We start from the raw sequence: 139,601 nt of genomic DNA on the forward strand, positions 1-139,601 counted from the left end.
CTGTAAAAGAAGAAATAATCATTGCTAATATAATCATAGCTTAATTTCCACTTACATGTCTAAGGAAAATATGTCTAAAATATAAGGATGTTTTGTCAGTCTAAGAAACATTCACTGTCAAATTTCAATTAGCCACATCATTAGATGTTGGAAATGCTTGAGTTCTGGCCTCTGGCAATGGGATAGAATTGGTTACAGTCTGACAAACAGGTGATTGCTGATAGTCATGTAACCCACCATTCTGGGATACAATACAGCACAGGCAAAGTGCATCATTTTAACTCCTGCAGTAGTGAAATATTACCAAAGCATATTTGCATATGGTAATACATAAAGCCTAATTTGGACATTTCTCCCAAACTCTGAATATCAATTATAATAGACCATGGTAGATGTACATACATTTGCATAAAAAGTTGACAGTGACATTTCTGGTTTACAGTCTCTAAACCTGATGGAACATTAAATACATACTTACACTCTTTTTAGATGATATTGTTGATTTTCCAAAAGTATAGTAAGCCGAGTTAACAATTTCACTTCCATCTTTTCTCCAATACCCAGTAATGTTTGGTAATTTATTTGTTTACATACACTTAGGTTGGAGTAGTTAAAACTTGTTTTTCAACCACTCCACAGATTTCTTGTTTACAAACTATAGTTTTGGCAAGTCGGTTAGGACATCTACTTTGTGCATGACACAAGTAATTTTTCCAACAATTGTTTACAGACAGATTATTTCACTTCTAATTCACTGTATCACAGTTCCAGTGGGTCAGAAGTTTACATACACTAAATTGACTGTGCCTTTAAACAGCTTGGAAAATTCCAGAAAATGATGTCATTGCTTTAGAAGCTTCTGATAGGCTAATTGACATAATTTGAGTCAATTGGAGGTTCTGCTGTGGATGTATTTCAAGGCCTACCTTTAAACTCAGTGCCTCTTTGCTTGACATCGTGGGAAAATCAAAAGAAATCAGCTAAGACCTCAGAAAAAATAATTTCCAAACGCCTGAAGGTACCACGTTCATCTGTACAAACAATAGTACGCAAGTATAAATACCATGGGACCACACAGACGTCATACCGTTCAGGAAGGAGACGCGTTCTGTCTCCTAAAGATGAATGTACTTTGGTGTGAAAAGTGCAAATCAATCCCAGAACAACAGCAAAGGACCTTGTGAAGATGCTGGAGGAAACGGGTACAAAATTATCTATATCCACAATAAAACAAGTACTATATCGACATAACCTGAAAGGCCGCTCAGCAAGGAAGAAGCCACTCCTCCAAAACCGCCATAAAAAAAGCCAGACTACGGTTTGCAACTGCACATGAGGACAAAGATCTTACTTTTTGGAGAAATGTCCTCTGGTCTGATGAAACAAAAATAGAACTGTTTGGCCGTAATGACCATCGTTATGTTTGGAGGAATAAGGGGGAGGCTTGCAAGCCGAAGAACACCATCTCAACGTGAAGCACAGGGGTGGCAGCATCATGTTGTGGGGGTGCTATGCTGCAGGAGGGACTTGGGCACTTTACAAAATAGATGGCATCATGAGGAAGGAAAATTATGTGGATATATTGAGCAACATCAGTCAGGAAGTTAAAGCTTGGTCGCAAATGGGTCTTCCAAATGGACAATGACCCCAAGCTTACTTCCAAAGTTGTGGCAAAATGGTTTAATTAAGGACAACAAAGTCAAGGTATTGGAGTGGCCATCACAAAGCCCTGAGCTCAAGAAAGGGCTTAGAAAATGTGTGGGCAGAACTGAAAAAGCGTGTGCAAGCAAGGGAGCCTACAAACCTGACTCAGTGACACCAGCTCTGTCAGGAGGAATGGGCCAACATTTACCCAACTTATTGGGAGAAGCTGATGGAAGGCTACCCAAAATGTTTGACCCAAGTAAAACAATTTAAAGGCAATGCTACCAAATACTAATTGAGTGTATGTAAACTTCTGACCCACTGGGAATGTGATGAAATAAATAAAAGCTGAAATAAATAATTCTCTCTACTATTATTCTGACACTTCACATTCTTAAAATAAATTGGTGATCCTGACTGACCTAAACCAGGGATTTTTTTTACTAGGATTAAATGTCAGGAATTGTGAAAAACTGAGTTTAAATGTATTTGGCTAAGGTGTATGTAAACTTCCGACATCAACTGTACATGCTAGCTCTAAATTGATGGGTTTCAAGATTTCAACTTTTTCAACCAGACTGTCATCTGTATTATAAATATATTTTTACTGCACATAGACATTGTCATCTTTAATTGAATTAACCAACCCTATAATACAGCTATAATAGATCTGTAAACTATACACAAAACATTCAGATGAGCATATACCAGAATTTCAGACTAAATTAAATACAAACATTTTCTAAAGTAGCACAAGATGACTGAGTGAAGAATGGAATACAAGTGTGACACTACAATATCAAATTATGAACACAAACTAGTGTCTCAAATAAGAACTAATAGTTACCTTTCAGGACTGCACTCTTAAAGACTGTTGTGACTAGATCCTTCAAAACCAAGGAAGGATTTGTTTCAGCTATAAGAGCAATTAACATAAACATTGTTGCTTGCTTTTTACAAGCTACATAAAGTATGTTTACAATAATGTACTAATGGGGATATTTAGGGTGAATTAATGTGCCAGTGTCAAATAATCTTGAAATTCACAGAGTAATATCATCAGAGGAGGAGTAGCCCCAAATGATAGTAGCCTATCAATTGAGGCGGCAGAGTAGCCTAGTGGTTGGACTAGTAACCGGAAGGTTGCAAGTTCAAACCCCCGAGCTGACAAGGTCTGTAAACTAGGTTCTGCCCCTGAACGGGCAGTTAACCCACTGTTCCTAGGCAGTCATTGAAAATATTAATTTGTTCTTAACTGACTTGCCTAGTTAAATAAAAAAAGATCACATGCAGTCCATATTCAGAGAATAAAGTATCTATCTACCTGTTGAATTTATATTGATATAATGGAGCATTTTAACTGAATCCACATTCAAATCAATCAGCACATGTTCATAGTTTTTCAAAGCTTAGTAGTCTAACCACCACACCTGACATTGAAGCAGTTAACTGCTACAAATGGTAGGCCATGTACAGTAATAGTCATGTAAAGCACATGGTGCTTGCAGTACCCACTTCAAAGCCATTGCCAGCAGCACATCACTACAAGTGGCTCAGTAATGGAAAATTACCTCCTGTGATGCAGTATCAAAGCAAACAACAGACCCAGTCATTGGGTCCAACGTAATACATAATAGTGTAGGATTAAAGGCATCTTGAATACACCACATCAATGCAGTTACTGTGCAAATCAAATGCACCTTTGCAGATGTACTGATACAGCCAAGACACACAGCCACATTGTTTCCACTGGCTAAGGTCACATCACAACCGTCCAAGCAGAAAGACCTAAAAAACTGATACATATAAAATCCAGATAATTATTTATTTGTATAGATGCCTCTCCAGAAGAAAGGATGCAGGATTAGGATGAGTTGAAGGGAAGGGACCGAGTGAGAAAACGTGGTTGTTTTAGTCAGTCACCTAGTCCCTTACAATGTGCTGCATAGAGCTCTTCTCTCTCTCTCTCATCAGCTTCCTGCTACTCTCTCATCAGCTTCCTGCTACTCTCTATCTCTCATCAGTTTCCTGCTACTCTCTCATCAGCTTCCTGCTACTCTCTCTCTCATCAGTTTCCTGCTACTCTCATCAGTTTCCTGCAACTCTCTCTCTCATCAGCTTCGTGCTACTCTCTCTCAACAGCTTCCTGCTACTCTCTCTCTCATCAGTTTCCTGCTACTCTCCCTCTCTTATCAGTTTCCTGCTACTGTCTCATCGGCTTCCTGCTACTCTCTCAGTCTATGGGCCCCCTTTCCCTTCCCTCCTTGTTCTTCCCCTCAGCATCATCGTACTGCCTCCTCTGCCTACTGGTGTTCCTTTATTATTCATACAGACACAGACACAGGGAACAGACAGTCCTGTACCATTGTGCAACAGCAACCCTGTAATGGAAGTTGCAAACAAAGTACAGTACAGTGAGTATCATATGACAAACCCTATACTACAAACATTTGGTTGAAAAATGTCATGACCCTGCTACCCTCTCTCTCATCAGCTTCCTGCTACTCTCTCTCTCTCTCATCAGCTTCCTGCTACTCTCTCTCTCACCAGCTTCCTGCTACTCTCTCTCTCACCAGCTTCCTGCTACTCTCTCTCTCACCAGCTTCCTGCTACTCTCTCTCTCTTTCATCAGCTTCCTCCTACACTCTCTCATCCACTTCCTGTTACACTCTCTCATCAGCTTCCTGCTACTCTCTCTCTCTCTCCCTCTCATCAGCTTCCTGCTACACTCTCTCATCAGCTTCCTGTTACCCTCTCTCTTATCAGCTTCCTGCTACTCTCTCTCTCACCAGCTTCCTGCTGCTCTCTCGCTCTCTCTCATCAGCTTCCTACTACTCTCTCATCAGTTTCCTGCTACTCTCTCTCATCAGCTTCCTGCTACTCTCTCTCTCACCAGCTTCCTGCTACTCTCTCTTTTTCATCAGCTTCCTGCTACACTCTCTCATCAGCTTCCTGTTACACTCTCTCTCATCAGCTTCCTGCTACTCTCTCTCTCTCATCAGCTTCCTGCTACCCTCTCTCTCGTCAGCTTCCTGCTACTCTCTCTCTCTCTCCAGCTTCCTGCTACACTCTCTCATCAGCTTCCTGTTACTCTCTCTCTCATCAGCTTCCTACTACTCTCTCTCACCAGCTTCCTGCTACTCTCGCAGTCTATGGGCCCCCTTCCCTCCCCTCCTTGTTCTTCCCCTCAGCATCATCGTACTGCCTCCTCTGCCTACTGGTGTTCCTTTATTATTCATACAGACACAGACCCAGGGAACAGACAGTCCTGTACCATTGTGCAACAGCAACCCTGTAATGGAAGTTGCAAACAAAGTACAGTACAGTGAGTATCATATGACAAACCCTATACTACAAACATTTGGTTGAAAAATGACTTGGGGTGGGAGGGGAGGTAAATAGATACACAAGTCATGTCAGATGTGATGTAGGACAGCTATAGGTCACATGGTATGCCTGTCATCTTGGAGATCATTGTTCAAAGTCTGTGTCCATTACTTCCCAAAATGATACGTGCAAGATCCCATTTATAGCGTGAACATCGCCTGTGTTAATATTGGCAACGTTTGAAATTACTTCTGTATTCACAATTTTGATGTCCTAATGAAATGTATATGTTTCAAGTGGTTTACTTTGGACAAGACAGTATAGTTTCATTAACTGAGTGCAGACTTTGTGATTTACTCAGTGGTATAGCATACAGATTGCACTCTCAGTCTGGGACATCTATTGGGACTCAGGATATGGTTGGTGATATAAGGGGATTAAGGTCAAACTCACACAAGCAACATGACATGGATTAGGCCTAGTGAGTAGTGCTCTGCCCTGTCTGTAGTGGAATATACCACTATGCCAGTCTACACCACAATGTTACCCATCTCAAAAGCAGTCCCTGTGAACTTTACTTTTATTAAATGTTTTAATTTAAATAATCTGTCCCCAAAAGGATTCATCCAGATCATGGCGTTGGCAGAAATGACTCTGATTATAAGGGATTATGTAGTCAAGCCGGCCCATCATGGATCAGTCGTGCCCTTCACAACGCCATCCCTCAGTCGAAGGCTGGGACTCAGTGACCAAAACTTGAGGACAGAAAAAACAAAAGTGTTGCCTGCAAATCCCCTTGTAGGATATTCACACAGTTGAATCTGATGGTAAGTAGTGGAGCAGTTTGGTGAAGAGCTACAGTAGTAGAGCACTGTCCAGTCCAGCTCTCTCCTACAGTGGACTACCAGAGGAAACATTGTCTCCATGGCCACCGAGGGGATGTCTAGAGAGGAGGCAGAGGAGTACCAGAAACAGCTGGTGGAGGAAAAGTAAGTCAATACTAGAGATGCCATAAATTTTCTGTTAATTACCTAAATTACTGAATATTCTGGTAACTTGGGTAAATTACCGGTAGCTTTGCAACCCTAGAAAGGAATGCCTTAGGGTTGGGGTCCATTCCATTTCAATTCAGCCAAATGCAATTGAAATTAAATGGAAAATACGTTGACAAATTATTCTCCTGAATCTGACCCCAACCTCCTTGGAATGATTAAAATAGCCAGATTTTATTCAATAGCAAGCAAGAGCAGAGCTTTTAGTTTTAAACTTTCCCTTTTGTGAAAAATTAGAGATCAAAAGTATGTGGGAAAATCATGGCATTAATATTGAGTTGGTCCCTAATTTGCTGTCATAACAGCCTCCACTCTTCTGGGAAGGCTTACCAATAGATGTTGTAACATTGCTGAGGGGACTTGCTTACATTCAGCCACAAGAGCATTAGTGAGGTCGGGCACTGATGTTGGGCGAATAGGCCTGGCTCGCAGTCTGCGTTCCAATTCATCCCAAAGGTCAGGGCTCTGTGCAGGCCAGTCAAGTTCTTCCACACTGATTACAAACCATTTCTGTATTGACCTCGCTTTGTGCATAGGGGCATTGTCATTCTGAAACAGAAAAGGGCCTTCCCCAAACTGTTGTCACAAAGTTGGAAGCACAGCATGATCGTTGCATGATGTAGCGGTAAGATTTCCCTTCACTAGAACTAAGGGGCCTAGCCCAAGCCACGAAAAACTGCCCCAGACCATTTTTCCTCCTCCACCAAACTTTACAGTTGGCACTGTGCATTCAGGCAGGTAGTGTTCTCCTGGCATCCGCCAAACCCAGATTCGTCTGTCGGACTGCCAGATGGTGAAGCATGATTCATCACTCCAGAGAACGTGTTTCCACTGCTGATCTTAGGCTTGTGTGAGTCTGCTCTGCCATGGAAACCCTTTTCATGAAGCTCCCGACAAACAGTTATTGTGCTGACGTTGCTTCCAGAGGCAGTTTGGAACTCGGTAGTGAGTGTTGCTACAGAGGACAGACGATTTTTACGTTACATGCTTCAGCACTCGGCAGTCCCGTTCTGTGAGCTTGTGTGGCCTACCACTTTGCGGCTGAGCCATTGTTGCTCCTATACACATTTCCACTTCACAATAACAGCACTTACAGTTGACCAAAGCAGCTCTAGCAGGGCAGAAATTTGACCAACTGACTAGTTGGAAAGGTGGCATCCTATGACGGTGCCACATTGAAAGTCACTGAGCTCTTCAGAAAGGCCATTCTACTGCCAATATCTATGGAGATTGCATGGCTATGTGCTCGATTTTATACACCTGTCAGCAACCAGTGTGGCTGAAATAGCCGAATCCACAAATTTGAAGGGGTGTTCACATACTTTTGTTTAAATAGCGAATGTTTGAATTAGACCATATGTGAAGTATAAAAGTATAAAAGCCAAGGGAGATACAATGGAAATGAGAAAAACACCTGTAAATGTACCTTCAAGAGTATTACACTGATAAAGGTAAAATAAAAATATTTTAACATTTTTGTGAAGAATGTTTTACCACATATTATATATCACGAGTCAAACTGAAAGCAGACTAGCACCATGCAGTCCTAGATTACATCACATCCAGATTATTTCTGAATTACTTTCTGTCTCCAATTGCTAAAATTGGTGGGATTGACAAATGCTGTCATAATCTGGAGATCAACACAAACAAAACTATTACTCTGCGGCCCTAGAAACTGAGTCTTCATATTGTATTTGATTTAGAACTGACACCAGTAACGTGTGATTGACTGATATGAAAATGGCAACGCCATTAGGAATTATGATTACACAAATGCCGAGAAACACATTTTTATCTCTGAAAATATAATGCTAACCTTTACACAACCAGTATCACACAGTGAAAATACAATTAATTTTAACCACTTTGGATATTCTATTCAACGATATATTAAAACGTTTTTATAGTTTTGATAACATGGTTTCTGATCTTGTCTGAAAACAGGATGGAGAGAGATTCAGAGTTCTTGGTAAAGAAGGCTGAGAGGGCTACATTGAGAACGTGCTTAAGAGACAAATACAGACTACCAAAGGTAAGACAGTCTCATCTCATTCTCATGCCATATGGAACAAGATGAGAAATTATTTAGCTACAAATGCCCTCAATAATAAAAAACTATACTGAACAAAATTATAAAACTTAACATGCAACAATTTCAAAGATTTTACTGAGTTACAGTTTATATAAAAATAAATAAATTAGGCCCTAATTTATGGATTTCACATGACTGGAAATACAGATATGCATCTGTTGGTCCCAGATACCTTTAAAAGGATCAGCAAACCAGTCAGTATCTGGTGTGACCACCATTTGCCTCATGCAGCGCAACACATCTCCTTCGCATAGAGTTGATCAGGCTGTTGATTGTGGCCTGTGTAATGTTGTCCCACACCTCTTCAATGGCTGTGCAAAGTTGCTGGATATTGGTGGGAACTGGAACAAGCTGTCGCACACGTCAATCCAGAGCATCCCAAACATGCTCAATGGGTGACATGTCTGGTGAGTATGCAGGCTGTGGAAGAACTGGGACAGTTTCAACCTCCAAGAATTTTGTACAGATCCTTGCGACATGGGGTCGTGGATTATCATGCTGAAACATGAGATGATAGCGGTGGATGAATGGCACAACAATGGGCCCCAGGATCTCGTCACAGTATCTCTGTGCATTCAAATTGCCATCAATAAAATGCAATTGTGTTCGTTGTCCGTAGTTTATGCCTGCCCATACCATAACCTCACCACCACCATGGGGTACTTCAGTTGAACCGGGATTCAACCGGGATTCAACCATGAAGAGCACACTTCTACAGCGTGCCAGTGGCCATCGAATGTGAGTTTGCCCACTGAAGTCAGTTACCGCACTCCGAACTGCAGTCAGGCCAAGACCCTGGTGAGAACACCGAGCATGCAGATGAGCGTCCCTGAGATGCTTTCTGACAGTTTGTGCAGAATTTCTTCGGTTGGGCAAACCCACAGTTTCATCAGCTGTCCAGGTGGCTGGTCTCAGACGATCCTGCAGGTGAAGAAGCCGGATGTCGAGGTCCTGGGCTGGCTTAGTAACACGTGATCTGCGTTTGTGAGGCAATCTCTAAAATGACGTTGGAGGTGGCTTATGGTAAAGAAATTAACATTCAATTCTCTGACAATAGCTCTGGTGGAAGTTCCTGCAGTCTGCATGCCAATTGCACGCTCCCTCAAAACCTGAGACATTTGTGGCCTTGTGTTGTGGGATGTAAACAAATTTGTGCACAAAATTTGGCAGAATAAAGCTTTTTGTGTATATGGAACATTTCTGGGATCTTTTATTTCAGCTCATGAAACATGGGACAAACACTTGCCTTTATATTTTTGTTTAGTATATAAATTTTCCCTTTTCTATGAATAACATAAGGTGATAATCTTACGTATTTTCTCTGTAAATGAGAACACTATCATAAATTAGTAACATGATGCAGAGGCTGTGACTGCCTAAATACAGTCACAAGATTAAGGCATAAAAAAAAGACTGATCGCAGATATCTCACATTTGAGCCCAAGACCCAACATGCCCTGTGTTTGTGCGTGTGTCTGTATGCCATCTGTCTCACAGGCTATGCAGGGAGTCTCCCTCTCTTGCAGGGTCATAGAGGGTCACATGTGATGCAAAATTAAGCTGTTGTTTGAAGTGTTAGCTGTTGGACATAAATTCCCTCAGTAAAGACAGGACCTACTGTATGCTAAAACATAGTCCAGGAAGAAAAACTATAGAATTTAGACATGATGATATTGAGACAGTACGTGGGTATAATACACTCCTACTCAGCCAGTCTGACCTGTCTTTCTTGCTGTGTTTAGAGTGAACAGGATGCAAACCTGATGGAGTCGGCAGGAGACGACATCGACGTGCCAGAAGAACTACTCAAAATGGTGGACGAGGACGCCACAGAGGAGGAAGAGAAGGATTCTATCCTGGGCCAGATACAGAACCTACAGAACATGGACATGGACCAGATCAAGGAGAAAGCGTCGGCAACTATGGTTGAGATGAAATCTAAAGCAGAGGAGAAGTGCTGTGTCATGTGATGAGAGAAAACATTGGTTCAGTTGATTAGTTCCTAAGCACCAAGTTTGACCAAGGATATAACTTCCAAGGTTGGACTTCCCTGAAATATTCCAGCTTTCCAGTATTCTAATCTAGACTGTGGACTTGGATTGATCCGAAACACGTATAGTAGACCTTCTACACAGTCTAAATTGAACCAGTCTTAGGTTGGCTAATCTGTCAATAGAGGGTTGAAGAGATGACTCTTAATCTGTCTTTCTCAGAAAGCTGTGGGGAAGAGGTCGGGAAAAACATCACAGGGCTGAGAGGGAGTAAGAGTATTTTAGTTGTTGTAATTAAAAAAGGGGTTCTGTTCTTTTTATATACAGCAAACCTCATGTTTTCTTTGCAAGAAAGTACAATTGGGAGGAGAGAAAAAAACAATGGTATCATGGTTATAAATGCACTGAATTGCTTCGTGTTAAAAAAGACATCCCTCTGAATTTTGGGCCTTTGTAAAACAGTGTATATAACTGGATTTGGCATTTTCGTTTGTAATAAATAGAGATGAATCATAAGAAGCCCATGAAAAACAATCCATGTCCAGAACTCTTGTTTATATAGTGAGACAACGCCTCCCTGTGGATAAAGTTATTACATCTTTATTACATTTAGTAACTGCTCTAAAAGATCATCTATAGAATATGAAAGAGGCTGGTTAAGATCGTTTCAGCAAAGCTTAATAGTTCACATTATATCATCATTATCTAACAAACGGAAAAAGAATCACAATAAACAACCTTTTCTCAGCAGGCTGGATATGTAACCTTTTAAATACAGCTATACAACTCTGACAGTTATTTCAATTTAAAAATCTAGTCTAAAGTACTAAATACATGTAATCTCCACTAAAGCCAGGCAACTGTATCAAAGAGTTTGCCATGGAATAAACTAGGATTTACAGAGTAGACCTACAAAAATCCACCATAGCCTGATCCCAGATCTGATGGCCAAAGGAGAAAGCAAAACAGCAGAAACAGATCTGGCACCAGGCAACCAATGCCCTAGAGAGGGCCTCATCACTGGTGGTGAAACTGCAGGCTATTAATGAAGACTGTCTGCAGCTCGTTTATGTCATCCGTGGTCTCTATGGGAATGCTGGCTCTGCCAGGGGAGTCACTACTAGTACAGCCATAGCGAGAGAAGCAGTTGTCATACAGAGTGGAGCTCACACAACCTGAGCCTCCCACAGCTCCCTGTAAAGGCTCGCACACATCCAGGTAAGGGCTGGAGCAGTGTGGGGAGAGAAGGCCTTGGGGGTGGTGGTGGAGGTGCTCGGCTCTGGGGCTATGGCAGGGGCTGTGGGGCATGGGGCAGGTCTGCAGGCAGCTGTTCCTCCTCATGGTGCGGTACAGGTCTAGTCTGGCGATCAGAGGCTTGCCGATGTTGACGTCAGTGGTCCAGTCCACCAGCTCATCCATGGCCTTGAAAGAGCCCTGTAGACAAACTGTAAACCCCAGCTGGTCCTACAGAGGAGAAGACAAGGAGTAGAAGAACATTTTATTAACCTAATATGTTTATACTAGAGCTCCAACGGAGATCAAAACCGTTTTGTCCAAGGTAAGCTCTGCTCTAACATGACACCAGCTACTCCTACAGAGGGGACACAGAGCACACATATGAACAGGAAGGTTGATTAAAACTTTTTTGAAGATATCAAACTAAAAGGGCAAAGACAATATAATAATGTCGTAGTAATGTGAGAATGTGGAAAGTGGTGATTATCCTTTGTACACTTACCCTGAGCTTCTGTAGAGAGCTGAGGCGTGTGTACAGGCAGTGCTGGGGAAGACTGCTGGAGAGCAGGTAGATGCCAGTCTCCTCTGGTGTCTCCCTGTTCATCTCTTTGGGATCAATGTCAAGGTCCTGGACAGAACAAAGGAAATGTTTTTAGGACAAGACGACCTGCATATGCAAAGTTTTCAGGCAGGTGCTGGAGCCTCAGCATCTTCAGCAGACAGACTCTTTACTATGCTCCTAATGTTATTTCAGTAAACCCCAAGAAAGACAAATCGCTCTCATTGGTATTGAACAGAGCTGAGGAAAACCATTATGACATCAGTGACATATTGATTTTAAATTCCTTTCCCTATCCCTTTGGTGTTCATTGATCGGAAAAGCTTGGATGGATTAGCTACACCTGTTCAGATCTGTGGACACAAGGGTTAGGGGACAGGGAACAAATTGTGAGAAACTGGTGACAGGAGCTTTTAGGAAGGAACAAGTTGGCATAATTGAACAAGATGAAAGACTGTAGCGTCTCACCGGGGAGAAGTTGGTGACGTGAGCCTGGCAGAAGAACATGTCCTCTGGTTTCTTCACGATGTGGGTGTAAATGACCAGCACGTTGGAGAACTCTGCAGCGAAGCCCAGCTTGATCTGAGCCCCACAGTCAAAGTCCAGAGACATACTCTCAGGCAGTTCTAGAATGAAAACACAACATTATGTCCACAATAAGTATGTTGATTGCTTCAGCTAAACAATTCAAATTGAAATGTACTGCATTTACTTTCATTGGTTGATCGTGTCCTTACCGTGAGCCTTGGCCCACTGACGGTTGTGAGCCAGGGCCATGTCAGAGCTGTCACCAGGCAGTACAGGGTCAGTCAGAGCCCTCCTCTCTGATAGGCTGCTGCGGATCTCCAGAGCCTGCTTCCCCTTAGTGGCATCGAACTGGCCCATGTCTGGATAACACAAGCAACACCATAACAACATTACCTCAGGCTCTCACAGAAGAAATGTGTTAGGCAAAGTATTATTGCCATGATAATCGATGCATGGAAGTATACAGGTTAGGATAGGATAGATGTGTTTCTGTACTCCTGTTACTTATTTTGCACGGCACTGCATTAGATCAATACTGTATATTTCATGCCTACATTGACTTGTGCTCCATGACCACAAATACTATAGATGGGGTGACATTTACTAAATGATTAGTTCACCAATACATAATTGGTCCATTGCTCCTAACCCTCAGCCACTCTGTCCAGCAACACAGTGATCTTCTCATCCTCCAGAAGACGTTTCTTCAGAAACTTGACGAAGACACCGTTAGTGAATCCACTAGAGCTCAGCTCAAACGCTTCTGCATCTTGGCAGCTGCACAATAGAAGAATGGAACAGAATTGGGGAATATATCACTTCATTTGTTCATACAAAGTTACATGTTACGAATAGAAGTTTAGACATATATTTGAGTAATCGTCTGATTACTTACGTTGCATATCCAAAGACAATGTTAGCTGTGACCCTCAATAGTATGTTTGGGGTTGTATCATCATGAATATTTCTAAAAATAAAAATGTAATAGTTACAGTATTACAACAAACAATAAATGGTCTATATCCCATGTTACTAACAGGGAAGGGACATTGAATAGTAATGAAAAACAAATAAACATAAAACAAACATGGTTAGCACAGTATACTAGTCTTTACCCACCGCTTCCTGCACATATCCAACAGGAACACATTGAGGCCTGTCTCCTTCTCCTGCATCAGTTTGAGGATGCTCTGCACACACAGGCAGTTGGCTGAGTGATACGGGTTTGGAGCATCCACCGGTACCATGAAGCTGTTGCCATAGTTCTCATAACCATGTCCAGCATAGTACAGCAAACCTAAAAAAAGAAAGTACAGCAAAAGTTTATGGGAGTGAATTAAACGAGACAGTAAATAGAGCAGTGAATGAAATAAGACTGAAAATAGACTTCACTTTTTAAAACTAGTATTTAATTTTTTATGATTCACTATATTTTTGGAAAACCAGATCAAATAAACTAATATTTGACTGATCGAATTATTCTAGGTCGGTCTCTCATACTCTAATAGGCCATAATAATGAATGGCGTACCATAGACACCCTTGTGAAGTAAGAGCAGAAACTCGTCCACGGCGTTGCGCATCTCTGACTCGGTGAGATCCAGCAGCGATACTACCTTGAAGTTGAGCTGGCGCAGGAGGTTGGTGAGATCATACACATCAACCATTGGCGCCTTGAGCTGGGGGTGGTTCCGGTACGAGAGGTTCCCGATTAGCAGGGCCACTTTATCTGTCGCTGTGATGAGAGACAAATACCACCAATGACTACGAGTTGAAATCAGTTGTGGAGAAATGTAACATATTGACCAACATGGAGAAAAGGCATTTGATATTCTAGCAGTAATAAAAGGTAACCAAGTACTGGGTGGATTCATTTTGTGTTCTGCTTACCATAAGGTGGTTCTTGATTGCTGTTCAGGATTAGTTCACTGGCACCTACAATCACAACGCTATCATTATACACTACTCAAAAAAATAAAGGGAACACTAAAATAACACATCCTAGATTTGAATGAATGAAATATTATTTTAAATACTTTTTTCTTTACATAGTTGAATGTGCTGACAACAAAATCACACAAAAATTGTCAATGGAAATCAAATGTATCAACCCATGGAGGTCTGGATTTGGAGTCACTCAAAATTAAAGTGAAAAATCACACTACAGGCTGATCCAACTTTGATGTAATGTCCTTAAAACAAGTCAAAATGAGGCTCAGTAGTGTGTGTGGCCTCCCTACAACGCCTGGGCATGCTCCTGATGAGGTGGCTGATGGTCTCCTGAGGGTTCTCCTCCCAGACCTGGACTAAAGCATCCGCCAACTCCTGGACAGTCTGTGGTGCAACGTGGAGTTGGTGGATGGAGCGAGACATGATGTCCCAGATGTGCTCAATTTGATTCAGGTCTGGGGAACGGGCGGGCCAGTCCATAGCATCAATGCCTTCCTCTTGCAGGAACTGCTGACACACTCCAGCCACATGAGGTCTAGCATTGTCTTGCATTAGGAGGAACCCAGGGACAACCGCATCAGCACAAGGGGTCTGAGGATCTCATCTCGCTACCTAATGGCAGTCAGGCTACCTCTGGCGAGCACATGGAGGGCTGTGCGGCCCCCCCCAAAGAAATGCCACCCCACACCATGACTGACCCACCGCCACACCGGTCATGCTGGAGGATGTTGCAGGCACCAGAACGTTCTCCACGTCATCTCCAGACTCTGTCACGTCTGTCACATGTGCTCAGTGTGAACCTGCTTTCATCTGTGAAAAGCACAGGATGCCAGTGGCGAATTTGCCAATCTTGGTGTTCTCTGGCAAATGCCAAACGTCCTGCACGGTGTTGGGCTGTAAGCACAACCCCCAGCTGTGGAGGTCGGGCCCTCATACCACCCTCATGGAGTCTGTTTCTGACCGTTTGAGCAGACACGTGCACATTTGTGGCCTGCTGGAGGTCATTTTGCAGGGCTCTGGCAGTGCTCCTCCTGCTCCACCTTGCACAAAGGCGGAGGTAGTGGTCCTGCTGCTGGGTTGTTGCCTTCCTACGGCCTCCTCCACGTCTCCTGATGTACTGGCCTGTCTCCTGGTAGCGCCTCCATGCTCTGGACACTACGCTGACAGACACAGCAAACCTTTTTGCCACAGCTCGCATTGATGTGCCATCCTGGATGAGCTTCACTACCTGAGCCACTTGTGTGGGTTGTAGACTCCGTCTCATGCTACCACTAGAGTGAAAGCACCGCCAGCATTCAAAAGTGACCAAAACATCAGCCAGGAAGCATAGGAACTGAGAAGTTGTATGTGGTCACCACCTGCAGAACCACTCCTTTATTTGGGGTGTCTTGCTAATTGCCTATAATTTCCACCTGTTGTCTATTCCATTTGCACAACAGCATGTGAGATTTATTGTCAATCAGTGTTGCTTCCTAAGTGGACAGTTTGATTTCACAGAAGTGTGATTGACTTGGAGTTACATTGTGTTGTTTAAGTGTTCCCTTTATTTTTTTGAGCAGTGTATTATACAGATATTACACATGGTGGATTGATAAACATTCTCAGGAGATAAACTGCTTCATGTAATGTGCAGAAATATTTAGAAGTGCCGGAAACAATGTCCAATAAACAGTGATAGATCATCTCAGATATACGTCAATGCATGTCACTTACCAGCTCCAAAGGCAAAAACATCATCTGTGGGAAAACAATTTTAGAACAATTACTAGAATGTATATTTCCTGTGCTTTCATTTCAACTGAATTAAAGTAAAAAGTGTCACCGATTAGGTGGGGCTCAGTCAGAAGCCAAACGGATCAACATGCCTAATGTTAGCCATTAGTAAATGAGTACCCACTGAAAATATGTCCTGTCTTGAACATTTGCAAATATTAATTGGAAATTGATACGGGACATCTAAGCTGAATCACTGAAAGCTGTGAATGATTATATAATTGAAATGTAGCGATTTTGAGCATCTGTAAAGACCATTTTTCAAATTACAGACAATTTCATACTTTCTGTGGGATTGTTATGATTATGTTGTGTTCTCAAAAATATAAAATCAATCAAATGAACGGGCAAAAATTCAAAGGATGAAAAGAATGCATGCAACACCTGGAACCAAACCCTCCTTCTCTATAAAAACAGATTCACTTTGCCATCCCACTGTTTCCAACATGGCCCTGTTTTATTCATGCACATACTGTACATCTCAGATGGCCAAACTAAGAGAAACCAGGCACTTCAACTATACCTTCAGAACACTCCATTGCCCCTGAAAACTGGACAGATATCCTTGGTCCTTTCATTCAAGAACAAGAGTAAGTAATCATCAAGAACTGTCACCAAATTCAATGCGAGTCGTTTTTGCTCATATTGTATACTGATAAACAGACCTTTTGTTGAGGCTAGGATCAATATCATCATTATAGTACTGTAAAATAAAGGATAGTGACATACCCACTAGAATGTCTACTTCATTCGTCCACGTCCTTTCGTTGTTAATACAAATCTCACAACGATACTTTCCATTATGTTCCAGCAGCAGATACGGAATCTGTTTCAATTAACGAACAATATCAAGCTATTTGAAAAAAAATCAAACTAACTCTCACGGTTTTCATCTGACTTGTACAACATTCAACGGTATTGTAGAGTTACTGTACTGTAACTACAAAATATGTAACAGTGCCACTTAAACAGTATAAATGTGGAACTTTCTACATAAGCGCTCAAGGATGTTAGCATCCTCCTCTGACCTCCTTACCGTGAGTCTCCTCTTGGAGGCCTCTGGAAAGTGAAGGGGCGCCCCGTTCCTGTGCCACTGGTAGCGGGGGATAGGCCTCCCTACCGCCCCACACTCCAGCTGCAAAGATTCCCCCACCAGCAGTCTCTGGCCCTGGGGCTGGATCACCACCTTCAGCCTGCCCTCCAATGAGTGTGACCCCAACCCTGCATGGAAAACATAAGGTTTATTCAATGTGCAGTCGCTCTGGGGGCGAGTTTAGCGAAAGCTTTGGAGGGATAAAAGATAACATTAGTGCTACAAAGCGTTCAGGAAACTCACCCCTGTTTTGTCTGTCTTTCACAGAAAGGAGGAACCGACAACGTGTAGAAAATGTTAGCCTTATTAAAATGGAACCGGATAGAAATCAAATTCCAAAAATCCCAGGCAAAAGAAAGACATAATAACAATGTTGTCCATGAACTGATTGGGAGGTAAAAGATAGTGTCTCACCATAAGGTGTTGCAACATTCAGGACATCCACCTGAGCCCACTGGCTGAACTCAAAGGAGTCTCCACAATTAACCCTGCAGATGTAGAAGCCTGCGTCTGTCAGTTGGACTGGGCTAATCACCAGGTCTGGAGAAGAACTGTTGTGTACCTGGAGAAGTCACAATGTGTCAAATCAATTCATAATACATGAAATATACATCTCTACTTGCACACTCATCTTCTGCTCATCTATCACTCCGGTGTTTAATTGCTAAATTTTAATTATTTCGCCACTATGGCCTATTTATTGCCTTACCTCCCTTATCCTATCTCATTTGCACACATTGTATATAGACTTTTTCTATTGTATTATTGACTGTATGTTTGTTTATTCCATCTGTAACTCTGTGTTGTTTGTGTTACACTGCTTTGCTTTATCTTGGCCAGGTCGCAGTTGTAAATGAGAACTTGTTCTCAACGAGCCTACCTGGTTAAATAAAGGTGAAATATATATATATATATATATCATTATTAAGCCACAGCTGTCACAATGTTATCTGGTCAAGATATCAGCAATATGATTATCTGAAAACATGTTTAATGACATGTTTACAACCAATGCATAAACAGTACGGTCTACCTTCAAAACACACCCTAGTAGGCTACCCACCTCTTCCTTGGTTTTGAACCACTGGAATTGAACACCAGCCTTCCCCACAGCATAACAGCTGAGTCGCAGGTTGTGTCCCACTATTATAGCCACAGATTGGGGCTGAATGAGGATCTGGATACCTAAACACAACCATTATGGAAAGAAATTCTCAATAATGATTCAAATATATGTACAATAAATAATCAATACATTTACATACAGGGACCAAAATCAAGAGTCGAGATTAGCTTGTCGCCAAAACCATTTATAATCCTGAGCCTTCCCTCCAAGTACCAACCAGATAATAGTCAGCGAACACATCTTCTAAAGATGCTCTGTATACCTGGTGGTTTGACACACTGTAGGGCCTCTGTATGGCCCATGGTTTGTAGTAAGTCTACCAGATGGCCCAGTGTGCACCCTCTGTCTCCCATGAGCCTGAGCAGCACGCGGCTGGGGCTGCCCTCCAGCTCCAACACCTTCAGAGAGCACATCTCCATCTCATCTGAACTGCACAGTGGAGGAAAAGGCAGAATTTATGCACACAGTAATGCACACACTGTCTATGACACTATCTAATAAGAAAAAAATATATGAACAGCAGGGGAGGCACATAGCTCACAAGTTAGTTCACTCGTAGGAAATGTAAAATGCACAGAAATACTGATAACATGTATTATTGTGTTATAACAGTATGTTGACGATAGGGATAACATTTATACTGTAAAATCAAACAAGTAAACTAACATGTTTAAAGAATAACCCTTCAGACTTGCCCAACCAACCACAAGATGGCGCTATTATTCCTTTTAGGTCGTTAGGTAATACGGCATCAGGTGGAACTACGCCCTCTAAGGATCTCCGCGCGACCGTCAGACGGGCTGTTCGACTGCTTAATTAGGCTTACCTCACCCTAAAACGCCGGTCATTGCCGACCATCTCCCCGAGTTTACGCCATCCTTTACTGTTGGTTTTATCCAGAGCCTCACACAGTTTCCTCAAGACAGGTTCTTTCAGAAAATTTAAGTTTAAAGACCGGTCAGATGAATCCGACATCTCAGCGAGTTACTGTAGTTCAGTTCAGTCAATTTGAAAAAGTTACTTGCAAAAAAATCTGAACATTTGTGAAATGAAAAATATCTCGTAGTTTGAAATCAGGTGTTCTACACAGAAGAGGTAGATACATGGGCATGGTCGCTGCAGAAGTTTGGGGGAATTCCGAAGATCATTCTGGGGAGGGCCAAAAAGACACAAATATTCAGACGAGTTGGTGTTACTTCCTGAAACAGCTTACAAATAGTGATATTACACTCCTACCACTGGGTGGGACTTTCGGTTTAGTTATGGGTCTTCCGTTTTTGCCCCAATACTCTAAACTTGCATCCTTCCTTACCTCCTTGATCACGATATTCTCTGAAGGTAAGGACGAATGACAGAGGAAGGATGCATTATTAAGAGAAATGGAAAAGGAAATACCCTAGTCAGTTGTACAACTGCATGGATTCAACTGAAATGTGTCTTCCGCATTTAAACCCTAATTGGGTTGACTAATTCCGAATTAAAACTGTATTAGTATTACTTATAAACTGCCTAAAGAGTTCCCACATCTGAAATAAATTATTTGTATTAATCTGTTTGGTTCCACTTTAATTATTTCTAGTCATAGATCATAATTTTTCAATGGTTAGTAACACCAAATATGTTCAATTATACTGACAAGATAGTCGAGTGACCACTCTTAACAATGAAAATACATGTCCTCAAAGATGGAGAGCAGGAGGGTGGGGGCGGGATCAGGTGGGATCATTCTAGCCAATGAGGGCAGATACGCCTGTGAACAACAGGCACAACTCAGATAAAAAGTCATATTTTTCAGAGTTGCCAAAAAGCCACGTGATCCACATATCAGTGCATTCATAAAAACCGAACCATTTTGAATGAATAAAAACCGAACCATTACAAAACGTCTATTCCAACTAATAAGCTTCAGGTAGCAAATTAGCAATGACATTTTTTGTTGACCAAATTAAACATGCTCATTGTCGAATAACATCTACGGGCTGTAGTGGAGCGGCTAAGAGTTTCAGGTTCCTTGGTGTCCACATCATCAACAAAATATCATGGTCCAAACACACCAAGACAGTCGTGAAGAGGGCATGACAACACATTTTTCCCCTTGAAAAGATTTGGTATGGATCCCGAAATCCTCAAAAGCACCATCGAGAGCATCCTGACCGGTTGCATCACCACCTGATATGGCAACTGCTCGGCATCGACCGCAAGGTGCTACAGATGGTAGTGCGTACAGCCCAGTACATCACTGGGGCAAAGCTTCCTGCCATCCAGGCCCCCAAAAATGGTCAAAGACTCCATTCACCCAAGTCATAGACTGTTCTCTCTGCTACCGCACGTCAAGCGGTACCGGAGCAGCAAGTCTAGGTCCGGAAGGCTGCTTAACAGCTTCTACCCCTAAGCCATAAGAATGATGAACAATTAATCAAATGGCCACCTGGACTACTTACATTGACCCCCCCCCCCCCCCCCCCTTTGTTTTTACACTGCTGCTACTCACTGTTTATTATCTATGCATAGTCACTTTAGTCACTTTTCATAGTCACGTTGACTTGCTACCCCCTGTATATAGCATCGTTATTGTTATTTAATTGTGTTACTTTTTATTTAATTTAATTTGACATTTATTTAGTAAATATTTTCCTAATTATTTGTCTTGAACTGCATTGTTGGTTAAGGGTTGTGAGTAAGCGTTTCACTGTAAGGTCTACATCTGTTGTATTCGGCGCATTTGACAAATAACATTTGATTTTATTTGACCTCCATTAAAGATTCTCTATTATATTGACAAGATAATAGAGTGACCGCTCTAACAATAGAAATACATGTCCTCAAAGATGCAAGGCAGGCGGGAAGAGGCGAGATCAGGTGCGACCATTCTAGCTAATGAGGGCAGATACGCGTGTGATAAACGGGCCATAGAGATAGATAGAGGATTTATATTTGAATCTGCCATTATAGCGTCTGCTAGAGCATGGGTAGCGCCATTGAGGCTATCTCAATTTTAAAGTAGTTTATTTTTATTCTTCTTCATTGGCTGATTGCTCCCAACTAATAGGAATCCCAAACTAGTTGACTACTTCAAAATGGTGGAAGCCCTCAATAGCAATGTCCATGCTAAAATATGTAAGTAGATATCCAGATATAAAGTAGGTTTTTTTTCAGTTGGCAAAATGCCACGTGCGTCCACTTATATCCGTGCATTCATAACAACCTCACCATTACGAAACTTCTATTCAATCAAGTAAGCTCCATGTAGCAAATTTGCAATAACATTTTATGTTGACCAAATTCTACACTCTCATTGACCTCCATATTTATTTTGTGGGTTGATTTTCGTGGGCAGATTTGGGGTGGAGCAAAACCTCTTCCTCTCTGACTTGACTGACTATACAGGTAACGATGTGAATGTTCCAACGCAGCAGAGGCTTCGACCATTGTAGGCAACAAAATAAGATGTGATATTTGTTCAGATAAGAAAAATTCATGCAATTCAAGAACCCACCTCTTGTGTCAGCACTTTAACCACGAGTCCAGTGGATTCGTGCTTTACCTAGGTGAGTGCTGTACTTTTTTCATTGTAACTCATTTGACTTTTTTACTCAAATGTACATGTTTTTTCAAATACAACATTATGTAAGTTAAAACATATTGCGTGTATTACATACTTCATGTAAATTACATTTTATTGACTTACTTTTATAGACTAAAGTAATGCGATATGACGATTCGGGTTATGTTGGCTACAATAGTTAGTCCAGGAACAGTCTTTGGGCTGGTGAACAATGGGAATTTGGCCTGAAATAGCCATATAAATAACTAGTATGCCAAACTCACGATATTACTAATAAACATTTACACTTGGATACGTCATTTTATTTTTGTTAAGATAACATAAATTAAAAAACAATGTCTAAATGTTTATTATTAATATCAAATGTTTTCTCACAACCATATTTTATATTGAACAACACCAAAAGCAAATTCAGTAACTTTCTATGAGGTCATACACCAGCTCTCCACAACCCACCTAAGCGTTGCCCTGAGAAACTACCATCACATAACCTTGTAAATGATCTGGGTTAGTCATACCTGTATTGACCCGTATTACCTGTATTTATTTGATTTTGAATGGCCCACAGTGTCATAGCCAGTGTTTGTGGTGACGGGTCACGGGTGCAGCAATAACATTCTTAGGCACATCTCTTTTCTATCGACTGTTTTGGGTTGTTAGTCTTTCGTCTTTCAGTTGTTTATATCAGGGCAGAGACTCAGAAAAATTGACTTACCAACAGGGTAACACAGGGTAAAAGTACTAAACACTAAATATGTTTCAGTAAATAAATTAAGCTGTTATTAATCATAACTGTTAGAAGTGTGTTTTGAAATTAGGCCAAATGATCCCAAATTGTGCAAGAATAACCTCCCTAATTCTAAATGCTCATCTTATCCCTCCTTGATCGTGATTAGTGATATCTTTAAACTCCTCTTTCATTTGACTTTGCACTCTCTTGCTCTAGTAGCGAAATTCCTTAGATCACATAAAGGAGAAATATAGCCCTGAAGAATATGGTTGCAAAGTTTGTGTCCAACTTTTCACATACTACCACAAATTTTACTCAAGTGCATCTCTAATATTTCATGCAGAGAAACATAGTGTGTGTGTGTATGCATTGTGAGAGAGTTTACTAAATAAATGTGTAGGATTTAGAAAGCTATACCAGCTATGCTACTTTCAACACCCCTTTCTGGGTCAGTGCAGTGTGTCTGTTATCTTCCGTCTGAAAACAATCACTTAGTCAAGGGCCCTAGTGACAGGACCCTACCGCTCACAGTGCTTTAAACGGAAAACCGTCTCAAAGTCCATTACCAGATGTCTCATCTTTGATCCACTCTCTTGTGTTTACTTGTAAAATGTCAAGACTGGGGGATTTCTTAACTTTGTGGTTAATGGCATTTCATTGATGTTGCTGTGAATGAGTTAGATGTCTAATTCATTTGATGTCTAATCATGATGTATTTTCTCCTCTGTTACATTTCATTTGGGGGCCAATGGTGTATTTAAAAGGAGATATTTATGATTTATTTATGGATTTGCTAAGTTCGCCGTATTGTACATTGCTCTCCTTTACTCAGTTTTTTGTATGGTCATTAGCATGATACATGATCCCAATTTTAGCTTCAAGATGCTGGTAATATGAAAAACTGAAAAAGTAGACTGTGCTGATTTATTGGCAAACGTACATTGAACCATATCGTGGGGCATAGTTTAAAAACTCAGTGGATAGTGCTAAAACAATGACGTCATATCTGAATTCTGCCATCTTTATGCACATTTGCCATTGTTTACCCTTTTATATGTTTTTTTTTTTTTATCAAGTAAAAACAAGACCTTTGTAGCTTTAACTTAAGCCATGTGATGTCACATCCCTTTCCAGGGCCCACCATCACTGCCTGTGAGGTTAGGGGCAAGATGTGGGGAGAAGTTGGAGGGGCGTTGGTGTTGTTGCTGCTTTCGGAAGTCTTGGACTGCATTGGTAAGTTCTAATAAAGGCATGCATGTAACTGTTGCTGCATCGCAAACAAACAACATATTAGTCTTGGGAATTCAGTTTTTTTTTTTATTGGGATCATATTGTATTAATCTAAGTTGGCATTGTACACTGAGTGTACAAAACAATAGGAACCTCTTCCTACTGTTGAGTTGCACCCGCTTTTGAACTCAGAACATCCTCAATTTGTTGGGACATGGACTCTACAAGGTGTCAAAAGCATTCCACAGGGATGCTGGCCCATGTTGACTCCAATGCTTCCCCACGGTTGTGTCAAGTTGGCTGGTAGTGGATCTCTACTCCGAATTGCTTGCTCCATCTCATCCCACAGATGCTCAATTGGATTGAGATCTGGTGACTGGGCAGGTCACTGCAGGAAGCTGAATTCACTGTCATGTTCGTGGAACCATTACTGGACAATCATAGCCTTGTGGCATGGGCCATTATCGTGCTGAAATGAATATACAGATGGATACACTGCTGCCATGAGGATGCATGTGGTTTTCTCCATACCCTAGTCCTCCCATCAGAGTGAAATTGCAGAAACCAGGCAATGTGTTTCCAATTCTCCAGTGCCCCATGTTTTCGTTCCTTTGCCTACTGCAACCACAGTTTCTTGTTTTTTGCTGAAAGATGTGGTACTCTGTAAGGTTATTGGCAGCCGTACCCCATTTGTGTCAAGCTACGATGAGTTGTGCATTCTTTTATGGGTCTTTCGGCACCAATGTTATACTGGACTGTCAATTGACTAACTGTAGCCTGTCTGTTGCTCTTCACAATTTGTGTCAGTCTCCTTTGTCCTCTTTCATCAATGACCCGTTTTCGACTACTGGCTTGCCTTTAGCTAGATGTTCTTTGGGTGGTGGACCATTTTTTGATACACTAGGGAAACCGTTGAGCATGAAAAACCCAGCAGCATTGCAGTTCTTGACACACTCAAACCGGTGCGCCTGGCTCCTAATACTAAAACCCATTCAAAGGTACTTAAATATTTTGTCTTGCCCATTCACCTTCTGAATTGCACATATACACAATCCATGTCTCAATTGTCAAAACATTGTCTTAAAAATCATTATTTAACCTGTCTCCTCCCCTTCATCAACACTGATTTGAAGTGGATTTTTTTTACATCAATAAGGGACCATAGCTTCACCTGGATTTACCTGGTCAGTCTATATCATGGAAAGAGCAGGTGTTCCTAATGTTTTGTACACTCAGTGTATATGGTGTGTCTATATACTACCATTCAAATGTTTGGGGTCACTTAGAAATGTCCTTGTTTTTGAAAGAAAAGCAATTTCTTTTGTCCATTAAAATAACATCAAATTGATCAGAAATACAGTGTAGACATTGTTAATGTTGTAAATGACTTAGCTGGAAACAGCTGTTATTTTAATGGAATATCTACATAGGCATACAGAGGCCCATTATCAGCAACCATCACTCCTGTGTTCCAATGGCAAGTTGTTAGCTAATCCAAGTTTATCATTTTAAAAGGCTAATTGATCATTAGAAATCCCTTTTGCAATTATGTTAGCACAGCTGAAAACTGTTGTTCTGATTAAAGAAGCAATTAAACTGTCCTTTTTTAGACTAGTATTGTATCTGGAGCATCAGCATTTGTGGGTTCGATTACAGGCTCAAAATGGCCAGAAACAAAGAGTCTTTCTTCTGAAACTCGTCAGTCTTTTCTTGTTCTGAGAAATGAAGGCTATTCCATGTGAGGAATTTCCAAGAAACTGAAGATCTCGTACAACGCTGTGTACTACTCCCATTCACAGAACATTGCAAACTGTCTCTAACCAGAATAGAAAAGAGTGGGAGGTCCCGGTGCACAACTGAGCAAGAGGACAAGTACACTAGTGTTTAATTTGAGAAACAGACACCTCACAAGTCCTCAACTGGCAGCTTCATTAAATGGTACCCGCAAAACACCAATCTCAACGTCAACATTAAAGAGGCGACTCCATGATGCTGGGCTTCTAGGTAGCGTTCCTCTGTCCAGTGTCTGTGTTCTTTTGCCCATCTCAATCTTTTATTTTTATTGGCCAGTCTGAGATATGGCTTTTTCTTTGCAACTCTGCCTAGAAGGCCAGCATCCCGGAGTCGCCTCTTCACTGTTGACGTTGAGACTGGTGTTTGCCCATCCTTGCTCTACTGCATCTCCCATTCCTCTCAAGCTTCAGGCGACTCTTCAATTTACTGTATGTTTAGTGTCCAGCTGTATCATTCGAACAAACCAATTAGCCAGCTAGCTAGCTAGAGCTCAGAGCATTGGAATTCCATAACTACTTGAATGGCCATGAGTCATTCTGACGTTGATATTTCAATTGTGTAAATATTCCATCATAAATAATGCATGCATTATGTTAAAAATGGTCATAAGAAACCTCAGGACACCAAATGTGAATCGGACAGAAAAAAGACTGGAAATACTAAAATAAGTTGAGTGTATTTTCTGACTGTAAGACAGTTGCCTGCCCAGTTGGCCCATCCAAAATACACCTAAACTATATTGAAACTTATTTCACACATATATATATATATATATACATATATATATATATATTATTAATAATAATAATAATAATAATAATAATAATAATAGATGTGGCCTAAAGACAAGATTAAATTGACAATAGTCTGATGGGTGACATTATTAATTGTCAAATAGAGAATGAAGAGACTGATGCCCAGCGTGCATTGACAAAGAAGGGAATAGAGCATACCAAATAGCACTTGTTCCATATCATCCTACTACAGAGGTCCATGCAGGCCAGATGTTTTAATTGCTATACCCTATCAGAAAGAGCAGATTCCAAGGTTTTGCCAAACAACTCTACAAATTGCGCACATGGTCTCGGTTTCAATATATTACTTTTTCCTAGAATGACTGTCTCTATGCATGTTCCTCATGTATGTAGGCTACTGTCGACAATCAGCAATAGTAATTTTGGAAAAATATCCTTTAATATTCTTCTGTTATCTTTTACAGTAAGTGTACAATGAAATATGTGTGTTGACTGTGATGGGGCAGGGCCTGTGATGTCTGCTAAACTAACACTTTGATTTCATTATTGATATGGCCTTGGTTACTAAGCACAGGTAAATAAAACTCAAAACATGCTATTCTGTTATTTTGAAATAAATTGTCTTGTAGGCCCATCATGTAAATGTTTAATTACTCTGCCATTTTTAAAGATTAATACAGTAAATAAGTCTATATAAACACACTGTCATTGTTAGAATCTTAATATCACAAACAGAACCAGATTTAGGAGGGCATGTCATTTTTTGAATGATTTCCCCGTTACCCCTCCTCTCGACAGTTGGGCCTGCTCTGTAGTGATGGGCATTCCGAGTCTTTGAGCCGGCTCATTTGGCTCCCAAATCGCTCTTTGTTCAAAATGTGTAAAGCCCAAAAGGCTGCCATTATGTCAGATCTTGCGTGTTCAAATACATTTTTACCTGGCCAAATGATTAGATGGCCTTTTTTTACCCACTGAAAAAATCAGCGTGGAGCAGATTGAGGCTTTCTTCCCACTGCTCTAAAGATGATTCACCATCTTTAGAGCAGGGCTCTCCAACCTTATTCCTGGAGAGCTACCCTCCTGTAGGTTTTCACTCCAAGTAATAATTGTAAACAGTATTGTGCCCGAGTGGTGCAGTGGGCTAAGAGCACTGCATCGCAGTGCGTCACTGCAGTCCCTGGTTCGAATACAGGTTCCATCACATCCGGCCGTGGTTGGGAGTCCCATAGGGCGGCGCACAATTGGTCCAGCATTGTCTGGGTTTGGCCGGGGTAGGCTGTCATTGTAAATAAGAATTTGTTCTTAATTAGCTGACTTGCCTAGTTAAATAAAGGTTAAATTAAAAAGCATAAGTAGTGGGTTTGGTGTGTGTGTGTCCAAGAGTGTCAGTGTAGGCATGATAGGCAGATATACTCTGAGTATACCAAACATTAGGAACACCTTCCTAATATTGAGTTTCACCCCTTTTGCCCTCAGAACAGCATCAGTTTGTCAGGGCATGGACTCTACAAGCTGTCGAAAGCATTCTACAGGGATGCTGGTCCATGTTTCCAATGCTTCCCACAGTTGTCTGGATGTCCTTTGGGTGGTGGACCATTCTTGATACACATGGGAAACTGTTGAGCGTGAAAAACCCAGCAGTGTTGCAGTTCTTGCACCTACTACCATACCCCGTTCAAAGGCACAAATCTTTTGTTTTGCCCAGTCACCCTCTGAATGGCACACATACACAATCCATGTCTCAAGGCTTACAAATCCTTCTTTAACCTATCTCCTCCCCTTCGTCTACACTGATTGAAGTGGATTTAACCAGTGACATCAATAAGGACTCATTGCCTTCAACTGGTCAGTCTATGTCATGGAAAGAGCCAGTGTTCTTAATGTTTTGTACACTCAGTGTACATTTTAACAGGGCTAAAAAGTGACTCGTAGCAGGAATATATAAATACTTATGGTAATATACTAATGGCAATATTAAATGTGAACAGGAGTAATAGTCACTAGTAGCAGGATAAATAGATTGCAACTAATGGTAATCGCAATCAATAATCAATTAACAGTATTGTAGTGGTAGTAATACATCTAATCAAAAATAATTTTAGTGGTAGTTGTTAACCATTTAACAGTCTTATGGCCAGGGGGATAGAAGCTGTTTAGAAGTCTGTTGGTCTGATCCTTGATATACCGCCTGCCGGACAGGAGCACGGAGAACAGTCCATGTCTCGGGTGGCTGGAGTCTTTGTACATTCTTCGGGAATATAAATATAGATGTTCCACAACATGTTATGTGCAGGTAGATTGTCATGAGCTAATGTCCAGCTGTGGCATGTGTGTGCACCCAGGTATCTCTCCCCCAGGGAAACCTGTGCTCATCAACTGTAGATCCCCTGAGAAGGAGACCTTTACATGCCGGTGGGACCCTGGTTTTGATGGAGGACTACCCACAACCCACCACCTCTATTACCAGAAAGAAGAGTTCGTAGCACTCATTTTAATAGTTTATATTTTTGTTGTGTCCACTGTTGATTTGTAGGTCTAGAGCCAATACCATTCTAATTATGATTATATGGTGGTAGTTCTAGTTACCCAGCTTCAACATTATTGATATGTGTACTGAAATTGTCCTGTGTCAGCACTGAACACCGTTGAAATCCACTGACTGAAGAAAGTACTAGCTCAGTCTCCATACTTATCATGTGCAAGATCAATCAACTGAGTACACAACTTTGTTGGTGAGTTACCTCTGACTTATCACCAGAGCAGCCAATCAGCCCTGCATTGCAAAACAGCCTTGAGTGTTCACGTGTTGTATTTATCTACATTGATGTAATGCAAGTTTACTGTGATGCCCGCACCAGCACACATCACCAGCATTCACCCCTATGAATGTCAGAAAATATCTTGTTTGTCTTTGTGCAGCTCCTATGGAATGTACGAGTGTCCAGATTACCAAGCTGCAGGGAGCAACTCGTGCTTCTTCAACAAGAGCCACACCTCTATATGGGTCAACTACAACATCACAGTGGTGGCCATCAACTCTCTGGGCAGCACTGTCTCTGACCCGCTGGAGGTCGATGTTATGTATATTGGTAAGCTGCTCTGCTGACGTTAGAAATAATCAACCCATCATTCATGCATTAACATTTGTTTTTTAATTAGTTTACACTTTAGGTAGCAGAGCTTGCAGCGCACAAACCTACAGTAGAATATTCATCAGTCACCATATGTCAATTTACTGTAAAGCAGTATCCCTGAGATCAACTTGGGAGAATAGAAAAATACTCACTGACTGGTTTGGACACAGGAACCACCTGAACTTACTGGACTAGAATGAGGATGAACTGGTTTGGGTCCTGTGCATAACTTGGATCATGTTTCATTACTTGTAGTATGTGATTACATGCTCTCGACCCGACTATGTAGGCTCTGGCTTACTTGTTGTTTGTTTTGGCATTGGATAAATGTAAAGAAAACAAATTGGGTTATTGATGTGATACTTTATTGACATGTGGCTGGATCTACTTCATTATGACCAAAAAACAAACAAATCATTGAAAAACAGGAAAACAGAATATTACTATGTTTAGATTTTACATTTATAAAACCTGATTTGATTTGCATATGTTTGAGCGAACATCCATTCTTATGTCTATATAGAGCAGGGATGGGCAAAACATCTGAACTCATCATGAGGGGCTGCAGGGACTTGCGGGTTTGTGTACCCACATCCATACCCACATACTGTATGCAGTCAGAGCCGGCCCTAGCCTTTTGGAAATTGCCCTCACCTTGCGAGCAAAACATTTTAGCGGCACCCCTCTTGACAGCGGAGGGAACGTTTTAGAGTTCATTTCCTGTAATTCTACACATTTTGCCATGGGGCGTAGAGAACATTTTGCGGTTTTGAAGGAAGTTCTCGGCAATTCTACATATTTTGCCATGGGGCAGAGAGAAGATTTCATAATTTGATAACTCGTGCAATTCTACTCATATTGCCATGGGGCAGAGTGGAAAATGTTTTACGGTTTTACAACTCATTTCCTGCAATTCTACATATTTTGCCATTTGGTGAATAGAAATGTTTGCAGTTTTTTACATGATATCTGAGTGATAGTGGTGAATGAAATCAATGGGGGGCCCCACGGTTGGTAATTCGGCCATGGTTACTACATTTTAGATACCTAGCTAGACTGGTAAATTAATCTAAAACATTTTAGCTGACATGGGTTAATTGAGCGACTGTCAGTGACTGACATAACAAGAGAAAAGCTGCTGATGCACAACCACATTTCGAAATTGCACCTTGTGTATTCTACTATTCCAATTGTCAACAGTAAGTTGAGACCTCGACTGAGGTCTCCACAATCCGAGAGTCTACAAAAGGCGGGGTGGGCCTTCAGTAGCCCATCCCTAATATAGAACTTAATGAATATGGATCAAGCCTATTCGAGCCCTACAGAAATGAATTGTGTTCTATCTGTGCTTCATGCAGTCCAGCCCAATGCCCCAGAGAATGTGACAGTGTCTGTGGTGGAGACTGAGGAGAGTCCACACCTCCTGGTGAAATGGGAGCCCCCTCACGAGGCCGACACACGCTCTGGCTGGATCACTCTCACCTACCAACTACGGGTGAAACGACAGAATAAGAAGGAGAGCGAGTGGGAGGTGTGTGTTTGGATGGGTTACTCTATAGAGTAGACAGTCAAGGCAAAAATAGATTTGATAAATTCCCTGTTATTTATTTGACTCTCATTGCAGTTTACTCAGTGAGGGTCAATATGTAGGAATGTGTATGAAGTTAGAGTTTAAGAAATGTAAACGTTGCCTTATTTATTAACTGTTTAGTTTCCATTTAGTTGATGTTATATATAAACAGTTGATCAGGTCCAGGCTCTTCTTAGTTTCCTTGTATTTGTCTTTATAGGAGTATGCCTCAGGGAAGCAGACCCAGTTGATCATCTACAGTCTGCATCCAGGAGAGGTCTACATGGTCCAGCTTCGCTGTAAACTAGACCATAGCCTCTGGAGCGAGTGGAGCACCACTACACACACAGAGGTCCCTGATTGTAAGATCTTTTATGATTATTTTATTTCCCTCAATAAGTTGCAGAGCTCAATGGTTCTATGCTCTCTTGGTCTTTACTGTACCACTTTGTGGCATCCAAGGTGGTTGATGTACAGATGGGATCAAGGTTAAGTGTCCACCAGTAAGATCATTTCAGATAAGCAGAAAGTGCATAGTGAACATACTTGGACATACAATACTTACTGTTGATATACAGCAGGGTTGTGCTCAATTCAGAATTTTGGAACTGACTCTTGGGAGAGGCTATACGGACACGTCTGCAGGGTAGGGGAGTAACGGATCACATTTGAACTGTTACCCGTTACGTTACCAGCAAAAATATTGTATTTAGACTGCAGATACTTTTGAAAAACGACATGATTACTTCTAGGATTACTTTACATTTCAGAAAGGATGTTTGCAAAAATAATATGTGACCCCTTTCTATTTTCCCAATGACATTCAAATCATCATTGAAAAAAGGCGCAAGTTTAAGTTTGAGTTCTGTCTGAACGAGTCTGACCACAAGTCAGAGACTACTATGATGACACACCAAATTTGTTTGATGGATTGTGAGAAAAGAGCAGAAAAGAGCAGGAATAGGCTAACGTCCAAGCTATGTCTTCCAATGGTGTAGCAGTCGTGTAGCATATAGGAGACATGGATAGCATTTATTAATATCTAGGCTACATAGGGCATTGGTCTGAATCACACTGCTGCTCTCATTTGTCAATTTGTTCTTTACGGAGACTGATTGCTGTGGATGGCTGTTCACAAATGTACGTATATGTGTATTTTAAATCAATAATAGTTTAAACTTCTTCAATTCAACCGTCTATCAATCATTGTTTTTGTGACCAGGGGTTTATTCATTACGGAAAACTGTTTACCGTTTAAGCAAAACAAGACTTTCTATTGGACAAATTCAGGTAGGTCCCTTTCCTTTTCGTTGTGTTTGTTTGCAACAGCTGCAGTGATAGGCTGGGTGGGATCCGCACTGTCAAATAAAAGTTTGAGTTCCTCCCTTCTAAACTGCCCCGTGGTGTTGTGCTCCATACTGTCATAAACAAGTTTAGTTTAAGAACACCACAAGTGGGGCTTTTATTGCTCAATCGAATTTGTGCTGATTCAAAAATAAAATGTCCATAGGCCTAACAGACACATGCTCAACCTGGTACACTTTTGATAGACTTAAACAGCTGCAAATTATCGAGATATCAAAGTGTCACCAACAAAAAGTTAAACAATAGGCCTATAGCAAATGCAGCATATAGCATACATTTTTCACATGCAAATGGCATTTTTCGGTAGTGTTCAAAGCATGCCATTTTTAGAGCAGCATTCCTTTTTCAACTCGAATCAATGAGCCAAATCAGTCCTCGATGACAACAAAATCATAAACAACAGAGTAGGCTAATTAGTCCTTAGTTTTGGGGTTATGCTCAGGTAAAACAATTTGGTTTATCTGTATTTCCATGTCCTATTCTTGAAGATAAAGGGGTATTAAATTAATTGGAATGACTGGAAATCTGACAGGATTTGGTTTTTAATGTAAAGATATAATTTAATCATATAATTTTGTAGTAGAAAGCGATGGGTTAGAAGAAGCCTACATAACCAACCCATAAAGAAAAATACAACATCCATTTATGGCCATCTACAGTGCCTTGCGAAAGTATTCGGCCCCCTTGAACTTTGCGACCTTTTGCCACATTTCAGGCTTCAAACATAAAGATATAAAACTGTATTTTTTTGTGAAGAATCAACAACAAGTGGGACACAATCATGAAGTGGAACGACATTTATTGGATATTTCAAACTTTTTTAACAAATCAAAAACTGAAAAATTGGGCGTGCAAAATTATTCAGCCCCTTTACTTTCAGTGCAGCAAACTCTCTCCAGAAGTTCAGTGAGGATCTCTGAATGATCCAATGTTGACCTAAATGACTAATGATGATCCTCCTGTGTGTAATCAAGTCTCCGTATAAATGCACCTGCACTGTGATAGTCTCAGAGGTCCGTTAAAAGCGCAGAGAGCATCATGAAGAACAAGGAATACACCAGGCAGGTCCGAGATACTGTTGTGAAGAAGTTTAAAGCCGGATTTGGATACAAAAAGATTTCCCAAGCTTTAAACATCCCAAGGAGCACTGTGCAAGCGATAATATTGAAATGGAAGGAGTATCAGACCACTGCAAATCTACCAAGACCTGGCCGTCCCTCTAAACTTTCAGCTCATACAAGGAGAAGACTGATCAGAGATGCAGCCAAGAGGCCAATGATCACTCTGGATGAACTGCAGAGATCTACAGCTGAGGTGGGAGACTCTGTCCATAGGACAACAATCAGTCGTATATTGCACAAATCTGGCCTTTATGGAAGAGTGGCAAGAAGAAAGCCATTTCTTAAAGATATCCATAAAAAGTGTTGTTTAAAGTTTGCCACAAGCCACCTGGGAGACACACCAAACATGTGGAAGAAGGTGAAACCAAAATTGAACTTTTTGGCAACAATGCAAAACGTTATGTTTGGCGTAAAAGCAACACAGCTGAACACACCATCCCCACTGTCAAACATGGTGGTGGCAGCATCATGGTTTGGGCCTGCTTTTCTTCAGCAGGGACAGGGAAGATGGTTAAAATTGATGGGAAGATGGATGGAGCCAAATACAGGACCATTCTGGAAGAAAACCTGATGGAGTGTGCAAAAGACCTGAGACTGGGACGGAGATTTGTCTTCCAACAAGACAATGATCCAAAACATAAAGCAAAATCTACAATGGAATGGTTCAAAAATAAACATATCCAGGTGTTAGAATGGCCAAGTCAAAGTCCAGACCTGAATCCAATCGAAAATCTGTGGAAAGAACTGAAAACTGCTGTTCACAAATGCTCTCCATCCAACCTCACTGAGCTCGAGCTGTTTTGCAAGGAGGAATGGGAAAAAATGTCAGTCTCTCGATGTGCAAAACTGATAGAGACATACCCCAAGCGACTTACAGCTGTAATCGCAGCAAAAGGTGTCCCACTTGTTGTTGATTCTTCACAAAAAAATACAGTTTTATATCTTTATGTTTGAAGCCTGAAATGTGGCAAAAGGTCGCAAAGTTCAAGGGGGCCGAATACTTTCGCAAGGCACTGTATGTAAACTTCAACATTCATTTATCCTACAATAGATGTTGTTCAATTGCTAATATACATTTTTTGTCTTCTAAGGCCTCTTTAGCAGGTAGGTTGATGTTATTGGGATGAGTCTTGTCTTTGAGGCAGAACTGAGCGATTTCCACTAGATGGGCCAGCTGCAAAGTCAAAATATTGGCTATATTGTAAAAAAAAATAAAAAAATACATTTGCTTTGTGGTCTCAATTTAAAGTAATGGTTAGGCATTAAGGTTAGCAGTGTGGTTAGGTTTAAAATCCGATTTTATGACTGTGGCTGTGCCAGATAATAACCTGTGCCTTTTACAGGCTTCCCAGTTGAAACATTTTGGAACTGTTCTTCCATGTATTATGACAACATTTCGTTTTTTTTTCTTTTCGTTTTGGCCACATTACATTTTTTCTGGAGGTAAGCCAAAGTTCGAAGCCGAAGTCTACGCCCCTTCGTCGGTGATTGGTCAACAGTAGGGATTCTTCAATAAAGTATTTGTTGTCGTTCAAAGCTAGACGACTCGTTTTCATGCAAATTATTTCATTGAGAAATACTGCACCAAACATTTTTGGTGCAGTTTTCCTTGGCAAAAACATCAGAATTAATAACAGATTTCTTTAATTATCTTAGATTAATTCTGAGGTGTATACTGGCTACGGCGTTTCAAAATGGACAAACCGTACTATTGCCGGTCTTTTAAGGGATTATGCAAGTACACTCGTTCAGTGCTGTAACGATGTACACTGAAAGTTGGGAACAAGTTCAGGGAGTGAATACATTTAATAAATAAATGAACAAAACAAGAAACACAAAACAGCGGATCCGACATGAAACAGGAACAATGACGACTGGGGAAGAAACCAAAGGGAGTGACATATAAGGGCAGGTAATAAAGGGCAGGTAATAAAGGAGGTGATGGAGTCCAGGTGTGTCATTATGCGTGTAACGCTGGTGACAGGTGTGCACCCTAACGAGCAGCCTGGTGACCTAGAGGCCGGAGAGGGAGCACACGTGACAAGTGCTGCATAAAGGGAAAGTCATCTAAAAGTAATCAGATTACGTTACTGAGTTTGTGTAATCCAAAAGTTACATTACTGCTCACAATTTTGGGCTGGTAACTGTAAGTGAGGACTGTATATTCTTTAGGTTAGGTTTTACTTTGTGTTCGCTCCCATGTGCTGGTAAGGGCACAGATGGCAGACAGGTAGGATTCCAGTTGAGGCTGTTTAATAACACTGACAATGAACAGGCACGGAACAGCACCGCACAATGTATGTAGTATAGATGGTCTATGGCACTTAGTGGTCTGACAACTTGCTTCCACCAAAGTGTATGTGTTTGTTTGGCCTGTAAGTAAAGTGAGAAATAAGATACAATAGTGAATGACATAATGCAATCTCCAATTCACATCTCTTATAAACATGGCTATAACATAACTAGGATGACTTAATACTATACAGGAGCATACAGCGCAATACAACGTGGCTGTAACTGTGCTCGTGCTCATTTGAGATGAAAGGGGTGCTGCCGCACATGTACAGTTGAAGTCGGAAGTTTACATACAGTTCGGTTGGAGTCATTAAAACTCGTTTTCAACCACTCCACCATTTCTTGTTAACAAACTATAGTTTTGGTAAGTCGGTTAGGACATCTACTTTGTGCATGAGCATTATAGTATCACAGTATCACATGCACTGCTTCTTGACACACTGCTCGCTTAACCCGGAAGCCAGCCGCACCAATGTGTTGGAAGAAAACACAACTGGCGACCAAAGTCAGCGTGCATGCACCCAGCCCACCACAAGAGCACGATGGGACAAGGACATCCCAGCCGGCCAAACCCTCCCCTAAACTGGACGACGCTGGGCCAATTGTGCGCCGCCTCATGGGTCTCTTATGTTCGTGGCCGGCTGCGACGCAGCCTGGGATCGAACCTGGGTCTGTAGTGATGCTTCAGCACTGCGATGCAGTGCTTTAGACCGCTGCACTATACGGGAGTCCCATAGCCTGCAGCTTTGCTATGTGCTGAGAGAAGGACAGTGTACCATCTAGCCATACTCCCAAGTACTTGTATGAGGTGACTACCTCAAGCTCTAAACCCTCAGAGGCAGTAATCACACTGGTGGGGAGAGGGGCATTCTTCTTACCAAACCACATGACCTTTGTTATGGAGGTGTTCAGAACACGGTTAAGGGCAGAGAGCTTGTTGGACACTAAGAAAGCTTTGTTGTAGAGTGTTTAACACACAATTCAGGGAGGGCCAGCTGAGGAAGACTTTATCATCTGCATATAAATGGATGAGAGTGCTTCCTACTGCCTGTACTATGTTGTTGATGCAAATTGAGAAGTGCGTAGGGGGCCTAGGACCGAGACTTGGGGTACTCCCTTTGAGACTTTGATAGAGGTAGTTAGCAAACCAGGCCAAAGACCCCTCAGAGACAGCAATACTCCTTAGCCGGCTCATGTAGCAAAAACTTTGGCCAAGTCAATAAAAATATCAGCACATTGCTTAGAATCAAGGGTAATGGTGACATCATTTAGGACCTTTAAGGTTGCAGTGACACATCCATAACCTGAGAAGAAACTAGATTGCATACCAGAGAGAATACTATAGACAGTCAGTTGATAATTGACAAGTTTTTCCAACATTTTTGATTAACAAGGCAAAATAGAAATAGGCCTATAACAGTTAGGATCAGCATGATCTTTCCCTTTTTAAATAGAGCACGCACCATGGCTGCCTTCCAAGTAATGGGATCTTCCCCAGAGAGGAAAGAAAGGTTAAAAAGGTGAGATACAGTCTTGGCGATGTTACGGCCTGCAACCTTAAAGAAGAAACTATCCAAACCATCTGACCCAGATATTGTTTTTTTGGGGTCAAGTTTAAGGAGGTCCTTTATCACCTCCGACTCAGTGACTGCCTGCAGGGAGAAACTTTGTAGTGGGGAAGGGGAGGGAGGAGCATCAGAGCTAGTTGCATTAGAAGGGCTGGGAGATGAGGAAATGTTGGACGGGCAATGAGGCATGGCTGAGTCAAATAGGACTCCTGACTTAATGAAGTGGTGATTTAAAGACCTCAGCCATGTGCTCCTTGTCAGTAACAACCACATCATCAACATTAAGGGACATGGGCAGCTGTGAGGAGGGTTTATTCTCCAGGTCTTTAACTGTTTTCCAGAATTTCTTGGGGTTAGACCCACAGAGAGAATTGCTCCTTAAAGTAACAAACGTTGGCCTTCCGGGTAGCCTGAGTGCACTTATTTGTAATTTGCCTGAACGAGATCCAGTCATCCTGAGTATGCGTGGGCCTCCCGAGTGGTGCAGTGGTCTAAAGCACTGCATTACAGTGCTAGCTGTACCACTAGAGATTCTGTGTTCAAGTCGCAGCCAGCTGCGACCGGGAGACCCATGGGGCGGCGCACAAATGGCCCAGCGTCGTCCAGGTTCGGGGAGGGTTTGGCCGGCATGGATGTCCTTTTCCCATTGCGCACTAGCGACTCCTGTGGCGGGCCGGGAGCAGTGCACGCTGACACGGTCCCCAGGTGTACGGTGTTTCCTGACTGGATCTCGTTTAGAAAGTAATGTAAATGTAATCTGTTACAGCTGGCCTGCACACCTGGTGCCCAAATTGTATGTTGCGCAGCTGAGAGTCAAGTGGAGACGAATGGATTTGGTTCAGTCAGTTGTCATGACGTGGCCCTCTTTGGGTATAGCGAGTACCATCCCCCTCTCTCTTCCCCCTACACCCAGGTTCTGTTATCTCAGGTCGCAAATTCCTAGAGGAGACTCTCTCCTCATGGCCAGGCAGTATAGAGAGAGAGAGTTTCACAGTAGAACAAAGGAACTTATTCTACATCACAGAACTTGAGAACTGAACAATATCCATGTTTGGGTGAATGTGTAAGCGGTCGGTGGAGAAGCCAGCTACGACCGGTCTGTTTTGTTTCATGTTGTGACCTCATTGAAAGACAATACAGCCACATTATCATAACTCTTAGGAGCCTCTTATGAGGTTTGCATCTAATTATTGTATAAAATTAATGAGTAAAGATGAAGCTATTTGTGAAATTATGTAATGTGATTTTGAACCATTAATGTGAGAGAGTTGTATACCTTTAAAAGTTTAACAAAGTCATTGGCCCGCCCCCGTGAGCACAGACATGATCTGGCTCATAGGACAGCCCTTTTCTACTGTTCTGAATAAAAAACCCACCTGGAGAAATCCTCTTTAGGCTATGCGTACCTCGATCACAGAGGGGGCGAAGGTTTGAGTAGAGACCACAAAAACCTCAGTATAAGCTAAGGGTGTAATGGTTGTTGAATTCCTAACCATTGGCTACACGGGTGGAAATGGTTCAACTCTGAGACTATCGATACCGACAGAATAAGAGCAAATCTTTAATACTAATTACTAGTCTGCAGCTAGGAATTATGTCGACCTGGAATGCGAAGACCAACAACCGCCAAAACATCTATTCTATAAGAACATTTCTGAATGGGACTCTGAAGTATCCATTCTAACCACGAGAGACTTCATGGGAGCAGAGAGAGACGGGCGGATGAACTTTCCAACAGAGATCACTACGACACACTGAGTGTCAATATGTATTGATTGCAATTATTCCCGACTGAGTGAGCATTCATGTGCAAAGGATTAGCATTTCAATCAATATAATTATCAACTGTGTAGTGACTCTTGTAATTCCCGCCCTTCTCAGTCCACACCCACTTCCCGTTGTCCACCAAGCCGCCATATCGGCTTAGCCCACTAGGGAACCTCCACTATCATTTCCTTGTAACCATATCTACTGTTTGTTTATGCATTTCTGTGATTATTTAGTTAGTAAATAAATGATTAAGACAATTGGTGTATGGATGATTCATAGTAAAGGCTGGGTTCATGCAGATAACCAACAATTTACGAAGTTTGGAATGAGACTAATGTGAGGTAAAGAATAATTCATTAATTAGAAGACTAATTGATCAGATATTAAAATATCAAGAGTTATATTAGGAAAACTTTGTAATCTGAAGATTTTCCTTGGTTCCCCCGACTTCCTAGTTAATTACATTTACATGATTAGTTTAATCACGTGATAATAATTACAGAGAATTGATTTGATAAAATAAGTCTTCAATTTAATGAAGCCAAAGACACGACACAGTCGTCCTGATGAGCCCCTCCCAGCAAGATATACTGAACAGAAATCTAAACGCAACATGCAACAATTTCAAGATTTTACTGAGTTACAGTTCATATTAGGAAATCAGTAAATTTAAATAAATAAATGACACTATGAATTTCTTATGACTTGGCAGGGTTGCGGACATGGGTGGGCCTGGGATGGCATAGGTCCACCCACTGGGGAGGCAGGCCCAGCCAATCAGAATTTGTTTTTCCCAACTTAAGGGCTTTATTACAGATAGAAATACTCATCAGTTTCATCAGCTGTCCCGGTGGCTGGTCTCAGACGATCCCGCATGTGAAGAAGCCAGATGCGGAGGTCCTGGGCTGGCGTGTTTACAAGTGGGCTGCGTTTTTTTTTGTCCGGTTGGACGTACTGCCAAATTCTCTAAACGACATATCCACCAGAACAGCTCTGGTGGATATTCCTGCAGTCAGCATGCCAATTGCACACTCCCTCAAAACTTGAGACATCTGTGGCATTGTGTTGTGACAAAACTGCACATTTTAGAGTGGCCTTTTATTGTCCCCAGCACAAGGTGCACCTATGTAATGATCATGCTGTATAATCAGCTTCTTGGTATGGTACAAGAGAAATAAGCATCTTGTGCATATGGTACATTTCTGGGATCCTTTATTTCTGCTTATGAAACATGGGACCAACACTTTACATGTTGCATTCATATTTTTATTCAGTATAGTTTATTCTGGCTAGCTGGCAACAACGGCAGCAGCATTGCGCTAGTTAAAACCTGTAAAAGAAAGTCGTTAATTTGGATGGGTGAGGGAGAAATAAATTGTAGTATTGGTCACCATCTGGATGTCCCCTTGACATGCCAATTAGTTAACATAAGGACAAGCCGTTGCGAATGGCCAGTGCAAGGGTGTTGCTAGCCTGTTTGCTTCGGGTGACCGAAGAGGCTAGTACTTGCCGACGTGAGTAGCTTCCCACTGGGCAGAAGTTGCTTCCCACTGGGAAGCTGTATCACATGTCGGCGGTGTTAGTTAAAGTGGCCAATTTTTTTCCTTCCCATTTGATTTCATTTCGAGAAGGATAACAGCCTTCACAAGAAATAACTTGTAGTATTGGTATTGAGTACTAGTAACAATCTGGATGTCACCGTTATTTAGTTTACTGCTCAATGGGCAGAGTATGCACTGCAAGCCGGTAACACAACAGCGTCCTTCGCTTTCGCAGTAAGGAGGGAAGTAGCTGGATAGTGTAGCCAGTATCAGGCCAGGGTGACAGCTAAAGCATATGTATTGTAGCGATATTCACAGTAGATGTAGAACTATGCCATTAACCTCTACATTTTTGTAAATAAAAAATTACAATTACTTCTGAACAAGCTCGCAAGTCCCAACTTCGGCAGAAAAGTTTTTAATTATCCCTGAAGTTTCGAGCCAAATCTTTAAACTAGAGGCTGGGAAGGGCTCATCAGGACGACTGGCCGAACTAATTCTGTTCGTCGACTCTTGTTCCGCGACATACTTCATCAATTAGAGCACCAGGTGTGTACGTAAAGCCTCTCCCATTCAATTATAATTTAATTGGCCACACCCCACATGATGTCAATTTTTTTATTTTAGTTTGAATGACAGGATGTAAAATGTAATTCAGTGCAATTCAAAGAAACTCCACAAAGTCATTAAACATGAGAGTTTCATTGAATCTGAAAAGGTCACACTTCCAGATCCATATAATTTTTCTCTGGAAAAAATGTTTATATACTCTTTTAACCTTAGTGCTTAGAGTAGCCAATTATGTTTCCACCAACCTTTTTTGTTGTTGTTTGGCTTCTTTTTGAAGGCTTTATGGTCAACTTGAGGGTTAAACTAATGCATTCTGGCAAGATTTAGGTATTTAATTAAATAAAATATTTGTATACAGGTTTTGTTATTCTTAATCATTAAATGTAATGGTTTGTTCCTGAAAATCAAATGTTTCAACAATATTTTATATGCATATACAGTACCAGTCAAATGTTTGGACACACCTACTCATTCAATTTTTATTTTTAATATTTTCTACATTTTAGAATAATAGTGAAGACATTAAAACTATGAAATGACACATATCATGTCATGTAGTAACCAAAAAAGTGTTAAACAAATCAGAATATATTTTATATTCTTCAAAGTAGGCACCCTTTGCCTTGATGACAGCTTTGCACACTTGGCATTTTCTCAACCAGCTTCACCTGGAATCCTTTTCCAACCGTCTTGAAGGAGTTCCCACATATGCTGAGCACTTGTTGGCTGGTTTTCATTCACTCTGCGGTCCAACTTATCCCAAACCATCTCAATTGGGTTGAGGTCGGGTGATTGTGGAGACCAGGTCATCTGATGCAGCACTCCATCACTCTCCTTCTTGATCAAATAGCCCTTACACAGCCTGGAGGTATGTTGGGTCATTGTCCTGTTGAAAACAAATGATAGTCCCATTAAGCACAAACCAGATGGGATGGAGTATCGCTGCCGAATGCTGTGGTAGCCATGCTGGTTAAGTGTGCCTTAAATTCTAAATAAATCACTGACAGTGTCACCAGAAAAGCACCATCACACCTCCTCCTCCATGCTTCACGATGGAAACCATACATGCAGAGATCATCTGTTCACCTATTCTGCGGCTCACAAAGACACGGCGGTTGGAACCAAAAATCTCACATTTGGACTCATCAGACCAAAGGACAGATTTTCAGCGGCCTAATGTCCATTGTTCGTGTTTCTTGACCCAAGCAAGTCTCTTCTTCTTATTGGTGTCCTTTAGTAGTGGTTTCTTTGCAGCAATTCGACCATGAAGGCCTGATTCATGCAGTCTCCTCTGAACAGTTGATGTTGAGATATGTCTATTACTTGAACTCTGTGAAGCAGTTATTATGGCTGCAATTTCTGAGGCTGGTAAGTCTAATGAACTTATCCTCTGCAGCAGAGGTAACTCTGAGTCTTCCTTTCCTGTGGTGGTCCTCATGAGAGCCAGTTTCATCAGCGCATTAAGAAGGAAAGAAATTCCACAAATTAACTTTTTTCAAGGCACACCTGTTAATTGAAATGCATTCCACCTCATGAAGCTGGTTGAGAGAATGCCAAGAGGTCGGCTACTTGATTTCAATATCTAAACAAAGTAAACAGGCTATGTTTGTGTAACACTTTGTTGGTTACTACATGATTCCATATGTATTATTTAATAGTTTTGATGTCTTCACTATTATTCTACAATGTAGAAATTTGTCAAAATAAAGAAAAACCCTTGAATGAATAGGTGTGTCCAAACTTTTGACTGGTATTGTATATAATGACATGTTTGATGTTTTATGTACAAGATGTATATTTGTGTAGATTGCACCTTATATAGAATAGAACAGGCATTTGAATTTCACTGAATTAAATTCTATTTCCTTTAATTCAAATTTGAATTGCAATTCTGTATCCTGTTTACTACTTCAATTAAAACTCACTAATTGAATTGGAATTCATGAGGCATTCTCGATTACATCTGAATTGAACGCAACCCTGATATACAGTATGCATTTGAAATTCATTCTGAAGCGGTTCTCTCCCATGTGTGTGTTTGTAGACTTTCTGAAGGAGCGATCGATCTGGATTGTGGTCACCGTCTTTTCTGCTTTTATAATCCTGCTTGTTACCTTCACCCTGGCCATGAAGAGAAAATAGTATATATTTTCCTTAAACAGAATATTTTAAAAGTTTTATTTTCAAACGATGCATAATAAATTCAAATTGTGAGTACAATAAAAACTATATTTTTTTTTGTCCCAGTGTGAAGCATTGTCTTCTGCCTCCTGTTCCTGGTCCAAAGATATCAGGACTAGATACACAACTCCTGAAGGTAAAGTGCAATATACTTGTCCATCTTATACTAAATTCTTATTTTGCTCTTCTCCCAACCACCAGACATCACAGAGACACACACACACAAATTATTCAGAGAATTTAGACATGCAGGTCTACATGTTAATATTTCCCTCTTCCAGTGTTGTTCATCTTATGCAACTCTCTTCCAGAGTGGGCGGTCCGAGGACATTTTAAGCTCTCTGATCAACCAGGGCTTTCCTCCCACCATAGCCACTAAGGACCAGCAGGTGGACTATCTGCTGGTGTTTGATAGTGAACAGGTGACACCAGATCTTCAGAATGGACAAACAAGGACAAATAACTCCATAGATCATGGTTGCTATGACCACAGCCTTTTGATGGAGGCTAATAATAAAGAAGTAAAAGTTGGAGGCAGAGAGACGGTGGAACAGGGTTATTCTGAGGGGCTTGAATCTACTTTTAGGAAGACCAAGGGCCTGTCCACTGACGTTACATCTCACCCATATCCTCAGAAGAAGCCATTCAACAATGTTACTGAAACGCCAAAGCAAGCGACTGTTTCCAGCAAGTATCGATCCTTAAGCCATCATAAAGATCTCTGGGACAGCTTAGCCAGACATCTAGACTACAGGGAAACAGTGGTCAAGAGCCAATCAAACTGTGATGACAAACATAATTTGTCATCACAGAATATTGTGACTCCCTCGAAGGACATTGGTTATGTGGAGGTTCATAGGTGGACGAAGAGCATAGGCCTAAAGGTGCTTGTACCTAAGATGGATAAGAGGCAGGACTATAGCAAAGTGAGTGTGGTGGAGAATGATAATGTAGTGCTTCTCAAGAGAGAAACGGTCCCCCTCAATTGCACTTCCTGTAAGGTAGGAGGCAATCAATCAGAGAAATGTCTCCAACAGAAGCCATGTAAACCTAATATGACAGTGCCTGCAAAAGAGGGAGTGCATATAGGATCTAATGGTTATGTGGAGCCTGTCACTATGTCACACACTTTATAAAATGTAATTGTCTGAAATGACATTCCAATGTCATTCAATGTCCAAGCAAGAAAATTAAATACTCGGGATTGTGACATTTTCACTGACAAGAGAATTGACTATCATGTTGCTCAGGATATTGTTTTTGTATGTACTGTATACAGTGAGCCAATAAATATGGTATTTTCTGATTAATATATTTCTTGAGATTAAAACACTCACCACAGGTTACACACAAAGCATAACAAGCAAACTCACTTAACTATCCATATTCAAGAGTTAAGACATTAGATGAATGTTGAATAAGATTTTTCATTGTAATTGCTTAAAACAAGAATAACTGATTCGTTGTACAGCTTTGATCATTTTGATTTGGGGGCAGTTTTACTGCATTGTCACTACAGTCACATTCAAAATGATGCATCTGAAGGAATAGAATGTAAAAACAATATACATCAAAAATACAATATATATCACTTCAGATCATTATTGATCATTGAACCATAATTATTTTAATATCTGTATTAAAAGACATTTAACAATTAAAAAAATGCTATTAAAGTACTGCACATGAATGTAACAAAGTAAATTGACAAAATTATATAACCTTTATTAGGTATTGACAATTATTTAAAGACAAAACATTGTCTCTTAAGAATAAAATCATAATTTTATTGTTTGGCTAATGTCAAAGACCAAAGTTCATATCAGTGTATATGACAGCAGACATTTGTTGACTGGTGTAGCCTCAAAGAAACAATCACTGAATCTCAACCTTATACAGTAAGTACACACATGATTGACAAAGGAAATAATATGCCTAATTTGAACACAAGAAAACAAAACCATTTTAGTGGCATTTACATTGTTTCAGAAAAAAAACTACTGTGGACATCTTGAGGTCATGTCGCTCATCTAACATTCACAGATAAAGTATACTTTGATTCTATTTTATATAGGCACATTAGGTAAATAAACCTGTCATCATGGAGCAGTGTAAATACATGCTGAAGGGTCACTTCTAGAGATTGATTTGGTCCCAGGAAATAGATCAATTTTGATCTGTCAGCATCTGAAATGGCACAATATTCCCTAACCTAGCACTCATAGGGCTCGGTCAAAGAAAATATAGCACTATATAAGGAATAGGGTGCCATTTGGGATGCAACATCAGGGGGTTAATCGTGCTATAGTGTGCCATCAAGTATTTCCTTCAGGACTGACAGTCAGCGCTGGCATCAAGTGGGTTTTTAGGCACAGTCTCCATCATCAACTCTTCTCATCCATCTGTTCTTTACAGTCACTGGCCCTGGGGACGGAGCTAAACTGCTCCTCGAAGTTTAAAAACTTGTGATTGCATTCCTTCTCCAGCATTTTCTTCCACAGTTTTACTGAGGAAAGAGGGATTTAGAGAAAATAAACAAAATCATAGAGCAGTCCTTCATTCAGTTAGTACCCCACCTTACATAAACTAAGCAGAGAAACAGGCTTGGTAAATACCTGTTTTTCTTATCAGCTAAGACAATTTACACTAACTGTTCTAAGCCCAGATCAGGCCACCCATGCATCGCCAAGGAACGTAGCTAAATGGAAATTAACCTAGGGAAATGTTTGAAGGAGATTCCAGTCATGGCAGATTCCACACAAGTATTTAGTGTAATGTAAATTGCTTTTGACAGTCAGTGAATGGAACTTGTTCGCTTACTGTACTCTGGCTCCTCTGTTTCTGAGCAGGCTGGTAGAGATGGCAGTGGCCCAGTGCTCAGCTGATCTGCTTGGTTCTCTTGTTCTCCTTGTGATGTCAACTCCAAGTTTTCTATCATCACCTCATAAGCTCTCCTCGCCTCTGACGACAGTTCAATCATTTTGTGGTAATGATCCTGTAGAATCAAAGACAATCCGTAACCACATCCATGCACGCACCACTTAACAGTTTCAAGAGAACAATGATCTTCTTAGTCTCTGGTTTTTATCATGCAATACGTGACTCAAGTCTCTAACATTGTATCATTAAGACTAAACAAAAATGTCCAGCAGCACTTACTAAGCCTCCAGTTTTATTGAATGCCCATACCTGTGCTCCATCGTAGTTAAAGATGCCCACAAGGCTGACAGGCACAGCTTTGTTGACACACCGGCCCAGGGCCTTCCTGGAGAGGGCAAACACAAAGGGAACACCCTGCTCCCGACAGGTGTCAATGATGGTGTGGAGAGCTTCATCCAGACCGCCTGTGGAAGAGGGAATACATGATCCTTAGCATTGTGCACTGTAAACACTGAAAAAAGGGCAAAACATGAGAAAAGTTCATTTCACCTACTTAAAATCTACTTACATTACAAGGACTGGGTATTGTCATTTTTCTCTTGCGTGTACAATATAAACAATGAAAAGCAACAATTCTAAAGAGAATGGTGAGATAATGCCCCTGGAATCTCAGTCAACACAGGAAACCCAGGTTGTAGAAGTTAAGTCTAATGAGTATACTGTACCTTTAGATTGGATCCGTTCACAGTTGGGGGAGATGACAACACACTTGACCTTCCTGAGTTTGAGGTGTTTGAGGACCTCCCGGAGGCCCATGACCAGACGTCTCTTCATGCGGGCCTTCATAGGGTCTTTCTGGTACAGCCGGTCCTGGAAGCGCACCAGCTCTTTCAGCAGGTTGGTCACACACTCGTCCACATCTTTACTCAGCACCTGGCTGCAGTAACTGGGAGACAATATTTAAATGGTGTGTGTGTGTCATCCAGTATGGTTAAGAGTATATGTTTAGAATCTTATCTTGCCAGTGTAAGAAATGGAAACCATGATGGCTTACTCTCTGAATTTCCTGCTGTGGATTTTGGGTCGAGAGGGAGGGCAGGGCTGTGGCTGAGACTGGTTGGTTGGCTCTTCAGTCTCCTCCGTCTCCTTCTCAGTCTCCTCCTCAGTGTCCCCCTCAGTCTCCCCATGTACTTCTGACTGCTCCTCAAGCACAGGGGGGCTAGTAGGGCTGCTGCTTACATCTGAAGTATCACACACACACACACACACACACACACATTACCTCTTACACTTAGTCAGAAATACTTACACCAAGTACATTTTCTACTCTAAAAATGATGAAGTGAAGTTCTGTCTGACCTGTAGAGTCACGCTGGTCCTGATCTATGCCGATGGCCTCACACAGCTCCTCTGTTATGTCGCCGGCCATCTTGGATTCTTCACTTGAAGGGGGCAGTGCCCGCTCCTCCAGCAAACGGTTCTGTTTCCTGTCTTCCCTCTCCTTGAGAATCACCTGCAGATTGAACAGACAAAACAATACTGGTAAAGGGTGGCAGTAGAGTACAGGACTATAAAAACGTATTTAAAGACAGATTGGTCTAAAATGCATGATAAAGTAAGGCTTATCAAGCATTATCTCGTCCAATAGCAGTGCACCATTCAGCAAAGCATTCATTAGGGTAAAAACATTTAATCATCACAGAAAATGTTTGTGGGAGTAAAGAAAGGCAGAGTTAATCCAAGCTAGGGAATGATAACACAGTCCATACATATTTCCAGATAGCTGGGGTCTGAGAGACTCACCCTTTTCAGTGGTGTGGGTTTCTTAGCTTTGGGAACCTCTCTCTGCTTGCCCTTCTTTACCAGAGGGCTGGTCGAGTCCAAGGGGTTGTGGGCTATCTTATCCTGTGTCCATGGTTTCTTCTGGATTAGTGCGTTCTTATGGCCTACAGGTAGCGACCCACCAACTACATAGTAACAAGTGTCGAAGATATGTTAGAATAGCATGATGCAAAACGTGGGTAGCAATGTGGCAATGTGTATCATCATCAGTGCTATTTTTCAAGCACTTTTCATGTAAAAGTTCCATGAGTAAAAAAAAAAAGAAATGACTGAAGTTTTTTTCTGCTGTAATATAACCTGAGAGGATGACCCCTTTGGTGTCCTGCTTGTCTTTCTGAGTTTGCTGTTTCTTCTCCAGGGCCGCCAACATATTCCCAATATCCAGCTGCACAGGGACTTTGCTCTTCTTCCCACTGGTCTTCTCAGCTTTCTGATGAGAAGGTTTCATCATTTACAAGAATAACCATTTGGACAAAGTTACACAACAACTGCTCTTCTAACATCATGAACAGTGTCTGTACAGAATAAGCCACCTGAATCAGATTTCAATATTTTCCTATAAATCATGAGTAAAGTTCAATGCTGACCTGTCCCTTCTTTGTCTCTGAAGGGAGAGCTTTTCCTGCTGTGGCTTTGTCCTTGTTTTGGTCACCTGGCTGGAGTCCTGTTCCTTCTCTGTGACCCTCCTTTACCAGAAATACAAATATATGTGTATTGATTATTGATTCAATTAAGTTGTAATTTCATTTATAATGCTTCTGGTTTGTTTTTTCAAGAGTAATGTTAATTCCCTACCTCCTTGTTGACTAGTTTTGCCATGTTGCTCAACACTACTGAGTTGTGGCCTTGCACTCTGGCTAAACCAGCGAAGGCCAGAGACAAGTCTGGAAACTCTTCTTCATCCTAGGAGGAAAATAAACAGTCAACAAATAAATTCAATTGATTTGATACTAAATATCATCAGTGTGGGGTTTTAGGCTCAGTTTCTGTATAAACACTGTAGCAACTACTGTTGTAAAAGGGGCTCTATTAATAAATACATTTGATTTCTTAAAAATAGGCAGTGCACAATTGGCACAGCATCATCTGGGTTAAGGGAGGGTTTGGCAGGGGTAGGCCATCATTGTAAATAATCATTTGTTCTCAACTGACTTCCCTAGGTAGGTTAAATAAATGGGAGGTCTCTTGATGTGTTTTAAAATATCCCTCTTTACACTAGAAAGCACTTTTGAGCATATTATTAAAACATAACTATAGAGCTCAGTGGCCAGTTTAACAGGTACACCACCCCGTTCACAAAAATAGTTTGCACCAACAGTGAGTTACGTGGCCAGCTATATAAAGCAAGCAGACAGAGGCATTCAGTTACTGTTCGATTGAATGTTAGAATGGGCAAAACAATTGACCTAAGCGACTTTGAGCGTGGTATGATCATCGGTGCCAGGCAGCGGCACATCTCGTTGATGAGAGAGGTAAGAGAATGGCAAGAAGAGAATGGCAAGAATCGTGCAAGCTAACAGGCAGGCCAAACACAGGCAAATAACGGCGCAGTGCAACAGCGGTGTGCAGAACAGCATCTCGAAACACACAACTTGTCGGTCTTTGTCACGGATGGGCTATTGCAGCAGACGACCACACAGGTTCCACTCTTATCAGCTAAAATAAAGAAGCGGCTCCAGTGGGCACACGATCACCAACACTGGAGGAGTGGAAAAACATTGCCTGGTCCGACAAATCCTGGTTCCCGTTGCGTCATGCTAATGGCAGAGTCATGATTTGGCATAAGCTGCATGGATTTATGGGCCCATCCTGCCTGGTGTCAATGGTACAGGCTGATGACGGTGGTGTAATGGTGTGGGGATGATACCAATTGAGCTACGCTTGAATGCCACACCTTGTAGAATCCATGCCTCTGAAGAATTTAGGCCGTTCTGGAGGCAAAGGAGGGACCGACACGGGTGTACCTAATAAACTTAGTATTTGTACATGTGCACTGTTACTTATTGCACCTCAAACTTGGGTGGCTCCTGATAAATGACCAGGTCCTCAGACTCCTCTAACGCTCCAACTTCACCCGGCATTTTGGATTTCTTCTTCTTCTTCTTCCCTTTCTTTTTCTTCTCAGAGGCTTGTTCTTCTTGCTGCACAGATGTTTCCTTCTAATTAAGGACAAGACAAAAGGTCAAATTCTCTTCAAAAGTGAAAATGTTGGTCAACTCAGTAAATCATCAAAGCTTAAACATATCAGTTTGAGAGCAAGGGGGCACTTTAGCTAGATCGAGATGTACAGTAGGATTTGCATCAAGCACACACAGTACCTGGGACGGAGTGCCATTATTGACCGTTTTCTTGGGGATTACTTTCTTTGGAGGCTGGGAGGCCACATTGGCCCAGGAGGTCACTGCTAGGCCACTGCTCTGTGAAACTGCCTCCACAGTCTGACCTGAATGGGTCAAGTACATTGATTATTTTCTTAATGGCATACAGCAAAAACCATTAAATTACTTTTGAATGCTAAATTTAAAAAGGTCCAGTACCTTGTGCGATAGTCAAGGATGCATCACTATTTTCACTGGAAGCGGTGCATCGACTGGGGTCCTGTCTTTGTCCTTTTCTTACTGGTGTAGTCTACAGATCCAAAAATCAAATGGCATTTCTTAAGATAAATGTTATTTCTAATTTATGACATTATGACAGCCTGCTATAGCTCAGTAGACCTACCTTACTAGTGCATACTGAGCTCTGATGATGGGGGGTGAGGGATGGTGAGGCTGATCCCCAGCAGGTTCCAGGTTTCTGTGGGGCAGGAAGTGCCGGACTGCCGGGTGCCAAACCACCCAGCTCTGGGAATTCAGCCATTTTCACCTCAAACGTGACAAGATCCAACTGGGCAGGTTCAGATCTCTCTGATGACTTTGGGGCAGATCTGGTCCCTCTAAACCCCACTGCAAACAAAGCAAATAAAACACCACACTAAAGAAAAAAAGTTTCTTGCAAATGGAAGAGTATATAAAGTGCATTCGGAAAGCATTCAGACCCTTTCACTTCTTCCACAATTTGTTACGTTACAGCCTTATTCTAAAATGATTTAAATATTTTTTCCCCCTCAATCTAGACAATACACCCCATAATGCACAATACCCCATAACAAAGCAAAAACAGGTTTTTAGAAATGTTTGCAAATGTAATAAAAACAAAAACGGAAATATAACATTTATATAAGTACTCAGACTCTACTCTGTACTTTGTTGAATGAACTTTGGCAGTAATTAGAGCATAGAGTCTTCTCGGGTATGACGCTACAAGCTTGGCACACCTGTATTTGGGGAGTTTCTCCCCTTCTTCTCTGTAGATCCTCTCAAGCTCTGTCAGGTTGTATGGGGAGTGTCGCTACACAGCTATTTTCAGGTCTCTCCAGAGATGTTCGATCGGGTTCAAGTCCGGGCTCTGGCTGGGCCACTCAAGGACATTCCGAGACTTGTCCCCGTAGCCACTCCTGTGTTGTCTTGGCTGTGTGCTTAGGGTTGTTGTCCTGTTGGAAGGTGAACCTTCACCCTAGTCTGAGATCCTGACTGCTCTGGAGTAGGTTTTCATCAAGGATCTCTGTACTTTGCTTCACTCATCTTTCCCTCGATCCTGACTAGTCTTCCAGTCCCTGTCGCTAAAAAAAAAAAAAAAAACAATACCACAGCATGATGCTGCCACCACCATACTTCACCGAAGGGATGGTGCCAGGTTTTCTCCAGACGTGATGCTTGGCATTCAGGCCAAAAAGTTACATCTTGGTTTCATCAGACCAGAAAATCTTGTCTCACATAGACTGAGTCTTTAGTTGCCCTTTGGCAAACTCCAAGCAGACTATCATGTGCCCTTTACTGAGGAGTAGCTTCTGTCTGGCCACTCTACCATAAAGGTCTGATTAGTGGAGTGCTGCAGAGATGGTTAGCCGTTGTTAGCGGGCGACGACGGTGGCACTGTATTATCCTCAAAGCGGGCAAAGAAGGTGTTTAGTTTGTCTGGAAGCGTGACGCGTCCATGACATGCTAGCTTTTCTTTTGTAGTCCTGTAGACCCTGACACATACATCTCGTGTCTGGGCCGTTGAATTTCACTTGTTTGATTGCCTTGGAGGGAATAATTACACTGTTTAACTACACTTTCACTTTGATCTGGCCTGTGTTGAGCGGTCATGTGTAGATGCGCTTGTTTTGAGATCAAAGTGAGAGCTGCATGTAGCCACGTGAGCACATTTGTTCACATCCTTTACTAGTTAGTGAGAGTTATTAGCCCAGTTATAGTTCATTTGTAGTCCGCAATGGGGGAGTGATTACTTCCTACAAGAGCACAACACAAGTACATTTCTAGACATCTTTGAAAAGCGAGTCAGGTAAAAAGCTTTTTTTGTCTTAAAGGGGCAGTATTTTGAGACGGTCTTGAATAAACAAAGTAGTCAATAGGCAGAGGGTATCATAATTTGTCTTATTCTCTGTAATAGTAGTATAGGAATAATAATGCATTTTATTTTGTAAAGTGGTTTATTGCATCAAACAACATTTTCAGTCACCTTGTCAAGCCCTACATGTGTTTTTCAAAAGTCTCATGGAATGTAGGACTACATTAAATACCACACATTGGTTGCTACTGTAGGCTGGATGATAGAACAGCTATTTCCATGTTAAAATGTTATGGGATACATTTTCTCCATTATTTTTGATGGTAGGCCACCCTGGAAGGCCTAAATTATGACCACTGTCTGAAACTGTAACTTATAGCGGGTACAGCCTCAGTGTTCACAGTAAACACACGCTGGAAGTTGCACAATTTGAGGGAACATTGATACCTACCATTAACAAAACATTATGAATATGTGTGCGTTATATGCAACATGTGTGATTACCTCTTCTTGGTGCATCCAAGGATGTCCTGATCATGTTATTGTCCTGAGAACCAAACTCAGAACTAGATTTTGATGCCTGTGAAGTTGGGGGGGGGGGGGGGGGGGGGGGGGGGGGATCAGTTGAGATATACGAATACACATTAAAGTAAATTTGTTTGTATTAAGCTATATTCTAGTTTGGTTTCAAAGTGGTCAGTATAATTAAACAGACCTTTGTCTGCTGATCACGTATGAGTCGTTCTCCAGCTGTGTATGCACTGGTTTCAGTTGTCCCTTTGGTACGACGGCTGCTGATGTAGCCATGCTTGCTCTGTGCGTCTCCTCGCATACCATCAGTGGTTGATGGCCTCTGCCTGGGGCTCTTTCTCGAGTCGTCACCTGAAGTAGACTTACCAGTCTGATGCCTGGATGGAGATTTAGAAATGAACGAGTTCACTCCACAATCATGTTAGCTACGCAATCTGCAATAAACTGAAGACAAATGGCAAAATAGCTATGTTTCTTCTCTATGACAGAATATACCAAATAGTTTACCATTTAAAAACACACTACCCTACACCAACTCCGGCAAGTACTTGCTTTAGAGAAATGTATGGAAACAATAAATTAATTAGTCCTACCTTCTAGAACCTTGATCTAACAGATAAGGGTTTGGTAGTGTCAGGGGCAGTGAAGTTGTCAGTTGTTTAGGGGCCTCCAATCTCCCTTCCTGCTGGACTTTTGGAACAAAGGGCTGGACTGCAGGTGACAATTTGCTCTGCTGCAATATACCAAAGCAAATAAGAAATTAACCAATAATATTACATTGAAATTTAACTAACAAGGAAAGATATGTCTAAGTTAACGACAAGTGTACGTGAACACTAGCAGGTAAGGGAAGTAATTTCAAAGCCAACACAAGTGCAATGGCCAAGGACATTGGGTCTGCAACGTCACGAATACAAACATTAGTTTAACAAGTCAGTTAAAACTATCTCGGCTTCCAATTGCTAGTGGCGCCTGTCAGGGATACAGTAATGCGTCAGTGCCTACCTAGCCCATCCACTCAAGCTTAATTGGTTTGTTATGGTTAGCCTAGCTCGTGCACATGTAAAACGGTACTAGCGACGATCAATCTTAGCTAGCTAGCTACATAACGTTAATCATTCGGCGTGAAATACAATCGTCGAGGTCGAATTTCATGATAGTCATGTCCAATCAAACAAACCGACAACTGGCTGCCATATGGCAGTTTAGTATTACACAACAGTTGTTATCTAGCATCCTGGTTTCAGCATGCGAATGTAGCTAGTTAGCTACTTCGCTTGGCTAGCTATAGGCATTTCTCAATAACAAACTGCATCCTTAATCTTACCTTGTCCATCTCCTGTTTCGTGATTGCCAGTTGAAGTCAGATGGTCATGTTTCTGTCGTGTATATATATATATATATATGCACACAGTTAGCTGACTACACAGTTACTGTACAAACATAGCATGACATCGGTTGAACACAACTCTCAGGCAAGTCAGCTGTGGAAAATTTGAGCACCCAGAGTGCACATGATGTAGCACCAAGCTTCAATAGTGTGCAACTGCAGCCCGCAATTCTGGGCGTTCCTCACTCTGACCATTCTACATGCCCTAGAAGAGCTAGTAGGCTGTTTTCATGTTATCTAGAGCGATGGTGACTGAACTCTGCTGCTGACAACAATTTAATCACGCTTCTTTGCCGACGTTTACTGACACCGGCCATATTGGACGTTCGTAAATTCATCAGTTATTCTGCGCTCTGGCACGCTCAGACAATAGTGCTCTGATATCGGAGTAGACAGACAGAATTAACAATGTCCATTGAGAACGCACTGCGACTATACTACTTATCTAAGAATGACGTGAATAATCAAATCAATAAACGTTGGGTAGTTAGTTTGCATATAGTTAATATACTGCCTGGTAAATTCGATGTATTAGTAGCCAACTAACCTTGTAACAGTAGCTAACATACCCGTACATACTGCTGTAATGCAAACAAAAACAATTCATAATAATACAAAAATATAAATAAAATACTGCTGTAATTCTATGCGGTTCAAAGCATAGCGTAGTTAAGAAATTGTCAGCCAACATAACTTATTTGAAAAGTGATGACTTTATTACATTGCTCAACATTTTAACATTTGTCATAATTAGTTAAAGCAATGAACTTGTATCCGCCCTCGTAGAACTTCCGCTGCATATTTTCCGTCATTTACTTCAAAATCTGAAAAGCCACGCCTATTTTGTGAACGGCATTATAGTCCATAAAAGCACGGAAAGTGTCCACTGTTATATATTTGTATTTTATTAACAACAAATCAATACAGGAAGTACATGTGGGAACACAAGTATATATAAATAATATACAAAGGACAATTGGGCTGGGGGGTACAATATCACATTACATAAGGACCTTAAGGGACATATAATTCTAACAGCTTTTTTTGTTAGCAGAGTATTTAATTGTCTTAAAATATAGTTCAATAAATGTTTGTAAGTTAAGAAAATGTGGTGTTTTGTTTGTAAATTTACATTTGTGAATATGAAATTTGGCAAAAAGAATAATGAAATTAAGTACATAAAATTGTTTCAGTTTATTTCTATCGTAGGTAAAGAATCCAAGCAGTATATCTCTCCACAATAGTGTAAAATCTTCATAAATGTGTTCAATTATAAATCTACTGATGTCTTTGGTGTCCACTGCTTGTATACTTCGTATTTTTGGGAATTTAGTACGACATCCGGGAACTTTTGGCATACTAACTATACACATACTATGATCCTATATACTCAATTACGTCACAAATTGTACGGTTAGTATGACTATTCGAACACAGCTCCTGTCGACCGGTATCGCCCACGCATTATTCTTCTGTAAGGTTTATCGGCTGCTGGCCACCAACGTTATTGTGCATTAACTTAACGTTATTGTGCATTAAATTAATTAATTGTACCAACCAACCCTACACCCATGAATTAAAACCTCACCACTATTCCACTACTCTCTTACTATACACCAGGCCGGGACACTATTGCTCAACGCACCTTGTAACGCTTGTCAGTAAAATCTCGTACACCTAAATACTCTGCAGCTGCCACCACAACATCTATTTTCGGTGATTTACATTCCATTTCTGTGGTACAGTTCATAACCATTGCTATGAACGCTAAGAAACCAACCTTACTGAGACACATTATTCTTCAATGAGATTTAACAGTGGTTGGCATCCAATAAATGTTGCATTACCGCCACCTACTAGACTGGAGTACAACTCCCTTATACTTTACTTGAAAATGAAACAAATACCCTACCATGTAATACAACACTCTCAAAAATACAAATAAATAAATAAAATCATAAAAAATACCACTCTACTCCACTATTTAAATGTATTTAGTCCTTCCTCAGGGCAACAACCTGAAAGGATGGGACACCACCACTTAACACACTCTGTAACTCTTCTGATGTCAAGTCTCGCACACCCAAATAACTCATGCAAAACTACAAATCCCTGCAAGCTCCTGCACTTTATCTCTGGCTGACAACTTGGCTAACTGGTATCATGTCAATTTAAAACCTGCACAAGACAGTTCTCAGAATTGTCAATTTAAAAGAAATGTAGCCTATTTAATAATTACTACATTTAGCTAACTTTAGATAGTTAATCCAGAGATTCATACCTTTGTCTCGATTCGGCAGCCTCGTCCAGTTCATCATGGCATTTGTAGTTCTTTATGATAGTCACATCAGCAGCTAATTAGCATTTCATTTTTGTGGGGTAAATACAGGCAAATATATTGACATGTCACCTTGTCCTAGAGAGATTTACACAGTTCTCAAAATGCCCAAAATGCCCAAGTAAGCCTAAGTGTTTCTAAAATCCCCTATGGAAAAAATAAATGGTGGAAAAACAATTGTAACTACTGCATTTCCTTGTTTGACCGCTAGGTTTTATGGGTATTGAGACTCATACTGTGGTACTCTCTGCCTCAGAAGCTAGTTTATATGTAAAGTTTACATTATTTGACCGACCAACAGGTACAGCAGCGCCCTCACCTGTACGTTTATCATTAGTTACTACAGCCAGTCATAAACCCTGTGCCTATTTCTACAATTGGTCTTCCTAAAATGTGATTTTAAATCTAACCACCAATTAAGAGCAAACATTTTTGTTTTCATTCATTTTTACAGTGGGAATGAGGATGTTGCATGATCATTGTGTGGTAAATAAGAGTATAATGCATAAAGGGCAAGGCAACACAATATCACACAAACTCAGAGCTTTTTTAATATAGATAAAGATATTTTGAATAATCTCAATACTGATACTACATTCAATTGATTTAAAAATAAAATAATGTTATGTTTTAATTGTAACAGCTCATTGATTTACTTTTCTTAAGTAATAAACAAATAGTACCTCAAATATACTCCCATAGTGTTACTCAACAATATCAAGCATAGTATTATAACAAATAATGTCTGATTCTAGAGTTCTATTACAGAACTCTGACAGAAACATTAGCATATGCAAAAGTCAACAGATACAATCAGGCTCTACCTTTTAATGTATGAGCTAGTCCTAAATGTCGTAATTGAATGTATTTTGGATGCTGTCATTTAATTTCTACAAGATACTTTGTCACGTTGAGAGAATATTTTCTTTCTTTTAAAAAAATCGGGATATGACATACTTCAACGGTATAACATCAGAAACCAAAATACAAAGCCAATTTTACATGGCAAGGCTTGTTTACACTGAGCTGCACTGAGGTCGGAACGCAATCATGGTTACATTAAGACACAGCGCGAGATGTGGTCGGAAAACGTACCTCAATGCAGGGATGGGATATGTGACTGTACTCCAAATCCTACCTTTATCAACACTGCTCCATCGAGAAGATTGAAATACTGCTAGTTTTACGATAATGGCTGCGGTGGCTACTGCTAGCTAGTATGAGGAGGAAAAGGGTGATTGCAATTCTACCTCAGTGCAGCTCAGTGTAGACAAGCATAACGGTATCTTTTGCCAAGGCTTTGTGGTTAGAGAGAAGAAAATACATGGACTACTTATAAAAAAAATGTAAAAATATTACCACAATTTGTCAATGATATATGTACTTATTTTCTCATAGCTTGCATTCCAAGCAAATGTAAACAAATGAAATAACAATGAACAAAACAATATCAAAGCTGTCTGGAGTATCTCTGAAACAGTCTGTCGTGGTAGAACCCTTTAACGCTCCTGTGTTAAGGCTTGTTAGCACCCTCTTCACTCTTGTTTGAGCCCTCCCAGTCTTCTCAGTAAAACCAGAGGTATGATGAAAGAAGTTGAGCTGATAATGAAGCAGGTCTCTGCTCCAGCAATCCAGTAAACTGCAAAAAAATAAAATAGACATTCAGCAGAAATGTTATGAAATTCAAATTATTCACAAATCACAGCCTTTGACAACTGACATAATATTTTTCTGCCCGGTTACAAAATGTGACATTCAATGCAGAAAGTCACCTGAGGATGCCACTATGGGGCCCAGTGCTCGAGCCAGGGCTCCTAAACTACGTAGGATTCCCATCACTGTGCCCTTCTGATTGGCTGAACCTAGAAGAGGAGTTTCATGTTACACAATGATTTGATTTGATTTGTGTGTGTGTATCTAAGAGAGAGCGAGTGCATAGTGGTTATGATAGTAGTTAGAAATCTTACCATGATCTGAAACCAGCGTTGTCAAACAAGGGACAACAATGGCAGCAGCTGTGACAAAGATGTTTGAGTAAAGGAAAATCACCTCAGGGATATACTTAGTTTATTTTTTAAATGAACTTTGAAGATATGAAAACTTACCAAATGAGTATAAAATCAAACCTATGTAAACCATCTTCAAATTCCATGCCAGTCCAATGAGAGCAAATGCTGGAATCAGTAATATGATTGCCTAAAATAAATTAAGAATACCGACTTTGGCAACATTTTTTATACCAGAGCTAATCTTGACTATTTAAAAGATTTCTTGATGCTGATTTCTTAGCCATGTAGTAATGAGTACGATATTTACCAGACGAACAGTCCTGATGTGATGCCCTGGTTTGATCCTACGGGCATATCCTCCTTGGATCAGTGCCATGGTGATACCCATGAAGAAGAACATCTTACCCTGCTGCATGCTGCAAAAATGGAAGAGTATCGTAGCACATTTGAAGGAGTTAAGGTAGCCTCTTTTTGGTTGAACAGATTCAAATAAATTGGAGTGTAGGGAGCTAAATAGACTGAGGATTGACCTTCTTTGTCCCTAAACCCATACCTTGTAAACTGGAACCGTTGATGGGTGAGGAAACTCAATGTAAACTCAAGACCAGAGAAGAGGAAGAGATATGTGAAGTAAATGAGGCCCAACACTTTCAGGTTTTGCATTTCTGTTGTCCAAGAGAAAAAAGACAGGGACAAATAAAAAAGGCTTTGTGGTACATTTCAACACAATATTTTGGTTATTATGAAGTACTTTCAATAGATTCAATAGATACTAAGCATAGATCTTGACAAGATATACATTATACAGACTAGCGGGTCTCTATATATTACGGTATATTCATAGATATTTTATACTGAACAAAAATAAACACAACATGTAAAGTGTTGATCCCATGTTTCTGGAACTGAAATAAAAGATCCCAGAAATGTTACATATGAACAAAAATCTTATTTCTCTCAAATGTTGAGCACAAATTTGTTTACATCCCTGTTAGTGAGAGTTGCTCCTTTGCCAAGATAATCCACCCACCTGACAGGTGTAGCATATCAAGCAGATGATTAAACAGCATGATCATTACACAGGTGCACATTGTGCTGGGGACAATAAAAGGCCATTCTAAAAATGTGCAGTTGTCACACAACACAATGCCACAGATGTCTCAAGTTGAGGGAGCATGCAATTGGCACGCTGACTGCAGGAATGTCCACCAGAGCTGTTGCCAGAGTTTTGAATGTTAATTTCTCTTCTATAAGTCGCCTCCAACATTGTTTTAGAGAATTTGGCAGTACATCCAACCGGCTTCAATAACTGCAGACCACTTGTAACCACTGCAGTTTGGCGTCGTAACTGAACAGTTTGCCCGACGTCAGCATTGTGAACAGAGTGCCTCATGGTGGCTGTAGGGTTATGGTGGGGACAGGTATAAGCTACGGACAACGAACACAATTGCATTTTATTAATGGTGATTTGAATACACAGAGATACCATGACAAGATCCTGGAGGCTCATTGTCGTGCCATTCATCCGCCACTATCACCTCATGTTTCAGCATGATAATCCACGACCCCATGTCGCAAGAATCTGTACACAATTACTCAAAGCTGAAAATGTTCTAGTTCTTCCAGCCTGCATACTCACCAGACATGTCACCCATTGAACATGTTTGGGATGCTCTGGATTGACGTGTACGATAGTGTGTTCCATTTCCCGCCAATATCCAGCAGCTTCGCACAGCCATTGAAGAGTGGGACAACATTCCACAGGCCACAATCAATAGCCTGATCTATGTGAAGGAGATGTGTTGCGTTGCATTAGGCAAATGGTAGTCACACTAGATACTGACTGGTTCTCTGATCCACGGCCCTAGCTTTTTTTTTGTTTTATGTAAACAACAGATGGATATCTGTATTTCGTCAGGTGAAATCCATAGATTAGGGCCTAATGAATGTATTTCAATTGACTGATTCCTTATATGAACTGCAACTCACTAAAATCTATGAAATAGTTGTATGTTGCGTTTATTTTTGTTCCGTGTATAGTTTGACAATTATTTCATACTGTACAAATATCACATAAATCAATATGTACTCACTCTCTTTAGAGGGTGGGTCCTCTGTCCTTGTGAGGGCAGAGAAATGGAACAGAGCCACTGGGTTGAGAAGATCTCCTGATTCCTGGATCCCAGAGGTCACTGAGTAAACCTGGGTCTGAGCAGATACCAGTCTTGTCAGAAATAATAAACAGAAACGCTTACTAATATGGATTAAACACTGTGTATAGTATCATTGCATTAAAACATTACTGGGAGAAGATAAGTGAGTGACCAAGGCTTTTACTTTCTGTGCAATGAAGCACACTGCCCAACCCGTGATGAGTTTCGAGTGTGCCGTTTTCATTTTCTCCCTAAGAGGTATACCAATGAAATCGCACCTTGTTCTGCTTTGGCAGGGTCTCTGGCAGCATAACAATGATGAAGAGTAGGTCAGCAGCACTGAAGACCAGGGCCAGTACAGCTGGGCCATGGTAGAATACCTCCTCCTTACTGGAGTTAATGGCAAAGTAGGCCCCCATCAGTGGGCCTACCGTGAATCCCAACGAGAAGGCAATTCCAACCATCATCTAACAACAACAAAATATGCATTGCCAAATTTAAAGAATGCATACACGAGGTCTAAAGAAAGTCCAACTAGTGTATTAGTGCAATACAGAACGCATGGTCCGTGGTTAATCATACTCCTAAATTATCAATCTCCTTTCAATCAAGATCTTTCAATCCTGAATGGCATATACTGTACAGTATGTCTTTAAAAAAAAAATCATAGCATGAGCTTTATGCACAGTGCTTACCATTCCCTTGTTTCGTGCCTTCGGGCAAGGAAGGTCAGCAATCATGGCAGTGCAGAGGCTCACATTACCCTTGCAAATACCCCCAATCACCCGAGACAAAAGGAACATGCTGAAACTACGGGAAACTGCCCAGACTGCATAGGAAGACATCAATCCCAACTGGAACACAAAAAAATACCAATTAAAAACATATCAAATCAGGCTGGCAAACTGGGCAAATAACTCACCGAAATGGACAGAGTTGCCCAAGATATGTACTGATATGTTAACCAGTTTCATAGCCATGAAAAAGCAATAAAATTATTCTTAAATGGCAAGTCACTTATTTAAATCAACTGCATTTCTATAACATTGCACAAACTGTGGTAAGAATGAGTAGCGGTTTTCTGCCGTAATGATCCGAGGCAGCCCCAGTTAAAGGGGACGACACGAACTGCAGCAGAGAGAAGAGGGATCCAATCAGACCTGAACAATAGAATGTAGAGAGCATAATCTGTGATTATGGTCCTTTCTGGTTGGCAAATTTTAAGACATAACACAACATCCGGTCAATTTTAAGTCACACATTTTAATACACAGACACCACACTATTTCTGGCATTCACAAGACAAGCTACTATTTTGAACAATGCCATTTGTCTAAATATAGACATCAAAATATTTTGCACAACTGTAACAACCACATGTAGTTAAATAAAGTGTGTTGTGTTACTGTACCTCCAAAGAGGACACTGTTGTATTTTGTTTCCATTGGAACTCCGACAGCTTCCCTGAACCAGTCCACAATGCTCTGTAGTGACTGATAGACACCGTCCTGTTAGGGGGAAAACGTGAAAATGTTTTTTACAAATGAGTGCAAGATCTGAATCTGATAAATTTCACACACTCGATCAGCTGACAAGTGTGTCATTTTGTTACGCTGTCTCATGGAAAGGTTTAATCACACAAAGCATGCCTTGTCCTCCCTAGAGTGAGGCCCCAAATTCTGTGTACAAAGAAACACATCAAATGACAGTTTCTGGAGTTGGCATATTACCAAAATGGAAAATTGCATTGATAACCCAACAATATTGCAAATATAATGCTCGTCTTTCACAATATAGTACAATGAAATTAAAGTATTTAATTAATGATGATAATGATGGGGAGGAAAACTATTTAGATTTTAAGAGGGGAGCTCACATTTACTATTAACAGACATTGGCCATGTTCCAGATAATTAAAAACCGTGATGACCGTGATGCATCATGGGTAACTTTAAAAGTTGGCTGAAATGTTAAACTGTAATAAAAAAGGACAGCTCACTGAGCTCAGACAAACATGAGCACTTACCTCTGTTTGGCCGTAGTGGTCCAGTATAGATGGGAGGAGAGGTAGGATCAGGGTGAATCCCAGTAAGTCCAAGAGGAGGGCAAAGAAAACACTCTTAATGACTCTTGAGGAGCCAACGGCCTCTTCAGATCCCGTTTCACTTGACATTGCTCCTTTCTGATTAAACTCCTTCCTTAAACAAAAACACAGTATTTTTTAAAATGATAATTGTATGGGATGCATACATGGGTGTCAGCGCCTAATGGAGATGTTAATACGAAACTTTTTGAAGACGAAATGGCACTGAACTACTACCCGGCTAGCGGCCAGTCCTCAAAACGGGATATAGTTTGAGATCCCCCAACCGCAGTAGAACAAAACACAACCATGTCTCTTATGTCTACCATTTATGAAATGGATGGTTGTGCAAAAATTGTTTACTGCAAAAGTGGTTAAATTGATAGATCGTGACACCACTTAAACTAAAAAAGTGCAGAATAATGCCTGGCTGGAGGGAGGATTGGCATGTAACCCAATATTACAAGCTCTGATATTGCAAATATTTGAAATTTAAGTAGTTCATCTTGAAAAGATAGACCCGTAAACACAGAAATACAATAGGTGGAAATATCAAGTATGAATATTTATGATCAATGTAAGCTTTACTTTTTGGTATCTGATTAATATACAAAATACATACAGTTACACATCTCTTGATGTTGTGGCTATTGTAATCTAAAATCAGCTCTAAGACACTGAAAAATGTATTTTTTTGCTTTTTGTTCAGCCCATACTCTTGCAATTACAAATCCAATATAGCGTCCAAAATCGAATATGGCTGCCTCAATACCATTAAATGGTTGTTTAAACACCTGTATATATGCTTTAAATGAGACATCTTTCAGATTTATGTACTGTTATGACCTGTACTCTAGACTATTTTTGTGCAATTCAACTATGTTGGGAATCCAATATACCTACCATAATTACACTATCTCCTTTGTCTGGATATAGAAAAGACAACAGACAGCTTGGCATGGCAACACCAAGTACTCCAAGTCACAAGCCTCTGAAGATCAAGGAAGCAAGTCGGGGGCTCCAATGAAAGGGAAGATAATCCAACCCACGACGCTGACACCCTCTCCTTAGCTCTACACCCCACGGTGTACCTCCAGGATAGGGCTCTAAAAACACCTCCTTATCATTTACAAGTGAGCGTTGATTCATGGCTAGTCCGATATGGGTGCCTGAATCTAACATGACCTTCTGCTGGCTCACTGCATTCATGATGCACATTTGTTATTTATTTAACCAGGTAGGCTAGTTGAGAACAAGTTCTCATTTGCAACTGCGACCTGGCCAAGATAAAGCAAAGCAGTTCGACACATACAACATCAGAGTTACACATGGAATAAACAAACATACAGTCAATAATACAGTAGAAAAAGTATATATTCAGTATGTGCAAATGAAGTAGGATAAGGGAGGTAAGGCAATAAATAGGCCATGGTGGCAAAGGGTTAGGGTTGGGGTTATTACAATATAGCAATTAAACACTGGAATGGTAGATGTGCAGAAGATGAATGTGCAACTAGAGATACTGGAGTGCAAAGGAGCAAGATAAATAAATAAATAAATACAGTATGGGGATGAGGTAGTTGGATGGGCTATTTACAGATGGGCTATGTACAGGTGCAGTGATCTGTGAGCAGCTCTGACAGCTGGTGCTTAAAGCTAGTGAGGGAGATACGAGTATTCAGCTTCAGTGATTTTTGCAGTTCGTTCCAGTCATTGGCAGCAGAGAACTAGAAGGAAAGGCGGCCAAAGGAAGAATTGGCTTTGGGGGATGATCTGGTGCACTCTTATGCTGTTCAGGTTACGCTGGCACATTGCTTTTTCCAGAAAATCAAGTCCACCATCCTGACTGTCTGCCCTGGAGTTGCTGTATATGTTGACATTATGGTGTATGGGGAGGATGCAACCACACACGATGACAAGCGCATAAGGCAGGTAGGTAGGTGTTCACTACAATGAACCAACACAACTTGACAAGAAATGCCAGCAACTTAGTGGGCCTTCACATGTCATAAGAATTGCAGCGCTCCAATGTCAATGCCATCCTAAATCTCCCAGTCTGCTGCCCTGAAGGGTATACTACGATTAAGGCTAGATTTATTTAACTTTTATTAAAGCAGGGAGTCATGCTAAGACCCAGTCTCTTTCACTGATGAGCCCTGCATGACCACATCAATAAACAATTACACTGAACAAAAATGTAAACACAACATGTAAAGTGTTGGTCCCATGTTTCATTAGCTGAAATTTTTAAAGAAATCCAGAAATGTTCCATACGCACAAATTTGTTTACATCCTTGTTAGTGAGCATTTCTTCTTTGCCAAGTTAATCCATCCACCAGAGGTGTGGCACATGAAGAAGCTAAATAAACAGCATGATCATTACACAGGTGCACCTTGTGCTGGGGGACAATAAAAAGCCACTCTAAAACGTGCAGTTTTGTCACAACAGAACGTCACTGATGTCTCAAGTTGAGGGAGCATGCAATTGGCATGCTGACTGCAGAGAATTTGGCAGTGTGTCCAACTGGCCTCACGTTTAACCACGCCAGCCCAAGGACCTCCACATCCGGATTCTACACCTGAGGGGGGTGGGGGGGGTGCTGAGGAGTATTTCTGTCTGTAATAAAGCCCTTTTGGGGGGAAAACTCATTCGGATTGGCTGGGCTTGGCTCCCCAGTGGGTGGAGCCTATGCCATCCAAGGCCCACCCATGAATGAACCCCTGCCCAGGAATGTGAAATCCATAGATTAGGGCATTATTTATTTCAATTGACTGATTTCGTTATATGAATTGCAACTCCGTAAAATCGTTGCGTTGATTTTTTTGTTCAGTATATATACACACACAACACATGAAAAGCAAACAAAACAACAAAAGCAAAACACTATCATATCAAATAAACATTATTCATTCAGAGATGAAGTTATCAACAATGTCGTGTGTAATTGCGGGCTATTCTGTGGGTGCTGAAATTGTAGTTTTGATAATGACGTCGGAGCTCCAGTCTGGCCACACTAGTCGCCGCTCAGCTCCACGGTAAATCGTGGTTGATTTTAATCGGTTAGGGAAATGCTTGTTTACATCCTTATTCAGTTGTCTTCGCTGGACGGTGGATGTGCAAGTCTCTTCACAGAGAATGAGTTAACGACAAAACAAGGTGGTGAGGCAAGACAATGTTCGAGGAAGTAGGAAATAATATAATTCCATTCATGACCGAATACACTCAAAACCTGACTACATTTGAAGATTGGAATTATATGGATATTATTACGTGTGACAAGCACATGACATTAGACAGATGGGTGTTAACCAACTTTGTAGGCTTAGCCTATGGATAAAATGCGTTTTAATAAAGTACTCAAAAGGTTACAATGTATCGCAAATGGAAACAGGGGTATACATTGCATCCTAAAGTAGTGAGTAAATTCATTAAGTTATTGTAATCAAAGTTTGTTATAGCTGAATAAACTCAATGATAAAATCATTGACTAGGGAAAGAAGTGCAATAGTTTCTGATGAACTCCAACGGTTCATCAGAAACTTCCTTCAGCATGGAGTTTAGTTGTTACAATGTGATCAGCCATGCATGGAGATTCCCCATACATTTTTCATATGCATTTTACTTACCCTAAATCCAGTGGCATATGAATTTGCGAGCAGCTTGCTTTAGGGTTGTGAACTCATCTGATTCTCGAAGTCTCAAACTGACTGGACCAGGAAGCGGTGTCTTGTTTCATTTATCGTTTACTATGACAAGAATGTGACGTATGCGCACAGAAGCAAGGCCTCCACTGATCCATGCATGTCAGTTCTATGCGGAATCTTTGCGACGTCATACTTTACCCTAATCTTTACCATTTTACATTTCAACTTTAATCGGATAGGGACGTCCCAATGAGCCGCTTACAACCGCGCATGTTTAAACGCCCTGCGTCCAGTTTCCCAAAGGCATACATTTCGTTAGCACCATCGATCTCAATGGTTCTAAAGATTCACTTAGCCTCTAGATGCTTTTGGGATACTGGGCCCAGCTATGAACAAACTGTGGCTACTTGTATGAGAAAAATAATACGTAAGAATTTGTGAAGTCAATGCAGATTCACAGGAGCTGTTGCCACTATCCACCATTCCCCATTCATTGTACATATTTACAAAAACTATTGCACTTCTTTCCCTAGTCAATGATTTTATCATTGCTTTGTCCTCCTTTAAAATGTTTTGTCTTGATTGGTTCAGGAATAGTTCATATCCTTAAAACGAGGAAAAGCGTTTTCACAAATGAAATATCTATGAAATAGAATAGCTCTAGGATAAAGTCATTTATTACAGAAATGTTAAAAGACAACAAGATCAACATATTTACAAAGCATCAAAACAGCCAATATGTTGGAAATGTGAACAGTCATTCTGGCATGACATAATATACAATAATAAAATACTGTCCTTTACAACAATAGCTGCAGTGTCTCCAGTCAAGAATAGTTACAGGTGGAAACAGTATGCAACAAGTGACAATAAAACATTATTCAATTGAACTTTACATAATCAGCTTGCTGTTAAAAGCAGCCCTCTTATGACATGTCTCCCATTTCTAAGCAGCAACACCCTCAGTATCAATACATCCTCATCAGTTGCACCGACACAGAGTTACAAGCCATGGCGCATCACATGCCGTTCCAGGTCAGTGCTGTTCATGAGAGTCCGGCCACAGAGCTCGCAGGAAAGTGCTTTCTCATTTCTGGTCACTGGAATTATCTTCAGGGTAGTGGCGGCATCTACAGGAATGATAACAGAATAAGAAGCAGAGTTAAACACCTGACAGGGAACCAGAAACAGTTTGATTAATTGGATGTCAATAGTTGCATGTCAAAATTGACTTACCTTTTGGTGAAGATATGTTGCCATTTTCCTTGTTGTTTTCCTCCACCTCGTGATCTTGCTTCTCGCCACTCTTGGGGTTTTCTTCATATTTTTCATCCTGTTCAGACCCTTGCTCCGGTTTATTATCGCACTCAGGTTTTAGACGGGCAGTCTTCACTGCCTCCTCCTCATTTTCCTGTGTCGCACCATGATTACTGTGCATTTCCTCTTTGCCCTCTTCATTTTCAAGCACTGGCATCTTGTGATAGTTGCAGGCTTCATCTTTAAGCACTGGCATCTCATGATATTGGATGTTTTGTTCTTCTATGTCCATCTCTCCAGGTTCTTGGTTCTCCTCCTCACAGTCCATTAAATGTTCCTCTACCTTCTCATGGGATTGCTTATATTGTCCCTCTTGGTTCTCGTCATTACTAAAATCCTGGAATTCACTGTTTTGGGCTGTGTTCTCTGCCACCTCCTTATTGCCATCTTTGTTCACCTCATCTTGTTGCCCTTGGGTCTCCTCACAGTCCATTAATTTTTCTCCCTCCCCGTTGACTCTGCTCAGTCTTGTTTGCAGTTCCTCCAGATGGACCTGTCCCACCAGCTCATGGTTCCTCACAACCTCCCGGAGAGAACACCACAAGGAAGATTACATATTTACATCAGATACAGAAGGACAAATGACTCAACAGAGAAGACTTGATACATCAAGTCTTAAATCCTAAGGCACAGTCCTCTGTGCCTCAGGAGCTGTTTCTGATTAGAGCCACAGTCTAGTTAGCATAGGAGTCATGATTGAGGGGGTGTAAGGAGAGTGTAGCTAGAACACTAACCTGGTGTTTATCGCACAGGTGTGCCTCCAACTCGCTCAGCTGTGTGCAGTCGAAGTAGCACAGTCTGCATTTGTAGGGCTTGATATCGTCGTGCTTGAGCATGTGGAGTAGCAGTTTCTTGTCACTGGAACTGGTGAAGGTGCACTTGTGGCAGCGGAACACGATGCCCTCGAGATATCGTGACAGCTTCGGACGACGCACCTCTATAGGGGCCACTGGCTGCTCTGTTTAAAAAAATTAACAAACCAGGATCAGCAGTGTAAAGTCTAGGTGTGGTACTGACAAGTATAAGACAGAATAAATGGTAGACAGACATAAAAGGTGTCTAATGAGTGTCATGATGAATAAAACATGGATTTATTTGAACAATACCACAAGAAAACCTACCACGATGGAGGACAATGTGGTCGATAATGCGGTTTTTGTTTTTGGTGTGGTAAAGACAGAGAGGGCAGTGTAGTTCCTTAGGAGCTTCTGTTGGGCTACCGGCATGTGCCGTCTCTATGTGCATATCCAACTTCTTCCTAATGTAAGCATTCAGAGAAAAAAATGATATCACAAATTTGGCAATATATCATACTGAGGCTTAATAGATGGCAACAATTGAGACCAAGAAGCATTTGTACATCATTTAAAGAGTCAGCTAATGTAGCAATACTAGGTGTCACAGGTGCTTCTTGTTCAATCACTATTCTTTAGACATAGCAAGAATATGTATACTAAGCAACAAATATGACACAGCAAAGGCAAGCATGGGCATTTGAGCAAATTCTTCTGGAAATAATATATTACCTGAAGCCTGTGAAAAAGGAGCAGTCCTTGCACCTCACAAGCCTTTTCCCATTGTGGCGATTTATGTAGTGTCGACGCATACTCTTGATGTGTGTTGAGGTGTAGATACAAAACTCACAGACGAGTAAGCCATCTTGAGTGGTGCTGGTGGTCTGTGGGCTTGGAGGGCTGCTGGAGGCCTTGGCCTGAGCCAACTGCCTGTAGTGGTTGAGCTGCCTCTGGACATCTGGGGGCTCCGAGTATACTGGTTCTGTAACGGAAAATACACTGGATATTAGTACCACATTACATTGACACTCAGCAGATGACTTCTCTGATTTACAGAAAGGTAGGGGAGGTGCTAATGGCAAAATACTCTTGAGGAGTATATATACAAGACATAATGTATTTTTCAAAAATCTGGGTTTGTGTAGCTATACTGATTGTCTGTATGCTGCATAACAAATTTGCATATTTTAGAGGAAGTGTTCTAATCATGAAGTTTAATAATTCAAATCCTAAACAATGAATGTAAAAGGGAGCACTTGCTTTCAGTGAGTTCTGATTCCTCAGAATCATCAGACATTTGGTTGCCTTCTTGAGGTTCTAGCAGGTTCTGGGTCTCTTCAGCGGCCCTCAGGGTGTGTTCCTTGTTCTCGCTACCGGTCACGGAGGAAGGGAGGTTCTTGGATGGGTCCTGAGCTACTCCAGCAAGACAGATTAAAAAAGCAAACAGGTTTAAGATGTTTTCCACAGCTTTTGTCATTTCGATTAACATTTCATACAGTATCAGATTCTGTAAAATTGACAGATACATTTTTTCTTAAGCCTTTGAAAAGTTGTGACAATGACAGTGTGCTGTAGCAGTAAGGCTGTCTCTGTGCGGTAGCAGTAAGGCTGTCTCTGTGCGGTAGCAGTAAGGCTGTCTCTGTGCGGTAGCAGTAAGGCTGTCTCTGTGCGGTAGCAGTAAGGCTGTCTCACCGCCATGTACTTTGAGCAGATGATTCTTCAAGAGGCTCAATATGGTAGTTCTGTAACGACAGAGCCCACAGTGGAAGGGTCTGATGGTCCCGGGTCGATGTCTAATATGGCGGTCAAACCTGAAGAGACATTAGCAGACATTTCACAAATTGATTTATCCAGATGGTTTATATACAAACAAGAACAAATGTTGTATGGTGGTACCTAAGGTAACATTACAAGATTGACTCTATCACATACTATAAATACTCCCCTCTGAGTGGTTCAAGCTCTGAATGCTGATATATCAGACTGTATACCACGAGAATAACAAAACATATTTACTGCTCTAATTACATTGGTAAATAGTTTACAATAGCAATAAGGCACCTCAGGGGTTTGTGGTATATGGCCAATATACCACAGCTAAGGGCCGTATCCATGCACTCCGCGTTGGGTCGTGTTTAAGAACAGCCCTTAGCTGTGGTATATTGGCCATATATCAAATCAAATCACCCCCCCTTGGACCTTATTGCTTAAATATACAATTTAAATCTCTTCCTCTCACATCTGCTTCTGTTGATGAGGTACATTGTCCAGCCGTTTGAGCGCTGCTGTAGCTGCATGGCTCCGCTCATGTGAGCGTAAACCTTTCAAAGACATGAAAGTTCGCCCGCAGTGGCTGCACTCCTCTCCTACTGACCCCCCCTCTGGTTCTGTTGTCGATGGGACAGGGGAAGGGGACACCAGTGGACCCATCCCTGTTGTAACAGATTCCACCTGTGTCACAATCCAATGACTGTCCGATTCTTCTGCTGTCAGAACCTCGGGCAGTTCTTGTCTTTCCTGCTGAAAGACAAAAATAAATTATTACGGTTGAGGATCACATAGGCTACATAAAGGGCAAAATGCATAGGGTTGCACTTTATTGCATTATGTGCCACTTACCTTAACAGGCTTGGTCTTTGGCGGTGAGTCACTGAGGCGTTGTTTCCTCTTCTGTCCATTTGTCAGCTTCTGAAACTCCTCATTATGATGGTCGAGATGGGAGCAGAGATCCGCACTGCCCTGGATTTGGAGGTTACAGTATCCACATCTGTAGAACTCTGTGCCATCCTCTGAAGTCTTTGAAAGTATAGTGAAGTCTTGTGTGAAATCTTCATTGTGGAAATTGGTGTAGTGGATACTTAGAAGCAGATTTGAGTTGAAAGATAACTTAACGCATTTCTTGCATTTAACTGGAAGCAATGCTTTGCCTTTCTCACATTGTGGATCAAATAATTTGCATACAGGTTTATGTTGCTGGGGATGATTTCTAGGCTTGGGGGGAGACTGCACTGTGTTATTCGGGCTAAGTTTGCTAGATTTGGGCTTGCTGGGAGAGACTCCTGGGTGGCAAATCGCATAATGGGAGACCAGGCCTTTTTCACTAAGACATTGGAAAAAACAGCGAGAACAGCTTATCTTCTCCCCAGGTGATTTGGTTTCCTGACTCAAAGAAGCCTTATGGTCCGGTGAGTTTGGAAGAACGCGGTGAGGTCTGAATGCTGGAACAAAGTGGTTGGTGAAAGCAGCATTGCCATGTTGCCTCCTATAGTGGGCTGCAAGGTATTTACAAATCAAAGTTGTATACGAGCACAGTGCACACTTGTAGGAAAACTCTTTGCCCTCAATTGGAGCCACTGTACTGTGGTTAATGCGAAGATGACAGGCAAGGCCCTTTTTAGTGGCACAAAGGTACTTGCAAAGGTGGCACTTGACTATGGATTTCCCATTTTTTAAAATGGCAGCCTGGGCAATTGAGGTCTGGGAGCCTCTGTATTTGGAGAGCAATTGTTTTTTAATGGCAGCGGATTGTTTCAAAGCCGGTTTGAATATATTTGCGGCAGATCGTTTGTGATCCATCTCATAGTGAGCCTTCAACTTCTTGAATTTTGCATGGATGACTGGACACATATTGCACCGGAAGCCTGCCAATCCCATCCGCTTACCCGATCGGACTTTCAGGCATTCATTTGGGTCAGTGAAGTGCACAATTTCTTGTTCAAGTCTCTCAGTTCTGGCTTTGACGGCTGGATGCCTCATCTGGCAGTGAGTTAGAACACCATGAGCGTGAGAGTTCACATACGGACAGATTGAACACTTGAATACCAGAGTCCCCTCACTTGTACTAGGTTCCGCTTCAGGTTCCCTTTCATAAGTTGATGTATCATATTCCGGATGTTTCTTACCACAATGAGTTAACATACCATGGAGGTTGTTGAACTCTCCAGAACAGACAGGGCACCTATTTCGCTGGTTTGGCTTTGGAGTGTCATGAACACCAAGCTGTTCATGGACTTTCAAATCATATTCCGGATGTTTCTTTCCACAATGAGTAGACATACCATGGAGGGTGTTGAACTCTCCGGAACAGACAGGGCACCTATATGTCTCGCTTGAACTCAAGGTTTCATGAACATCAAGCTGTTCATGGACCTCCGGTTCTTGGGTCTGCCTACTACTAATGACATCTAACACAGACCCATCTTCCTTGACAGACCATGGATGAACTGCATGGTAGTGGCTGCTTATACCCCCCATGGAAGTAGCCTTAAAGGGACACGCTCTGCATGGATAGACTTGTGTGTCACCTCCTCCGGTCTGAAAAGATGAAGTGGTCTTTGGAACATCCCCAAACCTGAGGATAATCTGATCATGTTTTTCATTGTGTTCTGGGTTAGGCTTCGTTTTTTTAGATCGAGAAGTCTTAGGGCCGGCATGTAACCTCAGGATGATGGATTCAAGTCCAGTTTTTTTATCTGGATGACGTTGCCGGTAGTGCCGGAGGAGTCCCTTCGCATCAGTATGTGAACAAGCACACCACTCGCAGTGATAACCTTCCTGTAAATGGCCATCTTGGTAAGCCCAATGTATAATCGTAGTGATCGGGGCTTTCTCTTGGTGGTTATTCCTCAGATGTCTTTTCAAAAGATATATATGGGGAGTTGTATAAGAGCATTTGCGGCACTTCAAGGACCTGAGCAGTGCAGCTTTCTGCTTGCGAGATTGTGAGGCTTTCATGGAGGACCTGTTAGGCTGTTGCATTGTTGATTTTTTATTTGGGCCGGGAACAATTGCAGTATACCTGACAACCTGATCCGCAGTTCCCTTCAGATCACTATGTCTTAATTTTTGATGATTCAAAACCCCCCTTACTGTCGGATTGTCATAGTCACAATGCTGGCAGTAAAACAACTTTCTCTCTTCTTCTTGGGATGAGTTTAGCGAGTTTTTTCGTACTGGGTGGGATTTGCTCATTTGTCCCAAAACAGTAGTAGTATATTCAAGGATTTGCTTAGCAGTTGGCTTCATATCAAGGTGTCTTTTCCTTTTATGATTCAAAACCCCCATCACCGTTGAACTGCTATAGTTGCAAAGCTGACAGAAAAACACGTGTTCAACCTCGTCCTTCAAAAGAGGATGAGACAAGAGGTGAGGTGAGTTCACTGCTTTTGGCTGAGATTTTTTAGTTTGCTCTCGGACGACAACGGTATGCCTTAAGATCTGCGCAGCATTTGTTTCGAGATCACAATGCATTTTACTTTGATGATTAAAAATCCCCCTCACTGTGGGATTGTTGTAGTCACAATATTGGCAGAAGAACTTCTCTAACTCTTCTTGGACAACATCAGATGTTAAGAAAGAGGAGTTAGGCGATTTGCTAGTTTGGGACAAAATCATAGCGGTATATTCAAGGATTTGTTTAGCAGTTGCTTTAAGATCTGGGTGTCTTTTCCTTTGATGTTCCACAACCACCCTCATGGTTCGATTGCTATAGTTGCAAAGCTGACAGAATAACACAGCCTCTTCTGTCACAAGAGGAAGAGGTAAGATGTGAGAAGACTTTGTCAGGTTGACTCCCTTAGACTTTTTGGATTCTTCGGTTTGCCCTCCAACCTCAGCAGTATGCCTGAAGATGTCGCCAGGTGTTGTTTGCAGTTCACTGTGTCTTCTCTTTTGATGATTCAACATTCCTCTCATTGAGGGATGCCCATAGTTGCAAAATTGGCAGAAAAACAAGTTACCTGCCTCATTTCCAATATCAGATGTGAGGAGAGAGGAGTCAAATCCAGCAGACTGAGGTTTATCTTTCTGACTACGAAGCTCAGATGTATATTGAAGGATCTGACTAGTTGATGTCTGAAGACAACGATGTCTTAATTTCTGATGATTCAAAACCCCTATAGCTCTGGGGTTGCCATAGTTGCAGTACTGGCAAAAAAACAAGTCAGCTATCTCGTTCTCAACAGTGGATTTGAGAGAAGAGTTTGATGAGTCAAATCCAGTAGACTGAAGCTTTTCACTTTGAACATGAGCCTCAGCAGTGTGCTTGATGACCTTATTAGCAGTCACCTTGAGATGACTCTGTCTTAACTTCTGATGATTCAAAACCCCTCTCAATTTGAGGTTGCTACGAATCGCAGCAGTATGTTTAATGATCCGTTTAGCAGTTGACTTACGAGTACTGTGTCTTAACTTCTGATGATTCAAAACCCCTCTCACTTTGGGGTTGCTACGAATCGCAGCAGTATGTTTAATGATCCGTTCAGCAGTTGACTTACGAGTACTGTGTCTCAACTTCTGATGATTCATAACGCCTCTCACTGTGGGGTTGCAATAGCCACAAAACTGGCAGAAATACAAACTCTCATCTGCCTGCAAAACATTGGATATGGGAGGGGATGTGTTAGGAGACTTAACTTCTGGGAGTTTGAATTGCTTTATAACATGTTCCTGTGCTAAATCTTTTTGGAGGGGAGTGCTATGTGAGACTTTTCCTATGCCCTGTGACACTTTGCTTTGACTATGAACCTCCGCAGTATGGAAATGGATCTGTTCAACAGTAGCATTGAGATCACTGTGTCTTGACCTTTGGTGATTCAACACCCCACTCACTGTGAGGTTGCCATAGTTGCAATGCTGGCAGAAAAACACGTTCTCTACATCATCCTGTGCAACATCAGGTTTAAAGAGGGACGTGTTGGGGGACTTTACTTCTGGGAGTTTGAATGGTTCCAAAACCATATTTTGAGGAGACGACTGTGTTTCGTCCTTAGCTTCCCTGGAAGTGGCAAGAGATTCTTGTTTTATGTCATCAATTGTCAATCCTGCCTTCGGATGGCTTTTTTGGAAGTGGGCAAGCACAACAACCACTGACTTATTGCTGAAGGCACAATGTTTGCAGTGGTACAGTTCCTCATCCACTACCATGGAAGCAGCACATTCTTTTGGGGGTGTAGAGTTGATATGAACAGTTTCTTTACATGGGGTCAGAGACCTCTCAGGAGAGACAACCTCTGCATTCTTTAGGCTGGAGGTTTGCCCTAAATGTGATTTAGAGGGTTCGTCTTTAGAAGGCTTGGCAGTAAAACTGCAGTACATTAAAGGACTGCTCATCTTCAGTTTTGGATGTTTGTTTTTGTAATGGGGTTTCAAGTATTTGCCATTAGAAATGGTGAATGGGCAGGCAAAGCACTTGTACACCAAATCAAGCTGATTTGATCGCATCATGAACACATCTGGAGCTTCTGGGTGATGATCCCTATAGTGCTTCTTGAGGTCATCGGGGGTGGCAAACTCAACAGGACACTCCAAGCAACGGAAGGTGGCAGTCCAATCATCTGGATTAATGATGTACTGAAAGTCATACCTGATGTATGGGTGCATTCTCTGGTAATGGGTGCTCAAACTGCGAGATGACCTGTGATTGTAGTCACAATGTTTGCAACGATAAAGTATTTTGTGTTTGTCCCTGCTTTCTCCATTTTCCAATTGATCGTGCTCATCTTTTTCAGTTCCTGAGGCATCTAGTTCAGTTCTCCAGGTATCCCCCTCCTCTTCATCCTCGCTAACCTCAAAGGTGAAAGCAGTGCCCCCTGACAGCTTGCTTTGGATGACTGTACTTTCAGGGCTTGTTTTGATCTTTTTCTTAGCAGGACTCAAAGCGGTGTCATCATGCATCCTCTTCTTGGTGGCATTATCCAATGGCTCCGTTAGTGGCATTTCATTATACGTTTCAGGTTTTGGATCCCGCTGTTCTGTCGCTGTTCCGTCCAGCAGACTTAGCCCCATGCTGTAAAAAAGGTAACTGTGCTCACTTCGCTGGTGAGTGTGAAGATCTTCTAGCCAAGTTGCAGAAAAGTTGCAGAGTGAGCAGCAGTGAGAGCCCTTCTGTTCACTTTCTGTATGAGATCTCTCTTCGGTTACTTTAGAGACACCTTTACCACCGTCTTGGTCATAGCTAAGGAAAGGCACATGTGACACGAGGGTCACATCATGCGCACGTGATGGCCTTGAGAGGTTGGGCAACTTCAGTTGTGAGGAATTTAAAGATGACCCATGCGCAATTTTGAATTTGGAAATATTTTTAGAGGATCCCACTTGAGTTTGCAGGTTCTCCAGCAATAGACTAGAGCTAGGAATGTTTATGGTTTTTGAGGTAGACTTGGATTTGGGGAAATTCAATCTCCCCGCTTCCCCTTGTTTGCATTGGAGTCTTGACACATTGTGTTGGTTCTTATTCCCTGGCAGTGGCACTTTGACATTAAGCAGCTTACCCCTTAAATACAGTTTCTGTGTTTTCAGGGTCCTGCCCTTACCAGGTCCCTTTACCAAAACCTTGTGATTTGTTCTTTCATGTTTGATAATAACAGGCCAACTGGAAGATGTAAACATACAATGCCGGCAAGAGAAACTCTCCTCTGAATTGTTGTAGAGAGTGCTACTGTGAGGTTGTGTGGAACTCTCTGAGGGATTAGAACTCCCATCATTTTGTGAAGGATCCACATCAATGCCATGCACCTTCTTCATGTGTTCCAGGAGGAAATATTTTGATTTGAATAGGAGGACACAATGGTTACACTGGAATGACTGACTTGGAGACATGGATTGTTGAGAGGCTGGTTGACCGTGGGTCATTTGATCAGACTTGTCGAGGTGCCCGGAATCTGTAGGTGTATAAAACAGCTTTTAATCTATACAACTGCAGAATAATACGTGTATCAGATATGAATTATTACATGTGCTATGTATCTAACTATTATCAGACCAACCAAGCACCTAAAAAGGCAGGTGATACAGAGTTCACCATTCTCCAGTTAACAACTTGTATTATGGGGTAGGCTGTTGGCAATTTTTTTTTTACAGAGTATACAAGTCAAAAATTTGAAGAACAACAAGTCATACCTTCCTCCATCTCCCCTGGCTCTGCGAGTTTCTTGATCCCAGAACTTTACTGACAAATGGGAGAGAAACATATGGGGGAGCATAATAATTTGATGACATTGTCTCACATAACACTAGCAAAACCAGACTAAACATGCAAAATGCAAACAAACTGATAAAAGGAGAGACATTTACCAACTTCTCCACAACTGAGCAACTCCATAACCGATCCAAATGACTTAATAAGACAATAGGTGTAATTTATCTGAATAGGATTTAGGCCAATAGCTGATCTGAATATAACATTTTTGCAGGAAGTCCCACAAGTTCACTGTCATGTATACATTTAATAAATTGTAAGTACAGTTAGTCACACTGAAAAGTGTTGCTAAACAAGTACAGTCACAGGTCGAGACAAAACGTATGGTTTGATATTTTTATAGTTCTGTCTCTGTGCACAATATCACATTCTCATTACTAAAAAAGTAGTGACTTTTAGCTTATCAACACACAAGAATGGTGTCATTATAACCATAATCAACTGCATCTTAAGATGACGAGCTCTGAATGTCCTCTTGGAAAAGCACATAACTATTTTAATAGCCCAACTTTAAGTCCTGAACCACCAAGACATAAGGTGACTCCAGAAAGGCAAGTGTAATGTAGGCAAAACACACTACATAGCCTAGGCCATATTTTACCATAGGCATACATTAATCCAAACAGCTATAATTGACTCCATGCATTCATAAACGAACACAAAATTAGAAAAGGACATTCACTGAAGTAAATGTGGTGTGCTTGCTAGTCTTGAAGTATTTATGGTTGTGAAATAGTTGTGAGTGACAGCAGTAATCAAATCAAATGTATTTATATAGCCCTTCGTACATCAGCTGATATCTCAAAGTGCTGTACAGAAATCCAGCCTAAAACCCCAAACTAGAGGTCGACCGATTAATCAGAATGGCCGATTAATTAGGGCCGATTTCAAGTTTTCATAGCAATCGGAAATCTGTATTTTTGGGCGCCGATTTCCGATTATTTAAAAAAAAAAAAAAATGTATACCTTTATTTAACTAGGCAAGACAGTTAAGAACACATTCTTATTTTCAATTAAGGCCTAGGAACTGTGGGTTAACTGCCTTGTTCAGGGGCAGAATGACAGATTTTCACCTTGTCAGCACCTTGTCAACCGCACAGTTAACTAGTCCAACGCTCTAATCATTGCACTCCACGAGTAGCCTGCCTGTTACGCGAATGCAGTAGAAGCCAAGGTAAATTGCTAGCTAGCATTAAACTTATCTTATAAAAAACAATCAATCATAATAACTACTAATCCAGTTTAGCAGGCAATATTAACCAGGTGAAATTGTAATTTCACGCAGAGACAGGGTATATGCAACAGTTTGGGCTGCCTGGCTCACTGCGAACTAATTTGCCTGAATTTTACGTAATTATGACATACATTGAAGGTTGTGCAATGTAACAAGAATATTTAGACTTAGGGATGCCACCCGTTAGATAAAATACCGAACGGTTCCGTGTTTCACTGAAATAATAAACGTTTTGTTTTCTAAATGATAGTTTCCAGATTTGATCATATTAATGACCAAAGGCTTTTATTTCTGTGTGTTATTATGTTATAATTAAGTCTGATTTGATAGAGCAGTCTGACTGAGCAGCAGCAGGCCCGTAATCATTCATTCAAACAGCACTGTCGTGCGTTTTGCCAGCAGCTCTTTGAAAGCACATCGCTGTTTATGACTTCAAGCCTATCAGCCTAATGGCTGGTGTAACCAATGTGAACTAGCTAGCTAGTTAGCTGGGTGTGCGCTAATATTGTTTCAAACATCACTCGCTTTTAGATTTGGAGGAGTTATTCCCCCTGCGTTGCAACGGCCCCGGCTTTTGTGGAGCGATGGGTAACGTTGCTTCGAGTTTGGCTGTTGTCGATGTGTTCCTGGTTCGAGCCCAGGTAGGGGCGAGGAGAGGGACGGAAGCTATACTGTTACACTGGCAATACTATAGTGCCTATAAGAACATCCAATAGTCAAAGGTATATGAAATACAAATGGTATAGAGAGAAATAGTCCTATAAATACTATATTAACTACAACCTAAAAACCTCTTACCTTGGAATATTGAAGTCTCATGTTAAAAGGAACCATGAACTTTCACATGTTTTCATGTTCTGAGCAAGGAACTTAAACGTTAGTTTTTTTACATGGCACACATTTTACATAGCACACATATTTTACATGGCACATATTACTTTCTTCTCCAACACTTTGTTTTTGCATTATTTAAACCAAATTGAACATGTTTCATTATTTATTTGAGGCTAAATTGATTTTATTGATGTTTTATATTAAGTTAAAAGTGTTAATTCAGTGTTGTTGTAATTGTAATTATTACAAATTTTAAAAAAATTCTCTAAAAAAAAATAATAAAAAAAAAATATAATAATACAAAAATAAAATATATATATATAAAAAATAAAAATATTATTGGTCCTCCAATAATCGGTATCGGCGTTGGAAAATCATAATCGGTCGACCTCTACCCCAAACAGCAAGCAATGCAGGTGTAGAAGCACGGTGGCTAGGAAAAACTCCCTAGAAAGGCCAAAACCTAGGAAGAAACCTAAAGAGGAACCAGGCTATGAGGGGTGGCCAGTCCTCTTCTGGCTGTGCCGGGTGGAGATTATAACAGAACATGGCCAAGATGTAGTGTGTTTTCAAAGGCTGTGTGTTAGTTATGACCTATTTTAACCTGTTAGATCTCTAGGGGCGCTATTTCATTTTTGGATAAAAAACGTTCCCGTTTTAAGCGCGATATTTTGTCACGAAAAGATGCTCGACTATGCATATTCTTGACAGTTTTGGAAAGAAAACACTCTGAAGTTTCAGAATCTGCAAAGATTTTGTCTGTAAGTGCCAGAACTCATTCTACAGGCGAAACCAAGATGATGCATCAACCAGGAATTAGCAGAATTTCTGAAGCTCTGTTTTCCATTGTCTCCTTACATGGCTGTGATTGCGCAAGGAATGAGCCTACACTTTCTGTCGTTCGCCCAAGGTCTTAGCAGCATTGTGACGTATTTGTAGGCATATCATTGGAAGATTGACCATAAGAGACTACATTTTCCAAGTGTCCGCCTGGTGTCCTGCGTGGAATTCGGTGCGCAATTGCCAGCTGCTCGTACTTTTCCATTTGATATAGGGGAGAAACCATGTGTCCAAGAACGATGTATCAATGAAGAGATATGTGAAAAACACCTTGATGATTGATTCTAAACAACGTTTGCCATGTTTTCAGTCGATATTATGGAGTTAATTTGGAAAAAAGTTCGCGTTTTGAGGACTGAATTTTCTGATTTTTTTTGGTAGCCAAATGTGATGTATAAAACGGAGCTATTTCTAATACACAAAGAATCTTTTTGGAAAAACTGAGCATCTGCTATCTAACTGAGAGTATCCTCATTGAAAACATCAGAAGTTCTTCAAAGGTAAATTATTTTATTTGAAGGCTTTTATGTTTTTGTTGAAATGTTGCGTGCTGGATGCTACGCTAATGCTAACGCTAAATGCTAACGCTAAATGCTAACGCTAGCTAGCTACTTTTACACAAATGATTGTTTTCCTATGGTTGAGAAGCATATTTTGAAAATCTGAGATGACAGTGTTGTTTACAAAAGGCTAAGCTTGAGAGATGGCATATTTATTTCATTTCATTTGCGATTTTCATGAATAGTTAACGTTGTGTTATGCTAATGAGCTTGCTGATAGATTTACACAATCCTGGATACAGGGGTTTTTTCATAGCTAAACGTGACGCAGAAAACGGAGCGATTTGTCCTAAACAAATAATCTTTCAGGAAAAACTGAACATTTGCTATCTGAGAGTCTCCTCATTGAAAACATCTGAAGTTCTTCAAAGGTAAATGATTTTATTTGAATGCTTTTCTGTTTTTTTGTGTAAATGTTGCCAGCTGAATGCTAATGCTAAATGCTACGTTAGCCATCAATACTGTTACACAAATGCTTTTTTTGCAATGGTTGAGAAGCATATTTTGAAAATCTGAGATGACAGTGTTGTTAACAAAAGGCTAAGCTTGAGAGCTAGCATATTTATTTCATTTCATTTGCGATTTTCATGAATAGTTAACGTTGCGTTATGGTAATGAGCTTGAGTCTGTATTCACGATCCCGGATCCGGGATGGGGAGATCAGAAAGGTTAAGGAGGTTTGTAGGTGTGGAGTTATTATAGTGGGTTACAGTGGGCTAGTATAGTAGGCTAGAGTGAGTACAATATAATCAATAAGCCATATAATGTGTTTTAAGCTCTTAAAATGTTTCAGTTGGAACATTCTGAAAGTTGTGTCAGTGATTTCAGTTAATGTTGAGGCCTGCATTCCTCCATTTAAATGAATGACGATACAACACGCTTTCCAGCTTATGAAGTAGGAATGATAGCAAAAATCTGTGTAGAAGCCATCTACGTTGAGCCAGTCTGCACATGTCAACATTGGGGTAGTGTCTGTAGCTGTTGTCAGTAGTTGTGTGGTTGTGGTCAGTAGTTGTGTGGTTGTGGTCAGTAGTTGTGTGGTTGTGGTCAGTAGTTGTGTGGTTGTGGTCAGTAGTTGTGGTCAGTAGTTGTGGTCAGTAGTTGTGTGGTTGTGGTCAGTAGTTGTGGTCAGTAGTTGTGTGGTTGTGGTCAGTAGTTGTGTGGTTGTGGTCAGTAGTTGTGGTCAGTAGTTGTGTGGTTGTGGTCAGTAGTTGTGTGGTTGTGGTCAGTAGTTGTGGTCAGATAGGATAGCCTGAACATGTGAAAAAAAGGTTTGGTACCTATAGCTCGAACGGTTCAAGAGTTACTGTTGGTGAGTTATTTTGTTAATTTATATAGTTGTAGTTGATAAAGGTTTTAAAGGATTTGAATGTGTTAAAGTTAGTATTGTAGCTTAATTGGCCAAGGAGCAGGAACCTTTCTGAATAGCTACCTCTGTATTCCTATGGTTCTCATTCAAATCCATGTTAATTTATGCACATTTGAAATGGTTATAGTTCAAAAACTATAAATAGTATCAAAAATCTAAATGCAAGCAATCTAAGTAGTCTGAACATCTCAACATTGGTTTAGTGTTGATAGCTTAAATAGTGAAAGAGGAGGTGCGTCTCAATTTTTTAAAACCATTTAAGTCTATGGCTATTGACTAGCATTTAGTTTTATGCAAATATGGTTGTAGTATAAAAATAATAAATAGTATCAAAAAGATTCTCAAGCAATCTAAGTTAGGAATGTCTGCACATTTGAAAGCTGGGTTTGCATATATAGCTTAAATCGTTTAAGCTCCAGAGCAGGAGGAATAATAACTAACCAGAACAGTACATTTCCTGAAGAAAATATGGTGTGCATGCTAGTTTGTGAAGGGTCGATTGATTGATAGGATAGCACGAACATGATAAAGTTGGTTTGGTGTCTCTAGCTTGAACAGTTCAAGAGTTACTGTTGGTGAGTTATTTTATGCAAAATGTATATAGTTGATAAAAACCTTAAAGAATTTGAAGTTAGGATAGCCTGAATGTTATAAAAGGTTGGTCTTGTAGCTTAATTGGAGCAGGACCATTTTAAATAGCTACCACTGTATTACTGTGATTCTAACACGGAACCCAAACCGGTTGCGCGCATGCGCCATCGCGCATAAATTAATTTTGTCCCCCTACACCAAGCGCGATCACGAAACGCAGGTCCAAATATCGACATTAATTTGGGGACAGGTCGAGAAGCATTAAACATTTATGGAAATTTAGCTAGTTAGCTTGCACTTGCAAGCTAATTTGTCCTATTTAGCTAGCTTGCTGTTGCTAGCTAATTTGTCCTGGGATATAAACATTGAATTGTTATTTTACCTGAAATGCACAAGGTCCTCTACTCCGACAATTAATTCACACATAAAATGGTCAACCAAATCGTTTCAAGTCATCTCTCCTCCTTCCAGGCATATTTAATATTTGAATTTATATGGTGATTGGCATCTAAACTTTCATAGTATTACCACGACGACCGGCAACACAGTTCGTCTTTCAATCACCCACGTGGGTATAACCAATGAGTAGATGGCACATGGGTACCTGCTTCTATAAACCAATGAGGAGATGGGAGAGGCAGGACTTGCAGCGCAATCTGCGTCAGATATAGAAAGGACTTCTATTTTAGCCCCTGGCAACGCAGACGCTTGTTGACGCAATAATTGAATAACAAATTTCTAAATGTATTTTGCAGCGCACGCGATGTTAATGTTAATTTTAGCAAATTTAAAACAGTTATAGTTAAAAAGTATAAATAGTATAAAGAATCTGAATGCAAGCAATCTAATTTGGGTCAGTCTGAACATCTCAATGTTGGTTTGGTGTTGATAGCTTAAACGTGTAAGTGGAGATGCCAAAATGTTCCCCGTGTAAGTGTATGGCCCTTTTATTGCCATTGAAATGCATTGGGAGCGCATTTAAATATTGTTCTAGTACAAAAAGTATGGATGCTATCAAAAATAATTTCTTAAATAATTTAAGTTGGGGCTGTCTGCACATTTGAAAGTTGGTTTCGTGTTTTTAGCTGATAGGGTTAGAGTTGGTATTTGTTCTAATATGCTAATTAACATTTGAAAGCTGGTTTATCTACAGATGTATAGTTCAAAAGTTACTGTTGGTGGGTTATTTTATGCTAATTTATGCACATTTGTATAGATATAGTTTATCAAAGTTTAGGATTTATTTGGGTCAGTCTGAACATCTCAATGTTAGTTTGGCATTGATAGCTGAAATGGTGTATTTGGCAAATCCAAATACTTCCCATTCAAGCCTATGGAGCGTTTATTAATATGTGTAATGTTTGTAGTTCAAAAAGTATAAATGTTATCAACATTCTTGCATGCAAACAATCTATATTGGGTCAGTCTGAACATCTCAAAGTTTAAATAATGTAGGAGGAGATACACCTAAATGTCCTGAATGTTCAGATGTAAATCTATGGCATATTTATTGCCATTGAAATATATTGGGAACTCATTTACATTTTGTTGTAGTTAAAAAAGTATTCATGCTATCAAAAATATTTTTGTCAGTCTGCACATTTGGAAGTTGGTTTTGCGTTAATAGCTAAAGTCGTTAAGGGCTAGAGCGAGCAGAATAAATCAAATAATAATATGAGTATGTAAGAAATCTAGAGCTGTGTATTGCTTTGCAATCACATCTAAGTGGCCACACTGTGTGTCTTCAGACATTGCATGTTTATAAGCCTCGTCCTCAGATCGAAGAGGACCACAAAATGATTAACCACAAAATGTCAGTTGATCTTTCCTTTGAAATCCTCAACCCAGCAATAGATCAAAGGATAGGACACTTCAGCACACAATCCGTTACATGCGAGACAACACCTCTGAAATTGTGAACTAGAATATTTGGACATTTGCAACCTTATACTAGAATGGGTAATTTGCTTAAACAGTATTAGCAAGGTAGCCAAAGCTTGAGCTGAGCTCTGGCTGCATTGACATAATATATCTAGATTGTCTCTTAAATGCAACCCCTGATAACATATAGCAAACTCTGATAACTGCACAGATTTACCAAATAACACTTGCTGCATTTATTAGAATCAAAACTTGTGAACAATCAAGTTTACACCATTTCGGTCCCAGCTCTGTCACTTGTCGAACAGGAACTAAAATTGCAAGGGGAGTGGAATCGGAACCCCCTTTGCCTTTCTATTGATCCAGTTCAGAAATATGAAAAATGTTACGAAGCAAAAACTACAAAACGTGGCCCGCAATGAACATTTACAAAGACGTTAATGGAATAGATTGAATAGCCTACTCACACGTTTCCACAGAGAATCGGTGAGACTCAGGCAATTTTTCGATTCCTCAATGTGTTAGCTCTGTAGTCGATGTTCGTCGCCATTTTTTCCCGCTCCTACGACAACCTCATGTGTCCTCTTCCGTCTGAGAACCAGCAACGCCGGGGTTGAGGGGCTACACACAAAACAACTTAGCAGTCACGATAGTGCCAGGGGGTGGCGTGCAGTGAAAATAAATCTGTCAATCAACGATAACGATAAAGCCAAAGACAGTACAATCATGAAGGTAGGCAGAAACTGCTTCTCCAATAGAAATCCCCGATAACGCTTGTAGGCGATGTCATGGCGACGTTGCCTAGCCAAAAAAGTATCTCACGCCGAACTGCGCATGTGCATGCCGTCAAAATCAGACACACCATCGAAAGAAAGTTTTTTTGACGAAAATTAAAACGTGTCAGTTTGCCACTTTCACTTGTTTGGAGTACTAATATGTTCAACTACTTAAAACATTGGCTCAAATCTAGGTTGTGTCTTTAGATTTTGAGAAAATTAACAATTAAGGAAACTTCTCTCATTGGGCGCATTGGAGTGGATCACTTTTGTCAAGTTGTTGACCACCATTGTACACAGCCTTTCAAAGTGTGTTGCATTATGATTATAAAACATTTCCAACATGTCAACCACATGAACTTTACTGAAATCATTTGATCAAAGGTCATGCAGTTTTTGATGAAGTCACCTTCACGTAGCTGCAGTTTCTTGATTTCAAGCCAGCAGTCTTTGTGAATGAGAAACTTCCCTCCTTCTTGGAGTCGTGCAATGCTGTAGTTGAGATGAACTTCTCTTGTCCTTCGGACACTCCAGCAAGCACTGTGGCCTTCTCAGCAATAAAAGCATTGACATACAGAGTGTGCTCTGCTTCCGATGATACATTTCCCGCTTTGTGGGGGACTGAAACCCCTTACAATGACACTAACGGTATCAGTCCCGCAACTGACCTGATGACTCCCACTGGTGAAACGCTGTGCGATATCGCAGGCAGATATCCTTGTCTCAGTTCGCAGGTACTGGAGGGGTTGCCACACAAGGATGCTGTGGTGACTGACAGGCCTCGACAGCCACTGAGTGTTTTTAAGCACAAACACCAGGAGATTTGGTTGAAAGGTTACAGCCAATCTACAATGCGGCTGCTGACAACTCATACAAAGGGTCTGACCTTTTCGTTTGTGTCTCTGATACCAACACCAACCGCTGGTGGGGGGGAATACTAGCCCAGACCCAGGACGAGCCTCATCGAGGCCGGTGGAGGGGGTCGAGACTAGGTGCAACACTGTACTGAGGCTGCCAGAGCAGGAAAAATCTAGTTGTAAAATTCCCCACGAGAACAGAGAGGAGCAGACAGGCCCCTCGATGGGGATAACCTTAGAACACATCTAAGATATCACTGAGGTGTACCACACTGGTCGTAAAAGAAGTCCAGCGGACTTTCCACCTCCAAAACAAATGGCAACAATAAGCATTGCTTGCCATGTGTAGTTTCAACTACAATGCAATTAGTAAAATGCTCTAATCATGTGTTCCAGTAGGATGACATTTCAGAATAAATAAGTAGGATAACTGGTCCCCTTGAGTACTAGTGTCAATGCCAGCACAGTCAGTCCAGCCACAATCAGTAAGAAGGTAAGAGACCTCACAAGTCAAATTGCTATTGATGACATCAACGGAGGAGTTAGTAGTCACTCAGATTGCAACACGTGGAAGGGAATCTCCAAATCTCCAAAACACTCTTCTGATGGTTAACACACATGCCTCTAATAAATAGAATCCCCTAAATAGTCATGAACCATGATCACACCGTGTACGACTGGTTCAGTGCTTACAGAGTACCTCCGTCGTGAGGTTAGCTTCTCCGTGGATAACATAGCTATGAAATAGACTCCTTCATACCTATCGCCACTACAATAGCGTAAGACACATTGACGTGTAGTAAAACTACTACAGGTCCCCTTAACATAGGTCTTGAGGGACACTGCAGTGGTTGGAGGAGATTTTAACTGCTTGTTGAAACCCCTTATTGATAAGTTTCCCAGCGGTATAGCTTCACTCTCTCCTCAAGCTAAGTCACTTAAAGCTATTTGTGATGATCTGGGGTATGCGGATGTCTGGAGAGCTTTTGTGCTTTTGTGCTCCAACAGAGAGTTCACTTTTTTCTCTGCACCTCATGGATGTCAGACTAGAATAGATTACTTTTTTATGCCCAGGACGTCTTTGCAGTCTGTTTTATCCGCTAGGATAGGAAGCATAGTCATATCTGATCATGCTGAGGTGATCCTGGACATAAAACTCAACGGGGCATTCAATCGGTCAAGACATTGGAGGTTGAATACAACCATTCTTAAAGACCATACATTCACATCATATTTTATTACAGAGTTTAAAGCATTTTTCTCTATTAACTCTCAATCAACAGATAACCCCTCGCTTCTTTGGGAAACCTGTAAAGTGTATGCCAGGGGTCTGATTATGTCATACACAGCCACTAAGAGACGGAAAAAGCGTGAAAATCAAAAAATGTTAGAGGGTGAATTAAGAACTAAAGATGGAGAATTTATTTTGTAAGATTGAGCTCCCTACTATCTCCGAAGAACATAGGTCTCTCCTTAATGCCCCTATTACCGAGGAAGAGATAATGTTCGCAGTTAAGAATCTGCAAAATGATAAAGCCCCAGGACCAGACGGGTTTTGTAGTGAGTTCTATAAAGAGTTCCATGGCCTGATCCTTGAGCCCATTGCGTGATATGTTTAACCACTCATTTTCAAATGACCAGCTCCCTCAAACGCTGAGAGAAGCCAACATTTCCCTTATTCTCAAAAAGGGAAAATGTCAAGAGTCTTGTTCCTCGTACAGACCAATTTCCCTTCTGAATGTGGATAGAAAATTGCTTTCTAAAATTCTAGCCACAAGATTAGAGGACTCACTGCCACTAATTGTGAAAGGAGATCAAACTGGCTTCCTTAAGGGCCGTAAGTCATGCAACAATGTCAGGCGGCTTCTTAATGTAATTCAAGCCTACCAACAAAGTGCTATGGATGGTCTTGTGCTCTCCCTAGATGCTGAGAAAGCATTTGATCGTGTGGAGTGGTCTTACCTATTATTTGCTCTAAATAAATTTGGTCTAGGGGACAACTTTATGAAATGGGTGAAAATGTTATATGATGATCCTCAGGCTGCTGTCCTTACTAATGGGCCAAGGTCAAATAGCTTCTCTATACACAAAGGTACCAGACAGGGCTGTCTTTTGTCCCCTCTCCTCTTTGCACTCGTTATGGAACCACTGGCCGAGGCCATCAGGGTAACGCCTGCTATACAGGGGCTGCTCATTGGTGATGTTCACCATAAAATAAGCTTGTATGCTGATGATGTCCTGATATTCATCTCTAGTCCCGATACTTCAATTACATCTCTTATTAATATTATTGAATTATTCAGTGAAATCTCAGGCTACAAGATTAACCTAACTAAGTCAGAGGCTATGCCACTTGGTAGCCTACACTCTGTACCTAATACTTCTCCCCCCTTCCCTTTTAAATGGTCTGAAAATGAACATTTTACTTAGACTACTTTACCCAATCCAAATTATCCCAGTATTACTCTCCAATAAGGTAATAAAGGATGTAAATGGATGGCTAAGTTCCTTTATATGGAGTAAACGCAAGCCAAGACTTAAGATGGCAATATTGCAGCTGCCAAGTTCTATGGGCGGCTTGGACCTGCCCAATATCAGGTTCTATCAATGGTGTGCCCACCTTTGTTATACAGTGCCTTGCGAAAGTATTCGGCCCCCTTGAACTTTGCGACCTTTTGCCACATTTCAGGCTTCAAACATAAAGATATAAAACTGTATTTTTTTGTGAAGAATCAACAACAAGTGGGACACAATCATGAAGTGGAACGACATTTATTGGATATTTCAAACTTTTTTAACAAATCAAAAACTGAAAAATTGGGAGTGCAAAATTATTCAGCCCCCTTAAGTTAATACTTTGTAGCGCCACCTTTTGCTGTGATTACAGCTGTAAGTCGCTTGGGGTATGTCTCTATCAGTTTTGCACATCGAGAGACTGACATTTTTTCCCATTCCTCCTTGCAAAACAGCTCGAGCTCAGTGAGGTTGGATGGAGAGCATTTGTGAACAGCAGTTTTCAGTTCTTTCCACAGATTCTCGATTGGATTCAGGTCTGGACTTTGACTTGGCCATTCTAACACCTGGATATGTTTATTTTTGAACCATTCCATTGTAGATTTTGCTTTATGTTTTGGATCATTGTCTTGTTGGAAGACAAATCTCCGTCCCAGTCTCAGGTCTTTTGCAGACTCCATCAGGTTTTCTTCCAGAATGGTCCTGTATTTGGCTCCATCCATCTTCCCATCAATTAAACCATCTTCCCTGTCCCTGCTGAAGAAAAGCAGGCCCAAACCATGATGCTGCCACCACCATGTTTGACAGTGGGGATGGTGTGTTCAGCTGTGTTGCTTTTACGCCAAACATAACGTTTTGCATTGTTGCCAAAAAGTTCAATTTTGGTTTCATCTGACCAGAGCACCTTCTTCCACATGTTTGGTGTGTCTCCCAGGTGGCTTGTGGCAAACTTTAAACAACACTTTTTATGGATATCTTTAAGAAATGGCTTTCTTCTTGCCACTCTTCCATAAAGGCCAGATTTGTGCAAAATACGACTGATTGTTGTCCTATGGACAGAGTCTCCCAGAGTCTCCGCACTGGAAAAAGGGAACAGGTGGGAAAAGGGGTGAACGAGGTAGTTAGAGAAGACAAGGAACAGCTGGGGGAAAGAGGGGAAGAAAAGGTAACCTAATACGACCAGCAGAGGGAGACAGGGTGAAGAACAGGAACAGGACACAACATGACAGTACCCCCCCACTCACCGAGCGCCTCCTGGCGCACTCGAGGAGGAAACCTGGCGGCAACGGAGGAAATCATCGATCAGCGAACGGTCCAGCACGTCCCGAGAGGGAACCCAACTCCTCTCCTCAGGACCGTACCCCTCCCAATCCACTAGGTACTGGTGACCACGGCCCCGAGGACGCATGTCCAAAATCTTACGGACCCTGTAGATAGGTGCGCCCTCGACAAGGATGGGGGGGGGGGGGAAGACGAGCGGGGGCGCGAAGAACGGGCTTAACACAGGAGACATGGAAGACCGGGTGGACGCGACGAAGATATCGCGGAAGAAGAAGTCGCACTGCGACAGGATTAATGATCTGAGAAATACGGAACGGACCAATGAACCGCGGGGTCAACTTGCGAGAAGCTGTCTTAAGGGGAAGGTTCTGAGTGGAGAGCCAAACTCTCTGACCGCGACAATATCTAGGACTCTTAGTTCTACGCTTATTAGCAGCTCTCACAGTCTGCGCCCTATAACGGCAAAGTGCAGACCTGACCCTCTTCCAGGTGCGCTCGCAACGTTGGACAAAAGCCTGAGCGGAGGGGACGCTGGACTCGGCGAACTGAGATGAGAACAGCGGAGGCTGGTACCCGAGGCTACTCTGAAAAGGAGATAGCCCGGTCGCAGACGAAGGAAGTGAGTTGTGGGCGTATTCTGCCCAGGGGAGCTGTTCTGACCAAGACGCAGGGTTGCGAAAAGAAAGACTGCGTAAGATGCGACCAATAGTCTGATTGGCCCGTTCTGCTTGACCGTTAGACTGGGGGTGAAAGCCGGAAGAGAGACTGACGGAAGCCCCAATCAAACGGCAAAACTCCCTCCAAAATTGAGACGTGAATTGCGGACCTCTGTCCGAAACGACGTCTGACGGAAGGCCATGAATTCTGAAAACATTCTCGATGATGATTTGTGCCGTCTCTTTAGCAGAAGGAAGCTTAGCAAGGGGAATGAAATGAGCCGCCTTAGAGAACCTATCGACAACCGTAAGAATAACAGTCTTCCCCGCTGACGAAGGCAGTCCGGTGACAAAATCTAAGGCGATGTGAGACCACGGTCGAGAGGGAATGGGAAGCGGCCTGAGACGGCCGGCAGGAGGGGAGTTACCGGACTTAGTCTGCGCGCAGACCGAACAAGCAGCCACGAAACGACGCGTGTCATGCTCCCGGGTGGGCCACCAAAAACGCTGGCGAATGGAAGCAAGCGTACCCCGAACGCCAGGGTGGCCGGCTAACTTGGCAGAGTGAGCCCACTGAAGAACGGCCAGACGAGTAGGAACGGGAACGAAAAGAAGGTTCCTAGGACAAGCGCGCGGCGACGGAGTGTGAGTGAGTGCTTGCTTTACCTGCCTCTCAATTCCCCAGACAGTAAACCCGACAACACGCCCCTCAGGGAGAATCCCCTCAGGGTCAGTGGAGGCTACTGAAGAACTGAAGAGACGAGATAAAGCATCAGGCTTGGTGTTCTTAGAGCCCGGACGATAAGAAATCACGAACTCGAAACGAGCGAAAAACAGCGCCCAGCGCGCCTGACGCGCATTAAGTCGTTTGGCAGAACGGATGTACTCAAGGTTCCTATGGTCAGTCCAAACGACAAAAGGAACGGTCGCCCCCTCCAACCACTGTTGCCATTCGCCTAGGGCTAAGCGGATGGCGAGCAGTTCGCGGTTTCCCACATCATAGTTACGTTCCGACGGCGACAGGCGATGAGAAAAATACGCGCAAGGATGGACCTTGTCGTCAGAGAGGGAGCGCTGAGAAAGAATGGCTCCCACGCCCACCTCTGACGCGTCAACCTCGACAACGAACTGTCTAGAGACGTCAGGTGTAACAAGGATAGGTGCGGATGTAAAACGATTCTTGAGGAGATCAAAAGCTCCCTGGGCGGAAACGGACCACTTAAAGCACGTCTTGACAGAAGTAAGGGCTGTGAGAGGAGCTGCCACCTGACCGAAATTACGGATGAAACGACGATAGAAGTTCGCGAAGCCGAGAAAGCGCTGCAGCTCGACGCGTGACTTAGGGACGGGCCAATCAATGACAGCTTGGACCTTAGCGGGATCCATCTTAATGCCTTCAGCGGAAATAACAGAACCGAGAAATGTGACGGAGGAGGCATGAAAAGTGCACTTCTCAGCCTTCACAAAAAGACAATTCTCTAAAAGGCGCTGGAGGACACGTCGAACGTGCTGAACATGAATCTGGAGTGACGGTGAAAAAATCAGGATATCGTCAAGGTAAACGAAAACAAAGATGTTCAGCATGTCTCTCAGGACATCATTGACTAATGCCTGAAAGACAGCTGGAGCGTTAGCGAGGCCGAAAGGAAGAACCCGGTATTCAAAGTGCCCTAACGGAGTGTTAAACGCCGTCTTCCACTCGTCCCCCTCCCTGATGCGCACGAGATGGTAAGCGTTACGAAGGTCCAACTTAGTGAAAAACCTGGCTCCCTGCAGGATCTCGAAGGCTGAAGACATAAGAGGAAGCGGATAACGATTCTTCACTGTTATGTCATTCAGCCCTCGATAATCTATGCAGGGGCGCAGGGACCCGTCCTTCTTCTTAACAAAAAAAAAACCCGCTCCGGCGGGAGAGGAGGAGGGGACTATGGTACCGGCGGCAAGAGCTACAGACAAATAATCTTCGAGAGCCTTACGTTCGGGAGCCGACAGAGAGTATAGTCTACCCCGGGGGGGAGTGGTTCCCGGAAGGAGATCAATACTACAATCATACGACCGGTGTGGAGGAAGAGAGGTGGCCCTGGACCGACTGAACACCGTGCGCAGATCGTGATATTCCTCCGGCACCCCTGTCAAATCACCAGGCTCCTCCTGTGAAGAAGAGACAGAGGAAACAGGAGGGATAGCAGACATTAAACATTTCACATGACAAGAGACGTTCCAGGAGAGGACAGAATTACTAGACCAATTAATAGAAGGATTATGACAAACTAGCCAGGGATGGCCCAAAACAACAGGTGTAAAAGGTGAACGAAAAATTAAAAAAGAAATGGTTTCGCTATGATTACCAGAGACAGTGAGGGTTAAAGGTAGCGTCTCACGCTGAATCCTGGGGAGAGGACTACCATCCAAGGCGAACAAGGCCGTGGGCTCCCTTAACTGTCTGAGAGGAATGTCATGTTCCCGAGCCCAGGTCTCGTCCATAAAACAGCCCTCCGCCCCAGAGTCTATTAAGGCACTGCAGGAAGCTGACGAACCGGTCCAGCGTAGATGGACCGACAAGGTAGTGCAGGATCTTGAAGGAGAGACAGGAGTAGTAGCGCTCACCAGTAGCCCTCCGCTTACTGATGAGCTCTGGCTTTTACTGGACATGAAGTGGCAAAATGACCAGCGGAACCGCAATAGAGACAGAGGCGGTTGGTGATTCTCCGTTCCCTCTCTTTAGTCGAGATGCGGATACCTCCCAGCTGCATAGGCTCAGCACCCGAGCCGGCAGAGGAAGATGGTAGTGATGCGGAGAGGGGGGCAACGGAGAACGCAAGCTCCTTTCCACAAGCTCGGTGACGAAGATCAACCCGTCGCTCAATGCGAATAGCGAGTTCAATCAAGGAATCCACGCTGGAAGGAACCTCCCGGGAGAGAATCTCATCCTTTACCTCTGCGCGGAGACCCTCCAGAAAACGAGCGAGCAAAGCCGGCTCGTTCCAGCCACTGGAGGCAGCAAGAGTGCGAAACTCAATAGAGTAGTCTGTTATGGATCGATTACCTTGACATAGGGAAGACAGGACCCTGGAAGCCTCCTCCCCAAAAACAGATCGATCAAAAACCCGTATCATCTCCTCCTTAAAGTCCTGATACTGGTTAGTACACTCAGCCCTTGCCTCCCAGATTGCCGTGCCCCACTCACGAGCCCGTCCAGTAAGGAGAGATATGACGTAGACGATACGAGCAGTGCTCCTGGAGTAAGTGTTGGGCTGGAGAGAAAACACAATATCACACTGGGTGAGGAACGAGCGGCATTCAGTGGGCTCCCCAGAGTAACACGGCGGGTTATTGATTCTGGGCTCCGGAGATTCGAAAGCCCTGGAAGTGGCCGGTGGATCGAGGCGGAGATGGTGAACCTGTTCTGTGAGGTTGGAGACTTGGGTGGCCAGGGTCTCAACGGCATGTCGAGCAGCAGACAATTCCTGCTCGTGTCTGCCTAGCATTGCTCCCTGGATCTCGACGGCTGAGTGGAGAGGATCCGAAGTCGCTGGGTCCATTCTTGGTCGGATTCTTCTGTCAGGTGCGTGAATGAGGACCCAAAAGCGAATTAACAAAACAGAGTTTCTTTAATGACGAAACACACGTAGGCTCAGATGGACAGGCAGATTCCGACAGGACAGGACAAGGTTAGCTGAACAGGCAGATTCCGACAGGACAGGACAAGGTTGCAGCAAACACGACGATAGTCTGGTTCAGGCATGAGTAACACAAACGAGAATCCGACAAAGACAGAAGCAGAAACAGAGAGAGATATAGGGACCTAATCAGAGGGAAAAAGGGAACAGGTGGGAAAAGGGGTGAACGAGGTAGTTAGAGAAGACAAGGAACAGCTGGGGGAAAGAGGGGAAGAAAAGGTAACCTAATACGACCAGCAGAGGGAGACAGGGTGAAGAACAGGAACAGGACACAACATGACAATACATGACATAAAGAGTCCAAGCCAAATACCAGCCTTCGTAAAGTTGAACATTTACCCTGAGGCCTTTGACTCGACAGCTACAGTACTCACCAGTTTCTCTCCAGAGGTCCACAGGTCATCCCTTTAGACTGTCTGAAGCTAGGTGCCTTACAGCTGTAGACTTATCATGTAGTTATCAACTTAGGATAGTGCCCTAAGCAACACACTACCAAGTAGGAACGCCCTAGATATGACATTAGACAATGCTATGATAGGGTCAATTTACCAAGACCGTGGGCGCATATGGAATACAGTCCCATTAGATGATTAAGGTGTTATAACTATATTTTGTATATCTTTTCTTTATGCTTTTATTCATTTTTTTGTTTCATTGTCTTTGACACTTAGGAAGTGATAGAGCCATAAACAAGTTTCCAATACAACCATCAGTTAGTGCCACAACGCATTTGGGGAAGAAACATAATTATATATTTTGTGAGTGTGTGCATTGTTAACATCTTCCTAAGTTACTGCCCAGATCTACCAGTCTGGATCACCAGACGACGGGTCCGGAACGGTGATCCCCAACCCAGACATCTGCTGCCTATTCTTGTGGTGTACTGCTCCGTTGGAAGAAAGCCCACCAGGGTAAACCACAAGAGGGGGGCCACAACACCCCGGTTTTATGACTAAACAACCAGATCGTAAATAGCTTGCAGAAACTCTGCTTTTGGCTCTACAGTATTGAGAATGGAATGTCTGAGTGTTACACAGAGAGACTGTGTCGCCAAAACTTCAACATCAAAAGATTGGACATTAAATAAACATTCGTTTTAAAAATCAAAATGTTTGGAATGGTTGGTGGGGATCCCAAACAATAATCGTGTCATATAATTTAGTATTTTGTGATGTCATTAAGGATGGTATAACATAATAACTGTAACTCAGATGTTAATTATTTGACTAGGCTACCTGTATTTGACATTGCGTTGCTATTTCGCTGAACATTAGATGGTTTAATTTTATTTTTGGCAGTGAAACGAGGCTACTCAGGCGAGAAATAAACATAGCCCCGTTGGAAAATATAAATGTGCTGTTTGAAAATGTGGATCACATTTTTATTTGGAGTACCCCCGAGGGCTTTGCGCAAACCCCTGGGGTTTCACCTGTCCATGTGATTGTCTCCACCCCCCTTTAGGTGTCGCCCATCTTCCGCATTATCCCCTATGTATTTATACCTGTGTTCTCTGTTTGTCCGGTGCTGAGTTCGTCTTGTTTGTCAAGTCAACCAGCGTTTTGTCTCAGCTCCTGCTTTCCCCAGTCTCACTTTTCTCGCCCTCCTGGTTTTGACCCTTGCCTGTCCGGTCTCTGAGCCCACCTGCCTGACCATTCTGCCTGCCCCTGAGCCTGCCTGCCATCCTGTTCCTTTTCCCCACTACTCTGGATTATCGACCCCTGCCTGCCTTGACCTGTCATTTGCCTGCCCCTGTTGCTGTAATAAAAATTGTTACTTCGACACAGTCTGCATCTGGGTCTTACTTTCAAACCTGATACATATTCATATGAGCATAGCTTCCACATGTATGTACAATAAGTCCACTCTCTTTGTCTCTCCCTCTCTTTCTTTTCTCACCCCCTTTCCATTGTGTAACACGCCGTCATATCGGGTTAGTCCACTAGGGACCTTTCGTTGCATTATGTTAGTAATCAATATAACCTATACCGTGTGTGTGTGTGTAGGTAATCCTGTGTGATTATTTAGTTAGTTAGTAAATAAATAATTAATCCAATTTGTGTACCGCTGATTCATCACTTAGGTTAGGGTTTGTGCAGATTTACGAGGTCAACGACGTTCAGAATGAGACTGATATGAGGAAATTATTCATTGATGACTGGTATGATATCAATATATTCTGATATATTCTTGAGTTATTTTGGGAAATGGCAACTCATTAAACAAACATTAAACTTTCCTAATGAGTTAATTGTTACATTATTAATTTAATTGGGTAATAATTAAACGTAGGAGGTAACTATTTGATGAAATGCAGTCATCACATTAATGATATCACGTCACGCCAAAGGACAAAGATAATCCAATATTTTTGGTAAGAAGGAGCAAGCAGACAATGCCACACTTGCTAAGTGTTTTTTGACATTTGTAATCCACAATGAATGTCCTTTCCTGAATCAATGGCCCTTTTGGGGGCCCTAAGCAAAATTTGGTAGTCCCGTTACTAATTTGCCATAAGGTGGAGAGAAACTTTGTACATTTTAAAGCAAATTTCCTGCAATTCTATACATTTTGCATTGTTTATATGATATATGTGTGAGAGTGACTAATAAAATCAATGGGAGCCCCATGTAGGTCAGGGCCCCTGGGCACATGCCTTGTGTGCATGGTTGGCAGTGGTGTGGTGGGGGCATACCCTGTATCAATTATGTAGTACAATAGAGATATCATGCACAAAGTAGCCTACACTATCTGTGAAATATATTCACGTGAGCCGCACGCAAAGCCTAGTTTCAACAGAATAGCATCTGCAGGCAGCAAAAGCAGGCAGCTCTCAACTGGTTGTCGCATGGAGCAGCTCACAGAACAACATCAGTAGCCAGTAGGGTAGGTAGGAAAGCAACCTTGTCTCAGAGCATTTATGTACAGTGTATTCAGAAAGTATTCAGACCCCTTCCATTTTTCCACATTTTGTAAAAATGTTTTCCTCATGAATCTACACACAATATCCCATAATGACAAAGCGAAAACAGGTTTAAAGAACATTCTGCTAATTTATTACAAATAAAAAACAGATACCTTATAAGTATTCAGACCCTTTACTATGAGACTCTAAATTTAGCTCAGGTCCATCCTGTTTCCATTGATCATCCTTAAGATATTTCTACAACTTAATTGGATTCCACCTGTGGTAAATTCAATTGATTGGACATGATTTGGAAAGGCTAATTAATAGGCTAATTAATAATTGTCTAATTAAGGTCCCACAGTTGACAGTGCATGTCAGGGCAAAAACCAAGCCACGAGGTCGAAGGAATTGTCCGTAGAACTACGAGACAGGATTGTGTAGAGGCACAGATCTGTGGAAGGGTACCAAAACTGCAGCATAAAGGTCTCCAAGGACACAATGGCCTCCATCATTCTTAAATGGAAGAAGTTTAGAACCACATAGACTCTTCCTAGAGCTGGACGCCGGGCCAAACTGAACAATCGGGGGAGAAGGGCCTTGGTCAGGGAGAGGACCAACTCTGACAGAGTTCCAGAGTTTCACTGTGGAGATGGGAGAACCTTCCAGAATAACAACCATCTCTGCAGCACTCCACCAATCAGGCCTTAATGGTAGAGTGGCCCGACGGAAGCTACTCCTCAGTAAAAGGCACATGACAGCCCGCTTGGAGTTTGCCAAAAGGCACCTAAAAGACTCTCAGACCATGAGAAACAATATCCTCTGGTCTGATGAAATCTAGATTGAACTCTTTGGTCTGAATGCCAAACATCACATCTGAAGGAAACCTACCACCATCCCTACGGTGAAGCATGGTGGTAGCATCATGCTGAGGGGATGTTTTTCAGCTGAGACTAATCAGGATAGAGGCAAAGATGAACAGAGCAAAGTACAGAGAGATCCTTGATGAAAAGGTTCACCTTCCAACAGGACAATGACACTAAGCACACAGCCAAGACAACACAGGAGTGGCATCGGGACAAGTCTCTGAATGTCCTTGAGTGGCCCAGCCAGAGCCCGGACTTGAACACGATTGAACATCTCTGGAGAGACCTGAAAATAGCTGCGCAGCAATGCTCCCCATCCAACCTGACAGAGCTTGAGAGGATCTGCAGAGAACAATGGGTGAATCTTCCCAAATACAGATGTGCAAAGCTTGTAGCGTCACACCCAAGAAGACTCGAGGCTGTAATCGCTGCCAAATGTGCTTCAACAAAGTACTGCGCAAAGGGTCTGAATACTTATGTAAATGTGATACTTCCATTTTTTATTATTATTATACATCAGCATGTTAAATGTGCAAAATGGTACTGGGGGCCCTACTTTGCCTCAATTATTACATGTACATTCCCCGTTGAAACTGAAGAACATATTAGAAAGCTGTGAAAGACTTCTCTAGATATACATTTAGGCTAGATTGTGAAAGTGCACATTGTAATCGTGACCGGAGTGTTGTCTTGTCTAAGAGCAGAACACAGCAAATTAAAACCAGTTATGTGATGACATTTAATTTTCCTGTTCACAGCAAAGCCCTTGGAGCTGCTTCCCTATCTCAGGTAGTCACACATCCACTAATGAAGAGCATCACCTACTGGCCACAACTTGTATTGGGTCTGTCTTTGAAAACATTAATCTGCATTGCTTCAATTGTCACAAATACTAACATCCCCTTTGCTATAGAGAGTAAAATAAATGAGTATCCTTGCCTTGTGCGAGCCAGAACTGCTCACAGGAGCAGGGGCCCATTTATAAGTACACCCTCTGGACAGGACGCTCGTCTATCGCAGGGCCTCACCCCCAATCTATTCTCTTAATGCTGAGTGATAGAACTCCAATTTTAAGAGTCTTTGGTATGACTCAGTCAGGGATCGAACTCACAACCTTCCAATCTCAGGGTGGACACTAACCACAAGGCCACTGAGGACTGACCTTCAATTGGGGAGAACTGCTTGGTTGGTCAGCTGTCTTTGGCTCCTGTGACTGGTCGGTGTGCCTACCACTGTATTTCTCAGGAGTGGTGTGGACATCCATTTATGACACCATCTATGCCCATCAGGTATTAGGTGTATACCTGTGCTATGACTGTCATGTTGTGCCTATTTAACATTGCTATTACAAATGTTTGTACTTCCTCAGTTCATGCTGTTCGTTGAAGAATATTCTAGATTGTTCTATGAATGACAACTTTTTATAATGTGTGCATTGCATTCCTTCCTATTGTCGCCGGGACAAAGATGACGATATCAGAGTAGGGGTCAAGTCTATAGCATTGAGGTTCCAGGAGCACACCAACAATTGGCTCAGTGGGTTCATGATGGCCATGATGTTAAGGCTGGTTGTGGCTGGGTTCAACGCAGAACAGACCCTGCCTTACTATGCAACATTGTGGCTATTCACCTCACATTTCAGGTGGGGGTATATTTGATATGTTATGTGCAAACATTTCAGTTTTTGGCCATGGTTATGTTGACATTTTACAAAGAACCCTCAACTGAAATCAATCCACAATACCCGTTAGAGACAATACATCCCAACAATTATTTTCATTTTATGTGACTAATTGTGATGCTTTTCTTTTTAATTGGGTATATTTACACATTGGACATCAACAAACCAGAGGACTGCTGGAAGAAATGTATTTCAATCAGAACCCTTGGACTATTCTTGTTCTTGGGAATAGTCTGTGGAAATGTGTGGAAAGAAAGAAGATACACTTTATTTCCAAGAGTTTGATACCACTCCATTCACTCCATTCCAGCCATTATTATGAGCCGTCCTCCCCTAACCAGTTTCCTGTGAGTAATACACCACCCATTATTTTGTAAGTCTTTATTGTATTAGGCGTTGTCTCTCAATAAAGCTCATATTGGGCAATACTTTTTGTGGCTTTAAGATCCCTGGCTTCTAGGAAAATCAAGGTCAAGAACAACCAATCAACCCTATAATCCTTTTTTCACACATTTGTTGTGCTACAGCCTGAACTTAAAATGGGATTTTGTGTCACAGATCTACACACAATACCCCATAATGTCAAACTAAAATGTTGTTGTGAGTATTTTTTTACACATTTATTAAAAATGAAAAGCTGGGAAGTATTCAGTCAGTAAGTTTTCAACCCATTTATTATGGCAAGCCTAAATAAGTACAGGAGGAAACATTTGCTTAACAAGTTACATAATATGTTGCATGGACTCGCTCTGTGTGCAACAATAGTGGTTAACATGATTTTTGAATGACTGCCAAATCTCTGTACCTCACATATACAATTATCTGTAAGATCCCTCAGTTAATAAGCTAATTTCAAGCACAGATTCAACCACAAAGACAGAGGAAGTTTTCCAATGCCTTTCAAATAAGGGCATGTACTGGTAGATGGGTGAAAATAAAAAGCAGACACTGAATATCCATTTGAGCATGGTGAAATTATCATTTACGCTTTGGATGGTGTATCTGCAAAGATACAGGTGTCTTTCCTAACTCAGTTTTCAGAGGGGAAGGAAACCGCTCAGGGATTTCACCATGAGGCCAATGATGATTTCAAAACAGTTTAATGGATGCGATAGGAGATAACTGAGGATGGATCAAATACATTGTAGTTACGCCACAATACTAACCTAAATGACGAAGTGAAAAGAAGGAAGCCTGTACATAATACAAATATTTCAAAACATGCATCATGTTTGTAAAAAGGCATTAAAGCAACACTGCAAAAAATGTGGCAAAGAAATGATTTAACTTTTTATCCAGAATACAAAGCGTTATGTTTGTGGCAAATCACAAAACATATCCCTGAGTACAACTCTTCATATTTTCAAGCATGTTGTTGGCTGTATAATGCTATGGGTATGCTTGCCATCGGCAAGGACTACAAAGTTATTTCGGATTAAAAATACACATAATAGAGCTAACCACAGGTTCTGTGTCTAGATCGGCATAGGCTAAGATGCAATAGATAGTATAGAATACAGTATATACATATGAGATGAGTAATGCAAGATATGTAAACATTATTAAAGTGACATTATTAAAGTATGATCTGAAGTATGATAACAACTGCTCCAAAATAATCTATGTTTGCACTCTGCCAGAGCACAACACCTCAACACCTTCTGACAATGTGAGTATTTACCCAAACCAGATAGGTGCACACCAATATCCTCCTAATATATGTGGGCTTTGGCTTTAACTACTTGTGCAGTGCCTTCGGAAAGTATTCAGACCCCTTGACTTTCCACAGCCTTATTCTAAAATTGATTAAATCGTTTTCCCCCTCATCAATCTACACACAATACCCCATAATGACAAAGCAAAATCAGATTCTATTTTTTTAGCTAATTTATAGAAAATAAACTGAAATATCACATTTACATAAGTTCTCAGACCCTTTACTTAGTACTTTGTTGAAGCACCTTTGGCAGCGATTACAGCACTGAGTCTTTTTGGGTATGACGCTACAAGCTTGGCACAACTGTATTTGGGGAGTTTCTCCCATTCCTCTCTGCAGAGCCTCTCAAGCTCTGTCAGGTTGGATGGGGAGCATTGCTGTACAGCTATTTTCAGATCTCTCCAGAGATGTTCGATCGTGTTCAAGTCTGGGCTCTGGCTGGGCCACTCAAGGACATTCAGAGACTTGTCCCGAAGCCACTCCTACGTTGTCTTGGCTGTATGCTTACGGTCGTTGTCCTGTTGGAAACTGAACCTTCGCCCCAGTCTGAGGTCCTGAGTGCTCTGGAGCAGGTTTTCATCTAGGATCTCTCTGTACTTTGCTCTGTTCATCTTTTCCTTGATCCTGACTAGTCTCCCAGTCCCTGCCACTGAAAAACATCACCACAGCATGATGCTGCCACTACCATGCTTCACCGTAAGGATGGTGCCAGGTTTCCTCCAGACATGACGCTTGGCATTCAGGCCAAAGAGTTCAATCTAGGTTTCATCAGACCAGAGAATCTTGTTTCTCATGGTCTGAGATTCTTTAGGTGCCTTTTGGCAAACTATCATGTGCCTTTTACTGAGGAGTGGCTTCCGTCTGGTCACTCTACCATAAAGGCCTGATTGGTGGAGTGCTGCAGAGATGGTTGTCTTTCTGGAAGGTTCTCCTATCTCCATAGAGGAACTAGAACTAGTGACCATCGGGTTCTTGGTCTCCTCCCTGACCAAGACCCTTCTCCCCCGATTGCTCAGTTTGGCCGGGGCGACCAGCTCTAGGAAATGTCTTGGTGGTTCTAAACGTCTTCCATTTAAGAATGATGGAGGCCACTGTGTTCTTGGAGACCTTCAATGCTGCAGAAATGTATTGGTAGCCTTCCCCAGATCTGTGCCTTAACACAATCCTGTCTCTGCAATCTACGGTCAATTCCTTTGACCCCATGACTTGGTTTTTGACATGCACTGTCAACTGTGGGACATTATTTAGACAGGCGTGTGACTTTCCAAATCATGTCCAATCAATTGAATTTATCACAGGTGGACTCCAATTAAGTTGTAGAAACATCTCAAGGATGATCAATGGAAACAGGATGCACCTGAGCTCAATTTTGAGTCTCATAGCAAAGGGTCTGAACACTTATGTAAATAAGTATTTATTTTTAATTAATGTGAAAACATTTCTAACAACCTGTTTTTGCTTTGTTAGTATGGGGTATTGTGTGTAGATTGCTAAGGATTTTCAATTTTTAAAACCCATGTTAGAATAAGGCTGTAACGTACACAAAATAGAAAAAGTCAAGTGGTCTGAATACTTTCCAGAGGCACTGTATAACTGGTAGTCTGCTCTCACAGCTGCAGTCCAGACAAGAATCCCCACAAACTGACCGATATGTAAGCCATGCCACCAGGTTGAAAACCCAAATGTCATTACCAGCAGAGCAGTTTTTCTTCTTTGCAAAACCAGCCTACGTAGCGATGTAGCTGTTGTACCATTCCACCGACAGGCAAATTCAGACACCTGGAAGGACATCTCTGTGGTCCAGAGATCTCCGTCAGACAGGCCCCTCCAGTTTGTGCCGTCCTTCCTGGCCATCTGTAACGGTTCTCCTCTTCATCTGAGGAGGAGTATGAAATATCGGACCAATACGCAGCATGGTAAGTGTTTGTCATATTTATTACACTGAACACAGAAAACAAACGAACAAGAGAATAAAGGAAAACCGAAAAAGTCCCGTATGGTGAAAACACTGAAACGGAAAATAGCCACCTACAAACAAAAGTGGGAAAACAGGCTACCTAAGTATGGTTCTCAATCAGAGACAACGATTGACAGCTGCCTCTGATTGGGAACCATACCAGGCCAAACACATAGAAATATAAACACAGAACAAAACATAGAATGCCCACCCCAACTCACACCCTGACCAACCTAAAATAGAGACATAAAAAAAGGAACTAAGGTGACACCATCCTCCTGAACCCAAGCCCAGCAGCATTATTCAGACTGATCCTCCAGTGGGAGTAATATCTGACCCTCAACACCACAGCACCTTAAATTAAATCTTGAGGAAAAAAGCCAACTTGGCACCTTCATTCATTGAATCAGATGGCTCATTCATCAAAAAGCCCACTGATAATGCAAACTACTTGAATTACTTTTTCATTGGCAAGATAAGCAAACTTATGGATGACATGCCAGCAACAAACGCTGACACTACACATCCAAGTATATTGGACCAAATTATGAAAGACAAGAATTGTACTTTTGAATTCCGTAAATTCAGTGGGGAGGAGGTGAAACAATTATTATTGTCTATCAACAATGACAAGCCACCAGGGTCTGACAATCTGGATGGAAAATGACTGAGGATAATAGCAGACGATATTTCCACTCCTATTAGCCACATCTTCAATTTAAGCCTACTAGAAAGTGTGTGCCCTCAGGCTTGGAGGGAAGCTAAAGTCATTCCGCTACCTAAGAATAGTAAAGCCCCCTTTACTGGCTCAAATAGCTGACCAATCAGCCTGTTATCAACCCTTAGTAAACTTCTGGAAAAAAATTGTGTTTTACCAGATACAATACTGTTTCACAGTAAACAAATTGACAACAGAATTTCAGCATGCTTATAGGGAAGGACACTCAACAAGCACAGCACTTACAAAAGTGACTGATGATTGGCTGAGAGAAGTTGATGATAAAATGATTGTGAGGGATGTCTTGTTAGACTTCAGTGCAGCTTTTGACATTATCGATCATAGTTTGCTGCTGGAAAAACATATGTGTTAAGGCTTTACACCCCCTGCTATAATGTGAATAAAGAGTTACTTGTCTAACAGAATTCAGAGGGTGTTCTTTAATGGAAGCCTCTCAAATATAATCCAGTTAGAATCAGGAATTCCCCAGGGTAGCTGTTTAGGCCCCTTGCTTTTTTCAATTTTTACTAACTAACTTTGAGTAAAGCCAGAGTGTCTATGTATGTGAATGACTCAACACTATACACATCAGCTACTACAGAAACTGAAATGACTGTAACACTCAACAAAGAGCTGCAGTTTCAGAGTGGGTGGCAAGGAATAAGTTAGCCCTAAATATTTCAAAAACTAAAAGCATTGTATTTGGAACAAAACACTCACTACACCCTAAATCTCAATTAAATCTTGTAATAAATAATGTGGAAATTGAGAAAGTTGAGATTACTAAACTGCTTGGAGTAACCCTAGATTGTAAACTGTCATGGTCAAAACATATTGATGCAGTAGTAGCTAAGATGGGGAGAAGTCTGTCTATAATAAAGCGATGCTCTGCCTTCTTAACTACACTATCAACAAGGCAGGTCCTACAGGCCCTAGTTTTGTCGCACCTTGACTACTGTTCAGTCGTGTGGTCAGGTGCCACAAAAAAGGATTTGGAAAAATTGCAATTGGCTCAGAACAGAGCAGCACAGCTGGTCCTTGGGTGTACAGAGAGAGCTAATATTAATAATATGCATGTCAATCTCTCCTGGCTGAAAGTGGAGGAGAGACTGACTTCATCACTACTTTTATTTATGAGAGGTATTGACATGTTGAATGCACTGAGCTGTCTGTCTAAACTGCTGGCACACAGCTCAGACACCTATGCATACCCCACAAGACATGCCACAAGAGATCTCTTCACAGTCAACAAGTCCAGAAGAGACTACGGGAGGCACGCAGTACTACATAGAGCCATGACTACATGGAACACTATTCCACATCAAGTAACAAACACACACACACACGATAACATACACACTATACATACACATGGATTTAGTACTGTAGATATATGTCACTGGGCATATTTGTCACAGGCTCGTATCACTGGGCAGCTTGAGGCTGTGCTTCCCATCCTTGCTCTTCCTCCAAACACGGCAAGTGGAGTTTTGACCAAAAAGCTCTATTTTTGTCTCATCAGACCACATGACCTTCTCCCATTCCTCCTCTGGATCATCCAGATGGTCATTGGCAAACTTCAGACGGGCCTGGACATGCGCTGGCTTGAGCAGGGGGACCTTGCGTGCGCTGCAGGATTTTAATGCATGACGGCGTAATGGTTTTCTTTGAGACTGTCGTCCCAGCTCTCTTCAGGTCATTGATCAGGTCCTGCCGTGTAGTTCTGGGCTGATCCCTCACCTTCCTCGTGATCATTGATGCCCCACGAGGTGAGATCTTGCATGGAGCCCCAGACCGAGGGAGATTGACCGTCATCTTGAACTTCTTCCATTTTCTAATAATTGCACCAACAGTTGTTGCCTTCTCACCAAGCTGCTTGCCTATTGTCCTGTAGCCCATCCCAGCCTTGTGCAGGTCTACAATTTTATCCCTGATGTCCTTACACAGCTCTCTGGTCTTGGCCATTGTGGAGAGGTTGGAGTCTGTTTGATTGAGTGTGTGGACAGGTGTCTTTTATACAGGTAACGAGTTCAAACAGGTGCAGTTAATACAGGTAATGAGTGGAGAACAGGAGGGCTTCTTAATTAAAGAAAAACTAACAGGTCTTCGAGAGCCGGAATTCTTACTGGTTGGTAGGTGATCAAATAGTTATGTCATGCAATAACATGCAAATTAATTACTTAAAGATCATACAATGTGATTTTCTGGATTTTTGTTTTAGATTCAGTTTCTCACAGTTGAAGTGTACCTATGATAAAAATGACAGACCTCTGCATGCTTTGTAAGTCGGAAAACCTGCAAAATCGGCAGTGTATCAAATACTTGTTCTCCCCACTGTATATACACCTGTTCTGAACGGCCCCAGAGTCTGCAACATCACTAAGCAAGGGGCACCATCAAGCAAGCTGCACCATGTAGACCAAGGAGCTCTCAAACAGGTCAGGGACAAAGTTGTGGAGAATTACAGATCAGGGTTGGGTTATAAAAAAATATCTGAAACTTTGAACATCCCACAGAGTACCATTAAATCCATTATTAAAAATTGTAAGAATATGGCACCACAAACCAAACCTGCCACGAGAGAGCCGCCCACCAAAACTCACAGACCAGGCAAGGAGGACATTAATCAGAGGCAACAAAGAGACCAAAGATAACCTTGAAGGAGCTGCAAAGCTCCACAGTGGAGATTGGAGTATCTGTCCATAGGACCACTTTAATCCGTACGCTCCACAGAGCTGGGCTTTACGGAAGAGAGGCCAGAAAAAAAGCCATTGCTTCAAGAAAAAAATAGGCAAACACGTTTGGTGTTCGCCAAGAGTCATGTGGGAGACTACCAAAACATATGGAAGAAGGTACTCTGGTCCGATGAGACAAAAATGTAGCTTTTTGGCCATCAAGGAAAACGCTGTCTGGCGCAAACCCAACACCTCTCATCACCCCCAGAACATCATGTTTTTCATCGGCAGGGACTGGGAAACTGGTCAGAATTGAAGGAATGATGGACGTCGCTAAATACAGGGAAATTCTTGAGGGAAACCTGTTTCAGCCTTCCAGAGATTTGAGACTGGGACGGAGGTTCAACTTCCAGCAGGACAATGACCCTAAGCATACTGCTAAAGCAACACTCGAGTGGTTTAAGGGGAAACATTTAAATGTCTTGGAATGGCCTAGTCAAAACCCAGACCTCAATCCAATTGAGAATCTGTGGTATGACTTAAAGATGGCTGTACACCAGCGGAACCCATTCAACTTGAAGGAGCTGGAGCAGTTCTGCCTTGAAGAATGGACAAAAATCCCAGTGGCTAGATGTGCCAAGCTTATAGAGACATACCTCAAGAGACTTGCAGCTGTAATTGCTACAAAAGGTGGCTCTACAAAGTATTGACTTTGGGGGGGTGAAAACTTGAGCGTGCATAACTATTCTGTTTTTTTGTCTTATTTCGTGTTTGTTCAAAACAACAAAACATATTTTGCATCTTCAAAGTGGTAGGCATGTTGTGTAAATCAAATGACAGAAACCCCCCCAAAATCAATTTTAATTACAGGTTGTAAGGCAACAAAATAGGAAAAATGCCAAAGGGGGTGAATACTTTTGAGGGACCATATATATGGTTTCTTGGGTTGACTGTCTCTTGATGGACATTCTACCTGTGTCTGGCATGAAAATAATTATCATTGTTTACTGATAAGCAAGCAGTATATTTGAGCCAAGGGCACCTGAGTGGCAGAGCGGTCTAAGGCACTGCATCTCAGTGCAAGAGGTGTCACTACAGTCCTTGGTTAAAATCCAGGCTGTATTAGGCCAGCATCCCGGAGTCGCCTCTTCACTGTTGACATTGAGACTCATGTTTTGCGGGTACTATTTAATGAAGCTGCTAGTTGAGGACTTGTGAGGAATCTGTTTCTCTAGCTTGACATTCTAATGTACTTGTACCTCTTGCTCAGTTGTGCACCGGGGCCTCCCACTCCTCTTTCTATTCTGGTTAAAGACAGTTTGCGCTGTTCTGTGAAGGGAGTAGTACACACCTTTGTTCGAGATCTTCAGTTTTCTTGGCAATTTCTTGCATGGAATAGCCTTAATTTCTCAGAACAAGAATAGACTGACAAGTTTCAGGAGAAAGTGATTTTTGTTTTTGGCCATTTTGAACCTGTAATCGAATCCACAAATGCTGATGCTCCAGATACTCAACTAGTCTAGAGAAGCCCAGTTTTATTGCTTCTTTAAATCAGAACAACAGTTTTCAGCTGTGCTAACATAATAGCAAAAGGGTTTTCTGATGATCAATTAGCCTTTTAAAATTATAAACTTTGATTAGCTAACACAACGTGCCATTGGAATACAGGAGTGATGGTTGCTGATAATGGGCCTCTGTACGCCTATGTAGACATTCCATAAAAAAATCTGCCGTTTCCAGCTACAATAGTCATTCACAACATTAACAATGTCTACACTGTATTTCTGATCAATTTGATGTTTGATATTTGATGTTATTTTAATGGACAGAAAAATAGCTTTTCTTTCAAAAACAAGGACATTTCTAAGTGACCCCAAACTTTTTAATGGTACTGTATATTTCTAGGCTATTTATATTGAAAATTGGTATAAACTGTATGCATAATTATATGATAATATTTTAGGCTGACTATAATTCCCTTACATAATTTCTGATACATCACATGCCATGCTTTTATTTCCCTGCATATGTACAAGCAGGAAATGCATCCTCTATGGCTCTAATGCCATTGATTCCAATTAGACTGGTTTTGGATTTCTCCCTGAGATTTTCACCCCATTCGGGAACTTTGAGGGTTGATGATATAACCCCTCTAGTAATTTAATATAATAATTGTATAATATGTTGCAAACAGCCTCCATTCTCAGTTAATCTTTGCTCAAAGTATTTTATAATTGTTTAATTCAGAAACATTATTGCAAAGATGTCAACAATACTGAATATGGTCCAGATTGCCAAAAAGGTAGTAAGAGTGTTACGGTGAGTGAATGAGGACCCAAAAGCGAACTAACTTAAACAGAGCTTCTTTAATAACCAAACATAGGTAGGCTCAGATAGACCGGCAGATTCCGACAGGACAGGACAAGGTTACAGCAAACATGACGATAGTCTGGCTCAGGCATGAAACACAACAAACAAGAATCCGACAAGGACAGGAACAAAAACAGAGAGAGATATAGGGGACTAATCAGAGGGAAAAGGGGAACAGGTGGGAGAAGGGGTGACGAGGTAGTCAAGAGGAGACAACGAACAGCTGGGGGAAAGCGGGGGAGAAAAGGTAACCTAATACGACCAGCAGAGGGAGACAGGGTGAAAGGAAAGGACAGAAAGACACAACATGACAATACATGACAGTACCCCCCCACTCACCGAGCGCCTCCTGGCGCACTCGAGGAGGAAACCTGGCGGCAACGGAGGAAATCCTTGATCAGCGCACGGTCCAGCACGTCCCGAGAGGGAACCCAACTCCTCTCCTCAGGACCGTACCCCTCCCAATCAACGAGGTACTGGTGACCACGGCCCCGAGGACGCATGTCCAAGATCCTGCGGACCCTGTAGATGGGTGCGCCCTCGACAAGGATGGGGGGGGGGGGGGGGAAGACGAGCGGGGGCGCGAAGAACGGGCTTAATACAGGAGACATGGAAGACCGGGTGGACGCGACGAAGGTATCGCGGAAGAAGAAGTCGAACTGCGACAGGATTAATGACCCGAGAAATACGGAACGGACCAATGAACCGCGGGGTCAACTTGCGAGAAGCCGTCTTAAGGGGAAGGTTCTGAGTGGAGAGCCAAACTCTCTGACCGCGACAATATCTAGGACTCTTAGTTCTACGCTTATTAGCAGCCCTCACAGTCTGCGTCCTATAACGGCAAAGTGCAGACCTGACCCTCTTCCAGGTGCGCTCGCAACGTTGGACAAAAGCCTGAGCGGAGGGGACGCTGGACTCGGCGAACTGAGATGAGAACAGCGGAGGCTGGTACCCGAGGCTACTCTGAAAAGGAGATAGCCCGGTCGCAGACGAAGGAAGCGAGTTGTGGGCGTATTCTGCCCAGGGGAGCTGTTCTGACCAAGACGCAGGGTTGCGAAAAGAAAGACTGCGTAAGATGCGACCAATAGTCTGATTGGCCCGTTCTGCTTGACCGTTAGACTGGGGGTGAAAGCCGGAAGAGAGACTGACGGAAGCCCCAATCAAACGGCAAAACTCCCTCCAAAATTGAGACGTGAATTGCGGACCTCTGTCCGAAACGACGTCTGACGGAAGGCCATGAATTCTGAAAACATTCTCGATGATGATTTGTGCCGTCTCTTTAGCAGAAGGAAGCTTAGCAAGGGGAATGAAATGAGCCGCCTTAGAGAACCTATCGACAACCGTAAGAATAACAGTCTTCCCCGCTGACGAAGGCAGTCCGGTGACAAAATCTAAGGCGATGTGAGACCACGGTCGAGAGGGAATGGGAAGCGGCCTGAGACGGCCGGCAGGAGGGGAGTTACCGGACTTAGTCTGCGCGCAGACCGAACAAGCAGCCACGAAACGACGCGTGTCATGCTCCCGGGTGGGCCACCAAAAACGCTGGCGAATGGAAGCAAGCGTACCCCGAACGCCAGGGTGGCCGGCTAACTTGGCAGAGTGAGCCCACTGAAGAACGGCCAGACGAGTAGGAACGGGAACGAAAAGAAGGTTCCTAGGACAAGCGCGCGGCGACGGAGTGTGAGTGAGCGCTTGCTTTACCTGCCTCTCAATTCCCCAGACAGTCAACCCGACAACACGCCCCTCAGGGAGAATCCCCTCGGGGTCAGTGGAGGCTACTGAAGAACTGAAGAGACGAGATAAAGCATCAGGCTTGGTGTTCTTAGAGCCCGGACGATAAGAAATCACGAACTCGAAACGAGCGAAAAACAGCGCCCAACGCGCCTGACGCGCATTAAGTCGTTTGGCAGAACGGATGTACTCAAGGTTCCTATGGTCAGTCCAAACGACAAAAGGAACGGTCGCCCCCTCCAACCACTGTCGCCATTCGCCTAGGGCTAACCGGATGGCGAGCAGTTCACGGTTTCCCACATCATAGTTACGTTCCGACGGCGACAGGCGATGAGAAAAATACGCGCATGGGTGGACCTTGTCGTCAGAGAGGGAGCGCTGAGAAAGAATGGCTCCCACGCCCACCTCTGACGCGTCAACCTCGACAACGAACTGTCTAGAGACGTCAGGTGTAACAAGGATAGGAGCGGATGTAAAACGATTCTTGAGGAGATCAAAAGCTCCCTGGGCGGAAACGGACCACTTAAAGCACGTCTTGACAGAAGTAAGGGCTGTGAGAGGAGCTGCCACCTGACCGAAATTACGGATGAAACGACGATAGAAGTTCGCGAAGCCGAGAAAGCGCTGCAGCTCGACGCGTGACTTAGGGGCGGGCCAATCAATGACAGCTTGGACCTTAGCGGGATCCATCTTAATGCCTTCAGCGGAAATAACAGAACCGAGAAATGTGACGGAGGAGGCATGAAAAGTGCACTTCTCAGCCTTCACAAAAAGACAATTCTCTAAAAGGCGCTGGAGGACACGTCGAACGTGCTGAAGATGAATCTGGAGTGACGGTGAAAAAATCAGGATATCGTCAAGGTAAACGAAAACAAAGATGTTCAGCATGTCTCTCAGGACATCATTGACTAATGCCTGAAAGACAGCTGGAGCGTTAGCGAGGCCGAAAGGAAGAACCCGGTATTCAAAGTGCCCTAACGGAGTGTTAAACGCCGTCTTCCACTCGTCCCCCTCCCTGATGCGCACGAGATGGTAAGCGTTACGAAGGTCCAACTTAGTGAAAAACCTGGCTCCCTGCAGGATCTCGAAGGCTGAAGACATAAGAGGAAGCGGATAACGATTCTTAACTGTTATGTCATTCAGCCCTCGATAATCTATGCAGGGGCGCAGAGACCCGTCCTTCTTCTTGACAAAAAAAACCCCCGCTCCGGCGGGAGAGGAGGAGGGGACTATGGTACCGGCGTCAAGAGCTACAGACAAATAATCCTCGAGAGCCTTACGTTCGGGAGCCGACAGAGAGTATAGTCTACCCCGGGGGGAGTGGTTCCCGGAAGGAGATCAATACTACAATCATACGACCGGTGTGGAGGAAGAGAGGTGGCCCTGGACCGACTGAACACCGTGCGCAGATCGTGATATTCCTCCGGCACCCCTGTCAAATCACCAGGCTCCTCCTGTGAAGAAGAGACAGAGGAAACAGGAGGGATAGCAGACATTAAACATTTCACATGACAAGAGACGTTCCAGGAGAGGATAGAATTACTAGACCAATTAATGGAAGGATTATGACAAACTAGCCAGGGATGGCCCAAAACAACAGGTGTAAAAGGTGAACGAAAAATCAAAAAAGAAATGGTTTCGCTATGATTACCAGAAACAGTGAGGGTTAAAGGTAGCGTCTCACGCTGAATCCTGGGGAGAGGACTACCATCCAGGGCGAACAAGGCCGTGGACTCCCTTAACTGTCTGAGAGGAATGTCATGTTCCCGAGCCCAGGTCTCGTCCATAAAACAGCCCTCCGCCCCAGAGTCTATTAAGGCACTGCAGGAAGCTGACGAACCGGTCCAGCGTAGATGGACCGACAAGGTAGTGCAGGATCTTGAAGGAGAGACAGGAGTAGTAGCGCTCACCAGTAGCCCTCCGCTTACTGATGAGCTCTGGCTTTTACTGGACATGAAGTGACAAAATGACCAGCAGAACCGCAATAGAGACAGAGGCGGTTGGTGATTCTCCGTTCCCTCTCCTTAGTCGAGATGCGGATACCTCCCAGCTGCATAGGCTCAGCTCCCGAGCCGGCAGAGGAAGATGGTAGTGATGCGGAGAGGGGGGCAACGGAGAACGCGAGCTCCTTTCCACGAGCTCGGTGACGAAGATCAACCCGTCGCTCAATGCGAATAGCGAGTTCAATCAGGGAATCCACGCTGGAAGGGACCTCCCGGGAGAGAATCTCATCCTTTACCTCTGCGCGGAGACCCTCCAGAAAACGAGCGAGCAAAGCCGGCTCGTTCCAGCCACTGGAGGCAGCAAGAGTGCGAAACTCAATAGAGTAGTCTGTTATGGATCGATTACCTTGACATAGGGAAGACAGGGCCCTGGAAGCCTCCTCCCCAAAAACAGATCGATCAAAAACCCGTATCATCTCCTCCTTAAAGTCCTGATACTGGTTAGTACACTCAGCCCTTGCCTCCCAGATTGCCGTGCCCCACTCACGAGCCCGTCCAATAAGGAGAGATATGACGTAGGCGACACGAGCAGTGCTCCTGGAGTAAGTGTTGGGCTGGAGAGAAAACACAATATCACACTGGGTGAGGAACGAGCGGCATTCAGTGGGCTCCCCAGAGTAACACGGCGGGTTATTGATTCTGGGCTCCGGAGATTCGAAAGCCCTGGAAGTGGCCGGTGGATCGAGGCGGAGATGGTGAACCTGTTCTGTGAGGTTGGAGACTTGGGTGGCCAGGGTCTCAACGGCATGTCGAGCAGCAGACAATTCCTGCTCGTGTCTGCCTAGCATCGCTCCCTGGATATCGACGGCTGAGTGGAGAGGATCCGGAGTCGCTGGGTCCATTCTTGGTCGGATTCTTCTGTTACGGTGAGTGAATGAGGACCCAAAAGCGAACTAACTTAAACAGAGCTTCTTTAATAACCAAACATAGGTAGGCTCAGATAGACCGGCAGATTCCGACAGGACAGGACAAGGTTACAGCAAACATGACGATAGTCTGGCTCAGGCATGAAACACAACAAACAAGAATCCGACAAGGACAGGAACAAAAACAGAGAGAGATATAGGGGACTAATCAGAGGGAAAAGGGGAACAGGTGGGAGAAGGGGTGACGAGGTAGTCAAGAGGAGACAAGGAACAGCTGGGGGAAAGCGGGGGAGAAAAGGTAACCTAATACGACCAGCAGAGGGAGACAGGGTGAAAGGAAAGGACAGAAAGACACAACATGACAATACATGACAAAGAGGCTTGGCTTCAATGTGACCTCCATTCTAAAACAACATTCTATGTTACCTTTCTTACCCCTTCACAATTTCTGTCATGGCACGGCAGGCACTATCCATCAGGCAAGATAGTTCCATCATTATATTGCTTTCAACAAATATTAAAAATAACTGGATAATTAAGGTACCCTACATCAACCAGCATAATAAAACATGCCTCCTGGTGGCCCTGTGAACATTGCCCAAGGAGGGCACAAGACAAAATAATGAAAATAAAATAATTGAGATAAAGATTTAAAACACATTTTGTACCTCATGGGATTGCACTGTTTACTTACTTAGACGATTCCCCTACACATGTACAAACATACTGCATTGGCATGTCGTTTCGAGCGCTCTTGCTATGGTCGTAAACATGTAATACATTTTAATTAATACAAAACACAGCATCTTCGCTCCAACTGACAGCTAACTGGCGGGAGATGATGGTCGCCCGATACAAAGCAGCGGATTCGTTTTATTTACAGTGGGCGGGCACGTGAGAAAGTTCACTGCAGCTGTTTGACTGGGGCTCGTCAGCGCGTCAGCGACCTTTCTCTTATCGATTGGTTAGTTATTTTTTAAGGGGCAGGCGTAAAAACTAAGCAGTTTGAAGTAGATGGCAGAGACTTTGGGAGAAATCACATGTCTGAGGGATTCAGTTGAGGTCGGCAGTGTGAAGGATTTCTTTGAATAGCTTTTTGTTTTAGTGAGTTAAAAATGCAAAGCTGTGCAAAGTCTTGGGGGATCCTATTCGCCAAATCGGTGAATTCACATGCACCTTGCAGACATATATCTGGTCAAAGCCGATTCTTTGGGAAACTACAGACTAGAATCCAAAACCGAAATGCTTTTGTAACTGTCCGCGGTCTTCGGATGTCTGCAGTCTATGCTTCCAGACAGATAGACAGAATACTGCCGAGACACGATGATTTTGCAGAGAGACATATTGGTCCAGGCGAACGGGAGAAAAGGGAGATGCTGGATGTTCTTGGACTTGAGGTAAGATTTACAAACATTTGGATAAATAGAGAATTGATAAGACAGAAAGTAGGCTAATGTGTCGGATCTAATGCCTTGCAGGCGCTCTTGCATGTTTCTTGTCATAAACAGCTGAACTTTCAACAATGTATATAGTTTTAGTGCGTTTTTTTTTGTGATCTATACATTGTTTTACAGTCAATCGCCCAGTTGATAGAAGATACAGTTCCAGAATCCATCCGTATTCAAAGAAGTATGAAAATGGATGATCCTCTCTGTAAGTATTCAAAGAAGTATGAAAATGGATGATCCTCTCTGTAAGTTAATCTTCTTTCATCATCTTTAACAGCACGTGTTATTGTTGATGTGTGTGTGTTCTCTATATAGAAGCGGGATTTTATAACACGGTGAGGCAATATTGCCTCATCGTGTTATAAAATTCCGCTTCTGGTATGATTTAGTTTTTCCATTGCGTTTCATTATTGCTGTTGATTTCCCCGTCAAATGTAATCTTGATTTGTTTTATTTATTTGCATTTATGTTTTGTCTGCCTATTTTGCTGGTCTGAGTTTTCTTTTAACATTGTAAATCAAGCCAAGCAAGCGACTGGCTGAAATGTAGGTTGCACTCCTATTGTGAAGCCCTCTTCACCGTTAAGTCTTCCTTTGAACATATTTGGAGTTGTTTTTGCGGAACTCAACGAGCAGCACCAATCTCCTGTTGGGAAGCCGATGCTAATAGGATGGCAATTGGAGTGTAAAGTTCAGCCTTGAGCTCCTGTCCCAAGTCCAGTTCAATCTGGTTATAGCGTTAACATTACATCACAGACGAATGACATGTGCAAACGAGCTTCATGGAATTCCTAATATGGTTAATTTGATGGGTTTTGGTATTCTTACTTTAATACATTTTTTTTTTGCATTTAATAAGAGCCAGACGGATTTTCAATCGATTAAGAGAACTAGAAGACCTTTTAAATGTCTTACTATCAATAATAGTTTATTGTCTATAACACACTCACTAGGCATATTTCCCTGGCAAACCCCTGCATTATTTCTCCAGAGACTGAAGTCTCATACTGTTATCACTTGAGATTTACAAGTCTATAAAATACTATTCTGGACAAGTACAGTACATTGTATTACTAATTTACCTTGTTCTGTGTAATGGGTTGAATTTATTAAAATCATTGTTCTTAAGCAACTGACAATATGGCCATAATATACAATATTTAATTAAGCAAAGTCATTTGAAAACAGACAAAAGTATTGCTGATGACAATTTTCATCGAAGGCACATCAAAGAGTATTCTTATTTTGCCAATATTCTCACCAGGCCACATTGATGATAGATACACTCTTAACAGTGACCCATCTCTACAATAATCAATGTAATACAAACTACTCGTTTTGGAGTGTCAGTGTCATGTATAGAAACTCTCAGCTGTCAAAATCCCTAGTATTATTGCTGCATAATTTTCTGTTTTGCATCAGTTACATTAGTCATTGTTTTCACTATCCTGATATTTCAGCAGTGCTCAACATGGTGAGAGGAATAGGTAATGAAGGCTTGGACTAGTGTACTTAAATACTACTGTACTACTTACTGATCAGATGATCTAAAATAACACTTATCTGCTATTTGGGGACTTTCCAACATTATTGTTATGCAAAGTGATTGACTTAATATTCACAATGCTTAATAAGTAATAAGAAGGTCGAGGGGGGGTTCTAAGACCACCCTCGGTCACTCCTTTCTGTCTTGTTCCATTATGTAGCTAACCATGCTGAAGGAACAAACTGGAGGCTATACTGCTTTTTGCCTGTTCAGCTTTTGGGGGGGGCTTTGTTTGCAAAGCCAGCAAGGGATTCTCTTCACAACAATAGATGTGCTGGATGGTTCTGAATCAGGCTTTTCTGATGCTTTGAGGAACTTTGGGACCATGGGAAAACTGTCCTCTCTAATGAAATGTGCAGCTCCACAGTAGCCCCCCCACGCACACACACTAAACCACTGGCCTCCACTACTGATAATGCTTTCACTTATTTTGTTATTAGTAGTCAAATGTTAGATTTCCAAACACCCTTCTCTTGTGCTGCTGAGTCATAAAGCAGGACATTTTTTTAATGGATTTACAGTTAAATTCTTTGCCACCTAAACTCAAACTGCAAATGTTCACCTTTTTCTGATCGTATGGTGGTATACACCATTAGAAATAACCATAGAAATGCTCATCCTGAATATGAGAGTACTTTGGGCACTCGATTCAGAGGGGTAGTATTGTCCATTCCTTGCTGAGGGCGTTGCTAAGCAGCGACAGCATGCCTGAGGAATTCCAGTGTCTAGGTGTATATTGGTTGATCTCCCCCACAGCACTGGAGAATTAGGCTAGATTACTAACCTTTGGGAAAGGGCCCATATGTTGCACATAATTGTCCCCTACAATAGATAGAAATATGATGCACAAATGGAAGTGCATTCTACACTCACAGAAATGTTGTATACAGTTCACACAGAACACGGCACAGTGACGTGGAGTACACAAAGCTGTTTAGTGTCATTTCCTTTCCACTCCATTTTGACAGTGAATCTGATGCTATATGATGTTACTGCCCATTTGTTTGAGTGGTTTGTTCAGAAAATGTATGGGTATAATTGTTTAATGCACCTTTTCCTCAAATATATGTGATGCCAATTGTGATTTCTATTTCTGCAGGCGAGAATCAAGTCTTGGAGCATCTCCAAAAGATTGCATCAAAGAACAAGGTGTGGAGGTCTTATATCGGAATGGGCTACTACAACTGCTCAGTGCCTCCAGTTATACAGAGAAACCTTCTGGAGAATTCAGGATGGTAACGGTCACTTTGGTACAAACCCACAAAAACAAAAGAGTTGTGATGTGTTCTGCATCTAGCCAAGTTGTCTCCATCAGTAGGGCAAGATACTGTTTGATTGTGCACTCAAGGTGCATATATGTATGGGCTTCTGCTTGTCATTAAATCACTAATTGCTACATTGCAGAAAAATGTGCCCCTAATCAAATACATCTTTTGACTTGAGGCTCAAGTTTCCAGTTTAGGTTTGCACTGCATTAAATTACATCCTCACATGTGGGATCTTGGGATCTGTTTTTTGTCCGACTTAAAACAAGACAGCACTGACTTTTTCTTTATTTTCATTAACTTCCACCCACTTAACCCTAGTATCTCGATTCCTTGAAAAATAGTTTTGTTTTTTCTGTGTATTGTAATACATTCTTACATTTAAAAAAATATTTTAGTAATTTACCCAGAGTGATTAGTGCATTCATCTTAGGATAGCTAAGTGAGACAACCACATATCACAGTCGTAGCAAAGTACATGTAATGTGTAATCATTTCTCTGTGTATCCTGTTCTCCTCAGGGTGACACAGTACACCCCCTATCAGCCTGAGGTGGCTCAGGGTCGCCTGGAGAGTCTGCTCAACTATCAGACCATGATCTGTGACATCACGGGCATGGCTGTGGCCAACGCCTCTCTGCTGGATGAGGCGACAGCCGCCGCTGAGGCCATGCAGCTCTGTCATAGGTGAGTGGAGAATAAACATAAGAGAAATAGTGGCTGACCATTAAAGGGTAGTTAATTTAGTATCGTTCATGTATAGGGTCTAGTTATAGTCTATAAATAAGGCCCAGAGTTTCTCCTGGTGAGGTTACTTTTTCATGAAAAACTCCTGGCCCTACACATGTTAAAGGTGCACTATGCAGAAATCACTTCTCCATTTCCTGGTTCCTAAAATGTGCAGAATTTGTGACGAAACAAGCAAGTATAGTGTAGAGTATCATTATGCTTCTTAGACTTGCTTTAAATGAGAATGACAGATCTATAACTGCATTTCTATGTGGTCAGGCTGCCTAAAAAGTGACATATTACATCGTTAATTGTTTATGTTCCCTACAGACAGAACAAGAGAAGGACGTTCTACATCGACTCACGATGCCACCCTCAGACGATTGCTGTGGTGCAGACCAGAGCCAAGTACGGACATCCTTCAAAGCTTCACTCAGACCAAGGTTAGAACTGTGTACTAAAAGCAGCATCCTCATTTTGGGTGCTCTGATTGTTGACCAACAGCTACATCGGGGTCAAGACTGTGCTGAAGCTGCCTCATGAGATGGACTTCAGTGGGAAGGATGTGAGCGGTGTGCTGTTCCAGTACCCAGACACCGACGGCAGAGTGGAGGATTTCACTGCGCTGGTGGACCGCGCTCACAAGGGAGGGGTAAGAGAGCTGCCACGTTTGACATTGGTAGTAATGGTTTATTAACCTAGGATGCTATCTTAAAGTAAATGTGGGTTGGGGTTTGGTAGTATTATTTTGGAATTGTTGCTCCTCGTTTGGTAGGAAAGGACCCCTCAGTATGTGGTGATTCCAGTTTGGTGCCGAAGTGACTTGTTTGAAGACTCCCCGTCTCTCATCCCTGCAGGCTCTGGCTTGCTGTGCCACTGACCTGCTGGCCCTGTGTGTGCTGCGCCCCCCTGGAGAGTTTGGGGTGGACATTGCCCTGGGCAGCTCCCAGAGGTTCGGAGTACCACTCTGCTACGGTGGTCCCCACGCTGCCTTCTTCTCTGTCAAAGAAAACCTGGTCAGGATGATGCCTGGCAGGATGGTGGGAGTGACCAGGTGAGAGCCCTTAAGATTCACATGGGCCCTGTTCAGAATGGAAGTCAGATCTCTTGAGATTGTTCAATGTTGGGCTTTATAAACATGTTGATTGACTTCATAGAATTCTTGCTCACAGTGGAAAAGACTGAAATATACAGAATGCACATATACATAAAGACTATCTCGATGCACATTGGTTTGAAATGTCCCTTGTTTGTCTGCAGGGATGCAGCTGGTAAGGAGGTGTACCGTCTGGCTCTGCAGACCAGAGAGCAGCACATACGTAGAGACAAGGCCACCAGTAACATCTGTACTGCACAGGTACTGTACACCCCCCCCCCCAATACCGACACGCTGTGCTGTCAACCCCCCCCCAGTAGTTGTCTTCATTTATGAATTATTAATATTTATTTTTTGAAAATAAAGTTTCTCACCTTCAAATGTATCTGTCTTTCAGGCTCTGCTGGCCAACATGGCAGCCATGTTTGGGGTGTATCATGGACCCCAAGGCTTAAAGCACATTGCTGAGAGGACACACAATGCTGCACTGATACTGGCTGAAGGTATATCCGCTGACACCCTGACTGCACTGATCCATTGCAACTTTTACGATCAATCAATAGTTAGCTAATTTCAACTATAAGGGTGCATTGAGAAAGACAATGGTAACATAGCTTATTTTCAGATGATTTACAAATGTATTCTTTGAGTTTTTAGAAATGCCTCTCTCCCTCCTTTTGTATCAGGTCTAAAGCGGGCCGGACACAGGCTGCACAGTGAGATGTTCTTCGACACGCTGAAGGTTGGCTGCAGTGTGGCAGCCAAGGACATCCTGGAGAGGGCTGTCCAAAGGGAGATCAATCTGCGTGTCTACAGTGAGGGAGTGGTGAGTAGTAACAGATACAGTTTGGGAACAAGTTACATACACATCCACCCAGTGTTCCCATGTCGTCAGTTTGTTTTGATATTTTAACCAGCGTGTCGTGATTGCGTTTGGTGATGGGGGACAAAATAAATGTATGCACGATGGGCACGCGCAGCCGGTTTGGGTTCTGTGTTAGAATACATTGTCATTAAAGCACACAGAAGCATAGATGCACTCATATTAAGACCCCCTCCATAGAGCTCCACAGTGGCGGTGTCATAACCTAGCAGTCAAACAGGGAAATGGTTCCAATTGTTTTTGAAACATTTATTTTTCGCATAGGGGATTTTAGAAACACTTAAAATAAGGGCGGCGTTTCATTTAGGCTTAGCCTGGCGTGATGTTTTGTTAACCATGTAAATCTCTCGGACAAGTTGACTTTTGGCTGAAATTATTTATTTGTTTACCTAGTTAGGTGTGTCTCTGGATGAGACCGTGACGGAGAGAGACTTGGACGATCTGCTCTGGGTCTTTGGATGTGAATCCTCAGCGGTACGTTTGCTTTCAATGGAATAAGATAATGCATATATCCAGCATTGCTTTCTTAAGAGCGTGCAAAGGTCCGTCTTGAAGGCATAGGACAAATATCAAATTTAATTTAAATCTCAATTTACAGGAGCTGATTGCTGAGAAGATGGGTGAAAGGGTGAAAGGCATTATGGGTAGTCCTTTCAAGAGGACCAGCAAGTACCTCGTTCACACAGTCTTCAACAGGTTGGTCTGTTTGTAGCTGCTAAATATTACAATATTTGCCGTAATAAGGATGAGCTTGTTATGCCATAACTGTTGATGACTTGTGTTCTCAGTGATGATAGTATTATCAGTATAATGACACCAGACTGGTGAGAGACATTAGGTGACGTTCCGTGATTATTGTCTTTGTCCCAAACTCCAATTGATGCTTGGTAGAATAATTCCTTGCACTGATAGCATAAGGTTGTTACACATACAGTACCAGTTGAAAGTTTGGACACACCTACTCATTCAAGGGTTTTTCTTTATTTTACTATTTCCTACATTGTAGAAAAATAGTGAAGAGCTCAAAACTATGAAATAACACACATGGGTTCATGTAGTAAACAAAAAAGTGTTAAACAAAAATATATTTTAGATTCTTCAAAGTAGCCACCCTTTGCTTTGCACACTTGACATTCTCTCAACCAGCTTCACCTGGAATGCTTTTCCAACAGTTCCCAGATGCTGAGTACTTATTGGCTACTTTTCCTTCAGTCTGCGGTCCAACTCATCCCAAACCATCTTAATTGGGTTGAGGTCGGGTGATTGTGGAGGCCAGGTCATCTGATGCAGCACTCACTATCCTCCTTGGTCAAAAAGTTGCCCTTATACAGCCTGGAGTTGTGTTGGATCATTGTCCTGTTGAAAAACAAATGATAGTCCCACTAAGCGCAAACCAGATGGGATGGCGTATCGCTGCAGAATGCTGTGGGAGCCATGCTGGTTATGTGTGCCTTGAATTCTAAATAAATCAGACTGGGTCACCAGCAAAGCACCATCACACCTCCTCCATACTTCATGGTGGGAACCACACATGCAGAGATCATCCGTTCTCTTACTCTGCGTCTCACAAAGACACGGCGATTGAAACCAAAAATCGCAATTTGGACACATTTCCACCGGTCTGATGTCCATTGCTCATGTTTCTTGGCCCAAGCAATTATTGATGTCCTTTAGTAGTGGTTTCTTTGCAGCAGTTTGGCCATGAAGGCCTGATTTCACACAGTTTCTTCTGAACAGTTGATGTTGAAATGTGTCTGTTACTTGAACTCTGAAGCATTTATTTGGGCTGCAATTTCTGAGGCCGGTAACTCTAATGAACTTATCCTCTGCAGCAGAGGTAACTCTGGGTCTTCCTTTCCTGTGGCGGTCCTTATGAGAGCCAGCTTCATCATAGCACTTGATGGTTTTTGCGACTGCACTTGAAGAAACTTTCAAAGTTCTTGATATTTTCCAGATTGACTGACTGTCTTAAAGTAAGGATTTACTGTCATTTCTCTTTGCTTATTTGAGCTGTTCTTGCCATAATATGGACTTGGTCTTTTACCAAATAGGGCTATCTTCTGTATATCACCCTTACCCTGTCACAACACAACTGATTGGCTCAAACGAATTAAGAAGGAAAGAAATTCCACAAATTAACAAGGCACACCTGTTAATTGACTACCTCATGAAGCTGGTTGAGAGAATGCTAATATAAAATATTTTCATTTAATTTCACACTTTTTTTTGGTTACTACATGATTCCATATGTGTTATTTCATAGTTTTGATGTCTTCACTATTCTACAATGTAGAAAACAGTAAAAATACAGAAACCCTGGATTGAGTAGGTGTCAACTTTTGACTGGTACTGTATAAGGGATAATACAGGGTTTAAGCACTAAGGTTTTAAAGTAAAATAACACATTAGGCCTAAAACCTATCTTTATAATCTTGATTCACTCCTATTCTTCACCCCATGCAGTTACCATTCGGAGACCAACATTGTGCGCTACATGAAACGCTTGGAGAACAAGGACATCTCTCTGGTTCACAGCATGATCCCACTGGTGAGTTATGGGAAAGCAAAGAAGAAATGTTTTACTTTTTTTTTTTTTTTAACTTGAGCATTTTTTACATGGTCTGAATACTAAAAACTTACGAACTACTGAAAAGATTTCTCGGCCAACGCCATTTGTAATATCCATTTTGTTTTCCATGTCAGGGTTCCTGCACAATGAAACTGAACAGTTCTTCAGAGCTCATGGTGAGTTAATATCAGGGTTGGGGTCAATTCGGTTAGAAGGCAGTCAATTCAGGAAGTACTGAGATTGCACCAATAATTAAAGGGCTTTAGCTTGCAATGATTTCACAATAAACTTAAAAGTAAAACCTATTTATTCTAAGTTTCCATTTTTAAATTCAAATCAGTTCCTGAATTGACCCCAACCCTGATTAATTAATATTTTATTTTTCCTCCTTATGGTGGTGGTGTTGTGAAAAACACTAGCTTACCTTATGACAAAACATTGTACAAGTCATAAGGACATCGCTGACTGTCATTTCCCATATTTCTCCCTTTGTTCTCTCTTTCCCACTGTTTTTAGCCCATCACCTGGAAGGAGTTTGCCAACCTTCACCCCTTCTGTCCCCTGGACCAGGCTGAGGGTTATCAGCAGCTCTTCAGGCAGCTGGAGAAGGATCTCTGTGAGGTGACTGGCTATGACAAGATATCCTTCCAACCCAACAGGTAAGCCCCTCACTGACAGCAATATTCAGTCTGGGGTATTCATGACCAACTGGGATTTCAGTTTGCCAGACTCCTCATCCGAGCGTGATTTCCCTGTCGCCCTCTGTTACACATACCACGTTGTCCAATTGATACATTTTATTTGATCATATAACTCAGTTTGTGGCTGATAACTATGGTTCCAAGTCCCCCACTTATCAGTATAAATGGGGCTGATGAAAAGCACATCGTGCTACATTGGCCTGGAAAGATAGCGGCCTGGTTGTTCAACTCTTATTCCATGCTTTTCCTTTACAGTTACTATGACGCTCATATAGACTAACCTTTGAACTCGGCACGTTTTGATTATGCTGAGACTTCACTGGGAGCATGTGTCTGTGAGCATGTCTGGTACATTAAGACTATAACCTCGTCTTTCAGTGGTGCTCAGGGAGAATACGCTGGCCTCGCGGCCATCAAAGCCTACCTGAACTCTAAAGGAGAGGCCCATAGAACAGTAAGTATGGTTCTGATGAAACTAAACACATCTTTGCTAGCACACATGCTAGGCCCTGTAGAATCAAAATAACCCACCCTTGGTTAAGTGTTATAACATTAGATCAAAGTACATGTTGGGGTTTGCGTACTACAAATGACTTTAATTCATTTTCAGTCTGAATGTTTGCTGCCGTCACCCATTTCCCTGCAAACAACCTGTATGTAATACGTGATACTTAGACCCACCTACAATCATTTATCACACGTAAAGCCATAAAGGGACTCCATTTTAAGTACAATCACTTGTTTGTCAACAGACATTGTATTGGAAAAGCTCAATCTGAAGATGAGGGTTGTTTTGGATACTTCTACAGGAACTTTGAAAGGCCCCAAGTGTCACAATGTGCTGGGTTGAAGTGACTTGAGTACATCTGGTGAAGATAAGGATGCTCGTTCAAGTAGCTTTCCAGTTTTATAATTTGGCCTTTATTTTTTAACTATTATAAGCACTTCTTTGATAGTGGCGTGAGCTCTTGAATCAGTCAAGGTCCACAGTTGTGCAAATAAGGGATAGAAAATACCACACTGTCTGGAAGTTACTTGATTCCAAGATCCCATATTTGGTGTTTTTTGTGAACTGTAAGTCATGGGCAAAATAGATTGAGCTCAGTTTGTTTTTCCTGTTAGGGGGGGAAATGTAAACGTTACCCAACAAACACACAGGTCTTGGTGACCTTGTGTGACAATATTGCAAAATGTCAAAATAAGTCTCCTTATAAAAGGGATAAAATAATTTGAAGACCTATTTTAAATAATGTTTGATGTCAATTGTAGATTTGTGCTTCGAAATCTTAAGACTGTGTGATTGCATATCTAATGGTTGATTTGTGTAGTCTTAATTCTCTCTTTTACTTTGATGGTCTGAGTGCAACTGTTGCTGATATTTTCCTTTTGCTCAGGTTTGTCTGATTCCCAAGTCAGCCCATGGTACCAACCCGGCCAGTGCCCAGATGGCTGGCATGAAGGTGCAGGTGGTGGAGGTGGACAAGGATGGCAACATTGACATGGCAAATCTCAAGGCACTGGTAAGAGCTGGTTGGAGTGATTCTGCTAATCTGATTCTATTAGAGTAGCCTTTCAATCTAACCAGCCGCACTAAAAAAATCATTGCGGAACATGGCCCGACAGTCAGGTCACTCACTATGTACTGGTAGTGTAATTGGCAGTCAATTACCCCCCCACCCCCATAAAAGTGGAGTGTCATGTTGCAGAGTCACAGACTAACACATTATTCCCCTCTCAGGTGGACAAACACAAGGCTAACCTGGCAGCCATGATGATTACGTACCCCTCCACTTTTGGTGTGTTTGAGGAGAGCATTGATGATGTCTGCAATCTCATCCACCAGAACGGAGGACAGGTCTACCTGGATGGTGCTAATATGAACGCACAGGTGAGAGAAGAGTATAAGCTGTGTACTAAAACTGTTGAAAGATCTTTTTTGGTAAAAAAAATAATAATTGGGTTACTTATCCAGATGTTAATTGAATCATGGACCCATTATTTTAATGTTGAGTCATATTACAGCAGTGTATTTGTAAGAACCTTATGAAAGTATGTATATATTTTTTACAAGTGTCTCAGGGATTGCACTATTCTACAGCGTATGGTTGAATATTTTCAGTATTTTACAAATGTTCCGTCCTGAGAATAAATCACTTTTCTCTCCGGGTAAGCCAGTATTTCCCGCCAAAACAGGAAGTGCCATTCTAAAGCATAAATACACTACATGGCCAAAAGTATGTGGACATCCCTTCAAATTAGTGGATTTGGCTATTTCAGTCACATCTGTTGCTGACCGGTGTATATAATTGAGCACACAGCCATGTAATCTCCATAAACAAACATTGGCAGTAGAATGGCCCATACTGAAGAGCTCAGTGACTTTCAAAGTGGCGCTGTCATAGAATGCCTCCTTTCCAACAAGTCAGTTTGTCAAATTTCTGCCCTGCTAGAGCTGCCCCGGTCAACTGTAAGTGCTGTTATTGTGAAGTGGAAACGTCTATGAGCAACAACGGCTCAGCCGCAAAGTGGTATGCCCCACAAACTCACAGAACGGGACCACAGAGTGCGCGTAGAGTGTAAAAAAAAATGTCTGTCCCTGGTTACAACATTCGGTACTTAGTTACTAACTGCCTCTGGAAGCAATGTGAACAGAAGAACTGTTCGTCGGGTGCTTCATGGAATGGGTTTCCATGGCCGAGCAGCCACACAAGTCTAAGATCCCCTTGCGCAATGCCAAGAGTCTGCTGAAGTGGTTAGTTCCAGTGAAGGGAAATCTTAACGCTACATTATACAATGACATTCTAGTGAATTCTGTGCTTCCAACTTTGTGGCAACAGTTTGGGGTAGGACATTTCAGCATGACAGTGCAAAAAATGAGGTCCATACAGAAATGCTTTGTCAATCGGTGTGGAAGAACTTGACTGACCTGCACAGAGCCTTGACCTCAACCCCATCGAACATCTTTGGGATGAATTGGAGTACCGACTGCGAGCTAGCCTTAATCGCCCAACATCCGTGCCCAACCTCGAATGCTCTTGTGGCTGAATGGAAGCAAGTCCCTGCATGTGCCAACATATTGTGGAAAGCCGTCCCAGAAGAGTGGAGGATGTTGTAGCAGCAAAGGTGGGACCAACTCCATATTAATGCCCATGATTTTGGAATGAGATGTTCCCTGAGCAGGTGTCCACTTTTGGTCATGTAGTGTATTTGAGCTATTCAATTGGAATATTTTTGAACCCAGGTCTAATGCATTTTACCCCCAGAGTACAGTAGCGCCCTCTTCTGCAAATCAGTGTAACTTTGGAGAATTGCCTTTCTACCATATTGTCATCACCGCTCTCTCCTACCTGGTCTGCTCTCTACTCTACAGGTCGGCCTGTGTCGTCCTGGTGACTATGGATCTGACGTCTCTCACTTGAACCTCCACAAGACCTTCTGTATCCCCCACGGAGGCGGAGGACCAGGGATGGGACCTATTGGAGTGTAAGTGAATGCACATTGATGGGCTAAGCACAAACTCAACCTGCCCAAAGCAGATCTCAACCTGCCCAAAGCAGATCTATGTCTGGCCAAATCCATTATAAATGTGGAGTTTTTTTCCTGGTCAGGAAACACTACTCTAAGTATTAGTGCAAAAAAAAACAATTAAAAAAGTGGCTAAGTAATTACTTTTGACTTTAAATCAAGTTGTGTATGTTAAACAGGAAGGAGCACCTCGCCCCGTTCCTGCCTAGCCACCCAGTGGTCTTAATGTCAGCAGGCAACATGTCCAGCTCCCTGGGCACCATCAGTGCTGCCCCCTGGGGCTCCAGTGCCATCCTGCCCATCTCCTGGGCTTACATCAAGGTCAGTACTACATCTATCCTAAGAGCAGGTTGACGTTTGTCATGAATATTGGCTTGGAGGAAGAACTGAGTGATATCTGCTAGATTGGCCAGATGCAAAGTCAATATTGGCTATATTGTGAAAATGTAATGGAAACCAACATGTGGTTTTTGGTCTTTAATTTAAGGTTAGGCATCAGGATTAGCAGTGTGGTCAGATTGACTTTGTGGCTATGCCAGCTTGTGACCACTGCAGAGCTGCCTCCTGTACACAAGTCATGACATTACATGCCAACATCAATCTTATGGTTCAGTGCCATGGAATTTCAATAATGATAGATTTGTTAGAATAGTGTTATTCAGGATACTCAAATTGTCTTTCTAGGCAAATGCAGAGAGAACATGCAACTAAAGCAGCGACAACAGTTGAGTACATGTCGATATAGACCATGACCTTGTTTCCTACTGTGTAGATGATGGGAGCCAAGGGGCTGGTTCACGCCACAGAGGTGGCTATCCTGAATGCCAACTATATGGCCAAGAGACTGGAGAGCCACTACAAAATCCTCTTCAAAGGCAGGAAAGGTGAGTGGTAGTTCCTATTCACCCCATATGGCAGCGTTTTCCAAACTAGGGGTCATGACCTTGTCGGATTTCTTGATTTGAAAATGGGTTCGCGAGAAACTAATGTGCCATTTCGTTCATAGAACCACGGGTACATGAGTAATCTTTTGCTATCCGCTACAAGCGGTCGGGACAAACAGAGCGGTCTGTTTTACTTCCTACAAATGTGGCTCACATTTTTATTTTTTAACAGTTGGAGCTATAAGCTATTATGACCCCATTCCTGAAAGCTAAGACTCGCAGGAACACGTACGTGTCTTTTTCCCTCTACGATGCGCACAAGCTGCACAGGACTTAAAACAGAGTGGACAGGACCAGTCACCAAATCTGACTGGAGGGAAAAAGAACACCATCACTGAAAGCAATGATCTTTTCTACACAGAAGATCATACAATTATTGCCAGATGATCTTCTTAGATTTTGTTCCTAAACTTTAATACCTTTGCATCTGTCACTTGGAACCATATTCCATTTGTAATGGATGGTCACACTCCCAAATAAAAGTCAACATTTAGCTTTTGATTACATCACTTTATAAAGTCCTTCAGTAATTAGACAACACTAGCAAAATGTTCCTTTAACACCGATTTGTTTTGGTCCACAGGCTTTTGTGCTCATGAATTTATTTTGGATGTGAGGCCATTCAAGAAATCTGCAAACATTGAAGCGGTGGATGTGGCGAAAAGGCTGCAGGATTACGGTGAGCTGGAACACACTGCATTAACGGATAGTTGGGCACTGCTGAAAAGTCAACATGGTCCACTTGTCTCTTACTCTAAGTAAAAAAAAATAGGAATAGTTTTATTGAATTTACCCGTGAGCCTCATCCCCCTGTGTGTCTGACCTTGGTCAGGTTTCCATGCCCCCACCATGTCGTGGCCCGTGGCAGGAACCCTGATGATCGAGCCCACTGAGTCGGAGGACAAGGCAGAGATGGACCGCTTCTGTGACTCGCTGATGGGAATCAGACAGGAAATAGCAGATATCGAGGAAGGCAGGATGGATGCCCGCATTAACCCATTGAAGGTACGTCACTGGCCTGACTCAGACAACTAACAAATTGCATGTCAAGCCATGTAATCAGCTACGTACAGTGGTCATTAAACTCATAGCAATTTTACTAAGTCAAATCGGTGTTAGTTTCAACTTAACTGTTTTGTGTTGTTGACATCCTCTGAGGAAATGGCAAGCATTTTTGAAACTGTCTGTTTTGAGATGGGGTTTCTGAAGTGTAATTATTTTTTATTTATGTATGGTTTGGGTACATACGAGAATAGGACGAGTCAACATTATTTGGGGTTGGAATTGAGTATGAACTTAAAAAGCAAGATTTTCACTAGACGGTTTAAGAAATACCACTGTGATATGGACAACCTTTTATTATAGTGTTATTGAGCATAAATCTGTGCTTTTAGTGGTGGCACCTAAAATGTAGCATGAGTTGCTTTACGTCACCAGACCAGCCAAAATAGGTGTTGACTGGGGTCTGTGTCCACAGATGGCACCTCACTCCCTGGCAAGCATCACCTCCTCTACCTGGGACAGGCCCTACTCCAGGGAGTATGCTGCTTTCCCCCTGGTGAGTCTTCCCTCTGGAAAACATCACACACTACCAACTCCACTAAAAATGTTTGTTTTCATGATTCATGTGAATGTCAACATGTTTACATCAGCGTTAGCAAAATCTCTTTCTAATAAACTGTTAACAAGGTAAACTCACTTTCCCCATTTCCAGCCATTTGTGAGGCCCGAGACCAAATTCTGGCCATCCATCTCCAGGATTGACGATATCTACGGTGACCAGCACCTGGTCTGCACCTGCCCCCCCATGGATGTGTATGAGTCACCATACGAGGAGAAGAGAGCTTCCTCATGACAAACGCCTCCGCTATACCAGTCATCACACTTCCAAATTCTGAAAATCCATTGAGTTGTATCGTCCACTGTAGTTTCTGTATTTCAATGTGCCTCGACTCTTTTCTGTTGTACAAATAGTTGCCTTGACTCTCCCTTCATGACGTTTTTATGCTCTAAAGTAGCGGGCCGGACTGACACGTTAGATCAAGTTGTAGGGTTTTGTTAATATTGGCTGTGTTCTGTGCATGAAAATGTTTAAAATGTGTATTTTGACGTTTGCCTAACCACTTATACTAGTCTTGATAGGAATTATGGATAGTTTTAATGATCTTTAAGGAAAATAGTTGTATTGAACATTGTCAATCTTTTGTTCAGTTTGAAGTAGACTTCAGTCATTTCTTTTCCACATAAGGAAATACTGCCATCTAGATGTGAATGTTAAACACCAATAACGTTCTCACATGATTTGTTCTGAGACACTAATACGTTTGGACATTAAAATATTTCCAAAACAGAGACTAAGGTGACACTGAAGAATATGAATTTATCGAACTAATTGGGCTTTAAGTATTAGTTCAAAGAATGACTGTTCAGTTCTGTCTATGGACATGGCATGAGAACCCCAAGAAAGTTCATTCCTTTTGTTAATCCTATTGGGTGATCATCTTTCCTTAGCCTCAAATACATTGACTTACTGTACAACTGGGAACAATCGTGGGTGCACGACTTTAAAGTGCTGTGGTGAATATCAACGTAAAGATCGTTAGACCCAGAACAGAACTTAAGGGCTACAGCCTGTATGCGTGATTAAATTACACATCGACTTGTGATTGAGGTCATTTTTGCAACTCATTCAACACCATGTATGAGACTGAATTTGAAGAGCTTGCAAAATTGAGCATCAGTTCCAGTCACACACTTGTTCTCACAAATGACTAGCATATGCCTTGGTCTGGTTAGTGTGTAAGTGAAATGGTAGCAAATCAACTTAAGGATCAGGGGAGAGCAATTGTTCCCTAGACAATTGACTCAAACCCATTGGGATAAAAGGTGCAGATTTGTGCCATTGTACAGACACCATTTTTTTATTCAAGTGCAAAAATAAACACTTGATGGGTGCAAAAGTACCCTTGTATTTATGTCTTGTTATATTTGGGGGGGGGGGGGGGTTTAGTCTAGGCAATATCACACATTCAAGTGTTTTAACTTGCAACAGCTGCATGGGATTTGTTGGATTTTAAAGTTGGGTCGTTTCATTGCAGCCAATGGCAGTGAAGGAAGATTTAAAAGCCACAGAAGACATTCAGCTTTTGAAACAGACTGACCATTATTTCAGAAACATTGTTATCAGGGGAGGACTAAATGGTGTGGCAACAGTTGACAACCTTTGTGGATGGAAGGAATTTGCACAACCATGAAGCTTGATATACTTGAATAGAGTCTATTGAAAATAAATCAGTGGTAATACAGATAAGGCACTGGTGACATGTGAAGTGCTGAGCCACAGCACCAGTACTAGATTGCCATGTGCAATTTTCTACTGTGTAAAGGGGATAAATAACATTGATCATTAACCCTATAGCACATGACATTCCAGTTAATGTATGGGTAAAACGGCACATCGAAAGTACTTAACTTTACTCACATTATATACCTAAGCATAGGTGTTAGCAGCAGGTCTAACCAAAAATCATTTAATATATATTAAAACAAATAAAACTTTAGATGTTCATACAGGTATACTGTATGCCAAGTATATAACAGACAATTTCAAGACAAATCAGTGAACATTCAAATACATCATGGTAGGCATTAAAAGTGATAAAAACTACTTTACAACCTGGTCAAACATATGTAAAACAGGGAACTTCACAAATGGTGAATGACCAGGTATAATGTCAACACCCTCCATTACTTACTCCTGTGACGCAGCTTAATATAGATAAAACCCTGACTAGGTGATACAAGCTCAGAATGAAGCCATCCCAAGTGCTCATGAACTGCAAACAATTAACTGCCATATCCCCTGAAACAGAGTAACATTATTTGCAGTTGCTCTCACTAACAACCAGCTTCCCTCCCATCTTGTAGGCAAAGGCCTGAGTGGCCTCTAGCTCGGTTTCACTGGGAGAGGCCTTCTTCCGCTCGACAAGTCGGTCCACCAGCACCACAAACACACCAGATAGGATGAGAACCAATCCAGACAGGTAGAAGCATGCACCAAAGTCTTTGTCCAGGTCAACCAGCCAACCTGTGCAAAGAGAAGAAATTTGAGCTCACAAACTGCTGCCCTGGATGAATAAACCAGTAGCTTCAATGATTAAAAGCTTAGTTCATGCAAAGTGAAAATGGGTGCAATTCAGTTAGTGCATGTCAACATTGTAATTTCACCCCATCTCACCTGCAGCAGGTGGACCAATGAAGCCCCCGATACTTCTAAAAAGCATGAAGAGTCCCAGGCCGCTGTCGAACCCCTCCAGGCCCACTATGTCCACAATAGACGTCACATGGATGGCTACAACGCAGCCAAACAGAAAACCGTAGAGCGAGGAGAAGACCAGAAGGACTGAGTAGTCCTTGCCAATGGGCAGCAGCAGTAGCACTACCCCCAACATGGTGACAACCATTGTCAGCAGTTGTAGGTTCCTCACCAGCCTCAGGTTGGCCAGCCAACCACAGGCTAGACGACCAAGCAGGTCAGCCAATGCCAGCACAGACAGGATGGACGCCGCCCAGTAGTTCTTCAATCCCAGGCTGGTGGCATAGGGAACCACGAATAGAGGTGGGATGAAAAATCCTGCAGCAGCGAAAATGGCAAACAGGATGTAGAGCAGCAATTCTGGTTTCCTTAGCAACTTCCACTGGAAGCTTAGCTTTTTTGGTGTCGGGTCATCATCAGCTTTGGAGTCCGGGTGGTTGTCCTTATTTGGCTTTGTGTGATTATGGGGTTTGGATTCAAGAGGTCTCATGAGGGCACCACAGACGCAGAGGTTGAGCTGAAGGCTCCCTATGACGAGCAGAGCTCCCTGCCAGGTGTAGACCTCGATGAGCCACTGGAAAAAAGGACTGAACACCATGGCGAAAACACACTCCCCGGAGCTGGCTATGGCGTACGCTATGGGACGCCACTTCAGGAAGTAGTGGCTCACTATGCTGTTGGCTGGTAACCAGGAAAATGAAATTCCCAAACCTAAAAATAAAGCAAAGATAAATCAAGGCTCTGTGTTGGTCTGTTACTAAATGTAATACATGTGTATGTGCTCAAATTTAATGAGCCAACATAGCTAATCAATAACTACACCAAGTTCAGTTACAATGTGTTCTGGTTGGGGTCACAAGGCAAAACTCATCAGGATTGTTTACCCTCAGGGATGACCATTTCAGTTCTATTTTCTCAAACTCCTGAAATCATAAATCACTTGAGGTAATGCCTTTTGTTTTCCTCTAACTGATTATTTTAACTGTACTGGTACAGTAGGTTTTATGGGTTGGTGTGGTGATCGTCGTCTCCTGTGATTGGTCATCGACAAAAAAAAGTAGTAACTTTATCACCCTGGGAACACACAAATGTAAACTGTTCTTAAATGTTACGTTTTTTTCCCCCACTTGGGGAGCCCTCAACCCTACCTTGCAGTACGCCTATGCTGAGATACATCCATGGAAGACTGAGGTCGAGAGACGCCAGGATCATCCCTGAAGCACTGAGGAGCCCTCCCGTCATGATGACTGCCCTCTGGGTACAGTGCATGCTCAGGACACTGGCAACTGGGGCTGAGGGGAGGAGACAAATTATTACAGGAACTAGAGTGGATTGTTCTAGTGGTTTCTACAACAAAATGTCAACCTGGTCTCTAGTTGCTTGAGCAGGTTTGTTTATTTGGCCAACTTATAACGCTCTATAACCATGCAACACATTTCAGTTGAATAATGAAATAGAAGTTAAACTGCAATGTAAACAAGACAAGTTTCCCCTCACTTACCTCCCAAGTGAAACATGACTATCATAGTGGAGGTGACCCATGAGGTGGTGCTGGTGAGGACTCCAAAGTGGTTCTGGATCTCTAGGAAGAATAGGCCGAAGTTCTTAAGGACGCCTGTAGTGAGGCCCATGATAAAGAAGGCTGAGGTGACCACCACCCATCCATAGCCCCCATCAGGGGGGCCACCGGCCTTCATACCAGGGCTCTGCATCACAGCTCTACAGTCTTCGAAGAACATATGTACAGTAGGCATATGTTCACTGCTGCAATGTGGTCAGTAAATGGGTGGATCCACCACTTTATTTCATATTTCATACATTGACATCGTCATAAAGAGCACATGTTCAATTGAATAAAAAACGAATCTTGCCCCCCCCCCCCCCCAAAAAAAAAAAACTGTAGATATTAAAAAAGGCACTTAATTTAATATAACAGGCTTTCAAAATGAAATATTTGTGCACAATTTCTACTTAATGTCAAAGGCAGGCAAAAGGCACTCATTTCGTGGACACAAATACACTTAGTTGCAACCTGGTCTCAGAGCATTTGTATTATTCTGTATGTAAATACAACACGCTCCATTTAACTATATGTTACATTAGACAGATGGTTACTTAAGGCAAAAACAAAAGGAGGGTTGGACATATACGAAAAGTCTAGCAACCCAAAGGCTGCGAGTTCGAAGTGCATCACATGCAACTACTTAGCATGTTAGCTAACCCTTCCCCTAACTAACTCGTCACCGAATTCTTAAACTTAACCCTAGAGTCTAGCCTAGCTAACATTAGGGAGCTAGCTAACGTTACTCGCTAGCTAGAATTAGTAACATATGTTTAGCCAATTCCTAACTTAATTGTACGTTTAGCAAATTCCTAACATGTTAACTGTCTCGGATTTACGTACAGAATAATACGAAATGCTCCGAGACAAGGTTGACAGCGAGTATGAAACGCTTTCTTAGAGCTTCAGCTTGTCTGCCTGAATGTATTTCTGAGCATGATGACCGTTTCTGAATTTCTGACTATTAAGTCGTGTCCATCGGCGCTCTAAACTTACAGCTTCTCGGTCGTTCAGGCGAATGACCGAACGTAGTGGACATGCACTGCAAACCAAGCAATGACGATCCGCACCACTTGTGATACAATGCATCGATCCACAATATCTATTCTTCCTCGCAATGAGATAACAGCAGTTACGGCACTTGCATCATGTCTAGTCATTCTGCCTTTTTTTTATGTCTAAATTGACAGTATTTATCCTGCTAACCGTTCTGAAAACTCAACGCAAGCATGGAATAAAGAAATTGAGTATCACTCACGACTGGATCGTAGCCTCCTCACTTCCTGCTCTTCTCCTCCTGGTTTATTGGGAGATATTGCTGTTCTCTTCTACCGGCCATATCGTAATTTCTATTTCAGCGCGGGATGGTCTTCTATATATACATGTCGGAGTTGGACACTCCCCTTCGAGCTCATGCTCATTATGTACGTCACGACTGTAGTATGATCTAAAATAAGGACGCGCGACAACAAGGTTCTAGCTCCAGCCTGTTTATTAACCTAAACCTCGCATGTCCTACATAGGTACGGATACCCCCAAGGAACATCCTACTACATCTTCCCCTCTCCCATGAACAAGAACTCAACATGCATAACCACTGAAGCATAACTGAAATGCAATTTGGAAACCAATATTATTCTCTAACATGCTACTTCCCATCCTGAAACAGTATGAAAGCATTAAATCACACAGTATGAGCATTAACTTAGGTTCAGTCTATTTTTGCTGGATATGGTCCCCAACAGTATGTTTTCTCTTCACGTAACATAGTCTTTCAGCCACTCTGGTGGCTTCACATCCCTTTTTGGGCGCGCTTGTGGCTCTGTGAGCATTCTCTGTCCTTCACCCTCTTTTTGTGCATTTTCTGTGGCCTCAGTCTGTGTGGCTGGTAGATCTGGAAAAGCTCTGAGGTGTGTTTTGTTCCTTCGTACCTCTTCTGAGCCTGTGTCCACCACATAGGAGCGTGGGGCATCCTCTTTCCTCAACACTATTGCTGGTGTCTTTGAGTTTGTAATCCACACACGTTGACCTTTGGTCAGCTCTGGCCTCTTCTTAGCACGGTGTCTCCGATGGCCTGGGCCATCCCTTTTTGCACTGCTGCACTATCTGTTGGCAGATGTGGTCTCGTTGTTGCTCCTCTGCAATCTGCTGCAGTTTGGTCTGAGATGCAGGTAGACTGTCCCTTATTGTATTAATTAATTAATAGTGCATCTGCTGTGATCAGTGCCTTCCCTGGGGACGCGCGACAACAAGGTTCTAGCTCCAGCCTGTTTATTAACCTAACCCTCGCATGTCCTACATAGGTACTGATACCCCCAAGGGACATCCTACTACAACGACCAATCATGTATATAAACCCTGGATCGCAGATGCTATGTATTGGCCAATGAGAGGCTTTGGTCATAACTAATTTATTTTTATTTAACATGTATTTAACTAGGCAAGTCAGTTAAAAACAAATTCTTATTTTACAGCCTACCCCGGCCAAACCCTCCCCTAACCTGGATGACGCTGGGACAATTGTACGTTGCCTTATGGGTCTCCCAATCACAGCTGGGATCGAACCAGGGTCTGTAGTGACGCCTCTAGCACAGAGATGCAGTTTCGTAGACTGCTGCGCCACTCTGGAGCTCATACAGCAAAGGGAGTTGTGGTTGTATCTATTCTATGGTTGTATTAGGTTGGTTGTATCCTACAACATGACCATCATAGACCACTAAAATGTGCAGTCAAAATTAAGCATTACTGTCATTACTGGAATGGAATCGACCAAGACCCACAACCTAATAATTGATTAAATCATGTGTGTATGCTTAGAGTCCATGGTGTGTGCCAACATGGAGACAACCCCATCACTAATGGTGTAATTTGCCCTTGCCTTGAGAATCAAGCATGTTCATCATTACATAATTGTCTGAAGGAAATGAATGATGAATATTAGGGCAAACTAGTCCATTTACAACATCTGACAGCCCTTTTCAACTGTCCATGCCCCATCTGTTTGGTATCTCAACAGGTTTCCTGCTCTCTGCACAGGAGAAGGAACCATTGAAGATTGTAGACAGTCCTACTACATAGCAATGCTTGATTCACTGTTTTCACGACGTATGCCAACTCCCACTTCTCCCTCTCACTAGGGTGCATGTCCTCTGAAAGGGATTGGTTTTCCCCTGAGCTGAACCTTTAAAAACAGAGAGCATGGTTGCGTGTGAGAATTCAAGTCAATGTAACACATTTTCCAGAGTTGTAAAGTAATAAAATGCAGCAGAAGCAAATACAATCCATACGTTTTTGGACAGTGAGCACTTCTAAAAAATGTGGCTCTATACTCCAGCATTTTGTATTTAAGACAGAATGTTTCATATAGGCGACAGTATAGAATGTCATGTTCTTTTTGAGAGTACTTTGAGACATACAGTGGGTATAGAAAGTCAGAATGTTAACCTTTAGTTGCCTTACAGCCTGAAATGAAAACACATCAAATCAGATTTTTTCCAGCTTTATTTTCACACAGTAAGTAACCCACAATATCCAAGTGAGAAAATGTAATACAGTTTGAGGTTTTTATTTTATTTAACACAGTAAAATAACCTATTTGGATAAGTGAACACCCCCCTGAGTTAATACTTGGTGGAACCACCTTTTGCTTGAATTACAGTCATGAGTCTCTTTGAACACTTCTCCACTAACTTTGCACAGCTAGACTGTGCAATATTTGCCCATTCTTCCTTGTAAAATTGTTCACGCTCAGTCAAATTGCAAGGTGACCGCTCAGGGGCTGCACTCAAGTCATTCCACAGATTCAACAGGATTTAGGTCGGGGCTCTGACTAGGCCACTCAAGGACATTCACCTATCCAAATAGGGTATTTTACTGTTTTACTTTTAATTAATTTTCATATTTTTTAGAAAGAAACATTTACTTAGATATTGTGGGCTACTGTCTGTAAATAATTGGATGTGTTTTCATTTTAGGCTGTAAGGCAACATCAAAAGGTGAACATTTTGAACAGGGGTGGTGACTTTCTATACCCATTGTATCTGTTTTACCGTTAAGAAATGAAAACACTATGTATCTAGTCCCCCCATTTGGACAAATTCACTTAGTGTATTAAAGTAGTCAAAAGTGTAGTATTTCTTGTATGCAAGGACTACATCAAGCTTGTGACTCTACAAACTTTTTGGATGAATTTGCAGTTTGTTTTGGATGATGTTTTTCCCAACAGGAACTGAATGGTGAATCATGTCTTGTGCCATTTTGGAGTCTGTCTTGTGCCATTTTGGAGTCTACATTCATCCTAATAAGGAAAATCATGAATGAATCATTTAGTCATATCATTGAAGAAACATTAAGTGGATGCTACCATGATTATGGATAATCATAAATTAATCATGAATGTATGAGTGAGGTTACAGAGGCACAAAGATCATACTCCCCAAAAAATGCTTATCTTCCCTGTTATTGGTAATTGTGAGAGGGTAGCATTTTGTTGCAGCCTCTGAACGGCATCATTATTCATGATTTTTCTTATCGGGATTCATTTGAAGTG

At 42.1% G+C, this 139,601-nt stretch overlaps 9 protein-coding genes across 22 annotated transcripts; 4 read left to right on the forward strand and 5 right to left on the reverse strand.

Annotated features, from left to right (window-relative positions):
• Window positions 1–5,717: 5,717 nt before the first annotated feature.
• Window positions 5,718–10,270, forward strand: LOC110525442 (complexin-4-like). The gene is made up of 3 exons (XM_021605551.2): window positions 5,718–5,960; window positions 7,971–8,058; window positions 9,861–10,270. Exons 1-3 carry the CDS (start codon window positions 5,896–5,898, stop codon window positions 10,086–10,088), a joined length of 381 nt encoding a protein of 126 aa, XP_021461226.1. The 5' UTR covers window positions 5,718–5,895; the 3' UTR covers window positions 10,089–10,270.
• Window positions 10,271–10,643: 373 nt separating this feature from the next.
• malt1 (MALT paracaspase 1) lies at window positions 10,644–20,692 on the reverse strand. 3 transcript variants are annotated; one of them, XM_036979575.1, is made up of 17 exons: window positions 20,670–20,692; window positions 18,636–18,802; window positions 18,311–18,432; window positions 17,662–17,809; window positions 17,191–17,375; window positions 16,884–16,980; window positions 16,678–16,725; window positions 16,095–16,118; window positions 14,322–14,366; window positions 13,963–14,166; window positions 13,552–13,729; window positions 13,328–13,399; window positions 13,082–13,209; window positions 12,642–12,791; window positions 12,373–12,530; window positions 11,848–11,973; window positions 10,644–11,573 (listed from the first exon to the last, which is right to left on the reverse strand). In XM_036979575.1, exons 2-17 carry the CDS (start codon window positions 18,790–18,792, stop codon window positions 11,127–11,129), a joined length of 2,289 nt encoding a protein of 762 aa, XP_036835470.1. In that variant the 5' UTR covers window positions 18,793–18,802; window positions 20,670–20,692; the 3' UTR covers window positions 10,644–11,126. The 3 variants fall into 3 exon arrangements, with proteins under 3 accessions (XP_036835470.1, XP_021461224.1, XP_021461225.1); XM_021605549.2 differs by lacking the exon at window positions 20,670–20,692 and adding an exon at window positions 19,200–19,608; XM_021605550.2 differs by lacking the exons at window positions 16,678–16,725; window positions 20,670–20,692 and adding an exon at window positions 19,200–19,607.
• Window positions 20,693–21,245: 553 nt separating this feature from the next.
• Window positions 21,246–44,869, forward strand: prlrb (prolactin receptor b). Of its 5 annotated transcripts, XM_036979580.1 has the most exons (11): window positions 21,247–21,608; window positions 21,711–21,760; window positions 21,882–21,921; window positions 23,803–23,901; window positions 28,790–28,922; window positions 29,367–29,536; window positions 30,940–31,112; window positions 31,372–31,513; window positions 43,426–43,522; window positions 43,629–43,698; window positions 43,874–44,869. In XM_036979580.1, exons 4-11 carry the CDS (start codon window positions 23,838–23,840, stop codon window positions 44,696–44,698), a joined length of 1,674 nt encoding a protein of 557 aa, XP_036835475.1. In that variant the 5' UTR covers window positions 21,247–21,608; window positions 21,711–21,760; window positions 21,882–21,921; window positions 23,803–23,837; the 3' UTR covers window positions 44,699–44,869. The 5 variants fall into 5 exon arrangements, with proteins under 5 accessions (XP_021461232.1, XP_036835475.1, XP_021461230.1 ...); XM_021605555.2 differs by having other exon boundaries at window positions 21,711–21,921; XM_036979579.1 differs by lacking the exon at window positions 21,711–21,760 and having other exon boundaries at window positions 21,761–21,921.
• A 133-nt stretch (window positions 44,870–45,002) lies between these two features.
• On the reverse strand, window positions 45,003–57,031 carry LOC110525443 (selenocysteine insertion sequence-binding protein 2). Of its 3 annotated transcripts, none has more exons than XM_036979577.1 (18): window positions 56,879–57,031; window positions 53,801–53,940; window positions 53,392–53,584; window positions 53,181–53,256; window positions 51,006–51,229; window positions 50,822–50,912; window positions 50,603–50,727; window positions 50,294–50,443; window positions 49,080–49,187; window positions 48,872–48,970; window positions 48,582–48,714; window positions 48,246–48,409; window positions 47,802–47,955; window positions 47,497–47,683; window positions 47,168–47,388; window positions 46,752–46,906; window positions 46,383–46,557; window positions 45,003–46,068 (listed from the first exon to the last, which is right to left on the reverse strand). In XM_036979577.1, the coding sequence occupies exons 3-18, from the start codon at window positions 53,506–53,508 to the stop codon at window positions 45,947–45,949; spliced, it is 2,301 nt and encodes a 766-aa protein (XP_036835472.1). In that variant the 5' UTR covers window positions 53,509–53,584; window positions 53,801–53,940; window positions 56,879–57,031; the 3' UTR covers window positions 45,003–45,946. The 3 variants fall into 3 exon arrangements, with proteins under 3 accessions (XP_036835472.1, XP_021461229.2, XP_021461228.2); XM_021605554.2 differs by lacking the exon at window positions 56,879–57,031 and adding an exon at window positions 54,535–54,900 and having other exon boundaries at window positions 50,294–50,440; XM_021605553.2 differs by lacking the exon at window positions 56,879–57,031 and adding an exon at window positions 54,535–54,899.
• Window positions 57,032–57,463: 432 nt separating this feature from the next.
• Window positions 57,464–66,935, reverse strand: mfsd10 (major facilitator superfamily domain containing 10). Of its 3 annotated transcripts, none has more exons than XM_021605562.2 (13): window positions 66,808–66,935; window positions 63,124–63,295; window positions 62,509–62,605; window positions 62,154–62,257; window positions 61,793–61,951; window positions 61,376–61,564; window positions 61,038–61,152; window positions 59,498–59,609; window positions 59,252–59,360; window positions 59,041–59,131; window positions 58,903–58,908; window positions 58,708–58,797; window positions 57,464–58,574 (listed from the first exon to the last, which is right to left on the reverse strand). In XM_021605562.2, exons 1-13 carry the CDS (start codon window positions 66,822–66,824, stop codon window positions 58,471–58,473), a joined length of 1,365 nt encoding a protein of 454 aa, XP_021461237.2. In that variant the 5' UTR covers window positions 66,825–66,935; the 3' UTR covers window positions 57,464–58,470. The 3 variants fall into 3 exon arrangements, with proteins under 3 accessions (XP_021461237.2, XP_021461235.2, XP_021461236.2); XM_021605560.2 differs by having other exon boundaries at window positions 58,903–58,950; XM_021605561.2 differs by having other exon boundaries at window positions 58,903–58,950; window positions 63,124–63,291; window positions 66,808–66,929.
• Window positions 66,936–67,484: 549 nt separating this feature from the next.
• On the reverse strand, window positions 67,485–86,041 carry LOC110525445 (zinc finger protein 462). Of its 2 annotated transcripts, none has more exons than XM_021605559.2 (11): window positions 85,690–86,041; window positions 77,835–77,883; window positions 71,556–77,596; window positions 71,176–71,453; window positions 70,629–70,747; window positions 70,197–70,349; window positions 69,669–69,918; window positions 69,264–69,400; window positions 68,877–69,100; window positions 68,062–68,665; window positions 67,485–67,955 (listed from the first exon to the last, which is right to left on the reverse strand). In XM_021605559.2, exons 2-11 carry the CDS (start codon window positions 77,842–77,844, stop codon window positions 67,828–67,830), a joined length of 7,944 nt encoding a protein of 2,647 aa, XP_021461234.2. In that variant the 5' UTR covers window positions 77,845–77,883; window positions 85,690–86,041; the 3' UTR covers window positions 67,485–67,827. The 2 variants fall into 2 exon arrangements, with proteins under 2 accessions (XP_021461234.2, XP_036835471.1); XM_036979576.1 differs by having other exon boundaries at window positions 71,176–71,456.
• A 13,250-nt stretch (window positions 86,042–99,291) lies between these two features.
• LOC118964873 (4-hydroxybenzoate polyprenyltransferase, mitochondrial-like) lies at window positions 99,292–100,720 on the forward strand. Its single transcript, XM_036980154.1, has 5 exons — window positions 99,292–99,329; window positions 99,513–99,598; window positions 99,910–100,050; window positions 100,222–100,390; window positions 100,564–100,720. The coding sequence occupies exons 1-5, from the start codon at window positions 99,292–99,294 to the stop codon at window positions 100,718–100,720; spliced, it is 591 nt and encodes a 196-aa protein (XP_036836049.1).
• Window positions 100,721–115,462: 14,742 nt separating this feature from the next.
• LOC110525447 (glycine dehydrogenase (decarboxylating), mitochondrial) lies at window positions 115,463–132,131 on the forward strand. 2 transcript variants are annotated; one of them, XM_021605564.2, is made up of 25 exons: window positions 115,463–115,869; window positions 116,047–116,125; window positions 118,565–118,700; window positions 119,252–119,416; window positions 119,789–119,866; window positions 119,963–120,110; window positions 120,316–120,512; window positions 120,719–120,815; window positions 120,952–121,057; window positions 121,241–121,380; window positions 121,831–121,911; window positions 122,036–122,133; window positions 123,901–123,985; window positions 124,141–124,182; window positions 124,523–124,665; window positions 125,086–125,161; window positions 126,102–126,227; window positions 126,446–126,595; window positions 128,078–128,190; window positions 128,412–128,553; window positions 129,005–129,116; window positions 129,760–129,855; window positions 130,009–130,181; window positions 130,654–130,734; window positions 130,891–132,131. In XM_021605564.2, exons 1-25 carry the CDS (start codon window positions 115,588–115,590, stop codon window positions 131,029–131,031), a joined length of 3,087 nt encoding a protein of 1,028 aa, XP_021461239.2. In that variant the 5' UTR covers window positions 115,463–115,587; the 3' UTR covers window positions 131,032–132,131. The 2 variants fall into 2 exon arrangements, with proteins under 2 accessions (XP_021461239.2, XP_021461240.1); XM_021605565.2 differs by having other exon boundaries at window positions 116,047–116,165; window positions 130,891–131,518.
• A 194-nt stretch (window positions 132,132–132,325) lies between these two features.
• Window positions 132,326–136,467, reverse strand: zgc:114041 (MFS_MCT7 domain-containing protein). 2 transcript variants are annotated; one of them, XM_021605567.2, is made up of 5 exons: window positions 136,311–136,467; window positions 134,993–135,073; window positions 134,640–134,783; window positions 133,414–134,202; window positions 132,326–133,263 (listed from the first exon to the last, which is right to left on the reverse strand). In XM_021605567.2, exons 2-5 carry the CDS (start codon window positions 135,015–135,017, stop codon window positions 133,055–133,057), a joined length of 1,167 nt encoding a protein of 388 aa, XP_021461242.1. In that variant the 5' UTR covers window positions 135,018–135,073; window positions 136,311–136,467; the 3' UTR covers window positions 132,326–133,054. The 2 variants fall into 2 exon arrangements, with proteins under 2 accessions (XP_021461242.1, XP_021461241.1); XM_021605566.2 differs by having other exon boundaries at window positions 134,993–135,217; window positions 136,311–136,462.
• Window positions 136,468–139,601: the final 3,134 nt, after the last annotated feature.

This window comes from Oncorhynchus mykiss, chromosome 6, assembly GCF_013265735.2.
Source record: "Oncorhynchus mykiss isolate Arlee chromosome 6, USDA_OmykA_1.1, whole genome shotgun sequence".
NCBI lineage: Eukaryota > Metazoa > Chordata > Actinopteri > Salmoniformes > Salmonidae > Oncorhynchus > Oncorhynchus mykiss.

Excerpts from the sequence above, each read along its gene's own strand:
- LOC110525442 (XM_021605551.2), top strand. The coding sequence starts at position 5,896 with ATGGCCACCGAGGGGATGTCTAGAGAGGAGGCAGAGGAGTACCAGAAA. Across the intron at positions 5,961-7,970 it reads AAACAGCTGGTGGAGGAAAA|GATGGAGAGAGATTCAGAGT; the intron begins GTAAGTCAATAC and ends GTCTGAAAACAG. Across the intron at positions 8,059-9,860 it reads ACAAATACAGACTACCAAAG|AGTGAACAGGATGCAAACCT; the intron begins GTAAGACAGTCT and ends TGCTGTGTTTAG.
- malt1 (XM_021605549.2), bottom strand. The coding sequence starts at position 19,348 with ATGTCGGATTCATCTGACCGGTCTTTAAACTTAAATTTTCTGAAAGAA. Across the intron at positions 17,376-17,661 it reads GAATGTTGCAACACCTTATG|GGTTGGGGTCACACTCATTG; the intron begins GTGAGACACTAT and ends TTTTCCATGCAG. Across the intron at positions 16,726-16,883 it reads TGAAGTAGACATTCTAGTGG|GACCAAGGATATCTGTCCAG; the intron begins GTATGTCACTAT and ends CTTGAATGAAAG.
- prlrb (XM_021605555.2), top strand. The coding sequence starts at position 23,838 with ATGTGGGGAGAAGTTGGAGGGGCGTTGGTGTTGTTGCTGCTTTCGGAA. Across the intron at positions 29,537-30,939 it reads GGTCGATGTTATGTATATTG|TCCAGCCCAATGCCCCAGAG; the intron begins GTAAGCTGCTCT and ends TGCTTCATGCAG. Across the intron at positions 43,523-43,628 it reads CTGGCCATGAAGAGAAAATA|TGTGAAGCATTGTCTTCTGC; the intron begins GTATATATTTTC and ends TTTTTGTCCCAG.
- LOC110525443 (XM_021605553.2), bottom strand. Across the intron at positions 53,257-53,391 it reads TACGTGATCAGCAGACAAAG|GCATCAAAATCTAGTTCTGA; the intron begins GTCTGTTTAATT and ends CCAACTTCACAG. Across the intron at positions 47,684-47,801 it reads GGACCAGCGTGACTCTACAG|ATGTAAGCAGCAGCCCTACT; the intron begins GTCAGACAGAAC and ends GTGATACTTCAG.
- mfsd10 (XM_021605560.2), bottom strand. Across the intron at positions 59,361-59,497 it reads CAACGGTTCCAGTTTACAAG|CATGCAGCAGGGTAAGATGT; the intron begins GTATGGGTTTAG and ends CCATTTTTGCAG. Across the intron at positions 59,132-59,251 it reads ACATCAGGACTGTTCGTCTG|GCAATCATATTACTGATTCC; the intron begins GTAAATATCGTA and ends AATTTATTTTAG.
- LOC110525445 (XM_036979576.1), bottom strand. Across the intron at positions 70,350-70,628 it reads TCTGCTCAAAGTACATGGCG|CTCAGGACCCATCCAAGAAC; the intron begins GTGAGACAGCCT and ends TTGCTGGAGTAG. Across the intron at positions 69,919-70,196 it reads GGAATCAGAACTCACTGAAA|AACCAGTATACTCGGAGCCC; the intron begins GCAAGTGCTCCC and ends TTTCCGTTACAG.
- LOC118964873 (XM_036980154.1), top strand. The coding sequence starts at position 99,292 with ATGGTACTGGGGGCCCTACTTTGCCTCAATTATTACAT. Across the intron at positions 99,330-99,512 it reads CTTTGCCTCAATTATTACAT|CAAAGCCCTTGGAGCTGCTT; the intron begins GTACATTCCCCG and ends TCCTGTTCACAG. Across the intron at positions 99,599-99,909 it reads CTGGCCACAACTTGTATTGG|GACTGACCTTCAATTGGGGA; the intron begins GTCTGTCTTTGA and ends AAGGCCACTGAG.
- LOC110525447 (XM_021605564.2), top strand. The coding sequence starts at position 115,588 with ATGCAAAGCTGTGCAAAGTCTTGGGGGATCCTATTCGCCAAATCGGTG. Across the intron at positions 121,381-121,830 it reads GTGTCTACAGTGAGGGAGTG|TTAGGTGTGTCTCTGGATGA; the intron begins GTGAGTAGTAAC and ends TTGTTTACCTAG. Across the intron at positions 126,228-126,445 it reads TGGCAAATCTCAAGGCACTG|GTGGACAAACACAAGGCTAA; the intron begins GTAAGAGCTGGT and ends TTCCCCTCTCAG.
- zgc:114041 (XM_021605566.2), bottom strand. The coding sequence starts at position 135,203 with ATGCAGAGCCCTGGTATGAAGGCCGGTGGCCCCCCTGATGGGGGCTAT. Across the intron at positions 134,784-134,992 it reads AGTCATGTTTCACTTGGGAG|CCCCAGTTGCCAGTGTCCTG; the intron begins GTAAGTGAGGGG and ends TCCTCCCCTCAG. Across the intron at positions 134,203-134,639 it reads CAGCATAGGCGTACTGCAAG|GTTTGGGAATTTCATTTTCC; the intron begins GTAGGGTTGAGG and ends CTTTATTTTTAG.